The 128,722-nt window shown below is 36.9% G+C and overlaps 5 protein-coding genes and 1 long non-coding RNA gene across 6 annotated transcripts in view; 3 read left to right on the top strand and 3 right to left on the bottom strand.

The window, feature by feature from the left end:
- Window positions 1-7,161: 7,161 nt before the first annotated feature.
- c23h16orf87 (chromosome 23 C16orf87 homolog) lies at window positions 7,162-37,400 on the bottom strand. The gene is made up of 4 exons (XM_007230385.4): window positions 36,752-37,400; window positions 33,507-33,603; window positions 19,059-19,238; window positions 7,162-15,403 (listed from the first exon to the last, which is right to left on the bottom strand). Exons 1-4 carry the CDS (start codon window positions 36,815-36,817, stop codon window positions 15,285-15,287), a joined length of 462 nt encoding a protein of 153 aa, XP_007230447.2. The 5' UTR covers window positions 36,818-37,400; the 3' UTR covers window positions 7,162-15,284.
- A 2,236-nt stretch (window positions 37,401-39,636) lies between these two features.
- On the top strand, window positions 39,637-75,438 carry gpt2 (glutamic pyruvate transaminase (alanine aminotransferase) 2). The gene is made up of 11 exons (XM_049471295.1): window positions 39,637-40,139; window positions 46,534-46,623; window positions 55,088-55,196; window positions 57,586-57,719; window positions 58,662-58,905; window positions 60,831-60,910; window positions 62,115-62,251; window positions 64,414-64,588; window positions 65,732-65,887; window positions 65,993-66,105; window positions 69,241-75,438. Exons 1-11 carry the CDS (start codon window positions 39,828-39,830, stop codon window positions 69,362-69,364), a joined length of 1,674 nt encoding a protein of 557 aa, XP_049327252.1. The 5' UTR covers window positions 39,637-39,827; the 3' UTR covers window positions 69,365-75,438.
- Window positions 75,439-88,781: 13,343 nt separating this feature from the next.
- On the bottom strand, window positions 88,782-90,696 carry LOC111195509 (uncharacterized). The gene is made up of 2 exons (XR_007429234.1): window positions 90,017-90,696; window positions 88,782-89,233 (listed from the first exon to the last, which is right to left on the bottom strand). It is a non-coding gene; the product is annotated as an uncharacterized LOC111195509 (long non-coding RNA).
- A 250-nt stretch (window positions 90,697-90,946) lies between these two features.
- On the top strand, window positions 90,947-98,444 carry cdca9 (cell division cycle associated 9). Its single transcript, XM_007230387.3, has 10 exons — window positions 90,947-91,173; window positions 92,669-92,800; window positions 92,880-92,920; window positions 93,004-93,055; window positions 95,846-95,913; window positions 95,986-96,038; window positions 96,578-96,664; window positions 96,767-96,839; window positions 98,161-98,247; window positions 98,327-98,444. The coding sequence occupies exons 1-10, from the start codon at window positions 91,056-91,058 to the stop codon at window positions 98,375-98,377; spliced, it is 762 nt and encodes a 253-aa protein (XP_007230449.2). The 5' UTR covers window positions 90,947-91,055; the 3' UTR covers window positions 98,378-98,444.
- A 4,897-nt stretch (window positions 98,445-103,341) lies between these two features.
- dnaja2a (DnaJ heat shock protein family (Hsp40) member A2a) lies at window positions 103,342-120,737 on the bottom strand. The gene is made up of 9 exons (XM_007230388.4): window positions 120,582-120,737; window positions 118,043-118,102; window positions 112,918-113,144; window positions 112,601-112,681; window positions 110,738-110,871; window positions 109,765-109,961; window positions 105,584-105,728; window positions 105,374-105,501; window positions 103,342-104,457 (listed from the first exon to the last, which is right to left on the bottom strand). Exons 1-9 carry the CDS (start codon window positions 120,657-120,659, stop codon window positions 104,269-104,271), a joined length of 1,239 nt encoding a protein of 412 aa, XP_007230450.1. The 5' UTR covers window positions 120,660-120,737; the 3' UTR covers window positions 103,342-104,268.
- A 1,900-nt stretch (window positions 120,738-122,637) lies between these two features.
- Window positions 122,638-128,722, top strand: part of LOC103045145 (uncharacterized) — a 9,930-nt gene continuing 3,845 nt past the window's right edge. Inside the window, exons 1-3 of the mRNA XM_022665959.2 lie at window positions 122,638-122,755; window positions 124,902-124,934; window positions 125,044-125,093. Coding sequence (XP_022521680.2) covers window positions 122,746-122,755; window positions 124,902-124,934; window positions 125,044-125,093 — 93 coding nt within the window. The 5' untranslated portion in view covers window positions 122,638-122,745. The remainder of the gene's footprint in view (window positions 122,756-124,901; window positions 124,935-125,043; window positions 125,094-128,722) is intronic.

Genomic DNA, 128,722 nt, shown 5'->3' with positions numbered 1-128,722 from the left:
ATCAGCATTTACCTCCATTCACCACCACATTCCGCTCCACTGTTACAGTGAGTTCAGTACTTTATCTCTCTGTGAGTAAGTGACAAATTTAAGTAGCTGTTAAAAGAAACCAGTTCTCAACAGCCTGATTTGCATTTTTAAACACACTCAGCACTTCCTGCCCGGCCATTTCTCAGCTCAGTCTCGCTAAACCTGCAGTTTAGAGTCAGAGTTGCTCTGCAGGTCTGCGTTCTGACGCTCACACAGCTGAGAGTAGAGCGGTGTAATCTACCCAGAGCTGCCCAGAGCACCAAACCACAGGTAATTCTACATCACACGCCTTAAAAACAGAGAGGAACCCTAAACTAAACACTAAACACTGTATTCACACAGCTGTAGGCATGAGTTTTGGCACTCTTGGACAAATTACGTGTTATTAAAGTTCTTACACTGCAAAAAAATCCATAAAAAAAAACACACACAACTAAATATATGTAAATTGAGACGTACATGTATATTCTTATATTAATAAAAAATAAATCTGCCAAAGAAAAATCTGGGATGAGCAAAATGTTCTTGGAAAGATTTTTTTTATAAAATGAGCAATCTCAAAATCAAAGTAAATAAAAGTAAGACTTGAATCAAGTAAAAAAAACAATTTAATTAAGTTAAAAATAATTTAATGACTTAACTGATGATTTATCTGCTCGTTTTGAGACTGATTAAGGCAATTATTCCTAACAAAATATAAAAAATCTTACTCTTAGCAATATAACACTCGGTAAGAGAAAAATACTAATAAGAATTAAATAAAAAGAATAAATAAGATTGGCGTTTTTTCGCAGTGTATAGTGCATTTCTCAGATTAATAATTATATACTAACAAGTGAAATCCCCCCTTTTATACTTTGATTTAATAGCAATGTAAGTGATATTTGTGTTATGGTGCCTTTTTGTTATGAAGCAGCTTTAATACTTTATCGTACTGTGGTGGGTTTTTGTATTTAATACAGTGAGTTCTCCATCTCAGTGGTTCAAAACTGGTGTTGTTCACATGGTCTTTTTTATCCTTCATAGTTTTATACTTTAATTTCAAAGCACTGTATTTGATATTTGTATTGTTGCACCTTTTTTGTTATGAAGCTGCTTTAATACTTTTTTTACTTTTTTTGTGGTGGGTAATTGTATTTATAACTGTTTAATTTATTTTAATTTATTTTTGTGGAAGTGGTGCTATTTTGTGATAATTTAATAATAGGTTATAATAAAAGTTGTGTTAATAAAGCATTGTTATGCAGCAATTTTTCTTATTACAAGTGCTTAAAAATGTCAGTAATGAAACAAAATGTTATAAAATTAGGTTTGAGCTATTAATTAATTAATAATGTAAATATATATATATATATATATATATATATATATATATATATATATATATATATACAGTGAGTCCAAGAAGTATTTGATCCCTTGCTGATTTTCTTTGTTTGCCCACTAATAAAGACACTATCCTTCTGCACTTTTAATGGTAGATATATTCTAACATGGAGAGACAGAATATCAAGACAAAAATCCAGAATATAATTTTAAAGAATATATTTTAATTAATTTGTATTTCAATGAGGAAAATAAGTATTTGATCCCTCTTGCCAAACACACTCAATACTTGTGGCAAAGCCTTTGTTTGCAAGCACAGCGGTGAGACGTTTGTTGTAGTTAACCACAAGTTTAGCACACACACACCAGGGGGAATTTTGGCCCACTCTTCTTTGCAGATCCTCTCTAAATCATGAAGGTTGGTGGGCTGTCGCTTGGCAACTCTGACCTTCAGCTCCCTCCATAGATTTTCGATCGGATTGAGGTCTGGCGACTGGCTGGGCCACTCCATGACCTTAATGTGATTTTTCTTGAGCCAATCCTTTGCTGTATGTTTAGGGTCGTTATCATGTTGGAAGACCCAACCACGGCCCATTTTCAGATCCCTGGCAGAGGGGAGGAGGTTGTCCCTCAGGATTGTGTGGTACATGGCTCCATCCATCTTCCCAGTGATGCGGTGAAGTAGCCCTGTACCCTTGGCAGAGAAACACCCCCAAAACATTATGCTTCCACCTCCATGCTTGACGGTGGGCACAGTGTTCTTGGGGTCATAGGCAGCATTTTTCTTCCTCCACACATGGCGGGTGGAGTTGAGGCCAAAAAGTTCAATTTTGGTCTCGTCTGACCACAAAACCTTCTCCCAATAACTTGGTTCATCTTTCAAATGATCATTGGCATACTTGAGGCGCGCCTCCACATGTGCTCTCTTCAGCAGGGGTACCTTTCGGGCACTGCAGGATGTGAATCCATTGTTGCGCAAAGTGTTGCCAATTGTTTCCTTGCAAACTGTGGTCCCAGCTGCCTTCAGGTCATTTGCTAACTCCTGCCGAGTGGTTGCAGGACGATTTCTGACCGTTCTCAGCATCATTGCCACCCCACGAGGCGAAATCTTCTTTGGAGCACCGGGCCGAGGTCTGTTGATTGTCATGTTATACTCTTTAAACTTTCTGATAATTGCACCAATAGTTGTTACTTTCACATCCAACACCTTACTAATCTTTTTGTAGCCCATTCCAGCTTTGTGAAGGTCAACAATTCTGACTCTGAGGTCCTGTGACAGCTCTTTGGTTTTACCCATGTTGGAGACTTGAAATCTGTGTGATCTGTCTGATTCTGTGGACAGGTGTTTTTCACACAAGTGATTAGTGAGAACAGGTGGCTTCAGGTCAGGTAACAAGTTGATTGGGAGTGTCTAACTGGTCTGTAAAAGCCAGAACTGCTAATGAATACTAAGGGATCAAATACTTATTTCACTCCATGAAATACAAATCAATTAATATATATTCCATAGATTTATTTTCTGGATTTTCTTTTTAATATTCTGTCTCTCCATGTAAGAATACATCTACCATTAAAAGTATAGAATGATCATGTCTTTATTAGTGGGCCAACGAAGAAAATCAACAAGGGATCAAATACTTCTTGGACTCACTGTATATGAGCCGTTTGAGAGCCGAAAGAGCCGTCTCTCCACAGTAAAAAGAGCCATAAGAGCCGCATTTCAAAATAGAGCCGAAAATACCATCACTACTATCATCTAATTTCACAGATTTGACAGATAAAGTGACTTTAAAAGAAATATAAGACAAACTGACACGCCTTAAATCAAGCTGTGCCTTGTGTAATGGACTGATGCGCTACAGATTGCTAAAATAGGGCCATAAATGTTGTACAATTCGTTAATTTTTATTAAACAAAATTCTCAATTTTTCCAATTTACACAGACAATTACCCAACCCACTCATTAGGACTCCCCCTGTCACTAGTGATGCCCCAACACACCAGGACGGTGAAGACTAGCATACGCCTCCTCCGATACATGTGAAGTCAGGCTCCGCCTCTTTTTGAACTGCTGCTGATGCAGCATTACAGAGCAGCATCACAGCGCTAACGCTCGGAGGAAAGCGCAGCAACTCGGTTCTGATACATCAGCTCACAGATGCAGCCTTGTGTTGTGATGTGATGAGGGGAAAGAGCGCCATCTATCCACCCGTAGAGAGAGAAAGGACAATTGTACTCTCTCAGGGCTCCGGTCCTAGAGATTACCGATGGCAAGCTACATGAACAGGATTCCAACCAGCGATCTCCTGATCATAGTGGCAGTGCTTTAGACCGCTGTACCACTTTCTTCTGAGTATCATTGCAATCAGTCATATTCTTCTGAGTGTGACTATTGCTTAAGTGTGTTTATCTACAGGGGTTGGACAATGAAACTGAAACACCTGGTTTTAGAGCACAATAATTGATTGTGGTGACGGACAGTTCTGGTGGAAACAGGAGAGTTGAGGTGCACATTGAATTCTGTCGTGATTTGTTCAGCCGTGGTTTTATGTTTCTTGGATACAATCCGGGTTAGCACCCGAACATCCCTTTCAGACAGCTTCCTCTTACAGCATCCACAGTTAATCCTGTTGGATGTGGTTGGTCCTTCTTGGTGGTGACATGCTGACATTACCCTGGATACCGTGGCTCTTGATGCATCACAAAGACCTGCTGTCTTGGTCACAGATGCGCCAGCAAGACGTGCACCAACAATTTGTCCTCTTTTGAACTCTGGTATGTCACCCATAATGTTGTGTGCATTGCAATGTTTAGAGCAGAACTGTGCTCTTACCCTGCTAATTGAACCTTTACACTCTTCACGCTCTTACTGGTGCAATGGGCAATTAATGAAGATTGACCACCAGGCTGCTTCAACCTACCCCTGTATGTGTTTATCTAGTCTTATAAACACTAGCGCTTCTGTAAAGTGCTGTTGCTTTGTTCTGAATGTTAAGAGCGCTGGACTGAAACTTTGTTTGTTCTCTGCTTCTTTCATGAAGCACGCTCGCTGCTGAGAATAACGGATGAGTAATGTAAAAGCACAAACACACAGATAAAGATCCGGCGCTTCGGGTAAACTGCAGCACCTTCTCAGAGGTGAGCTTGGTGCCTGGCAATCGAGCCGGAGAACAAGAACAGCTGTCTCCTGGGAAAACTGACACGGTCCAAACAGGTGTCTGACTCACATGCATGCAGCAGATCCGCATTTATGTAACAGCAGCTGCTGCAGAACAAGCGCGTTATGATTGTGGTGGTTTTACAGAAACGCCGGTGATAACTGCTGTTTATTTCTCTCTTTTCTCTCTGCAGAGATCTGCTGCACCATCTCCTGCTGGACCATCAGACCTTTAACTCCTCATAAATCCTCTACCCAAACTGTATACAATGAGCTGATCCCTAAGAAACTGCATGTCTTTACAGTTCGGATTAATACACAATACACTAGCATGTACAAAAATCATGAGACAGAATCTATCCTTATAAAAGAAAAGTGAATTGAAGTATATTTTTTAAACATATATTTAGCATGGAAAAGTACATACCTTTAAACATTAAAATTAATATGTACTTAAATTCATTCTAAAAGTACTATTTTGAAATAACTTATGGCAATTTAAATATATTTTAATTGTAATAAGCTATATTTAAATATGTGAACGTTAATAGATTTAAGTATGTGTTATTGTCACGTTTTTTATCCAGTTTTTTACTCTTGAAGTATATATTGTAAATGTACTACTTGTGTGTATTCATGCACATATTGTGTACATCTTAATGCAAAGACATACAGCTCTGGAACAAAAAAAGATGCCACTTAAAAATGAAAACCTCTGGAATATAATCAAGAGGAAGATGGATGATCACAAGCCATCAAACCAAACTGAACTTCTTAAGGTTTTGCACCAGGAGTAAAGGCATAAAATTATCCAAAAGCAGTGTGTAAGACTGGTGGAGGAGAACATGACGCCAAGATTCATGAAAAAAACTGTGATTAAAAACCAGGGTTATTCCACCAAATATTGATTATTTCTGAACTCTTAAATCTTTATGAATATGAACGTGTTTTCTTTGCATTATTTGAGGTCTGAAAGTTCTGCATCTTTATTGTTGTATCAGCCATTTCTCATTTACTGCAAAAACAAAAAAATGCTCTAAATAATTGAATAATCATTTCTATTTGGAATTTGGGAGAAATGTTCTTCATAGTTTATAGAATAAAACAGCAATGTTAATTTTACTCAAATATAAACCTATAAACAGCAAAATCAGAGAAACTGATTCAGAAACTGAAGTGGTCTCTTAATTTTTTTTTCAGAGCTGTATATTTAACATGGAAAACTTTTCATAACGTAATACATGCTTAAATACATACTAAATGTACTATTGTAAAACGACTTATGGCAACTTTAAGATATTATAATTGTAATAAGATATATTTAAACATAACATACATTTTTTAATAAAACTTATGCAAACTAAAGTATATATAAATAGATAAATAGATTAAGAATAATAAATAGATTTTTAATACATTTGTGTATTATAGTGTATTAAAGTGTATTTTAAATGTACTACATTGCGTATTGATGCACATATTGTGTACAAAACTAAACTAAAGTGCACTTTAAACACTATTTAATGCCAAAATACAGTAGAGACAGTTACTCCAACAAAACCAGCAAAAACTTTTTTTACTACACATTATTTTTTTAAATAAACAATGGATTTGAGTTTTTATTCAAACAGTATGTTTTTTTTAAGGGAAGTAAAATGGATGTACAGTACACTGAGTTCTGCAGCTGAAATGACTGTTCTAAGCACAGTGTGAAGCACATTCAGCTACAGAATCAGCCCAGTAGCTCCCAGTCATAATGTTCCGCTGGGTTTTAACAGAGAAGTGAGTCAGAAAGGGAAGCAGTGCTTTTAGATACGAGCAATAACTGAAATATGAGCTCAAACGAGAGGAGCCACTTTCCTGCCCTGAAAGGCTCCTTTTACAGATCCCAGACTGTCGGGGAAAAGATTTCATGAATGAAAGAATTTGATGTACTTTACAAACAGCGTCCGTGTTTCAGTACAGCCCTTATTCAGACCATATATCCACTGTCTAAAATGTGTGGACTAAAAGGATATAGTTGTTGTTGGCTGGATATTTATGGATGTTTATTTATGATATTTGGAAGGGTCCCCGCCTTCCTCCGGCTCAGGGAAGTAGGCGGTCCGTCACAAACCCTGGAGATATCAGCCAATAGCGTTCGCTGAGGAAGGCGACCCTGGCCCAGCCCCCAACTTGTCAAAACCACCCCTTTCAAAACTCCAGCGCAAAAAACTCAGTCGAGCACAAACTGCTGCTGCAGGTAATTCACACAGTGCGCGAGGAAAAAAAAGACCCTAAGAAAATTGCTCGAGAGCAACATTTGCTTCAGGGCGCATGCGATTCACTTTTTTTTGCTACGATGTTAAGATGAAACTGGCACTCACCAGGGCCGCCTCAGAAAAGAACGAGCATGAGTTTCCTCTGTTTTACAGGATAAGTTCAACAGAGTTTTCCAAAAAATTTTTTTTTGGTCTGTTTAACACTTTTAAGTTACTACGTGATTCCTTATGTGTTCCTTCATAGTCTGGATCACTTTACTATTTATTTACAATGTTAAAATACATACAAGAAACATATACGTTGCTGGCCCTTTAAACGTATTTTAAATAGATGAAAAGAGAAGGTCATAATCAAAGCTCTTCTGAAACACAGCAAAACTTAAACACTTGCTTTTCCTTTGATGTTTAATATACAATATACAATATACAGTATACAGTACTCATGAACAGTGTGATTAACACACATACACTTTTACCATCTGCAGAACAAATCAAAGAAGCGGAACAAATATAAAACTAAAATATGCTGTTCAATTATGGTGCTGGAGCTGTAATAAATAAGCACTGAGCAGCAGGAGTTCCAGAGCTCCTCCTCCTCCTCCATCAACTGCTACTCTTTAGATTAAAGACGCTGGAGTTAATTCTGCAGAAGAACAGCTCACTGACACTTCAAATAATAAGCAACACAGATCAGCGAACAAAGAGCCTGAAGCAACAGATACAGTAACAACCGTCTGATACGCCAGACCACAGCTCTGCACAGCTCTGCACAGAGGAACGGCTCTTTTTGGTAAACAAGAAATAGCGCCTGTTCCAAGAAACGGCCTGAGGGCCGGATTCTGCACACAGATTACGTCAAATCGGATTTTCAATGATTGATCACCAGGGTTGATGCAATTAGGCCCAAGAGCAAGCCCGACCCGTGTCCTGGGAAGAGCCAGGAACAGTCCTGAATACATATTTAGGGCAAAAACTAGAAGACTAGAAAGAACACTCAACTGGCAGAGATGACTGTCCACACTGTTATTTAAAAAAAAAAAAAAGTGATCAGACTGAATTTGTGTACACAAATAGTGGTGGGAATATGGAAAAAAAAAATAAGAGACCACTTAAAAATTATGAGTTTCTTCAAATTCACCAAATTGAAAACCTCTGGAATATAATCAAGAGGAAGATGGATGATCACTAGCCATCAAACCAAACTGAACTGCTTAAATTTTTGCACCAGGAGTAAAGCAGCATAAAATTATCCAAAAGCAGTGTGTAAGACTGGTGGAGGAGAACATGATGCCAAGATGCATGAAAACTGTGATTAAAAACCAGGATTATTCCACCAAATATTGATTTCTAAAACTCCTAAAACTTTATGAATATGAACTTGTTTTCTTTGCATTATTTAAGGTCTGATACATCTATATATCTATAAATAGCAAAATCAGAGAAAGAGAGAGCTGTATCACTATAAACTGCCCACAATACAGTATATATATATATATATATATATATATATATATATATATACCGATGATATCACAATACTGAGATTTTGTGTTATTTGATATTTCGCACCACAATTCTGTACGATACTCAGCATAAAATAATATATAAATTATTCATTTATTGGTGTCAGTTTCACAGAATTTCACAACCAATATGCATCATCGCAGGTTTATTTACTCTATTTTAAAACACATAGAATTAAGCTAATTTAATTTTAATTTTAAGCTAATTTAATTTTAATTTTTTTATAATATGGGGGTGTGCAGTTTGTCTGCACAAGTAATAAATGTGTATATCAGACTGGCATCGGCAGATATACAGCTCTGGAAAAAAAATGGTGGAATAACCCTGGTTTTTAATCACAGTTTTCATGCATCTTGGCATCATGTTCTCCTCCACCAGTCTTACACACTGCTTTTGGATAACTTTATGCTGCTTTACTCCTGGTGCAAAAATTCAAGCAGTTCAGTTTGGTTTGATGGCTTGTGATCATCCATCTTCCTCTTGATTATATTCCAGAGGTTTTCAATTAGGTTAAATATACTCTCTGGCTACTGTCCAATCACACCTGGCATTAGAATGCATCCTCTATGATCTGATCACTAGTGGTGAGCACATAAAGTACAGGTGTGAACGGGATACAGAAAAGTGTCTTGAGGATATACATCGTAATCTGATCACTTAGAACACATTCACAATGTTTGAAACCACATTATTATTTGTAGTGTGAACACAAATAGCCCCGTTCACACCTGGCATTAACATACATCCCAGGTTATCTGATAACAAACGATTGGCAAAATGCAAAAAAAAAAAAAAATGTAACTATTTGAGAATCTCCTGTGAGGCTTTTAATTGTGATCGAATTTCTGATCACAGCATTTTTTTTGCTGGAGGCGGGGCCAGTTATTTTCATTAAAGTCTTAAAGTCCTTGGTTCAAATACAGGCATGTAAATGAGGCATCTAAAGCTAAGCGTATCACCTTTATCCAATAGCCTCTTATTGTAGCGTATGGAGCTGAGCTAACCTGTGTGGACGGTGGATGGTGTGTAGGGCTGCAACAAATAATTATTTTGGTAGTCGATTAATCTGATTATTATTATTATATTTCTTTGTTCGATTAGTCAACGATTATTTCAATCATGTTCACCATCTTTAAAAATGATAAAAATAGCTAAAAACATTAGATTTAAAAGGCATTTTAATGTCTAGATGTCTAGAAATGTTTAAATGTGGAAAGTACTGATATTTAGTGAATAAATATGTAATCAGTTGTGTTTGGGCACTTTTGAAGTTTAGAAATTTGACATTGCCGATTATATCGACTAATCGTTGCAGCTCTAATGGTGTGGTATTTCACTTTTGGTTATGACATATGTTCCAGCATGGGTAGGCCTGTCCCAATATGAATTTTTGTGTCTGAAATATATAATCCCAGAAATTATTGCGATAAAGTATATTATTGTTATTTTATAACCATTAAATTCCACTGATATAATGACAATAGAAGAACATGACAAAGCAATTTTACCCTTTTAAAAACAATTTTTTGGGGAAAAAAAATGGTTTGGGAAATATATTTTTCTTATATATATTTTTTTATATATTTTTCTCTTCACCTACTGCAGAATTCCACACTGTGTTTATGGAGATGCTGTTTTTGGAGCATTGGTGTGGTATTGCATGATTGTCTAAAATAAATACTGTTAAAAAACAAACAAACAAAAAAAAACATACAAATAAACAGAATAGACAGTATTGTGATTATAAAATATATTGAGGTCATGTCCACTTATTGTATGATAAGTCAATAATGTAGTTATCCTGACAGGCCTAAGCATGTGCCACAGTTAATGTGGGCGGAGCTTTGCTGTTAAGTATGCATTGAGACACTTAGACTTTGGATTTCACACTACAGTAATAATAATGATGAGGATTACGATGGGTCCTACAGACGCACTGTATCCAATTCACATCTGTTCACACTTAATAACTGAAACTGTGATACCACACCGTCCACCGTCCGCTCGGGGTACCTGAGCTTCAATACTACTGCGCTGCAAGAACAAGCTAACGCATAAAAGGTGATACAAGTGTCTGGAACACACTCCAAACAAGCTGCCTCCCCTGGATTTGAACCAAGGACTCCGTCTACAGAAAACTGGAAGGCCCAATTCCATTTCACCACTTGGCCCTACCCCTTACCCCCGATTCTCATAAGGCTGGAGGGGTAGTTTAGGGGGAAAGGATGGGGCTTACTAGCTAACAAAATTTCAGATGCACACTTCAAATCAAGCGGAATGAGAATTACTGTTAAGATAGTAGAACAAGTGACCAAAGAAATACACAAATGTAAAAGTATTTTCCTTGTAAAAAGTGTTGATTAGCTCTATATTACCTGAGATTAGGGTGTAGTTTCAATGTTCTATGGCTGAATTCTTCATAACAAGCATTAAAAAAAAAAAAAAAGATAGCTAATAGTTTGTCTCAGTAGCTAGCTAAGCTAGCTAACTTTCCCTTTCCACCTTAAATGGCGTAGCAAATGTCAGGAGCTGCAGTATTTAAGGCGAAACAGAAACTAGTTAAGAAATTAATTAAAATAAAAGCTAATTAAAGTTAATTTCAGCTCCAAATCATAGAGCAATTAGAGAATAGACAATAATAATTAATTTATACATTAATATGTCATCATCTCCCCCCTTTCTGAAGACCAATACGATAAAATACGCCCTAAAGTTAACTAGTTAACAGCAGCAGCAGCAGCAGCAGTTAGGTTACTGAACTTTAGCGCTCCTGATAACGTATGGGGGGCTTTAATGGTTGTCCCAATTCTTAGGGTGGATGATTTCACTCCTTTCCCTTCTAACTATGTTTCAAAGGGAAGGGTTAAACTCAAAAACAAGGGGTAGGGGGTAAGTGGTAGGGCCAAGGGTTGAAATGGGATTGGGCCTTACCCAAACCTCCCCCCTTCCTTCTCCAGTGGAAATGATTTAAATCAAAATTCAGATCATGGACGCTCACAGGAGATGCATTTAAAATTCCAAGTGTGAATGGCTATTCATTTAGGCAATTCAGCATTTGTGATTGGACCAACTGGGATGCATATTAATGCTAGGTGTGAACGGGGTCTTCCTGTGATGATACTATGGGTACTTTAACTTTAAAAAACAAACACTGTCCATATGGTCTCTATAAGTGTCGGAAGCAGCCTTTTCTGCACTTAATAACAGTAATATTATAAGCTAAAACAATAAAAACAACAACAATTGCTTTAAAGCAAATACAGTTCAGGAGTTTGTTCACAATAGGCCTGTCACAATAACTTGTGTATTTTTTTTTATTAGAATGATCTATTGATTTATTGTGCCAGAACTTATTATCAGCGCAAAAATGCAATTTTATGCTTTTAACAGCATTTAATTATTTAGAATATTCAGACTTTAAAACTGGAATATAATTTGTTTAAAAAAAAATAAAACTTAAATAAAATACAACCACTGTTTTTAAACAAAAGTTGACCTACTGGCCCATTCACTTTAATGGGTTCTATGTGTCCAAAAACACTAATATGTAATATCAAGGTCTGCACAAATGTCCATAAAGAGCTCTGGAAAAATAAAAATAAAAAATAAGAGGCCACTTAAAAATGATGAGTTTCTTTGATTTTACCAAATTGAAAACCTCTGGAATATAATCAAGAGGAAGATGGATGATCACAAACCATCAAACCAAACTGAACTGCTTAAATGTGTGCACCAGGAGTAAAGCAGCATAAAGTTATCCAAAAGCAGTGTGTAAGACGGGTGGAGGAGAACATGATGCCAAGATTCATGAAAACTATAATTTAAAACCAGGGTTATTCCACCAAATATTGATTTCTGAACTCTTAAAACTTTATGAATATGAACTTGCTTTCTTTGCATTATTTGAGGCCTGAAAGCTCTTTTTTTTTGGTATTTCAGTCAGAAAAAAAAAATTTTAAAATATAAAACATGTTTGCAGTTTATAAAATAAAACAACAATGTTAATTTTATTCAAACATAAACCTATAAATAGCAAAATCAGAGAAACTGATTCAGAAACTGAAGTGCTCTCTTAATTTTTCCAGAGCTGTGTATTGAAAACTCATCATCAAAAAATAAATAGTTGCACCCAGGAGGAAGTGCCAAAAGCAGGACTTCAGGTCACTGAAGATGACACTCTGCATTTCTGCTTTTGTCTTGGTGAAGAAAACCAATGTCTATATGTGGAGAAACTGTGGTCAGAGCAAAGATCCACAGCTTGTTTTCACACGTTCAACATCCTGAAAGCAAATTCATTAATTACATTAATTACAGGAACTTTTACAACATAATGTTGCTTTAATAAAGTCTTGCAACCAGTGTCTGTACTTTTCTGAATGCACGCTCCGGTGCGCTATTCCAACAGGACAATCCTTGTCCACATACTGCTGCCGGTAATGATTTATTGCCCCTGGTAACTTTGAACCTTCCGTTTTGATAGTAAAGCAATTGTGCAACTGTATTTTAGATGAAAGTAAACTATATAATTAGTTTGTGGTTCTGCTGAGAAAAATACTTAACTAAAACAGCACTGATAAGGTAAATATTTGATTAAACCAGCCCTGCTAAGGTACATTTCTGACTAAAACACCACTGCTGATGTAAAGTTATTATTACAACAGCACTGCTGAGGTAAATTCCTTATTAGAATAGCACTGTATTTTGGATAAGACACCGATATATCGTGATTATCGTGACAGGGCCAGTTCAGGACACTTTGTTGCTGTGGAAAATGTTTACACTTCAAGTTTTTGCGAAAAGCCTTTTAAAATTGTTGCGTGACTGGCATCAGGCCACTTATGATGACCCACAAACGATTTGCACTGCTAAGGTACATTTCTGACTAAAACACCACTGTTGATGTAAATTTATAATTAGAATAGCACTACTGGGTTAAAATTCTGGCTAAAATAGTCCTACTTAGGCAAATGTGTGATTGGAGTAGCACTGCTGAGGTAAATTCCTGATTAGAATAGCACTGTATTTTAGATGAATGATCGATATATTGTGATTATCGTGACAGGCCTAGTTCAGGACACTTTGTTGCTGTGGAAAATGTTTACTCTTCAAGTATTTTGACTTTTACAAACAATTTGTTTGTGGGTCTGCTGAGATAAATACTTAACTAAAACATCACTGGTGAGGTAAATATTTGACTAAACAAACCCTGCTAAGGTACATTTCTGACTAAAATACCACTTCTGATGTAAATTTATAATTACAACAGCACTGCTGAGGTAAATTTCTGGCTAAAATAGTCCCGCTTAGACAAATGTGTGATCAGAATAGCACTGCTAAATTCCTGATTAGAATAGCGCTGTATTTTAGATGAGTGAATGATATATTGTGATTATTGTGACAGGCCTAGTTCAGGAAACTTCTTTGTTGCTGTGGAAAATGTTACCCTTAAAGTCTTTTGAGATTGCTGCGGGACTGGCATCAGGCCGCACATGACGAACAAAAAAAAAATTGTTTGTGGGTCTGCTGAGATAAAATATTTAGATAAAAAAACAGCACTGATGAGATAAATATTTGACTAAACCAGCACTGCTAAGGTACATTTGACTAAAACACCACTGCTGGTGTAAATTTATAATTAAAAATAGCCCTGCAGAGGTAAATTTCTGGCTAAAATAGTCCTGCTTAGGCAAATGTGTGATTAGAATAGCACTGCTGAGGTAAAATCCTGATTAAAATAGCACTGTATTTTAGAGGAGTGAGTGGCATATTGTGATTATTGTGACAGGCCTAGTTCAGGACACTTCTTTATTGCTGTGGAAAATGTTACCCTTAAAGTCTTTTGAGATTGCTGCGGGACTGGCATCAGGCCGCACATGACGAACAAAAAAAAAATTGTTTGTGGGTCTGCTGAGATAAAATATTTAGATAAAAAAAAACAGCACTAATGAGATAAATATTTGACTAAACCAGCACTGCTAAGGTACATTTCTGACTAAAACACCACTGCTCATGTAAATTTATGATTAGAATAGCAATGCTGAGGTAAATTTCTGGCTAAAATACCACAGCTGATGTTAAAAATGTATAATTAAAAATAGCACTGCTGAGGTAAATTCCTGATTAGAACAGCACTGTATTTTTGATGAGTAAACGATAAATCAGGATTATCGTAACAGGCCTAGTTCTGGACACTTAGTTGCTGTGGAAAATGTTTACTCATTAAGTCTTTTGAGAGAAGTCTTTTTAGATCGTTGCGTGACTGGCATCAGGCCGCTTATGATGAACCACAAACAATTTGTTTACCTAATATTTGTGTAACTAAAACAGCACTGATAAGGTAAATATTTGACTAAACCAGCACTGCTAAGGTACATTTCTGACTAAAATACCACTGCTGGTGTAAATCTGTAATTAGAATAGCACTGCCGAGGTAAATTCCAGGTTAGAATAGCACTGTATTTTGGATGAGAGAACGATCTATCTCGATTATCGTGACAGGCCTAGTTCAGGACACTTTGTTGCTGTGACAAATGTTTACTCTTCAAGTCTTTGGAGATTGTTGCGTGACTGGCATCAGGCTGCTCATGACGAACCACAAATAATTTGTTTAAAAGAAAAAAAAAAAAAAAAAAACACCTATCATTTAATACATTCCATAAAATTTCACTCTGATTTGATGATAAATAAGATTCCTAAACTGTCCAGAATCAAATATTCATGTCCTTTCTCATCCATAGCACCATCCCGTCCAATAGGGTTCTTCCATTGTTAAGCCAAAGCAGTCCAGGGTCCCTGGAACCCCAGGGTCCTAGTGCCCCTTCTCCAACTCTCCTGCTTTCTCCAACTCGAAAGAAAGAAAGGGTCATCTATAGGTCCATGTAGCAGGATTCCCATACAGTCCTATTCCGTCTAATCCCAATTCCTCGCCAGTCAATCAATCATTCACTTTAGCCCCTCCCTCTTTGTCTTGCTCATCCTGGATGAGTCTACAGGATGAGCCTCTGGCCCAGGATCTTGCGGTTGATCTCAGCCAAGGCCACGGAGAACACGAAGGCCTTCTCGTCTGACAGGTTGGCATAGATGTCGATTTCCTTTTCCTGTTTTTCTAAAAAAGTAAAAAGTAAAAAACACACACACACACACACACACACACACACACACACACACACACACACACACACACACACACACGTCACTAAAAGCAGAAGCCCGTTTCAAAGCATACTTCAATACCACACAAAAGGAAACAGCAGCCGTTCTAACACAGCCGACAGAGTGCCTACACAGGCAGACCCGCCAGTCCTCAGGGTCACGCAGGGGTCAGAGCCCGGTCAGCCCAGCACAGAGTCATATTCCACCTTATTAAACCCACCTGTCTGAACCCATCAGCTAATTAGCTTAGCCTTCACAAGCACCAGAACCTCTCAGATCTGCAGCCCAGCAGAATGAAACCAGCAGTTTGACACCATTGCTGACGATGGTATCGGGTTATGGTGGTAGAGAAACCCTTCCTTTGCGTCGCAGCAGCCGCAGCAGCAGCAGCAGCAGAAGACGGATGGGAAATTAGCTGAATATATTTTGTGAACATACTCTGAAACATGCTAACGATACACTACACTTGCTACAATGTTTATTAGAGCAGGCCGAGGCCTCAACATTAAGATTTTGCCATTTCACAAAAGAAAAATACATTTTGTATGTTTTATTTGTTCATTTTTCCAAATTTCTATACCTCTGCTGATGTAGAATCAGGATTAGAATGGCGCTGTTGAGGTATATTTCTGACTAGAACAGCAATGCTGAGGAAAATGTTTGATTAGAATTTCACTGCTGAAATAAATATTTAACTAAAACAGCACTGCTTAGGTACATTTCTGACTAAATTGCACTGCTGGTGTAAATGTATAATTAAAATAGCACTGCTGAGGTACATTTCTGGCTAAAGTGACCACGCTGAGGCAAATCCATGATTAGCATAGCACTGCTGAAGTAAATTCCTGAGAAGAATATCACTGCTGAGGTAAATTATTGATTTGAAGGGCACTGCTAAGGTGAATTTCTAACTTAAATAGCACTGCTGGGGTAAATGTATAAATAAAATAGCACTGCTGGGGTAAATGTATAAATAAAATAGCATTGCTGAGGTAAATGTATAAGTAGAATAGCAATGCTGGGGTAAATGTTTAAAAGAATAGCACTGCTGAGGTAAATGTATGAGTAGAATAGCACAGCTGAAGTATATTCCTGAGTAGATCAGCACTACTGAGGTGCATTATTGATTTGAAGGGCACTGCTAAAGTCAATTTCTAACTTAAATAGCACTGCTGGGGTAAATGTAAAAATAGAATAGCACTGCTGACATAAACATATGATTAGAATAGCACTGTTGAAGCACATTTATGATTAGAGTAGCACTGCTGAGGTAAATTTCTGACAAGAACAGCACTGCTAAGGTAAATATATGACTAAAATAGCACTGCTAAGGTAAATACATGACTAAACTAGCACTGCTAAGGTAAATACATGACTAAACTAGCACTACTGAAGTGGATATGAATCTAGTTCTGTACATTTCATTGGCCCTGTAAATAGCCTGCATTCTAAACTTCTAAATTTCTATTCTCTAGAACATTCTTCACCCTCCCCCTGTGAGCTGTTTCTGACAGCTGAGCTGAGAATGGTTTTAAAGGGTGGAAAATGACTGGTTCTTCCTGGATGAGTGGAACAGGACAGAATGACTGCAGTGTGAGGAGGAGGAGGAGGAGGAGCTGAAGAGGGGAAAAAGACATCAGCAGAAATGACAGACTGACTGCAGCTGTAAACGCTGAGAGTTTCAGGCTGTTAAATCAGCTACAAAGAGAAGCGCAGTGAAAGCGGCAGATCCAGAGAGATGAATCACACATCGTTCATGAATGAGCGCTCTGCTGTTCAAAGCGCAGAGGGTAATGAATTCAGTCAGCTTTCAGACTTAGATAAAAGAACATCATATTTTACATGTATAATATAATACAAACAGAGGCTGGCCCCACACTATACTAAATATCATGCCATTTTACCCACCCCTAATTATCACATCTGGGTTCTACTTTTTTGCTGTTTTAAGCAAAAGAAAAAATCCCACTGTTCTCATTTCCTATTATATATCTACTAGAGACAAATTATATCTGTCCAGTATAATTTGATTTACTTTAATCCTGGATATTTGGAGATATTTGGAGTGCATTATTATTAGTATCATGACATTCTGGATCATTGACTTTTGTTATAAATCTGATAAGTTATTGTATTTTTTAATATTTCAGTTTAGGGATGTGTCATATCATATCGTAAGCAGTAATAAATTTTTTTTTTTTATTTTGCATTCATGCAGTAGTGTATTCTTGTAATTTTGCCGTATTTTTCGGGCCGGATTATAAGGCGCACTATCAATGAACATACATTTCTTGTCTTTTTGTTTTTTTAGAGCTGCAATATATTGAAATATTTTACATTGCAAACGTTCTTTTTTGACAATATATATCGCAATATTAAACAATGCAGGGCCCATGATTGTTTGATTGAATGATTGATTGATAGAAAACAGCAAACCATCGGCCCATTAATCAGGCATTAAAATGGCTTTTTAAAAGATAAATAAGAGCGTTCTGTGATTAAAAGCATGAATTCAGCTGTAACTGGAAATATCTGTGCTGCAAAACTGTGCTGGACTGAGGTGCACAGCTTTTCACGTGCCCAACCATGTGGATGGAGGCCATGCGTTTACCTCGTGTTTACTCCTGACCCCACCCCCCCCCTCACGCTCCCCCTCCCCCTCCATTTCTCAGGCAGCAGCAGCCTATCACTCACACAGACACAGAGACCGCACTGTGTACCTACTTCTTGTGTCAAGAATCAAAACACTGTAACATGATGTGTTTGATTTAATTGCCTTAAGTGGCATCGCATGTTTGCATGTGATGAGACTATTTGCATGTGCATTTGATGATGATGATACTTAAACAGATATATCATGCAGCCCTATCTATTTTCATACTTAAGGTGCACCGGATTAAAAGATGCATTAAGCAACACTAGTTAGGACACCTACAAGGGTGACGCCATGTTTCCCTTCCCTTTTAATGGGGAAACTGGAGGAAGTTCTACTTTTTTAAGAACTAATTAAAAAAAAAAAAAACTTTTTTTCAAAGTCAAACGAGTGCTGGATTTTAATCTACACAGATTTTTCTTCTAAAAAACATTTATTTGGGTGAGTAAAGCAATTTCCATTTATGTACAATAAGCTTAGCTTTCCAGTATGTATTGTCTAAGGCTGAGTGCAGCAGCATTAGCATTAGCCGCTAACATAAGCGCTAGAGGGACGTAAATGCCGCCGGATAGAGCTAGTCTGAGGAACCCTGAGTGTTTCAGTAAACCAAGGCTATAAGCTAGTGGTTGGTTCTACATAGCTTGTTTTAACACAAACACCCAGATTACAATCTAATATACTCTCCTCTAAACGGCGAAAGAGCTAGGGCTGTGATTAGCGGCTACTGCTTATGCTAATTCTGCTGCACCCAGCCTTAGTGCTGGAATAACTTTAAAAAAACTCTAAATCTGCTGATGTAGATTCATGATGAGAATAGCACTGCTGAGGTAAATATCTGACTGAAATAGTAGAATACTGACTAGAATAGGTCTGTATCGACCTGCTACTGAATACTCAGTTATTCTGCATATCAAAAGCATGCACCACATAACAAAAGATCAAAAGAGTCCACTACCTTTCTCCTCCTCCTGCTTCTTCAGACCCACAGTCTTCGGCCTGCCACGCCCTCTCCGGATGGGATCGGACTGGCTGTTGGTGCGGGACCGCCTCCTGTTTTCCATATCATTAGTGGGGGTTAAATTGATCTTCTCCTTCCTTATTCTTTCCGTTCGTCTTCTCTTCGCCTCCAGTTTATCTGAAAGAAGAGCAAACAGTAATAAACATATTAAAAATCCTCCTCTCTTAAAAACACTGGTGCAGAACTGGGAATGCACTATACAATCATAATCATTTTATTATCAGACGATACTTAAATCATTCATCAATCACTCAGGCGTTATTGATATTTCTTTTTTAATCGAGTTTTACTTTAATTTACTTTTCCTCATCAGTCAGTTTAATAGTTACCAGAACATGATACAACAAAACAGAGAAATCAGAAAGAAAATAAGAGACAAAATAAGAAAAGCCTCCCCCCTTCCTGCACATACAATCCAAGCTCACATATACATCCACATATACAAGCCATACACAGTCATATACATACATAGATACACCTAATATAGAAATACATAAGTGCATAATTTAGTATGAAGCAGCTGTGATGGGCAGAGTTGGATACTATGTTGGATTATGTGGAGAGAGCTTCCTATGATCAATTTAGCTTTTTTGCTAAAGTTAGACCAGCAAGCCACGCCTTCCTTTGTTTTTCTGTTAGATTTAAATTGAGGTGTTATCGATATTTAAAGTTGGAATTCCTGACAAAAAAATAGCATTTTATTCATTTTACACTGCATGTATTTCCCTACAGAAATTTATATTTTTAATTTCTCTATGAATCTGATCCATGTGGATTTAGTCCCAAAAAATGTAAGAACCCAAATTAATATCACAATTAAACATTTTACCTTGATTATTTATTAGTATGAGTATCTGAGTAGTGTTTATTTACTCATTAAAATCGTAATATTATATTAAAAACAAGTAACAGCCATAATAAACATCACTTTCTTTCATTAAAACATCTTTCAAGTTCTTCTCATGAAGTTTTTTTTTTATTATTATGGTTTCAGTGCATTAGCAACCAACAGACACACCATAACAACACCGTAGCAACAACCATGGATTCTATTGCAACCACTTAGCAGCACATAGTGACCACTTAGCAACATCTTAGCAACCACCTGGGATACTGTAGCAACAAGTGGGAACCATCGAACGGTTCAATCTCTTTTCAAGTGTTCATAATCTTAACAGCTAGTTTGGTAAATCAGAGCTTAATGATGGTAAATCAACTACTTTCTTCAGAAAGAGAAATTCTTCTTTATTTTTACTGTATTTATTTTTATCTGCATCTGTTCTAAAAGGATCTGCAGTTTTTAACATTATAAACTTCCTCTCCTTTACACGCTCACACAGAACTGAACCAATCAAAACAAAACCAGCCTGAAAAATAACTATACAAACTAATACAAACCACAGCTAATTTACAGTAATTCACACACACCCTTTCAAATCAATCACTCCCTAGCTTTCTCACACTTCCCCCACCCCCAACACACTCAATCTGCAACAGAGAGAGAGAAAGAGAGAGAGAGAAAGTGCAAGAGATAGAGCAAGAGATAGAGAGAGAGAGAAAAATAAAGAGAGAAAGAGAGTGAGAATAAGAGAAGGATAGAGAGAAGAAAGAGAAATTGAGAATGAGAGAAAGAAAAAGAAAAAGAGAGGGAGAGAAAGAGAGGGAAAAAAGAGAGAGAGAGGGAGAAAGATAGAGAAAATAAAAAAAAGAGAAAGAAAAATTAAAAATGCGAGAAAGGAATAAAGAATAAGCAAGAGAGGGAGACAAAGAACAAACAAGAGAGAGTGAAAGAGTGAGAGAGAGAATGAGAAAGTGAGAGAGAGTGAGTGTTTGATTGAACACAGGCGCGAGTTTTTAAAGGCCGCTCTAATTAGCGCTGAGGCTCATTAGTGCAGGAGAGCTGAGCTACTCTGAGGAGGGATATTTATAGAGCCTTCATTCTCAGACTGAACTCCAGCCAGCTCAGGACCTGGCAACCCTGCCACCGCTCTCAGAGGGGCTCTACATGTAAAGGGAACAAAATAAAAACTGATTTATGTATTTCTTTCTCTCTTTCTCATATGGTCAATTTCTTTCTTTCCTCCCTCTCATTTTTTCTTAATTTATTTTGTTCTTTCTTAATCAATATTTTAATATTTTGATTCTTTTTTGTCTCTCAATTTATTTCTCTCTCTCACTCAATTTATTTTTCTTTTATTCTCAAATTTTCTCTCAATTTCTTTCTCTCTCAATTTCTTTCTTTCTCTCTTTCACTTATTCTCAATTTCTTTCTGTCTCTTTTTCTTTTTATCAATTTCTTTCATTCTCAAATTTTCTCTCTCAATTTATTTCTCTCTCTGTCATTCTAAATTTCTTTCTCTCTTTCTATTTTTTTTTCTTTCTCTGCCTTTCTCTCTCTCTCAATTTTTCTCTCACACTCTCTCTCTCTCTCAATTTCTTTCATTCTCAAATTTTCCCTAAATTTTTTTCTCTCTCTAAATTTATTTTTCTTTCATTCTCAAATTTTCTCTCAATTTCCCATTTCTCTCTTTCACTTATTCCCATTCTAAATTACTTTCTCTCTTTCTAATTTTTTTCTTTCTCTGCTTTTCTCTCTCTCTCTATTTTTCAATTTATTTATTTGTCTCTTTCGCTTATTTTCAATTTCTTTCTTTCATTCTAAAAGGTTTATCTTTCTCTCTCTCCTTCCCTCATGAGTGTGTTGGGGGTTGGGGAAGTGTGAGAAAGTGAGGGAGGGAGTGATTGATTTGAAAGGTTTTGTGTGTGTGTGTGTGTGTGTGTGTGTGTGTGTTTGTGTTCTGCAGTTCAGCTTTTACAGACTTTACATTAGCTGAGGAATCCATCTCAGTCAATAACCTGCCCTGACAAGAACCACTGATCTCCCTCCACCAATCAGACCTCCAGACCTGGATCATATGAAATTAAAACATCCTCTAATCTACACTGAATCACTGTCTAGTGATAAATGTTATTTTAATATAGCAATGCTCATTTTGAGACTTAATTCAGTTTTTTTTTTAGATATATCATCCCAGTAATCACTGTAATAAAATGATTTTACTGTATTTAAAAAAAGGTTAATACTACTGATATAAAAATAAGAATAATACAATAACATACTAATACAATTATGCCTCTTTAAGGACAATAAACTTTAAGTAATTAATAATAGTTTGGGAGACACACATTGTGTATGGTCGCACTTTATTGAAACATTGGTCTTTGCGTTATATATATATATATATATATATATATATATATATATATATATATATATATATATATTAGGGGTGTCACGATCTCGATATTTTATCGAAATCGAATCGAAATGAGGTCACGATCTCGAGTATCGAAGTCAAAAAGAGGATCGACGATCCCTCCCGCGCGCGCTACGCAAATAGCGCAGCGCGCTACGCAAATGGCGCGGCACCAACACAGCGCATCCTATTCAATTAAATAGAGAGCCGCTGCATGAGCGCAGTCGGCGGGAGTGTGATCACTGTTTTTATCTGTCCAACGGGGGAGGGGGGGAGGGGGGGCGGGGGTTGGGCGCGCAGGTTTTGTATCTGTATCTAACGGAGGGGTGGGTGCGCGCAGGTGAGAGCGTGTGAACTCGCTGAAATGCGTGTGTCAGTGTGACTTGAGAACACTGACTATAGATCACAGTGAGGTGGATTAAAAATCTTAAACTTATAATTGACTACACCTGTTGCTTTCCATTGAATTAAAAAAACATCTTTCTCTCAGATAAAGTAAACACAAGCGTGTTTCTGACTAAAATAAAAGCTTTTCAGGAGAGATATAAGTTATGTGTAAATATTTATGAGACAATACCTGACAAAATCTGTTTTAATGACGTTAATAAACATCACTTATCTAACCAGCCTGTACTGATTTCTGCCCCCCAATAATGCTTTCAATAACCTCTAATAGCCTTTAATAGTCTTCAGTAGCCTTTAAAAGACTTACCTGGCGGCCGTGGTGTGTCCACTAAACTCCGTAGTTATAAACATCCTGAGGTTAGCAGCGCGCTAACTGACCTGTTTATAATGCAATCCCAGCAGTGACTCCGTATCGGCTGTTCTAACCTGCTGCTGTTAGCTGCTTGGGCTGAAAGATGAACTGTAGTGAGCTGTATTATCCGGTTAGTGGGGTTAAAACCTTTATTTGTTTACAGAAACAGTAAAAACGGACTGGCTGGGCTCTGTAGCCCGTGGCTGGGCTGTACTGAAGTAGTGACTGAGTGAAGAGAGCGGGGCTTGTGCTGCTGCTGCTAGTGGTTGGATGAAGAACTGCAGCTTCATGTAATGAGCAGTTTCACCAGCCATCCACACACAGCTCTGATAAACTGCTTGTTTTAATAGTGCACACTGTTGCTACCAAAAAAGTCACTAGATGGCATTACCATATATATCTTAATAAATAATAATAATAATAATAATAATAATATTTATAATAATAATAATAATAATAATAATAATAATAATAATAAATATATTATTTAAATTTTATGAGGCATAAAATAATAACAAGAAAAAAAAACAAGAAAATCGAGAATCGAATCGAATCGTGACCCTCAAATCGAAAATGAAATCGAATCGAGGGTTTAGAGAATCGTGACACCCCTAATATATATATATATATATATATATATATATGACAACAGATTATATTATTGGTTAATTTGTATGTAATATAAGCAAGAAGCACAATGGAAACAAACAATATCAGGGTCAGCTAAAACGATTGCATAATAACTACCATAATAATCCTACATAATTGTTGTGACTGAAGCTAAACAGCCCAGAAACCTATCCTTCAGCTGCTCAGTGTGTGTTCAGCTGTCAGGCAGCGAGAGGACAGGCCAGCCTAAATAAAAGCCTGACCTATTTAAAAAATTGAGCAGCATTATTCTTAGCTTTGTGAATAAATAGTCCTGCTCTGCTCTGAGAACAGGATGCCAACCAGAGCCAACAGAGATCTACAAGGGCACGAGAAGCACTGTAGTATATTTACTTCCTTCCAATAGGAAAAAACAATAAACCCACCCATCAGAACAAATCACTGAGAACTATGAGTATCTGTTTCGCGTTTCTATATTAATTCTGCTGCTCTTCACATTAAGAATAAATGCAACATAAAAAAGCTAAGATATTTAAACAAACCAAACTTTGACACTATCACTAATAGAACTATATTCATTAGTGTAGCCGCCTCAGTTTAAACAATGGACATTTCAAGCATTAAGCAAACCGCTTAAACATACATTTTCCATTGAATTAAACAGATTAAGATCTGTAAATCCCTGTCAGGATAACCATTACTGTTAGGGCAATACATTGTTCCTGAAATAAATGTAATAAACAATTATATTACTGTTATTTGAAGATCATTTATGACATTAAACCCTCTAAACTAAATATTTTTTTCAGCCATTTCTCATTTTCTGCAAATAAATGATCTAAATGACAATATTTTTATTGCGAATTTTGTCTGTAGTTTATAGAATAAAACACCAATGTTCATTTTACTAAAAACAAAAACCTATAAATAGCAAAATAAGAAAAACTGATTAAAAAACTGACGTTGTGGTCAAAAACTGAAGTGGTCCCTTTTTTGTCAGAGCTTTGTGTATATTTAAATGTTCTTACTAAATAAAAAAATAATTGGATATTAAAAAAAAGGAACGTGTCCTTGTTTTAATTATATATTTTATATATATATATATATATATATATATATATATATATATATATATATATAAATAAAGGTGCATAAAAGCAAACACCTGGTCATGCAGACTGCTTCTACATACATTGGTGAAAGAATGGGTCTCTCTCAGGAGCTCAGTGAACTTCAGAACTGTGGTACCGTGATAAAATTCAGCACCTGTGCAGTCCAGTCGTGAAAATTTCTCACTACTAAATATAAGTATTATGCCACGTAAAAAGACCATTATTCTGTAAAGTCCATCACTACAGACCTTCAAACTTCATTATAACAATGTTTTGTTTTTTGGGGATTGAATGATGTAACAGGCTCGAGCACTTTTATTATTAAATGCCAGGATATATATATATATATATATATATATATATATATATATATATATATATATATATATATATATATAAATAAAAGTTATAATTTATTAGGCGGTTTACTGGGCTCAGCAGTGCTCACACAAAGAGTCTCTGTGTCAGGCATTCCATTCATAACTCCAGCCATGCAGCTCACCCCGCAGCTCAATCACACAATCACACAAATCTGCTGCTGCAGTAAAAGCAAATAACTCACAGCACACAGAACCAAGCTACCAGATCCCAGATCTCTCCTGCACAAATAACAGCACTGCAAACGGTTCTTATAAAATAAACGTTTGGATTAATCCTAGTCTTGGGCTGTATTCGGAATGGCATACTACTATACTGCGTACTGCATACTGCACTAGTATGTACTGCATACTACACACTGCCCAGTATGTAGTATTCGGTACTGCAACACTTTTGATTGTAGTACCCTACATGGCCCCATGACACACCAGTCAGTCCTCTGTAGTGCTCCGAATTCCTCACAGTGAGTTGTAAACAGAAACAACCCAAGAAAGTTCCAGTTATATTTAAATACGTTTTCCTATTTATTTTAGTAGATTACTATTTTCATCTATGTAAGTACCATCAAGAAGAAAACATTTAAACAAACTCTTATTCATATTTACACAATCTCAACTATAAAAGTAAACAAGTAAAACAATTTTATTAATTTGTATTCAAATCATTCCCTTATTTAAAAGAAAAATATGTAGTAAAACTGAGGGAATTATTTATTAAATCAACAGAACGATTTTTTAAACAAAGGTAATTATTTATTAAATTAACAGAACTATTTATTGGAATTATTTATTAAATAAAGAGAACGATTTATTAAAACAGAGGGAATTATTTATTAAAGTAACAGAGTAATTTATTAAAACTGATGGACTTATTTATTAAAATAACAATCATTTATTAAAACTGAGGGAATTATGTATTAAAGTAACATAATTTATTAAAACTGAGGGAATTATTTATTAAAATAACAGAATAATTTATTAAAACTGAGGGAATTATTTATTAAAATAACAGAATAATTTATTAAAACTGAGGAAATTATTTATTAAAATAACAGAATAATTTATTAAAACTGTATGTTGCTGCACACTGCGGAGGGTCCCGGCCGCGGAGAGCGCTCGGCGCGGCAGCGGAGGGTCCCGGCCGCGGAGAACGCGCGGCCGCGGCAGCGGAGGGTCCCGGCCGCGGAGAGCGCTCGGCGCGGCAGCGGAGGGTCCCGGCCGCGCGGCAGCGGAGGGGCTCGACAGCGGTGAGCCTTTACTTTCCAAAATAATTCCCTTAATTTAAAAATATATATATTTCCATAATTTGAAAATCTCTCGCACTCGCCACCATCTTGTTTTTTTCTGAAGCGAGCTGGAGGAGCCAGCCGCAATGCATGTTGGGATGCAGTACACCACGAAGACAGCTCTCCATGCACACTGCGGAATCGGAGCGGAGTAGTACACCATCCGGGTACCTGTAGTGCACTACAGATTCTCAGTTTGGTCGCATACTGCGTACTGCATACTGGCTTTAGGCAGATTTAGTACGCGAGTAGTATGTAGTATGCCATTTCGAATACAGCCCCCGACTACACTGCCGTTTTAATTTTTAAATTTTTGACTTTCTATTTGACTAAGCTTAATCCCTCTCTGTAAAAATGACCTACAAACATTTAAAAGGGGCACCAAGCCCCTTGATTTTAGCTGACTCCACCCTCAGCTCAAATTTAAAAAAGGATTAAAAATGGGAGGGACAGTTTGGGAGGGGCAATGGGTGATGTATGGGTTTAGAAGCAGGGCAGGAGGGAGATCTGATTGGCTGAGCAGCTGTTGCAGCTAGGGTTGCAACGGTATGAGATTTTCACGGTATGATAACCGTCTCGGAAAATACCGCGGTATCACGGTTATCACGGTATCACAGTTTGTTACATATATTATTAAACTGACCCTTAAAGAAATTACAACAAAGGTTTTTTGTTCAATTAACTATTTATTGTAGAAACTACACCATCAGGTGAAGGAAACCATGTTTTTCCACTACTCTTAAGGGTATTAAGAGTGTGTGTATATATATATATATATATATATATATATATATATATATATATATATATATATATATATATATATATATAAAAGTTGGTATATAACCAGATACTGCAGAAAGAGGGGATTTATTTCTGACATGATCCTCACAATAGAGATTTCTATTTTAAGGCTTTCACACCTTAAAACCTTCAACATATGAAAAACAGGCACGTCAGAATTTGAAAATTAACGCATGTAAATGAATGGCGTCTTTAACATCCAGTCCGGCGAGCACCTTTACACGGACACGTGAATCCATCGTAGCACGCACTTCACGCCTGTACCTGCGTGCCCAAATTTCGGATAACTCAGCGCTTTTGCGGGCGCTTACCGCATGGGTTGTGCACGACTACAAAGAAGTTTTATTAAGGTTATTTAGGTAAAATTATAAACTGAACACATACTTCGCGCTGCACAGCGGGGTGGTGTTCTCGGAGATGGGAGAACAGGTTTGATGTATTTCCTCCTTTAGCTGTGACTACGGCCACATTGATTACAAGCTTGTTGATTACAAGATTACAAGTCTGTTTTCAGGCTGTTTGAATGAGCGAAATATGATCAGAATTATGTTAATTAACACTAACATAGAAGCATAGAACTATTATTTAATAAAAATGATTTTTAAGAACAGCTAAACACAGTGCGGAGAAGTTCACGTGCGAGAGAGAGAGACACAGAGAGAGAGAGAGAGAGAGAGATTTGCGTGTTCTGATGTGAGCTACTCACAGGTAAAGGTTCTCTTTTATCTCCTCGTGCTCATTTTAGTCCAATTCATAATTCTGCAGCTCCCTCAGTGTTTTCTGTCGTATTTTGCGGCTAGCGCGAGCGCTTACAACTAACACCGCGGACCGCGAGGTGCAGCCGCGCTGCCGCTGTTATGCCGAATCCGACTCCCTGCTCAATCCGACTCCCGCTTCGCGGACAGAATCGGCACAACACCTCCCGCTGTAGAACTGCGGGAGTGAAAACAGCGCTTATAAATAAGTTAGTTAAGTTTCACTTTCAGTTTTCGTTATTTGGTTCGTTTTCATTAACAATAATAATTGGTTACTTAGCATTAACATTGTGATTATCACACCAGAGCTTTATTTAAAAATAAAATATATAATTAAAAAACAGATGCCTACATCTCAGACTATTTTCTGGAGCCCAACCCGACCCGGCCCGAGGAATGTGGTGGGAAATCTCGGCCCGAACGGACCCGATTTCGGGTCGGTCCTCGGGTCAGGTCTGGTTCGGGCAGAGAATCTAAGCTCTAGTCTGATGCACTTTCTGCCATTCTCACCGCTGTGTGCTGAGTAGCTGAAGCGGAGCAGAGTTGCGCATGCGCAGGTGACTTTCTCCGCTGGCTTGCGTTTTACCGGTAATAAGCAAACACACACGGTATGATAACCGTGCATTTTAATACCATGGTATACCGTGAAACCGGTTACCGCTGCAACCCTAGTTGCAGCATCAGTGTGCCTCTGACAGCAAAATTTTAAGCAGGACTAGAATATTACTGTAAAGTACCACAATGCAGATATTAATGTAAAAATGAAAAATGTGGTTTAGGATATTATGGATATTATGGTTTAGGGTTTAGTGGCTCTAAGGTAGGCCTTTCTCAATAATTACATTATCGACTTATCATACAACATATGATCATTTTACAATTCAATCATCAAAAAGAGTTCATTAGTATGAATGCAAACCTCAAAAACAGCATTTTTTTTTCTTGATTTATGTTTTTATTTTTAATTGTGTTAGCATGTTTAAGCAAGTTTATATTTCTATTGTAGCGTTTTTAATATTTTTTTAATAATATAAAAAATATTGTTATTTAAAATGATGTGACAATAATATTATAATAAGATAATAATTGTATTATTATTAGTAATATTTTTATTACTATTATTTGTGGCATTAATGGTTTAAATAGGGGTGCTAAAGGGAAGGTAAAAGACCAAATCATTTTGATGATGCAATCAAATTGCAGCCAGTGTGGAGTATAGCTCTTTTAAAAATACAAAAATCATGAATAAAGTGGCTCAGTTATTAAAAACCATAATACTTCATACTACAGTACATTCACATCTCCTTTACTGAAATAAAAATATGTCTTCTACAAAACAAAGGACCTTTATTTTAGTTATTCCAGTAAATAGTTAGTGTGTGACTCCTGAAGAGTGATTCCTGTAACCTGATTAAATAAAGAACACTATTATTGCCGTTACATGTGATCTCTCATTTCCTACAAACACAAAAGCAGAACAGGAAGGTTCTGGGTAATCTGTGAGCGTGCTGAGCTCTCACACGCCTCTGCCGTAATCTTTTACAAATTACAAAACATGCCATTTATCACTTATATAACATTCATATTTAATATGTATACATGTGTGGGAGTTGTCCCTCAGGGGGTTGAGAATAGGAACCAAATCGATCTCCTTCAAGTTTTATTTGCAGCAGTAATTAAAGCTATAACTGTGAACTGTGATACATAATATGAAAAAAATGGAGTCCAGCAATGGTAATAAGCAATGTTTTGAGACCAACTATAAATGTGTAAATACAGCTCTAAAAAAAAAAAAAAAAAAGAAAAGAAACCACTTAAAAATTATGAGTTTCTTTAATTTTACCAATTTAAAAACCTCTGGAATATAATCAAGAGGAAATTAGATGATCACAAGCCATCAAACCAAACTGAACTGCTTGAATTTTTGCACCAGGAGTAAAGGCGTAAAGTTATCCAAAAGCAGTGTGTAAGACGGGTGGAGGAGAACATGATGCCAAGACGCATGTTTAAAACTGTGATTAAAAACCAACCAGGGTTTTTCCACCAAATATTGATTTCTAAACTTTTAAAAACTTTTTTTGTTATTTCAGACATTTCTCATTTTCTGCAAATAAATGCTCTAAATGACTATTTTTATTTGAAATTTGGGAGAAATGTGGTCCGTAGTTTATAGAATAAAACAATTTGTATTATTTTATGTAAACATATACCTATAAATAGCAAAATCAGGGAAACTGATTCAGAAACTGTGGTTGTTTTTTTTTTCAGAGCTGTCTGTGTATATAGTATTTAAATGTTCTTACTAAATAAAATTAAAAATTGGATATTTAAACAAAAAAATTACTGCCTTATTAGGCTGTGTTATATTATCACTAAACCATTTGCCTTGAAAATGTCTTAAAATGACTGTAATATAATGTAATTAATGTAAAAAGGCAGTGTAATGGTAACAGGCCTGAATGCAGCTGCACTGAACTGAATGAGGGTGACTTTTTCTGAAAGTTGGTGAGGCCTGTGAGGACCAGGTCTAAATGCTCCATCTGATATGTAGGAGGAGGGAGGGCGGGAGTGTGAGGGGGGGTGGGGGGAGTAGAGCTTTTCAGACAGGAATTAGTGATCCCATCCCCCAATCCACTCAACCCTACTCACTCAAGCAAACTGCAATTTTAGCCAGACCCGACTGCAGCACTAAACCACTCTGTTCAGGTTCTACACTCAACCTGCTGACTCAGGACCCTCTTTCTGATTGGTGCTTCTTTATAAGCTTTAATAGTGATGCTGGACTAAATACTTGTATGACCTTTTTTTTTGTCATAATGTGAATGCTAAATGTTCTTTATATTGTTTCTAAATTTCATGTTGAATTGACAATTAGTAGGGGTGTGACGAGACACTAATATCATGAGACGCGACGAGAGACGATATTGGGTTCACGAGAACGAGACGAGTCCAGATTTAAAAATAAAATTTTAAAGAAAACGACAAAAATGAAAAATGGCTTCAAAACTAGAGTTTTATTTGACAAAATCACATAACTTAAACTTAACAGACTAGTTTCTCTCACACATCGATTCTATAAGAAATAGAAATAAGAATAACAAATAAAAATAAAACTTTTCTTATATAGTGCAAACAATAAGTGCAAACCACAACCAGTCATATTAAGACTATGGTTTGTGTTTTTTTCTCCTAAATCTCTTGTAATTTAACTATGCAGAACCATAACCAGTCATATTAAGGCTATGCTTGAAGTGTAAACAGAGACAGAACATGTTTTTAAATACAGTACAGAGCTAAGGGATTAGTACAGCTGCCTATCAAACAGTCACGTGTAGGATTTACTTACAGTATTTATATATGGTTTGTGTCTTGTTGGTCACTCTGTTACCGTTTATTGTTTCCACTGGAGCCAAAATGCAGCGATCAAAATGCAGCCATCATACTCTATCGCTATCGCTAGAGGGTTGCCAGATCCCTCTTAAAAAGCCCACACTTAACTGTCCCCCCCGCCCCCCCCCCCCCCTGCAAGACAGGTTTAAGCCTGAAGAGAAATATCGTCACGTTTTAATCTCACGTCACACCCCTAACAATTAGCAATGCTTTCAAATTTACTTTTTATAAAAATAAATGATCACTCTTTTGCTTTTTCTCCTGTAAAGTTGCCAATTTTGTTAATTAACTGTATTAATTATATTATTATATTAAGTATGATTTGCATTTTGCTTTAAATGCATAAATTCCAGCTGCTGCTGAGGTTCTCTTGTTCATATTCATGCATTTCCACATAATTAATTATTGTGACTTAATTTCAAGATGAGAACTGTGTATAAACAGTGTTTTAACTATTTAAACTATCTGTGCACTTTCAAAGCTCTTAGTGCTCTCATTTTAAATATCAGTTTAGTGTGGAGCTACTTTGAGTTTGTTAATGGTGTAAAAATAGTGATTTCTTTACATGAGAAACACTATTGTAATGCATTGTAAGCCTGTTGAGAGCATCAGCTAAAAGTGCTGTATTTCTTACATGTCTATTGTTTCTTTAACTCGGATTAACCTCTTTAAATCGGATCACCAGTTCGAATCGCAGTTCATGCTGCTTGCCATCGGCAGCCAGAGTCCGAGAGAGAGTACAGTTGTTCATGCTGTTCTCTCTGGGTAGATAGTTAGCACAGGCGTCTGTTAGCTGAGATTTTAGACATGGGGGTCTGGCACTTTCCTACCCAGTAATGCTACATCAACTTAAGTTCCGAAAGAGAGGCAGGGTCTGAATTCACATGTATCGAAGGAGGCATGCGCTGGTCTTTAATCTCCTAGTGTTAATTGGCAGGGTTTATACACTTTTTAAACAATTAATTTCCATAACGTTTTTTTTGTCATGCCTTTACTGCAAATTCTCATGACCATACATTCATATCTTTAAAACATCAGTACAGACATGAATACCATTAAAAATTCATGAAAAAAATATATAGTTTTTACATAGAAGGCCTTTAGCTTACCCAAAATGGATTAAAAAAACTTAAAAAAAATAAAAAATAACACACAGTTTACTAGCTGAATAGCATTTCTTCACATGCCTTAAATTTGTCTGGATGAAGCTAGACAGCATTAAATTATAATTTTTATTTCTGTGTAAATTCAAAAGCAGTTATAGTACAGCTGAAACTCCAGTCAGAGTAGGACCCATGCAGCCAGCTAGCTAATTTAAAGTAAATTATGAAATTATTATTATTTTTTTAAATTGTAATTAAATGAGAAAATGATTTAAATTCCCATTAATTTTCCAAAACTTTATGGGCGTTTTTATTTTTCCCCAAATTTATCCAGGACTGGAAATTGCTATGTTCAAATTCCATGACATTTCCAGGTTTTTCATGACCATACGAATTCCGATTGGTCTTTAAAAATGGTGTTTTTTTTTTGTTTGTTTGTTTGTTTTGTCTCGTTGATCATGTCAATGGAGGACTAGCAAAGTAAGAATTTGATCGTCCATTTTATTGTGCATATGACAAACTCTTCAAAGTTCTTCCTTCATGTTGCATTCTTTAATGTATCAATTTCATTATTAAGACCAAACGGTTTCTAGTTAATAGCAGTTAATAGTGTCATAAACTCGGGTCCCACACTGCTGTGCAAACACGAACACCTCTCACACAGCAGTTTCAAAAGTGTTAGGACACCACGCCCAAATGAAGTGCCATTCAAGCTCCAAATAAACCCTTGCTGGAGAGCTGTACTGCTAATTAATTCAAGATTTCTCTGCTTGCTTTGGATGGAATGTGGGCGTAGCTCCAGCAAATGACCCAAATGTACAGTTTCAGTGATGTGTGGTCACAGTCGTGGAGCAGCGGCATCACAGCCATACTCTTTCAGAACTAATCACAAGAATAAACATGGTGGTTCAGAGAGGTGAAAGACGGGTATTTACCGAAACCAGGAGGAGATCTTTCGCTCAGCTTAGCGTTCAGAAGCTTCCGGCTGATGAAGACGTAGCCACACGGGCAGGACTTACACGCTACAGGAATCTGAGTCATAGAGAGAGAGAGATCAGATCAGACAGAAATCAATCAGATTAGAACTCTATACACTAGCTATACATTATAATACAATATATGGACTTTATTATCCTCCTTTCTAGTGCTAAATGACGATAAATATTGTGAGGACAATAGAAAAGTGTCTATCGTGCTACTTACCTTCTATCATCCCTACCGTTTCTACAGTAATTTCATCAATTATTCTTGCAAATATATAAAAGTAGGCTACGATGAAATAATATAATATAAGTGATAATGAAGTAATCTTTGCGAAAAGAGCTTCATAATGTGGTTTTGCAACATGACGCTGCTTTACGTTTTTTTGAAATAAATAGCTACTGCATCTACCTCATCTGTTTTCATTTGATACATATATTTATTGCTGCACTAAAAGGTAGTAATTCTCATTTGTGAACGTTTGGTTTAATGTCACTTTGAAATAAAGTTGGGAAAAAGTGAGCAATGAAATTATTTTGTCATATTTTTCGAAGAATAACTAAAAACATACTTAAATGCGGTATATGATGATATATATCTATATCGTGATATAAAAAATTACATATCGTAATATATGGTTTTTCCCATATCGCCCAGCACTACTCCTTTCCCCCTGTTTCTCAATGTTCAGGACCCCACAGGACAGAAAACCACCACAGAGCAGCTACTATGATTATCATCATTTGGGAGTCGGATCATTATTATTCTCAGCACTGCAGTGATTAGCACTGATTAGCATGGTAGAGGAGGTGTATGAGGTGTTAGTGTGTGTTGTGCTGCTAATAGAGTGAGTGGATCAGATACAGCAGCAGTGCTGCTGGAGTTTTTAAACACGTCAGTGCCTCTGCTGACTGACTGAAAATAGTCAGTGTCCAACAGTGTCCTGTAACCAGCATCCTGCAGCTTCAGATGAAGGACTACAGGACAACCAACCATGTAAACTGTGCAGCAACAGATTCAGATCTTCTGTCTTTGACTTTACTTTATATACAAGGTGTTTCAGTTGTAGGTATGAGTGTTTATTATAGAGTGGAGGACAGTGATTAAGTGATTAAACACAGTGTTTAAAAACTCCAGCAGCACTGCTGCTACACCTGGTCCACTTACTGTACCACCAGCACAACACACACCAACACCTCATACACCACCACCACCATGCTAATCAGTGCTAATCACTGCAGTGCTGAGAATAATGACCCACCACCCAAATCTGTGGTGGTTTTCTCTCCTGTGGTAGGATAATAATAAAGTACCGGTATACAGAGAAATAGATACAGAACTAGAGTCTGTAATTATAAACCTACACAGTGTCCTAAATGATCAGTGGAGTAAAAATAAGAATCACATTCTAAATGTTACTTTAATGACATTCATGATATAAACTGTTTATGCAGTTGTAACTCTGTCATTTGTGGGCATCCAGTCAAATGTCATGCTTTGCTGATGGGTAAACGAATCACTTCCTCTATACAGACACACTGCTGCACATTTTAATACACATCTACAGATACAGCTAATTAATCTAACCAGATAAATCAGATAAAAATCAGCAATGTAAGTCTCAAAACATACCAAATATATGCTTACTCAACTTTAAATTCATGATTCCAAAAAATAATATTTTGTTTCTCCTGAGCTTTCTCTCTCCAGTAAGCTGCTGAATGTGTGTGTGTGTGTTAAAGCTACACAGTAAAATCAGTCTGAGCTTTAGAGCAGACACTCTGTGCTCGTCTGCACATGAAACTACAGCACTAAATAAAACCTGATTCTGATCCAGATTCCTGATCTCTGATAACATCACTCCCAGCGGCAGAGAGAGAGACGGAGGGAGAGAGAGACGGAGGGAGAGAGAGCAAGAAAGAAAGAAAGAAAGAAAGAAAGAAAGAAAGAAAGAAAGAAAGAAAGAAAGAAAGAAAGAAAGAAAGAAAGAAAGAAAGAAAGAAAGAAAGAAAGAAAGAAAGAGAGAGACATAGAAAGGGGAGAGAAAGAGACAGACAGACAGAGAAAGAAAAGGTGAGAAAGAAAGAGGGATACTGACATGCACCTCAAAATAGGTCATAATTAATAAAATATACCTGCTCAATCATTCATTATACTCCAATATTTGATACACAGAGGTAATACATTAAAAAAATGTAAATATATTTTGAAGAACATTTTTTTTCTTTGAAACACTATTCTTATTCTATTATATACATTTGTCTGTGTAATATAGTAATATCTTATGGTTTTGTACATATATTTGTATTATTTGTCCAATAATTTGCAACACAATCGAGTCTAAACAATGTTAAGAATGAAAATAATAACACAATTATGTAAATTGTAATTGTAATAAAAGTTATAGGTTATATAGTTACTAAGAAAATAGAATAGAACTGTATGCCATAAAAAAATATTGTATTTATATGTAGAATTATATCAATATTTAAAAAATAATACAAATAATAGTAATGTTAATATATTCATATTATAACTGCCAACAGAGGCAGCTTGAGTCCTGAATGAGATAAACAGATGTGTGTGTAAGTAAATTATATAAGAGAGAGAGAAAGGGAGAGAGAGAGAGAGAGAGAGAGAGAGAGAGAGAGAGAGAGAGAGAGAGAGAGAGAGAGAGAGAGAGAGAGAGAGAGAGAGAGAGAGAGGTCATTATTCAGTGCTGAATCGATTCTAAATAATTCAGATTAAAGCTGTAAGTGTGCTCTGGGGTTTTTCTGTCTTCATATTTACAATAAAACAAAGAGCAGCCGCTACAGGACCCGTATGTTCCCCAGCAGCGTCATACCCTCTCATATAAACACAGTATATACAGTACACTAACACTGATAACAATACACACTAACACACACTGGATACAGATGAAAGACACGCGCTGCAGAAAGGCCTAGCTAATATATAATGGGTAGCAGTGACATAATGGGTACTGTAGAGTATCTCTCACTCTCTCTCTCTCTCTCTCTCACACACACACACACACAATATGGAGTGCCACACACACACACACACACATGCATGCATTAAGTTTGCTGCTTTGTGTGAGAGCTGCAGCTTCAGCATTCACAACTTCTCATTTTAATTAAATTAGTGCAATAATTAATTCAAATTAATTATCAATTATTTAATAATACTAATATCTCACCTGTTGGTCACATTCCGGGCAGGATTTGGTGGCCATCTTCACTTTCTTCACTTTATTTGTAGACATGATTAAAAGTCCTTGTGTGTATTAGAGGATATACTCCAACTACAGGCCAGCACGAGCACAAATCATCTCTCTCACACACACACACACACACACACACACACACACACACACACACACAAGCTCTCTCTCTCTAACACACACACACACTCACACACTCACTCACTCACTGTAGCTCTCTCTCATAACCTCTTGTTCTATCTATCTCTCACACACAGAAACACACACACTAGCTCTTTTTCTCTCTCATTCACTCACACACTATAGCTCTCTCTCTCTCTCTCTCTCTCTCTATCACACACACACACACACACACACACACACACACACACACACACTAGCTCTCTTTCTCTCACACACACTCCAGCTCTCTCTGCCTCAAACACACACACACACACTCCTCAATAAAATGCCAGCCTTACACCAATCCCCACAACTCTCACAGACACAGACACACAGACTCACACACTCACATCCAGCCGAAATGAAAACTCCTCCATACGCTTTCCCATTCTCTTGCAGTAAGCCTGCGCATGCGCACTACACTCTGCATATACATATACATACGCGCGCACACACACCCGCTCAAACACACACACACACTCACTTCCTCTGTGTGACCCGCACGGAGCATGCGCACTGCCCGCGCTCTGCTGCGTCACGTGGTGCAGGAACAATAGGAGAGACAGGAGTTCTGATCAGTGGAGCACGAGAGACATTATTAATATATTAATAACTAATTATTACCCATTAATAACATCAGGATTAATGCAGGATTATTAATACTGCAACACATTACAGTACTGAGAGAGATAGAGAGAGAGAGAGAGAGAGAGAGAGAGAGAGAGAGAGAGAGAGTAGCCCCTTGTTAAAAAAACAAGGGCTTGAAAATGTAGTTTATAGAGACAATACAAACAAATCTACACTACAAATATAAATATATATACAAAGATAAAAAAAAATAGAGGTATAGAGTGTAAAACAGGTGTGGCATCATTTCGATAAGCTTCAGCAATGTCACCACTTTTATTGCAATCCAGTGTTTTGCTTTAATTTTTCACCAAGATCTTGCAGCATCGATGATGGTAGAGTCTGACCACTACACAAAGTCTTCTCCAGCACATCCCAAAGATCCTCAATGAGGTTAAGGTCTGGACTCTGAATCCTGGCATTGTTATCTTGAAATATGGGCGTGTCATCAGGGAAGAAATATAAAAGTCCATTGATGGAATAACCTGGTCTATATTCAGTATATTCAGGTAGTCAGCTGACCTCATTCTTTCAGCACATACTGTTGCTGAACCTAAACCTGCAGACCAACTGCAGCATCAACGAACCCCACATCATTTACTTACTTAAATCCAGGTGAACGCTTTTTTTTATTGGCCAGGCAGTGTATACACATTATACCAGGGGCGCCCAAACCGAAAGTTGAAGGTGAATATTACGTATTTGATTAAGCTGTTATAAAATCTGAACAAATTCACAGCTTTGACTTATGCATTATTTCCTGCATACAAAGCATATTGATGTCACTGTGGTTATTATGCTGTTTGTCCACTAGATGGCAGTGTTTAATGTATTACTGAAATTGCGCGCGCACACACACACACATACACACACTCTCTCTCTCTATATATAATTTTACACAGATCAGCCATAATATTAAAACCACCTGGCTGCTTAATACTGTAAAAGTCCTTCAATTCGTGGACTCCACAAGATCTTTGAAGGTGTCTGGCACCGAGTATGAACCCAACATATTTTATGTTTTGTCTGCTCAGTTTATTTAAATTAATAATAATAATCCCTTCCTGCATTTTAGGCCTGCAACAGATTAAAAAAAGTTGGAAAAGTAAAGCCTGTACCACTTTGTAATGACGCAATTCCCTTTTCAATTGCTAAAACACTAAAATGACTTGCATAGCACAATTGTTTTAACTGAAACAGGATATAACTCTTCTCAATCCCCTAACATTCTAAAGAAACCCTTCTTTAAAAAAAATAAAAAACGAATAAAGTCACAATATTACAAGATTAAAATCGTAATATTACAAGATTAAAGTAAAAACATTATTTTAGTTCGACCAAAAGAAACATAAATAGAGTAATATGAATGAAAAATGAATAAAGCAGATAAACCTTTTACAGAAGATGACTGTCTGTGTAAGAAAAAAATATATCAAGATCAAATTTACTGTAAAGAATATTATGCAAGCTATTACTGCATTTTACTACAAGTTATTACCTCATAATATTACAACTTTACTCTTGTAATATGACGACTTTAATCTCATAATATTACGACTTTATTACCATACTTTTATTAACTTTTGTTAACTTTTAATATTTTGACTTTAATCTCGTAATAGTACAACTTAATTATCGTACTTTAATTAACTTTAAAACGTGAACTGTTTTTTATAGATCAAAAATCTGAACCTTATGGATACATTTTTTCCACTGTATTTTTTTATATTTTGCATTTATGTTTTTGATGTTTTATATTTAGCTTGTACACTGTTCACAAAATATAATCTGAATAAAATCTATTAGTAAAAGTTTTAAAAGAAAAATGCAATAAATCGTGATTAGGTACGATTAATCGCAGCAATTGGGTTATGTTAGACTTTTTTTTTTTTTAACTCCAGCTGATGAAACTCTAACCAGCAGTGACGTGCCCAAAAAGCGCAGTGCTTTATGGGTAATGTAGTCCTGAATCGTCACCAAGCCAAAGTAAAGACATGGGTTTGCGCAACACTAAGAACTACATTTCCCAGTGTGAAGGAAAAACACTCCAGCGCGGGCATGGGCTGATGAAAGAGTGGTGCCGGGTGGGCGTGTGAGTGTGTGTTGTGTGTATGAGAGCCAGTGGCGGCTGGTGTCCAGTGCTTGACCGGGTTTTTTCCGCTTTCTCTCGCGCGCGTTCGCTGCTCCGTGAACAGAACCCGTGTTCTGGTTCTAGATAGTCTAAAACTGATCCTTTAGTTCCATTCTCCTGTCCGCGCTGATCATGCACAGACTGCAGTCCGTGGCCGCCCGCTCTCTGATGGCCGGAGCGCTGGATCCCTGCCCCGCTCTGTCAGCACCGCCACCGGCCAAGCGACCGAACCGCGGCGGCCTGAGGCTCCCGGCGGCCGGGGTGAAGCGCTACAACGCGGCTGGAGCTCCAGCAGCATTCGCTGCAGCCGCGCTGGTGAACCGGAAGGCCAGGGACAAGACCCTGACCATGGAGACGCTGAACCCGCAGGTGAAGGCTGTGGAGTACGCGGTCAGAGGACCCATCGTGATCAAAGCCGGAGAGATCGAGAAGAGCTTACAGGAGGTAAAACTTCAAAAAGAAATCAGATAAATCTGAGAGATAAGATAATCTTAAAGATTTTAAACCTGAGGAGAGAGTTCCTAGTTGGCTGAAGTTGATTGGTTTTACTGTTGTTGGACAGCAGGTGAGACTCTTAGAGTTTTGGGGGCGCATCTTCTGTTCATCCATATATCCCTACATATAAACATATATATATTTTTCTGTCTATCCAACCAAATAGTAATTAATTTACTCACCTGTCTGTCTAAACCAGGGGTGTCCAAACTATTATTTGTTGGGGGCCAGAAGGAGAAAATATATTTGAAGTCACGGGCCAAAGACTCTGTAATAAAACAAATAATGAAATATACCACTTTAAATAATACTTTTTTTCCTGATTATTTCATTTACACACCATTTTACTTGACTTACTATCTGTATCTTTGTCAGTATTGTGTAAACTAAGATTTTTCAAATTGGTGTTTAATTTCATGATGTCTCTTAATGTTAAACTCCTTAATTACGGCAACTTTTAGACTCTTTGCCCTGTTTTTCTGCGCTAGAAATGTGCATTCTCTCCGCTTTTAGACTCTTTGCCCTGTTTTTCTGCGCTAGAAATGCGCACTCTCTCCGCTTTTAGACTCTTTGCCCTGTTTTTCTGCGCTAGAAATGTGCATTCTCTCCGCTTTTAGACTCTTTGCCCGGTTTTTCTGCGTTAGAAATGCGCACTCTCTCCGCTTTTAGACTCTTTTGCCCCGTTTTTCTGAGTTAGAAATGCGCACTCTCTCCGCTTTTAGACACTCTGCCCTGTTTTTCTGCGCTAGAAATGCGCACTCTCTCCACTTTTAGACTCTTTGCCCCGTTTTTCTGCGCTAGAAATGCGCACTCTCTCCACTTTTAGACTCTTTGGCCCGTTTCTGACACCTAGCGTTCAAACTTTGAATCTTACATTATAAAAACCTGCTTAACAGCGGGCCAACTTTCATTGTATTTCTAAAATACCCGCTCCAAAAAAGGAAACGGGCCGCAAATGGCCTGCGGGCCGCAGTTTGGATACCCCTGGTCTAAACCAATATTAATTAATTTTTTCACCTGTCTAGTGTAAAACAAATAGTAATTAATTAATGTACTTGTATGTCCATCCAAAATAGTAATTAATTTATTCACCTGTCTATCCAAACAGAAATGTATTAATGTATTCCCCTGTCTATCCATGCAAAATAGTAATTAATTTATTCACCTGACTATGCAAACAGATATTAATTAATGTATTCCTCTGTATTTTAAAACAGATAGTAATTCGTTTATTCACCTGTCTATCTAAACACTGAGTCAGATATACATCTATCTATCAAGTAGGTGTAGAATGTAGTTAACTTAGAGGTTAAAAGGGCACTAAATCCCCTAATTTTATCTGACTCATAATTAAAATGCTAAAAATGGGAGGACTAGTTTGGGAGGGGCACTGGGTGATGTATGGGTTTAGGGGTGGGGCAAACTTTTGTCCAAAAAATTTAAACGGCTTTACAGGTCACTTTTTATTTATTTATTTATTTATTTATTTATTTTAAGCTAGAACCGTAAAAGTTCACAAACAGAAATATGGGTTAGGGTTTAGTGCCTCTTTTATTGTGGACCTTGGGTGGGTTGTATGTATCATCTATAAGAGCTGATTGCACACTGTCTTTGGTTGCATTATTGAGAAATTACGTTGCACAAGCGACCAAATTGTTTGCATTCTATAAAATAAGCTCATTAATCATAGTGCTCATTGTCTTATGCATGATGCTCATAAAACCAACAGGTCAAAATGCTGTTTCTTCAACTGATCTAGTGGGTGGGGCTCTGGTGGACAGGTGAGGGGTGGAGCCAGACTCATAGAAGTATATGATTCCTGAAACCAAACTCTGTTAGCTGATTCACAAAAAAAGTTGGATAGATAAGTGAGTTTTACAAACTATATCCTCTTTAGTGGGATGTAGGATATATAAGTGGGTCCTCTGGTGACTCCAGAGATGAATGTATTTTTGAGGACAGCTCCAACTCCTTTGCACATTACAAAAGAGCGCTCATCTCTATCATCATCATCATCATCATCACTGTTGGGCCTCTGCCGCCTCGCTGCGCTTCAGAACCGCTGAGCTGGTGTTTAGTTCTGAGCGGCGCTCTGAGGACAGGAACAGTGGGCTCACTGCACAGGAAGATAATTGCTTATGTTCTGACCCACATTCAGCAGCACTTTCAAAACAAGCCAGTGGAGCAGATAATACTGACAGTACACAAGTTTCCCTTCCTCAGGTTTTATCAGGGAAACATCAGTGAGGGTGATATTGAGTTGGTGGTTTGTGACAGAGGAGAAACAGACATTAAGTTCCCCATAAATTCTGTGAAACTGGCAGTAATGGATCTCTCTGCATGTTCAGCACAGTAATGCAGTACTGTTCTAAAAGACTTTGTGACATTGATCAGTGCACAGGTCACACTGTGGTATTTTTACATGCCGTATCAAAATAACAACAGCTTAGGTGGACGGATCTGTCCGGTGACAGAGATTATATACAACCATAGAGACAACAAAACATGCAGGACTATGTATATACCTGTGTATCGTCGCTGATGAATCGTCCAATGAAAAACACTTTTCTCCAAAACTGCAAATTTACAGGAGAGAAAAAAAAGGTAAACTTTCAATGGAAGTCAATGTAAAAAGAGTTTATTTCAGGTCATTTTGAAGAGTTTGTATTGGTCCGTTTATCAAAAATGTTTGGCACAGTGTAAAGGACAGTTTCTGTTCAAATTATGTAGTAAACTAAAAATCGACAAAAATGGAGATATGTGTTTTTCATTGAACAGTGACGATATATAGATCACTGTCGCACAAAAACATTGTCTCTAGTTTTTGTGTAAAGTGATCAGACACAGCAGTGCTGCTGAAGCTTTTAAAAACCTCACTGTCAAAACTGACTGAGAATAAAGTCCATCCACAGTAAATGAACAGTGATGAAGGACTAGAGGACGACCAACACTAAACTGTGCAGCAACAGATTCAGATATCCTATTACTGACTTTTTTTTATCTACAAGATACAGGAGCATCTGAGCCTCCATTACTAGACTCTGCAACAGCTTCATCCACCAGGCAGTCAGACTCCTCAACACACAGAGACAGAGCTGAACCCCACCCCACCTACCACAGACCCAACCCACTCACACAAAACTGAACTGTAACCCCCCCACCACCACCCTTTACACACACAAAGACTGAACTTCACACACACACTCAGCACACAGAGACTCGTCTTTATTCCTATCAGCAATATTTGGTGCCACTCTCAAAAACTATAAACTCTCTACCTCAGTAACTGCTGTGATTATATATGTTCTATATGTTACAGTATGTTACACATCTCTGCACCTTATCCTCACTATACACTTTATTATACAGCACCGGTACTGCACTGTCCTGTCTTTAAATTGTCTCGTCTTTTGTATTTATTGTATTTATTGTTATTTAGTGTTATAATTTTATATTTTATGTTGCACTGTCGTCACTCCTGCACTTTATGTTGTTTATTGCTTGTTGTTCCATGTTGCACCATGGTTCCGGAGGAACGTAATTTCATTACACTGTGTACCTGTACTCAGATGTACTGACAATAAAAGCCACTTGACTTGACTTGACTTGTTTCAGCTGGAGGTAGGAGTGTGTAATAGAGTGGAGGACAGTGAGAGATTAAACACAGTCTGATCCACTTGCACACACACCACCAAAATGACATTTTGTCACATACATATTTGTTTAGGAATAATAATAAATGTTTTATTTTCTGTACTAACTGATACAGTGATAGGCGTGTGATTAGATATTAAGGAAACATGCTAAGTTTAAGTTCTAGCATCTCTTGACAGCAGAGCCTCTGCCAGTTTGCAGTTCTTTTTTTTTTTTTTTTTTTTTTAATTGTTTGATACAAAGAGGAAATATGATTGTGCTTTAGCCTCTGATCTAACCCAGCCACTGCCCATTCCCCTGTTCAATTTCCACACCCCGGGTTGCCAGGTATGGAATACAAATACAGGCACACACAGTGTGCTGCAGCCATTGCAGTAATACTCTCTTGTGGTCAGTGTGCAGCTGGGTTATGAAGGTAGTAAGTGCTGGCTAACACTGTCATGCTACAAAATGCTAATGTAAACTTACCAGTCAGTTACTCATCAATCAGTCAGTCACAGTAAAGGAGCAGATGGGCCACAGCTGTTTATTACCTCGGCAGCAACCAGCACGACAGAATAATGACCGAAACTGAAACTCCTCTTGTGTTTGTTTGTGTAGGTACATTTTCCTCCACCTGGCAACCCAAGTGAGCGTCACATCTGGGGAGGATGGGGTGAAGCGCGCACACACAACTCTTAAAGTTGTTTTGAAAGTGGAGTTGCTTGCAGTGATTTTGTTCATATTGTTCCTTTGATGTTGTGGTAAAACTGGTGTGTGCTGGATGAACCTCTCCCACTGTCTCAGGAGGGAACACTGTGTTCATAATCGCCTGGTTTGACCTCCGCAGTTCCAGTCGTGTGAGGACAGCGGTGAGGAAACGTGTTTTACAGAAGCTGAAGCAGCAGAATCTGTGTAACCCTCACTGACTGTGTATCACACTCTGCGGTTCAGTCAGACTGTGTGTTGAAACACTATATTGGTTAGAGAAGGAGATGCATCACACCAATGCAAATTCATTTTAAACAGTCTAGTTCAGGGGTGTCCAAACTTTTTTTTTTGTTGGGGGCCAGAAGGAGAAATATATTTGAAGTCACGGGCCACAGACTCTGTAATAAAACAAATAATGAAATATACCACTTTAAATAATACATTTTCCTGATTACTTTCATTTACACACCATTTTACTTGACTTACTTTCTTTATCTTTGACAGTGTTGTGTAAACTAAGATTTTTCAAATTGATGTTTAATTTCATGATGTCTCTTAATATTAAACTCCTTAATTACGGCAACTTTTAGACTCTTTGACCCGTTTTTCTGCGCTAGAAATGCGCACCCTCTCTGCTTTTAGACTCTTTGACCCGATTTTTTGCGCTAGAAATGCGCACTCTCTCTGCTTTTAGACTCTTTGGCCCGATTTTCTGCGCTAGAAATGCGCACTCTCTCCGCTTTTAGACTCTTTGACCCGAATTTTTGCGCTAGAAATGCGCACTCTTTTCACTTTTAGACTCTTTGGCCCGTTTCTGACACCTAGCGTTCAAACTTTGAATCTCACATTATAAAAACCTGCTTAACAGCGGGCCAACTTTCATTCTATTTCTAAAATACCTCGCGGGCCGCTCCAAAAAAGGAAACGGGCCGCAAATGGCCCGCAGGCCGTAGTTTGGACACCCCTGGTCTAGTTGTTGTTTCTAGTATGAGTGAATGCAGTGTGAGCCGTTTTTGTGTGGAAAAAAAACATCTCCGGTGTTTCTATTTAGCCCTGCTTTATTTTACTGAAATATTCATAAATGCAAACATATCGCCTCTAATTGGCTAACAGCAGTGAACACCAACCTGCCTTCCCCTACAGTCAAATTACAGCTCTAAAACTCAAAGGACAAAATGTTTTCAGAGACACAGCTTTAGTCATAAATATACAGCACTGATTGTTAACCCTTAAACTTCGCTTAATGTCCCCGCGGCTAAGAATTGCTATCAATGCTGCAAATTCATACTAAACTCTTACCTCAGACTTGGTGACACCTGCTTTGACTGGTGTTCTGTCGAGTTGTGCTACCTTGTCAAACCTTGCTTCCCTAGTGTTTATTTAAGGACTCTGTAAAACACGGAATCAACCGGAGATCCGATGTAAACCTATAGTTACTTACACAAGATAGCTAATGTTAACTAGCTGCTGTAAACAGAAGCTGTAAACAGAGTAAACAGCGCTGTTCGCTACACCTCGGATCAGGACCGCCTGCTGCCATGAACTCACAGGTTGACGTAGACATCTAACATCTCTCTGATCAACTCATATTTCTGAGGACTTTCTTTTACTAGCTACTGCAGGCAATAGAGGCAGAGAAACAGTTTCATGTTCAGCATCCATATACAACTCTTAAAGAGAAACCTATTGTCTTTCACAAAGAACAAGACAAAGTGGATTCTAGCGGAAGGATACCTTTTAGCAGTGTTCTAAACAATTTTGTCCAAACAGTGTACGGGACTGTTAATACCAAAACACCTCCCAGAACTCTCTGGCTCTTATGGTGAAGTGTATAATTATGCGTATCCCATAATTTGCACTGTGTACTCTTTGCATTGTCTGAGTTGTTCCTTGAGTCTTACTGGTCCTTTATTGTGCTTAATACTGACACTTTATTATTCACTCAAACATTAATAATTCAATAGCAATAATTATAACTTTTCTCTATCTGCTCTGACAGGGGTGTAAAAGGCCTTTCACTGAGGTCATCAAAGCCAACATCGGGGATGCCCACGCCATGGGACAGCAGCCAATCACCTTCCTCAGACAGGTAAGGTTGTGCTGAAACCTCTGAACAGCTCAGTTTCTCCACCCAGTCAGTCGGTTCTAATGTAGAATTGCATCACAGGGTTGTAGAAAATGTGAAAATGTTGTGTAGGGGAAAACGGACGTTAACATTGTTTTTGTGATTGTTTGCACTGCAACTTAATATAATGTCCAATAAAAACATTGAGACACCCAGATGTCTCAATTTAGAAGTAGTAAATATAAACAGGGACCGCCATAAGCTGGATTTACTTTTAGGAAAGACAAGAGAACCTCACTAACATTGAGTTTAGAGTGTTTTCACACCTGCCTTGTTTGGACCAGATTCTGACTTTTTTGTGTATGTAAGCGAAGGGGAGTCAGATTCTATCGTAGAGCTTAAATTCAGCATTACGCCTGGCAAAGCAAGTCGCCAAACTCATAACTAATATTCTACAAACCAAATAACTATATTTTTCACACTATAAAGCGCAATTAAAATCCTTTTTAAGTATCCCAAAAATCTTCAGTGTGTCTAATAATCTGGTGCCCTTTATGTATGAAGTTTACTGGTCAGGTATTAAGGAGCAGTAAAGCCACTCCACTGAGGTACAGCATTTTTAAAAGTGTTTCAGTTTAGTTCTCCAGCAGTATTAGCATTAGCCGCTAACCACGCTACAGGCTACCTCTTTGGCCAGTAAGAAGTGAGTATTATCAGCCTGTTGCCTTCTGCTAACCCCAGCTTGCACTTCTGGATCAGCATTAGCATTACTGCTAGCAGTTAGCTGCTAATGCTCCAGCTTTAGTGGAAATCTGTAAATCTTAGTTCACTGTAAATAAATAGAAACGCTTTACTCTCTTAAATAAACAGTTTTCCGGAGAGAAATCTGTGTTGATTAACATCCAGCACTCGCCTGACTTGCCTGACTGTTTTTTTTTTTTTTTTGGTTTATGAATTACAGAATTGTTTACTTAGCTTAGCTTAGCTTAGCTTTATAGACCTGTTGGATTAGACGAGGAAACATGGCGACACCCCTGTTCCTCACTAGAGTTCCTTGAGGTAGGGGAACATTCTCTTCTTTAGAATGTCACAGAACACTGTTCCAAAAGTGAAAGAGCTTTAATACCATCCGTCTGCTATTTTTATTGGTCCAGTGACTGTGTTAGCTTGGCCTTTCAGATGGAAATTACATCATATCACACTCCTGCAGTCAGCAGTACACAGAGTCCTTGAGTGACTGGATCTGTTTGGACATCAGGTTCTTATTTTGACTCTTAAAGCAAGGACTAATTTTATTTTTTTATTTTTTCCTTGCTGATGGAGTTCAGTTTCTGCTCACAGGTCTCTGGTCATTGTTCACTGTCACCATGTGATCCTCCAGTCCTGTTTTATTCATTATACACAACTCTGCTGAAACCTGAGCAGAGAGTTTAACCTGGGATGCAAGCCATTTTATCTGTCCCATAAAAACAGTTTCACTTCTGATGACATAGAAGTTAAAGATAATGTACAAAAACCTAAATTGCAGACTTTATTACAGTTGCTTTTTTTTTCTCTTCATTTTAGTAAGAAATACCATTTCAGTCACCTTGCAACAATACACATCTTTGGAAAAAATAAGAGACCACTTAAAAATGATGAATTTCTTTGATTTTACCAAATTGAAAACCTCTGGAATTTAATCAAGAGGAAGATGGATGATCACAAGCCATCAAACCAAACTGAACTGCTTGAATTTTTGCACCAGGAGTAAAGCAGCATAAAGTTATCCAAAAGCAGTGTGTAAGACTGGTGGAGGAGAACATGATGCCAATATGCATGAAAACTGTGATTGAAAACCAGGGTTATTAATCCACCAAATATTGGTTTCTGAACTCTTAAAACTTTATGAACTTCTTCTTTTCTTTGCATTATTTGAGGTCTAAAACCTCTGCAACTTTTGTCATTTTTCATTTTCTGCAGATAAATGCTCTAAATGTCAATTTTACTCAAACATATACCTATAAATAGCAAAATCAGATAAACTGATTTAGAAACTGAAGTGGTGTCTCTCTGGAGCAGCCAGGTGAGACTGTGATTTCCCCTGGTAACACACACAAAAAAAATGTAATTCATCACCAGTTGTGTAGTGTGAAAAGCACAAGCACCTGGCGGCTCAGCAAGTTGTGTAGTGTGAACCAGGCATTAGCAAGACTATCATCCACCTGGCGTACAACTGTGGACTTGTGATACTGACTTGAAAACCTTGTTTTTCTTTTGTTATTTTTCTGTAAACAAAGGTAAATAGCACAGTAAGAATAAGTGGCTGGTTATAATCACACCTTTTCTCTATATTAGGGAGCTTTATTCTTGTTTCCTTCCTGTTGATTTCTCCCAGTTTCAATATAAATGTGCCAGAATAAAGTGGCTGTTTTTGAGTGGTGTTATGTTTAGAGGACAGTGCACATTCCTGTGGTAGACGAGCCATTGTAATTAGGTTTGTGTGGTCGGTGCTGTTATAGAAGACTGATCTAGCTTTCCACTGAACAGAACAAAAGAAATTGCTGGATGAACTGAGGCTCTTTTCAGTTCGGTGCAGCAGATAACAGCAGCTTTTATCTTTCATAAAATGAATTATCTTTGAATGTATTGTTTGATGTTGTAATGATGTAATGATTCGTCGGTTCACTGTGTATAAAATGTGAAGTGTAATTTTTATTGGACTGTAGTCTACATGTTAACCATGTTAAAACAACTTAAATCGGAAGAACCACTTGCACAATAGCACTCAGCCTTTCTCAGGGTAGTGCTGTTGGGCAGCATTTATTAGCGCTGCTGTTAACCATGCTAAAATATTGTAAATCTAAGCTTACTGCAAATAATTGGGAGCTCTTTACTCACCAAAATAAACAGTTTTCAGGAGAGAAATCTGTGCAGATTAACACCCATCGCACAAAGCATTTGACTTTGAACGATTTTATTTTATTTTATTTTTTTAAAGAATTACAGTTTTGTTTACTTAGGCATTTACTGTGATTCTGAAGCTGATTATTTAAAGGTAAAATGCAGAATAATGCTTAGTTAAAAAACCTACAATTAATTTGCAGAGCACGGGGACCATAGGGACCAGGGTGGGGAGGCATGATAGATGGTTGTTGTGGGGTTGCTAAATCAAATCAAATCAAATTTATTTGTATAGCGCTTTTTACAACAGGTGTTGGCACAAAGCAGCTTTACAGAAACATGATTACAGGACAAAGAATCAGGCAAAACATTACACATAGAAAATACAGAATACAGAACCCCCAGTGAGCGCGGAGGCAAGGAAAAACTCCCTCAGAGCTGCAGGAGGAGGAAGAAACCTTGGGAGGACCAAGACTCACATTAAAGGGGGGACCATCCTACCACTGGTCAAACGGCTTTTAAATAGAAATTTAAAAAGTCTTTTATACATCCATATAGGTTTTATGTACTCAGGAGTGTAATAGCGCCACTAATGGCTTGGATGTAATCTGTAGTGGAGAGTAAGATGGTCGATGAGCAGCTGATCTGTGGTGGTGGTGGAGAAGAGCTGACTTCAGAAACTTCCATCAGTCTGGCCGGACAGGAGACGCGAGAGCCTGAGGGTCCAACATCGGTATCGGGTCAGACAGGTGGGCAGTCAGTAACTCGGAGGAAAGCAGAGAGATGGAATTAGTTTTGACTGGATTTATGCAAAACTGAGAATATTAAAACATTATCAGAGTGTGGCAAATGACTCCGGCAGAACTGAATAAAACAGCCTAACTAAAGGCAGAGAGCCAGAAGGTAACATAGACATGGAGGCACCCTGAAACACCAGCATCCACCCACTCCACCGTCCACAAACCTGAGTGACCGTGTGCAGTGGGAGAACAACAGCACCAGCATCTCAGTTTACCACAATTTCCTCTGTCCATGAACCCCTGGATCTGCAGCCTTATCTAAAGGGAAAAACATTAATTACCAAAAGCTAAACTAAACAAGTAAGTTTTCAGTCTAGACTTAAAGATTGAGACTGTGTCTGAGTCCCGAACATATTCGGGGAGATTATTCCAGAGTTGAGGCGCTTTATAAGAGAAAGCTCTTCCTCCTGCAGAGCTCCTCTGAATTTTAGGAACTACTAATAAACCAGCACCCTGAGATCTAAGTAATCGCGGTGGTTCATAACAGGAGATGAGGTCTTGTAAATACTCAGGAGCGAGTCCGTGTAGGGCTTTATACGTTAACAGGAGAATTTTATAGTCTATGCGGAATTTGACTGGAAGCCAGTGCAGTGCTGATAGTACTGGACTAATATGGTCAAATTTTCTCGTTTTAGTAAGGACCCTGGCTGCAGCATTTTGAACTAGCTGAAGTTTATTTAAGTTACTGCCGGAACATCCAGACAGTAGCGCATTACAATAATCTAGCCTTGAGGTAATAAAGGCATGTACTAATTTTTCTGCGTCATGCAGTGATAGGGCATTTCTTAGCTTGGCGATGTTACGGAGGTGTAGAAAAGCTGTTCTAGTAACATTAGATATGTGTTTATCGAATGCTAGATCTGAATCTATGATAACTCCAAGGTTTTTAGCTGCTGAACCAGGGGTGGCTGAGAAGTCAGCCAGATTTAGCATTAAGTCTGATAATTTATTTCTAGCAGCTTTGGGGCCTAATAGGAGAACTTCTGTTTTATCACTATTTAATAGGAGGAAGTTGTGCGACATCCATGATTTTACATCTTCTACACAATCCTCGATTTTCTTTAATCTCACTCTGTCATCAGGTTTGGCTGATATGAAGAGCTGCGTGTCATCCGCATAACAATGAAAATTCACATTGTGTTTTCTAATAACTTTGCCCAGTGGGAGCATATATAATGTAAATAATAACGGTCCTAATATAGAGCCTTGTGGAATTCCATATCTTACCTTGGTATAACTGGAAGACATATCATTTATCCTCACAAACTGATAGCGATCGGTTAAGTACGATTTAAACCATGCTAAGGCAGTTCCGGTTACACCGACCATGTTCTCTAGTCTTTCTAAAAGGATAGTATGATCTATTGTATCAAAGGCTGCGCTCAGATCGAGAAGTACGAGTAAGGAAACACAGCCTTGGTCGGCGGCTATAAGTAGATCGTTTGTTATTCTAACTAAAGCTGTCTCAGTGCTATGATAAGGCCTAAATCCAGATTGAAATTTTTCATAGATCTGGTTTCTTTGCAGGTAAGAGCAAAGTTGTTGGGCTACAGCTTTTTCTAAAATCTTAGAAATAAAGGGTAAGTTTGAAATAGGTCTATAGTTAGACAGTACACTAGGATCAAGATTTGGTTTCTTGATCAGAGGTTTAATTACAGCTGTTTTAAAGGCTTTGGGTACATGGCCCAGGGCGAGCGATGAGTTTACTATCATTAACAGAGGTTTAATTATATCTGGCAGTACCTGTTTTAGTAATTTTGTGGGAACAGCATCAAGTGTGCAGGTTGTGCTGTTTGAAGAGGAGATAATTTTCTCTAGTTCTAGCTGTGGAAGTGGGTTAAAGACTTCCATCCTAACTTCAGTAACAGAGTTTTGTTCTAGATCAGCCAGACCAGATGACAGAGAGGATGTAATATTTATCTGTTTAATTTTATCCCGAATGTTTTCAATTTTACTATTGAAGAAGTCCATAAAATCGTTGCTGGTGTAAATGGCTGGAATCTGAGGTTCAGTACCTGCCTGGTTTTTAGTTAATTTGGAAATAACACTAAAGAGAACTCTAGGATTATTTTTATTTATCTCGATCTGTGAGGCCAGATATGCTGAGCGGGCTTTATTAAGTTCTTTTCTATATTTAACAAGACTGTCTTTCCACGCAGAGTGAAACACTTCCAGTTTAGTTGATCGATATTTACGCTCTAAATTTTGTACTAACTGCTTTAAGGTACGAGTTTGATCATTGTACCACGGTGCGAGCTTTTTCTGTCTCTCTATTTTGTGTTTAAGGGGTGCTACAACATCTAAGGTAGAGCGAAAGGTATTTTCTAAACCTTCGGTTAGTTTGTCTAGTTCTACTGGGTCTACAGGAGAGTACATTAGAGTTGATAAGTCTGGAAGCTTATCTGTAAATTGTTGGGCTGTAAAAGGCGTAATTGAACGTTTTACAGAGTAGCTAGGGGATGTACGTATATTATGACTAAGATGTAATTTAAATGAAATAAGGTAATGATCTGAAATTGCGGAGGTTTGAGAACGAATATTCGGGTTATCTATGCTCACACCCAGGGTCAAAACTAAATCCAGAGTATGATTACAGTAATGAGTAGGTCCTGTTATATTTTGAATAATACCAACTGAGTCTAAAATCGATGTGAATGCCTTTTTTAATGGATCATCCAATTTTTCGAAATGAATGTTGAAGTCTCCAACTATAATCACTTTATCATTACTTACTGCTAAGTCTGTGACAAAATCACTAAATTCTTTTAAAAATTCTAAATAGGGCCCTGGTGGTCTGTAGATGTTAATTAAAGAAAATGCATTCTTTTTTGTAACTGGATTAATTATACTGGTGTAAAGAAGCTCAAAAGAAGTAAAATTTTCATAGTGTTTCTGATTGCTAACTAAGGTACTTTGGAAAAATATGCAGACCCCACCTCCTCTACCGGACAATCTCGGATTGTGTATATAATTATAGCCTGCAGGGGTGGCTTCATTTAATGCTACATATTCATTTGGCCTAATCCAGGTTTCTGTCAGACACAGAACATCGAATTTCTGATCAGTTATCATTTCATTCACCAGAACTGCTTTTGAATTTAGAGATCTAATATTAAGTAAACCAATCTTTAGGCTTGAAATGTTAGTACTACAGTCTGGATATGATTGTTTAATATAAGTTAAGTTATTTAGATTTACTGTTTTAGTTTTTTGATGTTTTTGTTTGACTCGGGGGACAGACACAGTCTGAATACATTGGTATCTAGGTAACGTCTCTTTGCAGCTCGCAGACGGTCGGTTAAGCCTCTCTGTCTGCGGCCTGGTCCCGGCTCTGGATTGTCAGCAGCTTCTAATACTACTCTGCCGACTAACTAAAAGACTATGAGCTATGCTGCATGAAAGTAAGGCAGCACCCTCCCGCGTGGGGTGGACACCATCCCTACCTAAAAGACCAGGCTTGCCCTCAAAGTGTAGCCAGTTATCTATAAAGCCCACATGATTTTCTGCACACCACTTGGACATCCAGCGGTTCAGCGAAGAAAGCCTGCTGTAAGCTTCATCACCACGCCTCATTGGGATGGGGCCAGAGCAGATTACCTCCTCGGACAGCGTCTGGGCCTGTTTAATCACCTCTTTAATATTAGCCTTAGTTATTTCAGACTGCCGCAGACGAATATCATTGGCCCCTACATGAATTACTACCCTCGAATATCTCCTATTCCCTAACCTAAGGTTGCCACTAATGTCCGGTGCTCTGGCTCCCGGTAAACAAGTAACTGTTGCCGCTGGTGCCCCTAAAGGAGTAGCTAATTTCACGTGTCGGACGATGGAGTCTCCTATCACCAGAGTACCTTTAACAGGCTCCTCAGTTGGTGCTTCACTGAGCGGGGCAAACCTGTTTGACACGTGAACTGGGGGAGCGTGGTGTTTAGGTGGGCTGGCTGTGGCCTTTGCGGTAGCATTAGCCTTAGCCTTTCGACTATGCCGCCGAGACGTTACCCATTCGCCCCGCTGTGAGGGCTCTAAGGCCGGAGTCGAGGGGGTACTAACTCTCCCTGAGACACCCGGGGCTGCTAACAGTGAATCCTGCTGTCTATCCCTTATTAAACCCCGGACGTGCAGCTCTAACTTATTCACCTTATCCACCAAGGAGCTAACTATCTCACACTTAGTACAAATACCACTATTGTTACCAGTATCGGTGGATAAGGGATCTAAGCTATACATGCCACACTCTAAACAGGTGTAAACCTGAGCAGAAGCCATGGAGAAAAAAGCACTCACCTTGTTTCAGTTGAAATTAGAAACTTACACAAACAAACTGCAGCAGCAAACAGCTAATCCAGCAAACCTGAGGAAAAAGTCTATAAAAGTAGACTGAGAGTGGATTAATAGGTGTGTAGAGCAAAGAGGAAGCAGACTAAAAGTGGATTAGTAAGTGTGAAGAGAGTAAAAGAGAAGAAAACAGAGAAAAGTGTAGAAGCTGAAGATTAAAGCAAGCTTTCAGCAGCAGAGCAGCACAGCAGCAGACCAGAGTAGTAGAGAGCAGAGCAGGGAGCAGGGTGGTTCTAAAACTTTTACTATAGTGTCTGAGGTGGTCATGGTTGCTAAGTGGTTGTTAACTGTTTTGTCCCTTTTGGTTTATATAATATTGTTACTGTGTGGGTGCTATGATGATATTTGAGGTGGTTTAAATGGTATTGGTAAATTTTTACTGTGTGGGTGCTGCGGTATTTCAGGTGGATGCTGTGGTGTTACTAGACACATGCTGTAAATGTTATTTGTCCCCCTGTCTCTGTCTGCAGGTGGTGGCTCTCTGCACCTTCCCTGAACTGATGGACAGCCCCAGCTTCCCTGAGGATGCTAAGCGGAGAGCACGGCGTATCCTGCAGAGCTGCGGGGGACAGAGCCTGGGTGAGTGTGTTTGGCTGAGCGACAGCAGTGAGAGCGGATGTTGTGAGTCAGTGTTAAAAGCTTGACGGCCTAGTTGTTCAGTTTTTATTGCTGTGCTAAAGAACTTTGCTCTATAGAAAAACACAGGCATTCTTGGGCAGCTGGGCCGTGAGATTTTCACAATATGATGTCATGGTACTAATACCAATACTAACTATAATTAAAACAATAATAATCAATAAAATAGACACAGAAACCTGCACTGGATGGCTTCTATGTGATTTTTAAATTGGAAATTCAATTTTGGAAATGAGTGAATTTAATTGTTTTCTGAGCTGGATTACTCGCTGATAGTTGTTGGCAGGCCAAGAGTACCACAGTAATTGGATAAGGACATTTTTAAACCTGAAACACCGGACTAGAGTGCACACCAAGGTTCATATCTTACATTGTGTTAATTTCACACTGCGGTTTAGTGAGTGAACTAAAACTCTTTACTACATTCTGTTATCATCATCATCAGCTGCGTGGGTGGAGTCTCTCTATACATCATATTAATTGATTTGTTGATTGTTAGTTATGTTTGAGTTTGTCGAGTTGCTTTGCCGGGTGTTTTGCTTGATTCTAGCTCTGTCTGAATCCGACCCCCCTTCACTTTGGTCTGAAAATCTAAATAATCTAGAATAGTGTTTTAACACTGCAGATGAACTGGAACAAGATTTATTAGATCTGGACTGAAACCACCTCTTTTGGTTGGACCCAAACTGAAGAGTCTAAAAAGTCCGGACCAAACAAGCCAGGTGTGAAAGCCCCCCAATTCTTGCGGATTGTTTTGATAAGTGTATTATTTTCGTAGATTTTTCCTATCCATCTTTTTGAAGCCTAGGTTAGTGGCCTCAGGTGTTTGGAAGCACTTTTTTCTGTAATGCCAACAACCGGCATTTGAGGGCTTGAAGCTGCGATGCTAACTGTAAAGTTTTTTTTTTGTTTTTTTTTTCTGAGCTGTATTACTTGCTTATAGTTGTTGGCAGGCCCAGGGCTGGTTACATAGACTAAGACACAGTACCATTTGTCTTTTGTACCCCTACCTCTTGTTTTCGATTATAAACCTTCCCCTTAGAACAGAGCTACAAGAGCAAGGGGTGAAATTCTCAACCTATTAATTGTGACGGTCCTTGATGCACCCGATACAGGTATAGCGTTATATATTATAAGGTGAGCATCCTAGTGGCTGCTTGTTAAGAAGTTAACTTCATTGTATGCTTTCAGAAATGGGGCAGGTGGTGCAGCAATAAATTATTATTTTTCAATCGTTAATTTGTCTGTGATGGGTTGCTGAAAACAGCTTCTATTAGCTTTTTAATTTTTCATTTTTTCTTTCTTAAAGGGTCATGTAGCCATGACACTCCCCCCTAAACTACCCCTTGAACCTAACAAGAGTAAAAACAGAGAGAGTGTAGGGTTAAGTGTTAGGGCCAAGGAGTAAAATGGGATTTGGCCTTAATCTTGCTGTTTGCTATGATGTGTTTCTGTTGGTTATGCTGTATCTGCGTTATAAAGGCAGCTGGGGTAATAATCAAATGTCCACGATATGTTTTAAATATCTATTTTCAGACCATGGATTAGGGGTGTGCCATATTGTATTGTATGCAATAATATTGCCAACATTTTTTATATTGTGAACAATATTATACCCTGAAATATTGTGCCAAATAACTTACCCCTAATTATCACATCAGGGTACTACTTTTTTTTGTTGTTTTGAGCAAAAGAAAAAAATCACACTGTTCTCATTTCTACTATATCTAGTAGAGACAGATTATTATTTATGTCCAGTATGATTTATTTTACTTTAATCCTGTATATATGGAGGTATTTGAAGTGCATTATTATTAGTATCATGACATTCTGGATCACTGACTTCTGTTACAATTCTGTTATCTGATAAAATTCTTTTTTCATATTTTTTAATATCTCAGTTAGGGGTGTGCCATATCATATCATATGCAATAATGACGTTTAATTTTTTATTTTCTTGCAGTAGTACATTCTTTAAATATATATATTTTTTAATTTAGTGTTTTGTCATATCAACAAGAGTATCGTTATTGTGAAAGTACCATGAAATATCATGATATTTACTACTATGGAATACTAATACCAAGTCAGGTATCGCTGCAGACCTTACGCTCCACCCTATAAACAATAGCAAGGCATGTATTTCACTGTGTAACTGCAGTGCAGTCAGATTACAGGGTTATGTCTATATAATGACCCAGATCTTGCCGTGGTCAGGAGATGGAGGAACAATAGAAGTGCAGCTTTAGCTCAGCCTGAGCCAGAATCAGTTCTGCATCAGTCAGGTCTTTAGCTCCCCTCCGCCTGCTCACGTTTCCTCCTCTGCCCTCAGGCTCCTACAGTGCCAGTCAGGGGGTGGACTGCATCCGGAAGGACATTGCTGCTTACATCGAACAGAGAGACCAGGGAGTGCCTTCAGACTGGGAGAACATCTTCCTCACCACTGGTGCCAGCGATGGCATTGTGGTAGGTTACTGACATACTGTAACAACTGCACACACACACACACACACACACAGATTTAGATTCATACTGTATTAAAAAAATACGGCCACAATTATTACTCTAGCTTTGTAAAATATACTAGTGCATCTTTAATTGTAAAGTTACTTTATTTCAGTAATTCAGTGCAAAATGTGATACTGTATATAATCTATATATTATATAGATGTATTACACACAGAGTGATCTATTTTAAGAGTCTTTATTTATTTTATTGTTAATTATTATGGCTTACAGACAATAAAAACCCAGAAATCAGTGTTTCAGAAAATTAGAATATTATATAAGACCAACTGGTACTTTTGGCAGTGTGGGCAGTGTGCCAAGTCCTGCTGAAAAATGAAATCTGCATCTCCATAAAAGAAAAACACTGCACTGACTTTGGACTTGATATAACACAGTGGATCAACACCAGCAGATGTAAAAAGTGTGCACGTTGTAGATTCATACTGGATTAACACTTCAGACCACATTTATTACGGTTATACTGGTACTCTTGAACTCAAAACGCATATATGCTGATTCATATTGGATTCAAACTTATATTTCATGGATTACGGACACACTAATAACGAATCATACTGGTTAAAAAATATATTTTTAAACAGTTATTACTGTTTTATTTTTTTAAATCTAAAAAACAGTAGATTTACACTGGATTAAATATCCCATCACTGTTTCATTTCTTTTTTTTTTTTTTTTTTTTTTTTTTACTAAATTAAAGTATGTATATATAATAAAATGCATAATAATAGCTTGGCAATTCTTTTTTCTTTTCAGCACACACTTTTAATGTGTTGTCTGATGCTGTATGTCACAGTGTTGGATTAAAATATAGAATAAAGGACATTGCATGGCTAATAAACCTAATATAAATGATTAATTAATATTTTATCTGTTTTGTAGAATATCCTGCGGCTGCTGGTGTCTGGTGCAGGTCGCTCCCGCACCGGTGTGATGATCCCTATCCCCCAGTATCCGCTCTACTCGGCTGCCATCGCTGAGATGGGCGCAGTGCAGGTTAACTACTACCTGGACGAGGACAACTGCTGGGCTTTAGACGTGAACGAGCTCCACAGATCCTACCAGGCTGCCAAGGAGCACTGCCAGCCCCGGGTCCTCTGCATCATCAACCCCGGAAACCCCACAGGTAGGATCCTGATTAATGACTGATTAGTGTGATTTACTTCAGAGCTGATGCAGATAATCTGCAGTATTGATAATTAAGGTGGTTAAATTTAAAGATCTGTTGGAATATAACTCTATTGTATAAATATAAAAACTGCACTGTTAGATAATCAGAGCCATTATCATCAGATGTTTTCTACAATCGATTGGTATATGTCTGCACACATGCGCTCCTTTTGATACGAGTGTATTTCACTCTTTTTCAAATGGTACACATCAAAGCTATTAGTGCACCTTTGGTCCTTTGCTGAAGAAACTGCCATATGGGTGTGTTTAGATTTTTCATTTATGTTTTAATAATCAGTACAAAATGTATTTTCCGTAAATTTCAATGATATTTTGTGATTTAGAAAAATATTAATTATAGTCAGTGACGAACACTTCCATAAGAAAAAAATATTTTGTTTAATAATATTTTTTAAATAATAATTTTGCAAAAGCGATACTCTTGGCCATATGACAAAACATTAAATAAAACATTTTTTTTTTTCAAGTCATATTATTGCATACAATATGATATGGCACACCCCTAACTGAGATATAAAAAAATACAAGAATTTTATCGGATTTGTAACAGAAGTCAATGATCCAGAATGAGATGATGATAATAATGCACTCTAAATATCTCCATATATCCAGGATTAAAGTAAAATAAATGAGACTGGACAGATATAATCTGTCTCTAGTAGATATAAGATAGTAGAAATAAGAACAGTGTGAATTTTTTTCTTTTTCTAAAAAAAAAGCAAAAAAGTAGCACCCTGATGTGATAATTAGGGGTGGGTAATATGGCACGATATTCAAAAATGTTGGCGATATTATTGCGTGCATTATTACTGTCTTCTTTTATTTATTCTTATCTGTGGATTTTTGGCTTTAATATTCAAAAGGATATTTTTACTTTAGACGTTTGTACTTAGACTATCTGCTGCCTCAGTTCACCTGGCTCGAGTAGATTCTGGATCAGAACAGAACTTGTGGGCTGTAAGATCTTTTTGAGTCTCTGCAGACTGAAGTGAAAGCTGTGAAGTGTGGAAACCTTTTACAGGCTGTTCAGAGCCAAAAGTAACACGACTACAGAGTTATTTTAGGAATAGTGAAGCTGCACAGGCTGCTGGAGAATGTGGCTCAGGGTGAAGTTACTTCTAAGATCTCTTCAGTGTACTTTTAGACGAGTTATATACTGTGTTTAAGGTGCACTTAAAATCCTTTAATTTTCCCAAAAATCGACAGTACACCTTATAATCCAGTGCAATTTATAAGGGTGCGTTTTCAGTGAAGTTTCCCAGCGCTAAGGCTGGGTGCAGCAGCATTAGCATTAGCTGCTAACCGCAGCGCTAGCTCTTTCGACAATTCGACAACTCTTTTCGAGGTGAGTTTAATGGACTGTAGTTTGCATGTTTGCTGTGTTAAAAAAAGCTTCGTGGGACAAACCGCTAGCTGATAGCGCTCTGGCTTACACAGGGTTCCTCAGTGTAGCAGCGCTGCTGCTAACCATGCTGTCAAACAAATATTATTCAGTTATTCTGATTTAAAGATTTTATATTAATCTGACAACTAAACTTATAAGAATTATTCAGTATTATGAAGCTTCTTTGTAAATAATTTATATTTATATTAAAATCAGAGCATAAGTTGTCATTAATTCAGCTGTAGTGCAAAAAATTCTGAATAAACTTTATTGAAGAAATTTTTGAATAGGGTAAAGTGGTTCCAAACAGAAAATCAATATTGTAATGTCCCTTCATTTACAGCCTTAACTGTATTTAACACATGAAATTAGTCATTTTTCACTTGCATATTCTTACACTGATTAAACTGAGCATCTGAATGATGCTTTTGATTTTTCTCCTGTTTTTTTTTTATCTTCTGCTTTAACCTCTGTAGGTCAGGTTCAGAGTAAGAAGTGTATCGAGGATGTTCTGCACTTCGCCTACGAGGAGAACCTGTTTGTCATGGCTGACGAGGTAATTTCTCGTTCCCGTTTCTGACGTCCCCGTTCAGTGTCCAGGAAGTGAAGATGAGCTGTGTTGTCCGTGTCCAGGAGCTCTTCTGCTTCCTGGTGTTTAACACAGAGCTTTTAAGCCTGACACTCAGAGATAAACGATGTTTGTCTAAAGCCTGGAAAAGCTCTTGTCCGTGTTTAAGTCTCGGAGAGCCGGGAGCTTGCTGGTCTCCGGCTGATTGCGAATACTTAAACATTGAGTATTTCAGATTAGGAGTGTGCAATATGGCTCTAAAATCAATCACAATATCACGATATTTCATGGTATTTTCACAGTAACGATACTTTTGGCGATATGAGAACACTGAAGTGAAAAACATAAAAATATATTTTTGCATACGATATGAAATGAAACACCACTAACTGATATATTAAATAATGCAAGAATTTTATCAGGATTGTAACAGAAGTGAATGACCCAGAATGTCATGATACTGATAATAATGCACTCCATATATCTCCATATATCCAGGATTAAAGTAAAATATATGATACTGGACAGATATAATCTGTCTCTAGTAAATATATAATGGAAAATAAGAACAGTGTGAATTTTTCTTTTGCTAAAAACAGAAAAAAGTAGCACCCTGATGTGATAATTAGATAATTAGTGTGTGATATGGCACGATATTTCGGGTTATAATATATAAAAATATATATATTAGAGCTGGGCGAAATGTTCCCCCCAAAAAATCGAAGATTTCATTTAGCGACTTTTAGGAGATTTTTCGATTTTTTTTTTTTTAATCCGATTTCTGATTTAAATAGATTTTTTTCCCCCACTAAAATCTCCTAAAAGTCGCTAAATGACATCATCACCTAATTTGCATAATACATGTTTTTAAAGCTGTAAAGGATTAACATTGTGAGAGAGAAAAAAGTGAGTAAACAACACTCTAAATATGTTAGAAATGATACAAATTAACTCCAACAAATGAACAACTTCTGTTGCTTTTTAAATAACTTTATTTTTACGTAAATTACATAAATCGTTTTTTGCAGTGTTGTTAAATGTTATTATTAGAGCAGTTTTTTATTTTATTTTATTTATTTTTTAGCTTTCTTAAGTTTTCTTTATTTTCAAACCTATTATAGACAAATTGTTGAATAGCTTTTTACAAAGTGGGTTTAAGGTTTATTATGTTTGTTATGGCCTGTGTTTACAGGTGTATCAGGAGAATGTGTACGCTCCAGACTGTCAGTTCCACTCCTTTAAGAAGGTTCTGTATGAGATGGGGCCGGAGTATTTTAACAGTGTGGAGCTGGCCTCCTTCCACTCCACTTCTAAGGGTTATACTGGAGAGTAAGTATGTGTGTCTGAGTCAGCAGAGCTCTACATTTCACCTCCTCTCACCCTACAGCTCAGCTTACACACACACACACACACACACACACACACACACACACAAACCTCTTACCTTCTACAGGTCTGTTAGTGCACTTGAATTCCTCAGAGTAACCTTAGAATATTTCTGAAATTGTACCTTTTAAAAACTTTATTAACACTCATATTAATAATAATAATAATAATAATAATAACAATAACAATAATAATAAGTTTAAAGGATTAAGTATTTGATACTGTTATTTTCACAGCACTTACCAGTTTACTGAACCAGTACATGAAAATGAATTTTAAAAAAACTGCACGCTTAAGATGAATTGTACTTGTGATTACAAAATGCTGAACAATTTAAACTGCTGACTTTCTAATTAAAACCCAGTGAACAAATCCTAAATATAAACTTAAATGTGTGTATATATAAGAAATTAATTCTGCCCATATCGAATAATATTTCTATTTAATTTATGAATTAAACATATTGGAAGAAATTATGCACAGATGGTTTTTATTTTTTTTAATCCAATATAGTACCATATATATGTATACCTTTTACAACTTTATTATCTATTATCCTGAGGTGTCATATTATGAAGCACAAATACTTTAAATCTTTACTTTACTACTCTGCTTTACTGGAGAAATGAGTTTCTTTAGACAACTTTTTTACTTTTGCTCCTTACATTTGCACACAATTATCTGAACTTTCTACTCCTTAAAAAAACATACACTGCTGATCTAGGAAAGTGTATGTGGAGGTTTTAAAGGAAGCAGCTCTTCTGTGAAGGCCAGCCGGGTTCTGCTAAAATGTTTTCCTGAGATCAGGTTCACATGTGCAGCCGACAGAATGCCAGGAGAAATTCCTGTGAAAAAAATGCTGACGAACTGGAGAAACATGACCCTGGACGACCTCCTCCCAGTTCCTGATCAGAAAAACAAGATACACTGTCTCTGATTCAGAGTCAGCACTGTCTCAGAGTGTAGATTCAGCCTTCACTGTAGTAAAACACCTGATATTCTGCTGTTATTAAACTGTTAACTCTGTCCCAGCCATGTAGAAATTGCAGTCTGATAGAAAATGAGTTCACTCATTAATGTCTATATTCTGTGAATATTTTGCAATATCCCATAGCCTTCCCGAAACAACACAGTTTAATTTTTAGTTTTCTGGTAGAAAATATCTTCAGGAGTGAGTGAAAAAGCTGAAATAAGTAATACTGATTTATTTTAGTATCATTTCTAGGAAATTCTAGGAAAAAAAGTAATAAGACTGCATTGTTTTATTTAAGCTTTATTCATCATTGAGGGGAGATCACTTTTATGGTGCTTCACTGTAAAAAGTCAAATTTGAGGAAACTCAATGTCAAGGCAACTAAAATCTAAAACTAAAACTGACATTGGTTTGAATGGTGTATGATGGGAGGGACTATAGGACAATATAAAATATTCACAGAATATAAGACACTATTAGGAGTGAACACATTTATCAGACTGCAATTTCAGGTATTTCCTCTCTCAAAAACTTAAACTTTAAAAAGAAATTAGCAATTGTGTTTAAATAATTCATTGTTCCATATGTGTAAAAAATAGTCACACCTTACTTAAAAGTCTCAAATTAAAAAATCATAAAAATTGTGAAATGTCTGTTGTAAGCTGACTGTGGAGAGACACACAGTCCAAGCTGCTCGAGGTCTAGTGTGAAGTTTCCACCAATCAGTGATGGTTTGGAGAGACATGTCTGTCATCTGCTGGTGTTGATCCACTGTGTTTTATTATCAAGTCTAAAGTCAGTGCACTTTTGTTTTCCCACAAAATCTTACAGCACTTCATGCTTTCCTCTGCTAAAAAAAACTTTTATGGAGATGCAGATTTTATTTTCCAGCAGGACTTGGCCCACACTGCCAAAAGTACCAGTTAGTCTTATATAATATTCACATTTTCTGAGACACTGATGTTTGGGTTTTTATTGTCTGTAATCCATACTCATTAACAATACATCTAAATAATATGAGTTAAACAATTAAACAGAATTAATGAAATATATTCTGTGATTTTCAATGATATTCAAATTTTTTGAGGTGCACTAGTATATAGTAGAGATGATCCTGTAATTTATTTTATAGATGTGGCTTTAGAGGAGGCTTTATGGAGGTGGTGAATCTGGACCCAGAGGTCAAGGCCCAGCTGGTAAAGCTGCTGTCGGTCAGATTGTGCCCGCCGGTGGCCGGACAGGCTGCGATGGACGTGATCGTGAATCCCCCACAGCCAGACGAACCTTCTTTCACTCAGTTCCACAAGGTCAGTGTCTCCGAGTGATTTGATTCTCTAATTTGTTTCTTGTGTCTGTCTGTTTCTGTCTGGGTCTGTGTCTGTCTGTCTGGGTCTGTGTCTGTCTGGGTCTGTGTCTGTTTCTGTCGGTTTCTGTCTATTTCTGTCTCTGCCTGTCTGGGTCTGTCTGGGTCTGTGTCTGTCTGTCTGGGTCTGTGTCTGTTTCTGTCGGTTTCTGTCTGTTTCTGTCTCTGCCTGTCTGGGTCTGTCTGTGTCTGTCTTTTTTTAGACTGCAACACAAGTGTAACATTTTAATTTCTCCTGTAGGATCACTGAATTTGAAGGAAATTCTTCTTTTAAAACTTAAAATCTAATTTTAAAGGTTAGTAGTTTTCAAAGGAAAAATACTGAATCTGGATCAGCAGACTCATAAATAAATATTGGTATCGTAAATGGAAAAGATGGAATTGTGCTATTTTTGTTTGTACCTTTTTTGAACAAGTATCTTCTCCTCAGCTCTGTGTTCACTTACATAGAGCCTGTATTAAGTCCAGAATTGTCTGTTTTTATAAACTAACCGCACATTAGACAGTATTAATAATAGTCAGCGCTCCACAGCGCTGTCGTTGTGTTATTAAGGTACATTAATGTTAATCTCACTGATTTGTTATGAATTATATTAACCTTCTCTCGGCTCCACCACTAACGTGTCCTCGGTTGAGACGGTGCAGCATTAAAGAAGTGCTGTTGTGGGAGGCAAGAGTGAATACAAGCTGTCCAGCCTAAAATGCTCCATTATTATTGGCCCTTTTTCCTCGTAAGTTGTTGCTCTTTTCCCTCACCACTTCTAAATACCCTCTTCTCAACTAAAACCTCCACCGCCGCCTGCTCCTTCTTCCTGTGCTGAGCGCGTTGTCACAATAAAAGCGTGAATTACTGCACTTTTTTTTTTTTAAGTAAATGGTTACTCAAGGCACAAAAAACGACTCGACCAATTTTTTTTTCGAGTAACTCGAATTACTCGAGTAATCGTTTCACCCCTAATTGTGATACATTGAAAACTTGATAAAAAAGTCATAGAAAACAGTGGTTTTATGAAGCAGATTAATTTAAAGTATTGTCAGTCTCTGTAAGTTTTTGACTGTGTATCTGGGTGTCTGGGATGATTTGTAGGAGAAGGCCGCGGTTCTGGGGGCCCTGGCGGATAAAGCTAAGCTAACGGAGCAGATTCTCAGTGCTGTGCCTGGAATTAAGTGCAATCCTGTTCAGGGAGCCATGTACGCCTTTCCACAGATCTTCATCCCCCCCAGAGCAGTGGAGGAGGCCAAGGTACGCCCGGGTTTCTGGATGGGACTGATGGTCTGTTCACTGAGTGTGTGCTGTGTGAGGTACTGAGGTCAGTGTGTGTGTGTGTGTGTGTGTGTGTGTGTCCAGGCTCTGGGAATGCAGCCGGACATGCTGTACTGCCTCAGACTCCTGGAGGAGACCGGTATCTGCGTGGTCCCGGGCAGCGGCTTCGGACAGAGGGAAGGAACCTACCATTTTAGGTACGTTTAGCATTCTGCACTCCAGTGCACTCCGGCAGGAATGTGTTGATATATATGGGAATTGTGAGAGGAACAAGATATCTGGTATCAAATACAAACAGTGTTTCTAGAGCTAATAATAATAATAATAAGCAGATAAAACTATTGATCAGATCGAATGCAGCAGTAACAGTTTTTCAGAGCTGGTACACTGTGAAACCAGCCAGCCCCACAGCTAACATGCTTCAATAGTAGCAAGTCGGGGTGGGCGATATGGCCCTAAAATAATATCACGATATTTTATGGTATTATCACGATAATGATACTCTTGGCGATTTGACAAAAAAATAAAAAATACACTACTGCAACAAAACAAAACTTACATTTTATTATTGTATACAATATGATATTGCACACATCTAACTGAGATACTAAAAAAATATAAGAATTTTTGCAGATTTGTAAGAGAACTCCAAGTATCTCCATATATCCAGGATTAAAGTATAATTAATGTCACTGGACAGATATAATCTGTCTCTAGTAGATATTTAATAGGAAATGAGAACAGTGTGAATTTTTCTTCTGATAAAAACAGCAAAAAGGTAGAACCCTGATGTGATAATTAGGGGCGAGTGTTATGGCACGATATTTCAGGGTAATATATTGTTTACGTTATTAAAAAATGTTGGCGATATTATCGCGCACGATACAATATGGCACACCCCTAGTAGCAAGGCCAGGTGCTATTATTGGCTTCATAACACAGATTCAGAATCACATGCAGAAATATACACATCATAGCAAACAGCAAGGCTTACTCTATGTAACAGCACACCCTCATCCTGTCATCAACTATCATTGAGAAATCCAGCTTAGAAAAACATTTAGCATTGCTGCTTTAATGCACTCCTAGCCTGCCGAGGCCGGCTGTTAGCATTGCAGCTAAACCACTCCAACATTGTCAGTGCCAGTTGCTGTGTCGTTACCGTTAGCATCACGGCTTTAACCTCGCTGAGACCAGCTGTTAGCATCGCTGCTGCCCCACTATTCTAGGCTCCGTAACTTAGAATTAGAATAATTACACACATGATAAATCATAGCATCATAGCAGATATGCCCAATCCAATTTCTCTTACTTCTGTACTTCTACCACTTTGAGTCTTTGAGTGTAATTCTTAGAAGAGAGTTACAAGAAGAAAGGGTGATTAAATACTATTTTTGAAGTGGAACAGGGTTTTTTTTTAATGCTTGATATGCAGACAATTATCACAAAACATTGAAACTACATATTAAACTATAGTAATGGTATGGTAACACAAATTAAATCCTCAAATTAAATCCTATAACAGCCATGCAGTGAATGTGAAGGAAAAAAAAAAAAAGATACTGCAGTGATACCAAAAGCGTGCCAAAATTTGCACCCCCGCCATAAAAAGCACCCCCACCCTTTTAAGCACCCCGTCTTGGTAGTTAGTTAAAGCAGTTATCTCTCTTTCAACAGACAAAATTAAAAACACAGTAGTAATATGTTTAGGTTGTGAAATCACCTTTGGTTGGATTTAACTAAAAATAATAATAATAACAGAAGTACATAGATTTTTTTGTTTTGTTTTGTTTTTATGCGATTTAGGGGTGTGCCATATCGTATCAAACGCGATAATATCGCCAACATTTTTGAATATCGTGAACTATATTAAACCCTGAAATATCGTATCATATCACCCATCCCTAATTATCACTTCAGGGTACACATTTTTTTTGGCTGTTTTTAGCAAAAGAAAAATTCAAACTGTTCTCTTTTCCCATTATGTATCTACTATATAAAGTAGATTTTACTTTAATCCTGGATATATTGGGATATTTGGAGTGCATTTTTAGTATCATGACATTCTGGATCATTGACTTCTATTAGAACTCATAAAATGTCATTTTTATTTTGGTGCAGTAGTGTATTCTTGAAATATTTTTTTTGGAATTCAGTGTTTTGTCATATCGCCAAGAGTATCGTTATCGCAAAAATACCATGAAATATTGTGATATTATTTCAGAGCCATATCGCTCACCCCTAATGCGATTAACTGTAATTCTGCAAATGTTGTTCTAAGTCACTATAGGGTGGGCTTTGATTCATTTTAGCAAATGCGTCCCCCCTAAATTAGGTCAAACCCGCTCCTACACCTTTCCTTTGCATTCTGTTAATTCTTCAGGGTAATGGTGAAATACTATGATACAGTGATGCTGTGATATTTTCTCTACTTAATTGGCAAATTCTAAAACCCCTAGCTCAGATAAGCTGTTCAAGATGCATTTGAGATGTATTCATGCAGATAAAACAAAAACTCACTTGTGGAAATAGTTTCATTTCTCTTATAAACGTTATAAAACAATGCTCCATCCACAAACTGCAGCTGACAGGTTGCAATGACAGGTTATGTCACCTCCACACAGTTTATGCTTTAAATAAAAGGTTAGATTTGCATTCTTGTATGCAAATCTCAAGTGCAGCTTGTTCTGCTGGAGGCCAGTATAGATACCACTGTTGTGTGTCAGGAAGAAACCCTGGGTAGCAGCTGTGTACAGAGAGAAATGATTACAAAAGTATAAAAAACAAACTACAAACATTTCTCCCATAATTTACACGGCCAATTACTCAACCCACTCATTAGGACTCTTTTACTCTCACTAGTGATGCCGCTCAACACACCAGGAGGGTGAAGACTAGCACAATGCCTTATTGCTGAGTAGCATCACAGTGCACTCGGAGGAAAGCGCAGCGATTCAGTTCTGATACATCAGCTCACAGATGCAGCCTTGTGCTGATCCACATCACCCTAGGAGTGATGAGGGGAAAGAGCACCATCTACATCTACTGTACCCACCCAGTGAGAGCAAGACCAATTGTGCTCTCTCACTTAGGGCTCCGGTAGCCGATGGCAAGCTGCATGAACAGGATTCGAACCAGCGATCTCTCGATCATAGTGGCAGTGCTTTTCAACTGCTGGACCACTCAAAACCACCTCCTTCAGGATATAATATTAATGTTAGAATCAACATTACACTTTCAATGCCTCTGCTCTTATGGTTATATTGATGCTTGTTTTTTGTGTGTGTGTATTTTGTGTGTGTGTGTGTGTGTGTGTGTGTGTGTTATTTCAGAATGACCATCCTACCCTCTCCGGAGAAGCTGAAGGTGCTGCTGGAGAAAGTGCGAGATTTCCACATGAAGTTCCTGAAGGAGTTTTCCACGCTGGAGGAGCCGCAGTGCCGAGTGCAGGCCTGAAGCGGCTGAGGGCGAAGCTGGACTAGAGTTTACTTAACACACTAACCACTGCAGCTACAGTAGTGTTGAGTAGCTTTAAAAAGTTTACGTTTAACCTTATTTACTTATTTACTTACGTAACAGAAAGGTACCGTGAGAAACGAAAAGGTTTTAAGGGATTGTTTATTTTTATTATTTTTATTTTCTTTTGTTCGTTGATTTCTGAAACTGTTCTATTTGTGCCTTTTGTCTCGTTCTAAAGGGAAAGTTAAAGAGGGATGGGGCGGATTCTGTTACACTAAACACTAAAGCGTGAATGTTCAGAAGGTCGGGTTGGGTCGGGGGAGGAGGCGTCTGGCTTCTGGCGTTTAGTTTTTATAATTCATGTTTCTCAGTCATTCTCTGTCGTGTGCTACACAGGGTTCTTTGAGTGATGCTGTAGAAGAACCATTAATGTGAAAGGTAGTGTGACTAGGGATGCACCAATGTGGGAAAAAGTCCTTACATAGACTGGTCACAGCTTTAAACCCTCTTTTTTTTTTAATTAGGAGGTTAAATAAAACTGTAGATCTGTTAAAACTGCCAAATATTCCGGACTATAAGGTAAACTGAAAATCCTTTAATTTTCCCAACAAAAAGTGCACTATATAAATGAATGAGTTCTACCAGTAAGGTATTAAGGAGCAGTGAAGCCACTCTGCTGAAGTACAGTGTTATAAGTCTACATTTTCAGTGAAGTTTCTCCAGCACTAAGGCTGGGTGCAGCAGCATTAGCATTAGCCGCTAACTTCATTGCTAGCTCTTTTGCCATTCAGGGATGAGTATATAGGACTGTAGTCTGCATGTTTGCCGTGTAAAAGAGAGCTACATGGGATGAAATGCGAATTAATAGCACCCTGGGTTACAGGAACACTCAGGGTCACTCAGTCTAGCTCTATTGGTCAGCAATTACGTCCTGCTGGCGCTGGGGTTAGCGGCTAATGCTAATGCTGCTGCACCCAGCCCTAGTGCTGGAGAAACTTTACTGAAAACTCACCCTTAGACAAAATATTGGGAATCTAAGCTTTACTCACCCAAATAAACAGGTTTCTGGAGAGAAATCTGTGTAGATTGATATCAAACACTCGTTTGACTTTGAAAGAGAGTTTTTTTTTTTTTTTTAAATAATTACAGTTTTGTTTAGTTAGACGCTTCCCCATTAGAAGGGAAACATGGCAACACCCTTGCTCACTTTAATATAGGCATCCTTACTAGTGTCACTAAATGCTCCTGGTGCACTTTATGTATGAAAATAGACCAGAAAATAGACATTTCTTGACAGTGTGCCTTATAATCCAATAATAAGGTAAAAAAAAAATTTAATGTACTTAAAGAAGTGTGGCCAGTGTCGCTTGGTCCTTTTTTCAGATTAGAATAATAAGTACTTATATTATTACAGCAAGTATCAGTTTTAATTATTTTCCAAATTATTGTCCTAGGCATCAGCATGAAACCAATTATTCTTTAGGGAAAAAATAAATAAATAAATAAAAATATATATATTATTGGCCAATACTATTATAATTTTGATATCATTGTGCATCCCTACATGTTACAGTTCTGTGCCAATTTAAAATCACCTGACACACCTTATTCAATACCATTGTTTATAATGATTAACACACACACACACACACTGCCACAATGCCGCTCGGTGACGCACAAGAACTGGAAGCGCTGTTTTAGTTCCTCAGAGCAGAACAGTGCAGTATTTTTCATTATCACAACAACGCCATAAAAATCAGTGATATAAAGGCCTGTCATGATGATTACGTTATTGATTTATCACACATACATACATGTGCATACGTGAACTTAACGGGTAATATTGAGATTGCCAAAAAAATCTCCAGCGTGTCAACTCAGTTCAAATATCTATTTATATTCTTTATTTATGACTTTCTAATTTCAGTGTCTGTATAATCTCAATCACCAAAAATGTTTTTAAAATGTAAAAATACTGTTTATTATATTTGTATCAAAGGCATAAAATGGTAATATTGATTGAAGTTTTTTTAAAACCATAATTATCCTGACAGGCCTAATAATGAGTGATCTGTGACTCCAAAGAAACTCCCTTGTGGTGATGGATGAGTGCAATATTCTGTTTAACACTTTACAATAAGGCTCATTATTTAATAAACAGTACTTACTACCATATGTTACAACTAATTAATAGTTAACACTATTTAAGATCATTTCTCATTACTGCTAAATAATAATACATTTTAAAATTAAAATAATCTGCCACTATAATCGGGAGATCGCTGGTTCCAATCCTGGTTATGCAGCTTGCCTTTAGCAGCCGGAGCCCTGAGAGAGCACAATTGGCCTTGCTCTCTCTCTGGGTGGGTACAGTAGATGGAGCTCTTTCCCCTCATCACTGCTAGGGTGATGTCGATCAGCACAAGGCTGCGTCTGTGAGCTGCTGTATCAAAACCGAGTCGCTGCGCTTTTCTTCGAGCGTTAGCGCTGTGATGCTATTCGGCAATGCTACAGCATCAGCAGCAGTTCAAAAAGAGGCGGAGTCTGACTTCACATGTATCGGAGGAGGCATGTGCTAGTCTTCATCCTCCTTGCGTTGGGGTATCACTAGTGATGTGGGAAATACAGCTGAGTAGCAGATGATTGGGTGGGAAAATATGCCAGATAAAGATAAAGATAAAGAAAAATGTTAAAATAATAATTAATTAATTAGAAATGTGCAAACTAGTGGCGGTTCATAATTAGTTGATACATTATTTTACCATTTAACAATGTTTATTACTGTTAAATGGGCTAATAATTGTTTGATCCTTATTGTAAAGTGTTGATTAATGAACTAAACATTTATTATAAATTATAAATCATCAAAAGTCGCAAATTCTATGCAATCCTTTCAGAATTAATTATCTATAATATTAACATGCCAATCTCTCTCATGGCACTATGTACTGTTCATACTTTAATTGTGAAATTAATTGTGTTTTTTTTTTCCAATGGCATCACTCCTAGAACCCTAAGCAGTACAGACTGTAAACAGAGAGCATATTCATGAAATTGTCTCTAAATATGAGCTTAAATGGGTCATATCATATCATATATATATATATACTGCTTTTTATTCTTTTCTTTTCTTTTTTTTTTCTATCTGCTCCAGAGTTTAGACTTTCCCTGTGGTTTAGAAGATCTGTTACTAATATTTTGCACTTCCCAGAGAATGTGCTGATGCAGCATTATTTTGGGGCTATTTAACTGTAAAATTAGAGGCTTTTTGCTGCGATGAGAAGTGTTTTATTTAGAGATCTGTTTTAAATATGGGGTGCTGAGTAGTGTTAGTAAGCTGGTGCAGTGTTTCTGAAACCCTCTTCCTGCAGAACCTCTGTTCTGCATGTTGTAGTTCTTCTGTTCCCTGATTTAACTCATTAACAATCTCCTGCTGAACGGGCTTTTAAATAGTGTTAGTGCAGGAGGTGTGTTACATTTTTAATATTTTACATAAGGCTGCAACGATTAGTCGATATAATCGACAATGTCGATAATTTAAATTTGTCGACTACATATTTCATTGTCGACTAATCGTTAAATCGTTAATAAGAGTCCTGCATTGCGCATAGTGCTGGGGACAGAGGTGCAATGTGAGATGGATAAATGGCTCAGCTTGTGTCTCCAAAAGTGCCCAAACACAACAGATTATATATTTACTAATTAAATATCAGTACTTTCCACGTTTAAACAGCATCCAGACGTTTAAATGCCTTTTAAATCTCATGTTCAGCTGTTTTTATTGTTTTTAGAGATGGAGAACATGGCAGAAATAATCGTTGACTAATAATCGACTAATCAAAAAAAAATAATCGTCAGATTAGTCGACTACCAAAATAATCATTAGTTGCAGCCCTAGTTCTACACCGTGTACAGTTTTCTCTGCTGCCTGAACTCCTGATAAAACTTTAGATAAGAGTTTCTGAGGGGAGCTGGGTGAATTGGTGAACAGTGAAAACACTACAGCATGCAGGACAGTAGTGGGTCTCCTGGATGAGAACTGAAGATCACTGCTGTAAAGACATAACTTGATTAACTTTACTAACAGAAAGAGAGAAAAATCGTAGATTAGAAATAAAAAATAAAAAAAGAAATGGTACCTTTTTAAATAGAGCTGGGCGAAATGGAAAAGTCATTTATTACAATACGCAATTTTATTAAGGATGTTAGGGATGCACCGAATATTTGGCAACCGAAATGATTCAGCTAAAAGTGGCAATAAAGTACTTTAGGGTGTTCAGCCTAATACGTAAAAACACAGAATCATTTATATTATTATCAAACAATGGTGTTTTGTTTAAAAAAAAAACAACAAAAATGCACTCAGGCAGATTACAGCATCAGTCCGCAAGTTTTTGAGTTTTGGTTTTGGGGATTTGGAGACCTCTCTGGTGAGAGAGTGTAATTGCACCACAGCAAGTATGCTGACAAGTGTTTGTTTGTTTGTTTTTGTTTGTTTTTGTTTTTAAAAAACGATTTCTGTTTCTGTGTTCTCAAACATGTCGTAGCCTAGCTGTGATTGGTCCGCTGAGCCTTGTGTTCCCGCCTACACATGCGGACCTTCACGGCAAAACTGCAGAGCAATGCAGAAACACTAAAGCGCACAATTATAAACACGCACAACGGCGCGAAACCTTAAATAATTTAGTTTTTAGTATATATTGTTTTGTTCGTTTTGTTTATTTGTTCATTAAAAAACTGTCTAAAACTGCATACAACCTACCAGACCGCCTTGTTTGAATAAATAAATATATTTAGATTAATTATATTATTATATTATATTTTTATTAAAATATGTTGGGCCCTTCCAACTCGAAAATATTACTGCGTTTAATTGAAAAACATTTTAAATTAAATTGTAAAAATCTTACAGACTGATGCTTTAATTTGTGCATTGATTAAAAAGAAGTGGCAAAATTAATGAAAACCTGTGTTTTTTTTCGGTGTATCCTAAATATTTATCACAATATTCTATAATCATACACAAAGCTGACAAAATAAAATTCACCCATACAGAGAGATTCTTGAAAAAAAATGCTTTTTAAACACTGTTACACTCCTATACTGTCCCATAATCCTATAATGTATCCTTGAACAGCATTCTGTAAGCAATTATATCTGTTCAATATATTCAAAAAACGATATATTGTGCGTCATGATACAGTTTATCACGATACAATAAAATGTCATCATATTGCCCAGCTCTACCTTGAGAAGAGATTTACTAAATACTCTTTTATTTATGTACATTAATCCAAAATATTATTCAAAGTTACTCTAGACCATTTTTATTGGTCTGTTATCATTTTTTTTCACACAGTGTGGAAAAGAAAACAGCTGCTACTGAGATGATCTAAAAGAACAGAGATGTGCGAGTTTGATGGCAGCTGATCTGCAGTCAGTGCGACAGTAAAGGACTGTGTTTTAAAGCAGTAGCTTGACCTAGCATGCTAATGGCTAACAATAGAGCTGCTTATAATGCTTATTAATGGATGGTTGCTTGCATTTGTTGTTGGCTACTTTGGCACGACCTTTAACTGACTGACTGACTGACTGATTGATTGATTGATTGATTGATTGATTATTCATTTAATTGTACATACAATAATAATATTAATAAAAATAATAATAATAGGAGCACTAATGCTCCACATTTCTTCATCTCTATTAAATATTAAAGAGATAATAAACGGTAGCACTGGAGTTAGACCGAGTGGTCAGAATATGATCAGTCAGAAAAGACACTTTTTTTCTTTTTATTTTTTTTTTTTTACATGAAAAGAGAACTTTTTCTGAATTTCATATTTTATAGGCCTACCTGTCAATCATCAGAGTGATAATAAATTATGAATGGAGGGTTATGAAGTCACGTGCTCCCCCTGTCGCTGTATATGTGACAATGTTTTGCATATTTTCATTAAAGCGAGTTCTGTTACTTTTCTCATGTCATCTGTTTACAATTATGCATTTTTGTTTTTTAAAGAAAAATAAACTGAATGAATTTGCAAAAAATAAAGTTATTTAATAATTTCTTCATGATTTTTTTGTGTGTGTGTGTGTGTGTGTGTGTGGGAGAGAATAAACAGGCTACCATTTATTCTCAGCTCTGCATCATTTATTACTATTGGAGAGGGAGAGAATACCACCACAGAGCAGATTATTAGGGTTCAAGCACCGAAGGTGCGTAGAACCCTATTGTTTTTGCTAAGATTTTTCTTATTATTATTATTATTATTATTATTAGGGTTCAAGCACCGAAGGTGCGTAGAACCCTATTGTTTTTGCTAAGATTTTTCTTCTTATTATTATTAGGGGTTCGAGCACGTAGTGCTAGAAACCCTATTGTAATTGTTCTGATTATTATTATTATTATTATTATTATTATTATTATTAGGGGTTCGAGCACGTAGTGCTAGAAACCCTATTGTAATTGTTCTGATTATTATTATTATTATTATTATTATTATTATTATTCTTATTCTTTTTCTGCCATAGAAGTGATCGGGCAGAAGAAACCGTAAGGCCTACAGGGCTGAGACTTGGTCATATGGTAGTACTTCTCACCGCTACTCAGATTCAAAAGATGAGCCCGATCGGCCTCAAGGGGGCGCTATGGCGAAGGTCAACGCGTTAGGCCTCGTAACTGCCACGCCCTGATAGCTAGAGCAAAATTTCTTGCATTATATGATTCCTTGGTTAATGGCAAATCAAAAAGGTCAATAGAACCACTAAGCTCCGCCCACTTAGATTTTTTGCTATTTAGCATAATATGCAAAACCTACTTTTGAGAACTTGTCCTAGGGTCATTGACCAATCCTGTCATATTTGGTGTCAAACAACTCAGCAGAGTCCCAACCTCAATAATTATCAAAAAAATTGAGAATTTTTTAAACAATATGGCCGCCATATGCAAATTAATCTTACCGTGGCACACCCAAATTTACTCTAACAGCTGTAACTTTTGAATGCTTAAACCTACACTAATGCCACTTTACAACTTTGATGCCAACATGATTCTGAGGTAGCCCGTCAATCTGTGTAGACATACGCCCCCAGGGGGCGGAGCCAAAGCTAAAAATCTGTTTCTCAGGAACTGTACAAGCTATGAAGCTCTCCTTTGGCATGTATCATCTATGGCCTATGTCCTAATGTTTTACAGAAGGAAAATTTGATATGCAAATTTTTGCGATCGTTATTAGCCAATCAGTTTCCAGCAAGCTTTTGACATGCTAAACAATGACCAATCAGGACGATACTTATACCCTACATGTATCTCAGGGCCTTCTATCATCCATTAAAATATGGCTTTGATTGGCCTCAAGGGGGCGCTATAGCAGAAAATCAGTTATATCTAAAGGTACAAGTGCCTAGGCTTGTTAATCTTTTTTAGTTGTATACTTTGCTGTAGCCTTTACAACTTTGTAATTACATGTATTTACCAAAAATGGAAAGATTTTCATCAGTGGCCAAAAGAGTAAAAATTGCTCTTTTCGAACTTGTCTTTAAGTCCTTAATCAATCAAAATAACTTTGGTCTTGATGCAATCTTGAGACCCTGTAGGTAAATAATTATCAAAAAAATCTTGACATTTTAACTATTTGAGGCCCATAAACCTTGATCAAACATGTTCGTGAAAGCCTTTTCAGAGTTATTTGGCCAAAACTCTGTCAAAGTTTAAAACATGCTAAAACTGTTGAAGCTACTAATTAACAATGACATTTGAAGCACATTTGCCAAGTATGAGCCAAATAAGTCTTCAGTAGGCTCTACAGTGAAAAAATAACTATTTTCAATTTATTCTATTTATCGCTATTTTCCAACCTAAATGGACAGAAGACAGGAACCTTTCACCCTATCAACACACAAATTTATACACATATATAGACTGATAATCTGATCTTGATTGCAAATTTTCAGCCAAATCGGACATGTTTTCCCTCTACAACGGCTGGAAAACTACAGCGATTTTGTAGGCCTCAAGCCTGTATTATCGCTTTTTTCAAATCTAAATGGACAGAAGTCAGGAACCTTTGACCCTATCGACACAGAAATTGACATACATATATAGACTGATATTGTGATCTTGATTGCAAATTTTGAGCCAAATCAGATATTTTTTGCCTCTAATATGGCCAAAGAGCAACAGCCGTTTTGTAGGCCAAAAGCCTGTATTATCGCTTTTTTCAAGCCTAAATGGACAGAAGTCAGGAACCTTTGACCCTATCAACACACAAATTTACACACATATATATACAGACCACTTGATCATGAGTACTAATTTGGAGCCCAATCGGACTTTTCTTCTCTTTTTAATAAATGGAAACACACTGATAGGGAATGTTCTGTCTTACTTATAGAGTGATAGATTTCCAGCAGGTTATATGTGGTCTCTTGCTGCGCTCTGGTGGTCATTTGGTGAAACAGCTACATTTGAATTATTCTAAATTAAAGCTCTGCTGAACTTATTTAATCATTTTTGTCTTGCTTAATTGAACATATTTATCCTTCTTGGTCATGCTAGTCAGCCACCTGGGTCATTCTTATTTATGCTCCACCCACTTAATTTTTTTTTAATTTGCATAATATGCAAAACCTACTTTTGAGATCTTGTCTTTGCCTCCTTGACCAATCATGACATGTTTGGTGTCAAACAGTTCAGCAGAGCTTACTCCTCAATAATTATAAAAAAAAAATCTTTACATTTATAAACAATATGGCCGCCATATGCAAATTAGTTTTACCATGGTGCAGTAAAATGTCTTTAACACTTATAACTTTTGAATGCTTAACCTGACACTAATACCACTTCAGTCCTTTGATCATTACATGATTCTCAGATACCCTGTGAGTTTAAGTAGACATACACCCCCCCAGGGGGTGGGGCCAATGCTCGATAGCTGTTTCTCTACAACCATACAAGCTATCAAGGTCATCCTTGCCAATTATCATCTATGGCCCATGCACTAATGGTACACCAAATGAAAATTTGATATGGACACTTTTGTGGTCACCATTAGCCAATCACATTCCAGCAAGATTTTGACAGGCTGAATGTCAATCAGGTCAAAACTTATGTACTATTATTGATATTATTGGTTATTAATATGTGCCCTTGTCATGCCTCACTGCTAGGCTCTCCGAATGCCCACTAGAGTGCAGCAAGAGACCACATAAAACCTGCTGAACACTACGGCTCAATTTGTCAATGCATTTCAACTAGTTTACTCACACCACTCATCTAGCATTGTCATTATGGTCTTTATGGTCACGCTGGTCACCTAGCTTGGTTATGCTGCCCATCCAGCTAGGTCATTCTGGTCATTCACATTGGTCATTATGGTCCTGCTGGTCATTCAGCTTTGTCATCATAGCAATGCTGGTCATCCAGCTTGGTCATACTGGCCAAACACCTTTGCCATGCTGGTCATCCAGTTTGGTGATGCCAGTCAACCAGCAACATGTTTTAAGCCTAACTGGCCTCCAGGGGCCTCTTTGTCTGTAACGCTCGAACCCCGTAAATCGCCGCTTGCGGCTATATTTATTATAGTTCTTATTCTTTTTCTGCCATAGAAGTGATTGGGCAGAAGAAACCGTAAGGCCTACAGGGCTGAGACTTGGTCATATGGTAGTACTTCTCACCGCTACTCAGATTCAAAAGATGAGCCCGATCGGCCTCAAGGGGGCGCTATGGCGAAGGTCAACGCGTTTGGCCTCGTAACTCCTACGCCCTGATAGCTAGATCAAAAATTCTTGCATTATATGATTCCTTGGTTAATGGCAAATCAAAAAGGTCAATAGAACCACTAAGCTCCGCCCACTTAGATTTTTTGCTATTTAGCATAATATGCAAAACCTACTTTTGAGAACTTGTCCTAGGGTCATTGACCAATCCTGTCATATTTGGTGTCAAACAACTCAGCAGAGTCCCAACCTCAATAATTGTCGAAAAAAATGTGAAATTTGTAAACAATATGGCTGCCATATGCAAATTAATCTTACCGTGGCACACCCAAATTTACTCTAACAGCTGTAACTTTTGAATGCTTAAACCTACACTGATGCCACTTTAGACCTATGATGCCAACATGATTCTGAGGTAGCCCGTCAATCTGTGTAGACATACGCCCCCAGGGGGCGGAGCCAAAGCTAAAAATCTGTTTCTCAGGAAGCGTACAAGCTATGAAGCTCTCCTTTGGCATGTATCATCTATGGCCTATGTCCTAATGTTTTACAGAAGGAAAATTTGATATGCAAATTTTTGCGATCGTTATTAGCCAATCAGATTCCAGCAAGCTTTTGACAGGCTAAACAATGACCAATCAGGACGATACTTATACCCTACATGTATCTCAGGGCCTTCTATCATCCATTAAAATATGGCGTTGATTGGCCTCAAGGGGGCGCTATAGCAGAAAATCAGTTATATCTAAAGGTACAAGTGGCCTAGGCTTGTTATTCTTTTTTAGTTGTATACTTTGCTGTAGCCTTTACAACTTTGTAATTACATATGTTTACCAAAAATGGAAAGATTTTCATCAGTGGCCAAAAGAGTAAAAATTGCTCTTTTCGAACTTGTCTTTAAGTCCTTAATCAATCAAAACAAATTTGGTCTTGATGCAATCTTGAGACCCTGTAGGTAAATAATTATCAAAAAAATCTTGACATTTTAACTATTTGAGGCCCATAAACCTTGATCAAACATGTACGTGAAAGCCTTGTCAGAGTTATTTGGCCAAAACTCTGTCAAAGTTAAAAACATGCCAAAACTGTTGAAGCTACTAATTAACAATGACATTTGAAGTACATGTGCCAAGTATGAGCCAAATAAGTCTTCAGTAGGCTCTACAGTGAAAAAATAACTATTTTCAATTTATTCTATTTATCGCTATTTTCCAACCTAAATGGACAGAAGACAGGAACCTTTCACCCTATCAACACACAAATTTATACACATATATAGACTGATACTCTGATCTTGATTGCAAATTTTCAGCCAAATCGGACATGTTTTGCCTCTACAACGGCTGGAAAACTACAGCGATTTTGTAGGCCTCAAGCCTGTATTATCGCTTTTTTCAAATCTAAATGGACAGAAGTCAGGAACCTTTGACCCTATTGACACAGAAATTTACATACATATATAGACTGCTATTGTGATCCTGATTGCTGTATATGTGACAATGTTTTGCATATTTTCATTAAAGCGAGTTCTGTTACTTTTCTCATGTCATCTGTTTACAATTATGCATTTTTGTTTTTTAAAGAAAAATAAACTGAATGAATTTGCAAAAAATAAAGTTATTTAATAATTTCTTCATGATTTTTTTGTGTGTGTGTGTGTGTGTGTGTGTGGGAGAGAATAAACAGGCTACCATTTATTCTCAGCTCTGCATCATTTATTACTATTGGAGAGGGAGAGAATACCACCACAGAGCAGATTATTAGGGTTCAAGCACCGAAGGTGCGTAGAACCCTATTGTTTTTGCTAAGATTTTTCTTATTATTATTATTATTATTATTATTAGGGTTCAAGCACCGAAGGTGCGTAGAACCCTATTGTTTTTGCTAAGATTTTTCTTCTTATTATTATTAGGGGTTCGAGCACGTAGTGCTAGAAACCCTATTGTAATTGTTCTGATTATTATTATTATTATTATTATTATTATTATTATTATTATAGTTCTTATTCTTTTTCTGCCATAGAAGTGATTGGGCAGAAGAAACCGTAAGGCCTACAGGGCTGAGACTTGGTCATATGGTAGTACTTCTCACCGCTACTCAGATTCAAAAGATGAGCCCGATCGGCCTCAAGGGGGCGCTATGGCGAAGGTCAACGCGTTTGGCCTCGTAACTCCTACGCCCTGATAGCTAGATCAAAAATTCTTGCATTATATGATTCCTTGGTTAATGGCAAATCAAAAAGGTCAATAGAACCACTAAGCTCCGCCCACTTAGATTTTTTGCTATTTAGCATAATATGCAAAACCTACTTTTGAGAACTTGTCCTAGGGTCATTGACCAATCCTGTCATATTTGGTGTCAAACAACTCAGCAGAGTCCCAACCTCAATAATTGTCGAAAAAAATGTGAAATTTGTAAACAATATGGCTGCCATATGCAAATTAATCTTACCGTGGCACACCCAAATTTACTCTAACAGCTGTAACTTTTGAATGCTTAAACCTACACTGATGCCACTTTAGACCTATGATGCCAACATGATTCTGAGGTAGCCCGTCAATCTGTGTAGACATACGCCCCCAGGGGGCGGAGCCAAAGCTAAAAATCTGTTTCTCAGGAAGCGTACAAGCTATGAAGCTCTCCTTTGGCATGTATCATCTATGGCCTATGTCCTAATGTTTTACAGAAGGAAAATTTGATATGCAAATTTTTGCGATCGTTATTAGCCAATCAGATTCCAGCAAGCTTTTGACAGGCTAAACAATGACCAATCAGGACGATACTTATACCCTACATGTATCTCAGGGCCTTCTATCATCCATTAAAATATGGCGTTGATTGGCCTCAAGGGGGCGCTATAGCAGAAAATCAGTTATATCTAAAGGTACAAGTGGCCTAGGCTTGTTATTCTTTTTTAGTTGTATACTTTGCTGTAGCCTTTACAACTTTGTAATTACATATGTTTACCAAAAATGGAAAGATTTTCATCAGTGGCCAAAAGAGTAAAAATTGCTCTTTTCGAACTTGTCTTTAAGTCCTTAATCAATCAAAACAAATTTGGTCTTGATGCAATCTTGAGACCCTGTAGGTAAATAATTATCAAAAAAATCTTGACATTTTAACTATTTGAGGCCCATAAACCTTGATCAAACATGTACGTGAAAGCCTTGTCAGAGTTATTTGGCCAAAACTCTGTCAAAGTTAAAAACATGCCAAAACTGTTGAAGCTACTAATTAACAATGACATTTGAAGTACATGTGCCAAGTATGAGCCAAATAAGTCTTCAGTAGGCTCTACAGTGAAAAAATAACTATTTTCAATTTATTCTATTTATCGCTATTTTCCAACCTAAATGGACAGAAGACAGGAACCTTTCACCCTATCAACACACAAATTTATACACATATATAGACTGATACTCTGATCTTGATTGCAAATTTTCAGCCAAATCGGACATGTTTTGCCTCTACAACGGCTGGAAAACTACAGCGATTTTGTAGGCCTCAAGCCTGTATTATCGCTTTTTTCAAATCTAAATGGACAGAAGTCAGGAACCTTTGACCCTATTGACACAGAAATTTACATACATATATAGACTGCTATTGTGATCCTGATTGCAAATTTTGAGCCAAATCAGATATTTTTTGCCTCTAATATGGCCAAAGAGCAACAGCCATTTTGTAGGCCATAAGCCTGTATCATCACTTTTTTCAAACCTAAATGGTCAGAAGTCAGGAACCTTTGACCCTATCAACACACAAATTTACATACATGTATATACAGACCACTTGATCATGAGTACCAATTTGGAGCCCAATCGGACTTTTCTTCTCTTTTTAATAAATAGAAACACACTGATGGGGAATGTTCTGTCTTTCTGATAGAGTGATAGAGTTCCAGCAGGTTATATGTGGTCTCTTGCTGCGCTCTGGTGGTCATTTGGTGAAACAGCTACAGGTGAATTATTCTTAATTAAAGCTCTGCTGAACTTATTCAATCTTGCATGTCTTGCTAAATTGAACATATTTATCCTCCTTGTTCATGCTGGTCAGCCGTCTGGGTCATTCTTGTTTATGCTCCACCCACTTAATTTTTATTAAATTTGCATAATATGCAAAACCTACTTTTGAGATCTTGTCCTTGGATCCTTGACCAATCATGACATATTTGGTGTCAAACAGTTCAGCAGAGCTTACTCCTCAATAATTATTAAAAAATCTTTACATTTATAAACAATATGGCCGCCATATGCAAATGAGTTCTACCATGGTGCAGTAAAATGTCTTTAAGACTTATAACTTTTGAATGCTTAACCTGACACTAATACCACTTCAGTCCTTTGATCATTACATGATTCTCAGATACCCTGTCAGTTTAAGTAGACATACACCCCCAGGGGGCGGGGCCAATGCTCAATAGCTGTTTCTCTAGAAGCATACAAGCTATCAAGGTCATCCTAGCCAATTATCATCTATGGCCCATGCACTAATGGTACACCAAATGAAAATTTGATATGGACACTTTTGTGGTCACTATTAGCCAATCACATTCCAGCAAGCTTTTAACAGGCGCAATGTTAATCAGGTCAAAACTTATCTACTATATACGGGTTATTTATATGCCCTTTTTATGCCTTGTGTTTTTTCAATTTAAGAACTGAATTTGTTTCACCAAATGCCCACTAGAGTGCAGTAAGACACCACATAAAACCTGATGAACACTACAGCTCAATTTATCAATGCTTTTCAACTAGTTTACTCACACCACTCATCTAGCATTGCCATTATGGTCTTTATGGTCACGCTGGTCACCCAGCTTGGTCATGCTGGCCATCCAGCTTGGTCATGCTAGCCATTCACATTGGTCATTATGGTCCTGCTGGTCATTCAGCTTTGTCCTCATAGTAATGGTGGTCTTCCAGCTTGGTCATACTGGCCAACCACCTTTGCCATGCTGGTCATCCAGTTTGGTCATTATGGTCTTCCAGCTTGGTCAATATGGTCAAAAAGTTTGTCATCCAGATTAGTCATGCTGGTAATCTAGCTTGGTCTTCACGGTCATGCTGGTCATCCTCATCCAGTTTGGCGATGCCGGTCAACCGGCAACATGTTTTAAGCCTAACTGGCCTCCAGGGGTCTCTTTGCCTGTAACGCTCGAACCCCGTAAATCGCCGCTTGCGGCTATATTTATTATTATTATTATTATTATTATTCTTTTTCTCCTGTAAAAACAGTTGTGCAGCCTAAACCGTAAGTCATAGAGAAATGAAACTTGGTAGGTAGATGTAGGATCAGTGCATCTCGGTGGGCAACAAAAATGGCACCGATTGGTCAAGTGGTGGCGCTATAAACAAGGAAATTTATTTTTCACAATTTTCTCAATAACTCAAAAACCATAAGACCTACATTCAAAATTCTTTTTTGATGGATTCCTTGGGTCAATACCAACAACTTTCCAATTTGGACCATGCACTTCCGTCTATATAGATTTTGTGCTAATTTGCATAATATGCAAAACCTACTTTTGCAAACTAGTCCTAGGAATTTTGACCAATCCTGGCATGTTTGGTATCAAAACACTCGTGAGAGCATGCGCTTCAATATTCATTAAGAAAAAGTTGAAATATGTAAACAATATGGCCGCCATATGCAAATTAGTCCTTCCGGATATATGCCCCATTCACTTCAAGAGGTAAATTTGGAGCACTGTTTCTCAGCAACCGTGCAACCTAGCAAGTTGAAACTTTGCATGCAGAATCTATCATACAGCCTCTAAAGGATGTTCAAAGGGCAACTTAATCAATCAACATGGCTGAACACCATCAGCCAATCAGCATTCAGCAGACATTTTGGCAGGCTGAATGTTGCCCAATCTGGATGATATTTGGCAGTTATGTTCAGGTGGAGACACTGTAGTGACCTGCAAAGTGCTGAAACAATCCGCCCACTGGGGGGCGCTGTTCCAAAAAAACGAGTATATGTCAATCATGCTGTACTATTTTGACATCTAATTGTTTTTGCCATATTTAGTACAGTGGCTCTGACAAATTTCTCAATACAACTATGTTTAAAAAGTGCTTTGTTCATTCATAATTGCTAATTGTTTGAAAATAGCTATATTGAAACTACTCTCTGGATATTTGGCCTATCACCTCCATTTCAGTCTTGCTGCACACTGTAGAGTCTCTAGGTATATGTTCATTAAAAACATTTGTGAAAATTTCACATACAATACTCTCCAGGCATCAAGCAATCTGTGCGTCCTTGGAATTTCTAACCTAAATTGCTGTAACTCTGCAGTATTTGCTGTAATCTCACAATGTTGAAGACCTCTGTACAATATCACTCTGATGAAGCGCCATTTAATACAGAACTAGATTAAGAATAACTTGACATTACATGTCATATCAGAACATTCACTCCTTTGTGCCTCTTCTCAACATTAATAACAGGTGAAAGACTTTTGATCATTTTAAATGTGACAGAATGTCTCCAATTGTGTTAGACCTTCTTACACATCACCATCCTATGCTCTAGTAGGCACCATTGTGCTAGTTGGTGCTTGATGAAGCGCCATTTAATTCAGAACTAGATTTATAATAACTTCGTAATTACATGTCATATCAGAACATTCACTCCTTTGTGTTAATTTAAACTTGTTTGGTCAAACATTTCAGCTTGTTCTGCAAAGGTTCAAAGGTCAATCTGAATACCACTTTGTGAACATTCTGGTTGAAGCCACCTGATCAATACCAATAACATGTAGACACCTTTTGACTAGTTCTAACTCACTTAATGAATATCCTACAAAGTTCACTAGATTTACATGTGAATTTAAGCACTGATCAGGTTGAAAGGCCTCTGCTCAACATTAATAACAGGTGAAAAACTTGATAATTTCTAAATGTGACAGGGCATCTCCAATCATATTAGACCTTCTTACACATCACCATTCAATGCTCCAGTAGGCACCATTGTGCAAGTTGGTGCTTGAACCCGATGATTGCCGCTTGCGGCTATATTTATTATTATTATTATTATTATTATTATTATTATTATTATTATTATTATTATTATTATTATGTATAATATGCATACAGTATGCATTGAGCTGTGGTCAACTGAATATATTCAATTAAATATTACTTTTAAGGGAGAAACTAAACCTTCTGATTTTTGCTGACTCCACCCTCAGCTCAAATTTGACAAATGCTAAAATTCTGGGTGATGTATGGGTTTAGAGGTGGGGCAGGAAAGAGAGAGCTGATTGGCTGAGCTGCTGCAGCATCAGTGTGCCTCTGATAGCAGTGAGACTCAGATGGTTGGACGATGTCAGCAGGGGGACGGTACTATTGATAAACTGATCTGCATATTGTGATATTGGTGTCTGCGTACCAAAGTACAGGGACACATCATCCACGCCTATAATAGCACACCTGAACCAGAGAGGGCGCTGCAGAGGCAGAAATTACCACAATATAAGTGTACATTATTGAAGTTCTTTTTATTATTTTAATTTATTTGTAATTATTTATTTATATATTTTTGTATATCTTTAACAATATCTGTATTGTAAACTAGCAGATTAGATGTATTTACACTGGTAACAGAATTAAGATCAAGAAAATAAAGAAATATCATTGTATTTGCGCCAGCTGGTGGACAACAATTACAACTGCATTAAGCCACATAAAACAGGACATAAATAATACAGCTCTGAAAAAAGTAAACGACCACTCCCCTAAATTCCCAAAAACATATATTGTCATTTAGAGCTTTCATTAGCAGAAAATGATAAATGGCTAAAATAACAAAAAAGACACAGAGCTTTCAGACCTCAAATAATGCAAAGAAAACAAGTTCATATTCATAAAGTTTTAAGAGATCAGAAATCAATATTTGGTGGAATAACCCTGTTTTTTAAACACAGTTTTCATGCATCTTGGCATCATGTTCTCCTCCACCAGTCTTACACACTGCATATATATATATATATATATATATATATATATATATATATATATATATACATATATAAAATAGCATATATATATATATATATATTTATATTTTATGATGGATGTTAATTATGGAAGTAAAACAGTGTCACCAGACTTTGAAATTTAAAAGCACTTGAATTTTTAGCACTGAATTATTTTACATTGAATTATTGCATGTGATTTTTTTTGCCTCTGAATTAAACACTTTAATTTTTCAGTATATCATTTTCACTTATTTTATTTTAATGTAAAAAAAAAATTCAAAAGTAAAAATTCAAGTTTAAAAAATTCAATTAAAATAAATTCAGGTTGCTCAAATTCGACTGCTAAAATACAACGCTCAAAATTCGCTGTCAACATCCGGGACACACAGGATGAGCAATCGATTCAGTCTTCAATCGTGCCAACAACCAGCCAATCACATCACGCTCCGAAGATCACGTGACAGGTAGCGCCTCACGGCTCAGAGCCGCTCAACGCGAGTCACAGCCCCCTCCGCTGCTCCTCTCCAGTAGGTGAGTGTAAAACAGCTGAAAACAGGGCATGTACCTCACCACTGTGGCCATGTAATATCACTTAAACGGTGTAGAAATCCTCACTTTAACCACGGTTTGCTCTGTGGTTTGTAAACATATTAAATTAAGATAGATATCCACATATACCTTGTTAAACTAACTAACTAAATAAATAAAGCTCCTCTGTTCATTTCAGAAAGAGCTTCAAACACGAACACTAGATCAATTATTTATAAATACAGCCAGACTGTGTGGAAGATAATTACTACTGTAGAATCTGAGATAGTAACTTAGTTAGCTAAATTATAGCTACCTATCTTGCTAGTTAGCTGTGGGACTGTGTGATTATAGACAAGATAATACCTAGTTAGCTGTTTGTGTAGCAATACCTTATTTACACTTTGCTGCAAAGTATGTTGCTTAGTGTACTGGCCACTGTCTAAATAAATATATTGAGCTATATTACACTTACTGTACCCCTCTCAGGCTGGTCCTCTCATTAAATAAAGGAGATTTATTAGAATTGCTTTTTGTCTCTTTACTAACTAATTTAACAGAGATAATTTAAGATATGACCATTATTTATTTTATGATATTAATTTTAATGTTTATATTTAATATATATATTTTATACATTTGTTAACAATTCAACTCAGGCTTTTACTGAGGATATCAACAGTAAATAATAGTCCTAAAATGCTTGTGTAATTAAAATACAGCATGATTAGTCCTGTTTACTAGTGCATCTCAAAAGTGAAAAATATATATTTGTGTTTAATATCGTTCAGTAAACGGTCACCTTATGTTTAAAGCGACACATTTAATTCTTTTTTATTTTAAGTTTAAACTACATATTCTAGTAAACTGGGTTAAGGTTAGGACAGTAATTCTGGTTTAATGAACTTTTAGCCAGGTACAAATGATTTGGAATATGTCACTTTACATGTAGTGTAATGTATATTATGATATTCTCATGATCTTCAGATTTTCTGAGATGCATTAGTAATTGGTTTGTGCCAAAACCAATGCAATAATAATTGCAAAAATGTTTTATATAAATATAAATGAAGTAAATACTGAATCCAAACAACACCAAGTTTAACACAGTCATATTTCTTGTCTTCATTTTCTTAAACAGGATATTTTCTCGCAGAAAAAGAAAGGATAATAAAAGGTAGGTAATGTTCTTAAAATGTTTAATTATATCCATGTATCAAATGCAGTAATTTTTCAAGTTTCTTTTGTATTCCACAGGTTTCCTTTCTCCAAACTTTTAAAGAACAAATAAAGAAAACCAATTTCATGCAGTCTGTGCTGTGTTTATTTGATTTATTTACATGTGCCATGTTCTGTTTTTCTTTAGTTGTTTACATGTGTTCTGTATTTTTTTTTTGTATGTTTTAGGCAGCCTCCCTATATTCTGGCACATCATATCATGTTCATCTTGTTTGTATAAATAATACAAGCTGTTGCAAATAATGTGGTTCCTATTCATAATCCAAATAATTCTGCATAAAATCTTCAAGTGGTGACTTCAGAATATGGACAGATCTTTGTATTCTTTGACTTCGTTCTTTTCGTGGTGAACTCTCCATAGCTGCAAGCTGAAACTTCTCCATCTTCTTTTCAACCTTAAATAAAAACATCAGATTCACTTTTAGCGACAGCATTTACAAAATGTGATAATTATTATTAACATAAAACATTTAATAAATATTACTAATAATACTCTCTCATGGGTTGCAATATTTGATTCTCATTTATTAACATGACCTAAATATAAATAAAAATGTATAAAAGACATCACTAATAAATATTGCACTGATTACAAATTAGATAATGCCCACACATACATCTAGACCTAGTTACCAGCCTGAGAGGTATATAGTAACTGTAATAAATCTCCTTTATTTAATGAGAGGACCAGCCTGAGAGGGGTACAGTAAGTGTAATATAGCTCAATATATTTATTTAGACAGTGGCCATTACACTAAGCAAAATACTTTGCAGCAAAGTGTAAATAAGGTATTGCTAAACAAACAGCTAACTAAGTAGTATCTTGTCTATAATCACACAGTCCCACAGCTAACTAGCAAGATAGGTAGCTATAATTTAGCTAACTAAGTTACTATCTCAGATTCTACAGTAGTAATTATCTTCCACACAGTCTGGCTGTATTTATAAATAATTGATCTAGTGTTCGTGTTTGAAGCTCTTTCTGAAATGAACAGAGGAGCTTTATTTATTTAGTTAGTTAGTTTAACAAGGTATATGTGGATATCTATCTTAATTTAATATGTTTACAAACCACAGAGCAAACCGTGGTTAAAGTGAGGATTTCTACACCGTTTAAGTGATATTACATGGCCACAGTGGTGAGGTAAATGCCCTGTTTTCAGCTGTTTTACACTCACCTACTCCAGAGGAGCAGCGGAGGGGGCTGTGACTCGCGTTGAGCGGCTCTGAGCCGTGAGGCGCTACCTGTCACGTGATCTTCGGAGCGTGATGTGATTGGCTGGTTGTTGGCTCGATTGAAGACTGAATCGATTGCTCATCCTGTGTGTCCCGGATGTTGACAGCGAATTTTGAGCGTTGTATTTTAGCAGTCGAATTTGACAGGTCGAATTTGAGCAACCTGAATTTATTTTAATTGAATTTTTAAAACTTGAATTTTTGCTTTTGAATTTTTTTACATTAAAATAAAATAAGTGAAAATGATATACTGAAAAATTAAAGTGTTTAATTCAGAGGCAAAAAAATCACATGCAATAATTCAATGTAAAATAATTCAGTGCTAAAAATTCAAGTGCTTTTAAATTTCAAAGTCTGGTGACACTGTTTTACTTCCATAGTTAATTATTATTTATTTTTTTAGCATATAAGAAACAATTAATATTGCTCTGTGTTTGAGTGAATAAAAACAATATTAGTATACAAATGATCAAACGTGTAAACTCAAATTTTACTCAAATGCCCCATAAGAACTCATTCATTTTAGACTGTCTCTGGAGCGCCCTCTGGAGGTCTAACAAACCATAAACCTATTTTTAAGTGGGTCTTCTCCCCTCTATTAGAGATTCTCTGTTTTAACTGATTAACTGATATATATATATATATATATATATATATATATATATATATATATATATATATATATATATATATATATATATATATATATACTTAACTTATTTAACTCAAATATAATTATTTTAAATTATTTAAATCTATAAAATGTCAAAAGTCATGGTTAAATGTTAACAGTTGGAAAGGAGAAGATATTTCAGGTAGAAAACGGGTTCATCAGGTGCTGCCTATTAAAGGAGGCTAATTAGTTCACAAGCGAGATCAGCTGATCCTCCAGCAGCAGCAGCAGTAGTGAAAAGTTAATAGTGCTGTTGATAGTAGTGCTGTTGGTAGTAGTGATAGTGTTGGTGGTGGGGATTTAACAGCATGGCAGCGCGGAAAGCTCGTAAAGGCAGTAACGTGTCTGACACTCTGGAAGGCCAGCATGGAGTGGATAAACTGAGGAAGAGGAAGGAGCTCTTCATCCAGCAGTTTGAGAAAGAAGGTGTGCTCCAAACCTTCACTTCTAGAAAAGGAAGTGTACTTAAGAGCTTTAAAAGTATGTGTACATTAGGAAAAGAATACTAAAAGTACATGTTCAATTTATTATCATGAAAATACTCATTAAGTATAAAAAACTTTATGTATTTCCATAAAATTTATTTTTAAGCAGTATGTTTTAACCCCTAACATGCCTTGTAGGTAATACAAAACCATTTTTTCTGCAGTAAAATAACTTATTTACATTAATGAAAAAATTAAGTTTAGGGAAGAGACATTTTTAGGATTTTATACTTTTTTTTGACATTTAGCAGATTTACTTAAATATTTTTTTTATATATATATAAATATTTTCTTTTACTATTACAATTATGATTTTCAGTAATGTTCCTTATCAAACATTAAAGTTTTTTTAAGTAATACTTAAACAAAAAAAAATCAAGATTTTGTGGTGTAATGTGAGGCAGACAATTGGCAAAAATCCTGACCTGTTAAGGAGTTAAATCAATTAATCTGCTGGTGTTGATCCACTGTGTTTTATTATCAAGTCTAAAGTCAGTGCAGTTTTGTTTTCTCACAAAATCTTACAGCACTTCATGCTTCCCTCTGCTGATAACAACTTAATATTTAAAAGTTTCTGAGATGCTGATTTTTGGGTTTTTATTGGCTATAAGCCATAATCATCAACAATAAAAGAAATACATGCTAAAAATAGATCACTCCGTGTGTAATACATCTATATAATGACTTACATTTTGAACTGAATTACTGAAATTAACTTTTTTTTTTTTTCAATTATTTAATTTGGAGGTGTTCAAATATTGTAATAATTTTGAAATATTGATTAAATTAAATGCAAGCTTACATTCTATTTTTTTTTTAATCCTTTGATATGTGTATGTATGTATATATATATATATATATATATATATATATAACATTTTTGAGAAATTTACTTTTATGTACTTACCTAAAATATATTAAAAATGCATTAATATTATTATGCTTTCATCAAATGTTTGAAAGTAAACTTTGATCATACTTTTTTTAAAAGTACAATATAGTGTATTTAAAAAAACACTATAAAAATTACATTTTTAGTTTAATGTAATTCAATATACTTCTAAAAATACTTATTTCCAAATATACTTTAGTACATTTTTGTACATGCATAAAGTAGTATGTTTAAATGTTACATAATTATATGTAAAATTGTTCCATTTTAATACAGTTAAGTACACTTGGCACAATTTAAGTAAAACTTTTGTTTTTAATTTTTTTATTGTACTAATTCTATTTTATACAATTAAAGTATAATACGTACAAAAAAATATTATTTTATATTTTATATATTCTGCTTAGTAATGTGGCTACAAGAACACTTTAGTGCACTATAGTTTTAATAATGCTTAGTATACTTTAATCTTAATTGTTTTTTTATTCATTGGGGTGCTTAACCTTTTTTTTTTTTTTTCTTCCTCTCTTTTCTCTCCAAACAGCACATGAACGGATCAACGAAATGGAGGCCAAGCTGGACAAACTGCTGGCTACTGTGGACCGAGCTTACAAGATCGAAATGATGAAGCTTCCGCAGTCCCTCCACACCACACTGATTAAAGATATAATGAAGGGTATGTTCCCCGTCCTCCTTCTGCTTCTCCTGTGTTTTTAAAGATTCAGAAAATAACAGTAATCAGTAATGTGTTTCAGCCCAGGAAACTTCGGTTGGAGAAGTCACAATGGCGATCACAGTGAGTCTTTTCTTTTATTCTAAATACTGGTAAAACTTTGGCCCAGTTGTGTAGTTGTTTACTGACCTGTTTTATTTCTGCAGGCCGCGTCTCCAGAGATCAGCAAGCCACTAAGCAGGAAGCCCAGTAAAAAAGGTGAGCAGAGCTGTCAGGTAATAAACAAATGAAACATTTGACTAAAACTGAACACAATTCTTACAAAAAAATAGTTTACAATTGAGTACATCAAGACGAATATATCTAGGTCAGGGGTGTCCAAACTACGTCCCGCGGGCCATTTGTGGCCCGTTTCCTTTTTTGGAGTGACCCGCGAGGTATTTTAGAAATAGAATGAAAGTTGGCCCGCTGTTAAGCAGGTTTTTATAATGTGAGATTCAAAGTTTGAACGCTAGGTGTCAGAAACGGACCAAAGAATCTAAAAGTGGAGAGAGTGCGCATTTCTAGCACAGAAAAACAGGCCAAAGAGTCTAAAAGCGGAGAGAGTGCACATTTCTATCGCAGAAAAACGGGCCAAAGAGTCTAAAAGTTGCCGTAATTAAGGAGTTTAATATTAAGAGACATCATGAAATTAAACATCAATTTGAAAAATCTTAGTTTACACAACACTGTCACAGATAAAGAAAGTAAGTCAAGTAAAATGGTGTATAAATGAAATAATCAGGAAAATGTATTATTTAAAGTGGTTTATTTCATTTGTTTTATCACAGAGTCTGTGGCCCGTGACTTCAAATATATTTCTCCTTCTGGCCCCCAACAAAAAAAGTTTGGACACCCCTGATTTAGGTGATTTACAGAGCTACAGTTTGATATTACTACAGCAGACTTACTAAATACACTGATTTTAGAATGATCATTTAAAGTAGAGGTTTGTGTAAAATTGATAATTTTATAGAACATTTTACATATTTCTTGACAATGGTGTTAAATAGTGATAGGAATTAAGTTTTGTAAAAAAAAACACTTTACAAAACTCTTTATAGTATAATATACATATTTCAACTCTATTTTGCATTTTTTGGTGAATCTGTGCCATTTCTGTCCCCAGGAAATTACATGTATAAATGTGCACATAAATGACTTTAAAATACATTTTATTATTAAGCATAGTGTCTTGTACCTAATTGCAAACGTAAAATATGTAATTAAAGCGTTAATAAAAACGACTTAAAACACTGAAAAAAAAAATATTTGTTACCTGTCCCCACCTGTCTAACCATCAACTTTACCAGGAAATATAATTTATTAAAATCCTTCATAGATGTAATTTTTGCATTGTTTGACTCCAACTCTCATCTATGCTTTAAAAATGTATTTATTTTCATAATTATTCCATAATATTTAAGTTTTAGATGTCCCTGGGTTTTTCACTCATTCATGTTATTTTCAGTCCTGTTACTCCTAACATAAAAAGTAGCAGAAGTGAGTACCAGTAACAGGAATGAGTATTGTCCCCTGGTTATATTATTATTATTATTATTATTATTATTATTATTATTATTATTATTATTATTATTATTATTATTATTATTATTATTATTATTATTCTGTTTGGTTCATCTTTTATCCATTTGTTTGATCATTTTCAGGTTTAGCTTCGCATATTTTAGAAAAATACAATGTGCATGCATATATATATATATATATATATATATATATATATATATATATATATATATATATATATATATATATATATATATATATATATATATATATATATATATATATTTTTTGTTATAAATATTTAATTATTTGAACATAAACTCATTCATATGTCTTTGAAATAAAGACTTTCTTGAGATTCTGTTTGGTAGCAGAATTGAGATAAATGTAAGTCTTTGGTTTAGAAAAACATTGTAAAAATAAAGTTAAAGTAAAGCCGTTTAAGTCTGATCAGTATATATTTTGAATAGTTAAATATGTGTTAGATTCAGATAAAAAAAGAATAAGTTTAATCTGGAATAGTTACAACAAGCAAATGGCACCCATTAGGTGGAATAGCCTCTATATACATAAGTAGTTGATTCAATGTCATGCTGAGAAAAAATAATTATATTTTTAGAGGCATCAAGTTTCAGATGTTTTGTTCTGCTGATCAGCCACCATGCTGTAAACAATTCTGACTGACTACTTTTCTCTAGAAATTATAAGGAATTGGTGGAGTTTCCCCTTTTTAAGCCCAAGGTCAAGCTGGTCCAAGATAATTTCTGCTTTCTTATGTTTGGTTTCTACAACTAAACTTTGTTTTTTAGATTTTCATACTTTCCTACAGACATGCCAAAAGTCATGGGACATGAATGACTGTAAATACAACATGACTGTAAATATTTAAAGGTTAAAATCATGTTATGACATGCATGACACAAGAATATCAACATGTATTTTAAGAAGTATTTCATTGTACAAGGAAACCTGGTTCCTTACTGTGCAGATGACTATAAATCTAGAAATCTAAAACATTTCATTAACTCATTTTAATTGTTAAAATGATTGAAACGGACCTCTAGAAGCAAATGTACACTTTTTAGAGGAGCTAGTTTTATCTCAAGGACAATTTAAATCTGTTTAATCCAAAAGAGCCCATGTTGATGAGTCACATCCCCTTTAAAAGCAATGTCTCATCCATATGATTTTTGATAGATAGATAGATAGATAGATAGATAGATAGATAGATAGATAGATACTTTATTGATCCCCGAGGGGAAATTCTTGACATCCAGCAGCAGGTGTGTAAAGTTACAAAAAGATAAAAATATATAAATGATACACATAAATACATATATGTAGAAATCCACTGTAGTCACATCTTGTGCTTGGTTTGTATGTATGATGAGTATATTAAGAATGAACATTAATCAGTTAATCTAGTTAATCTGCTGCTGCTGCTGCTGCTGTTGTATTTTCCTGTTTTTTTTTTTCTCCCAGGAAAGTCCAGCACCACTGCAGCGCAGCAGAAATCCACCAATCAGAACAAGACAGAAGATGCCACCAAGGTACCCTCAGGTCTTCATCAGATCTTATTAATTCTAATGTAGAATCACATCTGACTTATCTATTGTTCACAGAGGCAAACAAAGACGAGGAAAATGAAGCCCAGTAACAGCACTGGAAGTCTCAGGTAATCTGGAGCCTACTTTATTTGTTGAAATGTATTAATTTATTTAGGTTTTATTTTTTTTAACCTGTAGTTTTGTTAAGGTTAGGTTCTCTGTGAAATGTGCAGTCCACTTTCAAGCGTGCGTGCGTACATGTGTGTACTAAACTTATTTATACACTTATTAATTTACAGGCTAATTTTTCCCAAAAATATTTTTGTTAATCTTCTGAACTGAATCCAATCTGATTTATAAATTCGCTTAAAAAAATAACAGTGCAGTCAGTCATCATTTTTGGGAGACAATCCTTTGAATCAGGTTTAGGGGATCAGCAAGTCCAATCAGAATATAGATTGCTCTGTTGTTAGGCAGACATAGTAAGAAAAACTGAGGAAAAAAACGTTGAAAAACTGCGCGCACCCCCCCTCCCAATCTCACGCCCACCAAACTTCAAAACTTGAGAGCCCTGGTTATGGTATTATGATTGGTATTTAAAAATCTTCAATCTTAGATGGATGGCATTTGTCTGATCTGCTTTTTTTTTGTTTGTTTTTTTTGACAGATGTGCCTCAACAATCAGCTCCATGAGGACCAATAGCCGAGTGGTCAAAGTCAGTGATCAAGCACTTGTGTCTGGTTTGAAAGCCAGGTGTGTGTATGTGGCTGGTTATTAGATATTTCTATAAGTAAATCAGTAGATGTGTACTGTAGTGTTAGGTTGGTTCAGATTTTTTTTTTCTGTTTATTGCAGAACAATAAGTCGATCCCTGAGTGAAGATCTCTCCACCAGCGCTACAGCTTTAATCACCACGTCTCTGGGAGAGGTAAGTACAGCCTCTGCAGAGAGTTTTCTATCCATCATTTTTCTCCCAGTGTATCTGGCCAGTGGTACAACCCATTCAGCTGCTACTCTGTATATACCCTATCACTAGTGCCACTAGCACATGCCTCCTCTGATACATGTGAAGTCAGACTCCGCCTCTTTTTGAACTGCTGCTGATGATGCAGCATTACACAGCGCACTCGGATGAAAAGCGCAGCGACTCGGTTCTGATACATCAGCTCACAGATGCAGCCTTGTGCTGATCCACATCACCATATGAGTGATATGGGGAGAGAGCAAGGCCAGTTGTGCTCTCTCAGGTCTCTGGCAGCTGATGGCAAGCTACCCCTGGTATTTCAACTAGTCAAGCAAATGGCATACTTCAATTTCTTATTAGAGTATGGTATAAAATCAGATTAAGAGAGCTAAATTTAATTTTAATTCATTAATCTATTTTTTTTTCTAAGAAATCTGAGAAACAGACTGTGGTAGTGTGATAAGAGCAGGGTTTAATCCCTGGCTTAAGTGACACTTTTTGTGCTGTTTTTGATTGGCTATAGTAGTAAGTACATTTCATTGTTGGTAGATTTACATTTTTTTTTTTTTTTTTTTTTTTTTTTTTTTTTTTTTTCCATTCAAACAATGCTTGCTGGCCAAAAAAAATCTTCAATAATCAGTTTGGAAATACTGGTACCAGGGCTCACACTAATTAATGCCACAACTTGGTTTTACTTTTTACATCAACAATAAACCGAATACAAACTAAAATGACGGATTGCTAGCAGTTAATTTACAGGAAAAGCAAATGTTAGTCAGAGCACACCTGGCTCTTAAAGCGAATGGCAAGTGACACAAGTTATTGGTTTATTTCACGTTACGTCCATATTTAAGAGAATTAGTACATGGCTTTTGTGCATTTTGAGCATTGCAAGGCATACTTTTCCTGCTGTTACGATAGTGAAGACACGCGCTCTAAAACGAGCTGCATTGTGTGGATGAACGCCTGCCTACAGATCAATTAAAATGGGGCCCAAAGTCTTGTTTAACCAAAGGATAAAGAATTGAATTGAAAGATTTAAATAATCTTAATTTTTCAGCACATCGAGTCACAATATGAAGTTTGGGTTTGTTGCTTCTTATTCTGTGAGTTTATTGGCTGGTTGCAAAGCAAAATTTATTAACTCTTAATTTCCTATTATGTGATTTACCCAGGTTCATGTAAATGCACTGATTTGGATTACTACATGTCTCTGATGTTCTGCAGTAACTGGATTTATCAGGGATTTAAGAATCCACTCTTTTTGGTTCTTTTCTTGTTCTAGACTCTGCTTCTGTCTGAGGAGAATAAGGATCAGGTTGAACTTGAACTTCTGGATGATCTGGCGTTAAGCCAAATGCGCAGGATTAAGGTCAGTAATGTGTAATTGTTTCTAAATGAAATGTTCCCTTGTTTTATATAAAGCATTAAAGTGCATGTTTGTGTTTTAGGATCTGATGGAGTACCTGTGCAACAAAGTGAAAGTGAATATGACTCACTGAGGCTAAACTAGAGAAACAAATGTTTTAAATATTTTTTTGTAAAATAAATTAATATTTACACAAGTAATTACCTGTTGTGTGTTTTTTGTTTTGTTTTAAATGGGTCGAAATGTATTGAATTGTGTTAATATTAGATGTAAACAGCATCACTACTGTCCTTTTAGAACACAACTAAATTACTTTTCATTTATGCTAAAATGTGGATTAAATTTCATAACTTACTCACTACCCTCCCCTTAATCATGAGTAGTCAGACTTGTTACATATTTTATTCCTATGATTTTTATTCATATGATTTTATTCATTTGATTGATCATGAAATATTGTTGCAATTTTAATCTGACCAATTATATTGAATCGATTGATGTCAATACACAGAAGAAACCAATCCTCCTCTTGTAATGAAAGGTAACTTGTGGTGTCGTTATGTCTAGGTAATAAAATTATTAATAAAAACAGCTTAGAAATGGTCTATAAAACTAGTTATGTTGTATACATTTTCTTTCAGTTTTTCTTTTTTGCCATTTTAACCACCATCTCATAATTTTGGTATTTAATACTGTATCACTTACACAGAGTGTGTGTGTGTGTGTGTGTGTGTGTGTGTGTGTGTGTGTGTGTGTGTGTGTGTGTGTGTGTGTGTGTGTGTGTGTGTGTGTGTGTGTGTGTGTGTGTGTGTGTGTGTGTGTGTGTGTGTGTGTGTGTGTGTGTGTGTGTGTGTGTGTGTGTGTGTGTGTGTGTGTGTGTGTGTGACAATTTTCTTTTTTTTTTTTTTTTTTTTTTTAGGAAAGGCAAATCTGAATGTGGTAATGTTCTATACATATAAAAGTGGAAAAATAAAATCAAACTGATCAATGTATTCCAAATTAATCAGACCAGGCTACATTCTTCTGCTGTCCAGTGTGTTAATGTCTGTTGCTTCCTCAGCTTTCTGTTTCTGACTGAGAAACAAAACAAGAGATGGCCAAAATCCTTTTTTTGCCATATATGGTGAAGTGTGTGGGGGCTGTAAGATTTTGCAGGAAAACAAAACTGCACTGACTTTATTCTTGATAATAAAACACAGTGGATCAACACCAGCAGATGACACGACTCCAAAACCATCACTGATTGGTGGAAACTTCACACTAGACCTCGAGCAGTTTGGACTGTGTGTCTCTCCACTCTTCCTCCAGACTCTGCTCCCTCGATTTAAAAATGAAATGTAAAATTTACTGATGATCAGTGATGGTTTGGAGAGACATGTCATCTGCTGGTGTTGATCCACTGTGTTTTATTATCAAGTCTAAAGGCAGTGCAGTTTTGTTTTCCCACAGAATCTTACAGCACTTCATGCTTCCCTCTGCTACTGATAACTTATATGGAGATGCATATTTCAGATTTCATTTTCCAGCAGGAATTAGAATTAGCACACTGCCCACACTGCCAAAAGTACTATTTGGTCCTATGTAATATTTCACATTTCTGAGACTGATTTTTGGGTTTTCATTGGATGTAGGCAACAATCAATGATAAAAGAAATAAACACTTTAAATAAATCACTCTGTGTGTAATTCATCTATATAATATATGAGGTTCTACTGAAACTTAACTGTAATTTGTCAATAATATTCCTTTTTTTTTAAAGATTTTCTAGTGTTTAAAAGTAAACCACTTCAGTCCTATTTTATTGACAGTGCTTCTCTACAGGGACTAGACAAGCTGTTTGCACACATTCATATCTGCACTCCACAGAGTAAGCTGCAGATGAGATAGGACCCACCCTAAGCAGGACTGTCCTAAGAAGACTCCTTACCTCAGTGACACTTGGATGCTTGATTTTTACTGTACTGTCTCTTTTTGTTCTACCTCAAAGTATGTGTGCAGAGAACTGTGGGTAACTAAGGGTTAGGAGGGATACATTATAATTACTTCACAGCTTAGCTGCATTCTTCAGTGGAAAAAGTACTGAAAATTGTAATTAAGTAAAAGTACCATTACTTTGCTAAAAATATACTCAAGTAAAAGTACCCATCTAAAAATCTACTCGAGTAAAAGTAAAAAAGTACTCAATTTAAAATGTACTTTGAGTAAAAGTTACATAGTTACTTTTAATTATTTGATGTAAAAATAAATCATAAATTAAATAGTTTTTAATTAACTATTATTCCACATAATATTTTGGACCTTTCAGGCAGTATTTGTTCAGACCACCCCATAAAACAAGTGGCATAGGTTTCTATGATCCATTTTTTTTCTTTACTGTTAAAAAGTTATGGTAATATATGTGACTATAAACTGTATTTTTTATAGTATTACAGTTTATTATTATTTTTAAACTTGCCATTGCTGTACTTTAACTGCTATTTACATGTTTTTTTTTTTTTAACATTATGGCAGATTGTTTAATGATAAAAGTACTTACACCACATGCTTGCTCAGGTTTTATGTGGAAGCTGACAGCTCTGTCCGGCGGAGCACATTTTGTATTGCCTGAGGACGTTACTGCCTCGTTATTTCACGCACAAGCATCCGTGCCAATTTTTTACTTTAATTCAGACAATTGTTTTTTTTTTCCCCAGCATTTTTTTTTTTACTCAGTTGGGAGTTTTCCAATGTAGCAAAGTAAATTACTTGTGTCAAAACGTACTTGAGTAAAAGTAAAATTACCTATTGTAAAAACTACTTTAAATATTACAAATTACTCATAAAATCTACTTAATTACAGTAACTTGAGTAAATGTAATTTATTATTTTCCACCTCTGCCTAAAACTCACTAATCTATATCTACTTTCCCCTGATTCTACTTTTACTTCACTACATATTTTCCATGGGTATAATACTTTCACTACAATGCATTTTAGTAGATGCTCTGCACTGTCACCAAGTTTAAAGAAGGTCCTCATCATTGAATGAATCAAGGGATTGAGCTGATCGTATAAGAAGACCTCACTACTCCTTTGTTTTTGATTTTCACTCTGAGAACTTTCCACTGCTTTCTGTTAAAAACTACATAACACAGGACTGTGCTTTTAATTTAAGTACTTAAAAGTACTACAATACATCACTTGAACTATTCAAGTAGAAAAAAAGTAAAATACTTAGTACTTCCACTTTTACTCTGTTTACTTTTCTGATAGAGCCCACGTCTAAATAATTACTAAAATAATAAATACTTTCCTGAGGAGTCAAAAGGAAACAAAAACATACTTTTTTTTTTTTTTAAATAGAACTATATCGCTTAAAAGTTATTTTAAAGGCAAAACTTATCACAGCTGAGGTTGACCTATAAATGTGCCAGATCAGTACACCACCTTCACCAGCCTGGGGTGCATTTCCCAATAGCATAGTTGCTAACTATCCTCGCAACTTTCATATTTGGAATGATGCAGTTGCCAATAAAGTCCAGTCTAGGGCTGGGCCATATCGTATCGTACGCGATAATATCGCCAACTTCTTTGAATATCGTGAACGATATTATATCCTGAAATATGGTGCCATACCACCCACCATTTCTCACATCAGCACTTTTTTTGCTGTTTTTAGCTAAAGGAAAAAAAATCACACTGTTCTCATTTTCCATTATAAATCTACTCCAGCAGGGGTGTCCAAACTACGGCCCGCGGGCCATTTGCGGCCCGTTTCCATTTTTGGAGAGGCCCGCGAGGCATTTTAGAAATAGAATGAAAGTTGGCCCGCTGTTAAGCAGGTTTTTATAATGTGAGATTCAACGTTTGAACGCTAGGTGTTGGGAACGGCCAAAGAGTCTAAAAGCGGAGAGAGTGCACATTTCTATCGCAGAAAAACGGGGCAAAGACTCTAAAAGGGGTGATACTGTTCAGTTGTAGACCAGAAAAACGACAAGAGTCCAAAAGCTGCCGTAATTAAGGAGTTTAAAATTACGAGACTTCATGAAATCATCAATTTGAAAAATCTTAGTTTACGCAACACTGTCAACAATAAATAAGGATAGTAAGTCAAGTAAAAGGGTGTGTAAATTAAAATATAATAATGTATTATTTAAATAAAGTATTATTTAAAGTGGTATATTTCATTATTTGTTTTATTACAGAGTCTGTGGCCCGTGACTTCGAATATATTTCTATTTCTGGCCCCCAACAAAAAAAGGTTTGGACACCCCTGTCCTAGAGACAGAATATATCTGTCCAGTATCATTAATTTTACTTTAGTTCTGGATGTATGGACACATTGGGAGTGTATTAGTAGTATTAGTATCATGACATTCTGGATCATTGACTTCTGTTACAATCTGATCAAATTCTTGCATTTTTTATATATATATATATATATATATATATATATATATATATATATTTCAGTTAGGGGTGTTACATTACATTACATTACATTACATTACATTTGGCAGACGCTTTTGTCCAAAGCGACTTAGAATATTGAAGTGCAAATAATAGAAGAGGTTAAGTACAAAAATAATAGAAGTTAAAAATAAAGCATCTACAGATAGGGCCTTAAGGAGGTCAGAGGGAAATAATGGGATAGAGGAGTAGAGAAGAGGAAGAAGGAGATGAGGTTAGAATTAGTTAGTTAGGGTGTGCCATATTATATTGTATGCAATATTAAAATTGAATTGTTATTGTGTTGCAGTAGTGTATTTGTGTTTTATTTAAATGTTTTGTCATATCGCCAGGAATAGCGTTATCGCAAAAATATCATGAAACATCGTGATATTATTTTAGGGCCATATCGCCCACCTTTAGTTCAGTCTATTGTTAAGTCACACAGGTCTTTCCCAAAACCATAGTTCCAACAAACGTTCACAAACACCGTCCTGGACTGCTCACACAAGGCAGGCTGGGTCCTTTTTTTTTTTTTTATCTCGACTGACCGGTGTGTGGCTGTTTGTGTGGTCTTCTACTGTTCTAGGTTTAATCCCCATCTGGGAAACTGCCAAAGTCATAAGTAAGTGAGATGATTGAGGTGATAAAACAAAAGTTAAACTTGCTCTTGTATAGATACTGAATGTTTTATTTAACAACTTCATAAACTTTTCACAGAAGTTATACGCCTACAGCCTCTTTCTCTCTTTTTGCCCCCCCCTCCCCCCTCGCTCGTTCCCATTAGGACTTAAACACAGTTCCAATTTGGATGTTTTATCAATGCAGGGACAAAGCGCTCAACATGCACCTCGGCTGAAAACAGATACAGGCATTTGATTTGTTTCAACTAGTTTATAATAATACATCACACTTGGCGTGTGACAGCAGCTGATAAAGCTTAAATGACAATCACTTTAATTTTACACACAATGTTGTAGTCTCTCGCTCAAATTTCTTAAAATATAATAGAAAGGAAAACAAAGTAAAAACCTACAAAGAAGAAAAAAAAAAAAAAAAGTGGTAAAAATCAAGCACAGATACATACAAACCTAAAAATGTAAATGTCCCAAAGGTGTTTTTTCTTCTTTTATTTATTCAAAGGACCTCTCTCTTTTACTCTCGCTTTCTTTACAAACTTGCTCTTCTCAAATAAAAAGGGCTCAAGTCCAAGGCCAAAACTGCGTGATGTGGTTAGTTTTAAATTAAACTCTAAATACTATGACAACAAAAAAACAAATGCCAAAGTTACACACCAAGTAAAAGAGAAATTACCTTTTTTTTCCTCCCCATCTGATGTGGGGTTGCCTGTGGGTGGAGCCTAACTGGGAGAGTTGCTGGGGAGGATGGATGGGGAGTACAGACGGGCTCATTATGCATGTGCGTGTACTACGGGGAAGGCAGCTGATCATAGGTCACGTAATTTCTCACTGTTTAAGGCAGACCCCAATCAGATCAGAAGAAAAACCAACACCTTGTTTGTGATGTTGTGCAACTAGAACATTTTCGGCTCCCTTGCTGGAGCCAGACAGGTTGGTATGGTTATGGTTCGGGGCTTACTGGTGGGCACACTGCACCCCAGGGCCATGATGGCCGCCCTCTTCGTCGGAGCTGTCGTTGTAGGCTTCGCGGCGGTGGCCGCCAGAGGAGCTCTGGCTCATATCGAAGTCTTGCAGGTCGACTTCCTCTGTCTCACCGGTGACGACGGGAGGATCTGAACGCATGGGCAGCAAATCCTCCAGTTCCTACAGAGAAAGGATGAGTAAAAGTGTTCAGTGACTCACATCACATGCTTGTTTGGTATAACCTGTAAAAAAAAAAAAAAAAAAAAAAATTGACAGCACTTATAATACAAATAATGCCAATCTGGCATCACAAGCCCGGCATTCTGGACATGGTCATCCACTACTATCTACCGAGAACAGACCTCAGGCATAAAAACTTCTTAACATTATTATCTAAATCACGTTCCCCAGAATTAATTGTCAGACAGTCATTATTTCCAGGGTATCTGCAGGTATGAAAATATTTCAATTCCAGAATAAGACCACTCAGAAACTAGCCATTATGTCATTGTGGAAGCTGTCTTAATTTAAACATGAAATTAATGCATGTAAAGAACCCCAAAAACCTTTAGGAGATTGATTTAAGACATTTAGGCAAAAATATTAAGTTTGTCTTAATTACAGATCAATTAAAAGAACTGTACCCTCACTGTATTTCACAGTATCATCCAAAACACAAATTAATAGGGACGCACAATGAACTCACAATCATATCTGTAGTAGCAGGCAGTTTTTTTTTTTATTATTATTTCATTGGTCGATATGGCCAATATTTCAAACTGATATTAGCAGACCTTTTTATTGTATACCAGAAAAGAACCAACTGACACTGGCCACACTATTACAATTGGCAGACACAGGCCATGCTTCTTTAAAACTAATAAAAACAAATAATTATAATTATAATTAGCTTAAATCAATTAATTTTAAATGTTCTACTGGAGTGTCCAGTCTCTTGGTAAAATGTGTATATCGGCAGATATAGTACATGAGGGAATTCTGGACTGATTTTATACATTGACGTACCCTTCCATCGTAAGGCAGGAAAGCTGCTGCACGTGTAGAGCAAAAGTGAAAATACCACTGTAGCACTTACTGCTAGTTTTTCTGGGCTAATCCAGTTGTTGTCGGGAAACTGAACGTCAAACTTGATGAACAGGTCTCCCTTCTCGAAGGGGTTACGGTACTGCGGCATGCCCTCCCCTCTCACAACCTTGACGGAACCTGCAAAGCACAAAACTCTTAACCCTCCACATCCACAGAGCCGAACACCAGAGAAACCTACAGAGATCAGAAGAGGACCCACCTGGCTCGATGACTTTTCCAGCTGGATACTTCACCACAATCTGTCTGCCATCCAAATGTTTCAGAGTGAACTGAAATCCACAAAGTGCTTCGACGAGGCCAATCTTATGGGTCATGTGCAAGTCGTGGCCGTCTCTTTTGTATGTCTGTGAAAGAAAAAGGTGTTTTTAGCTTTTCTACAGAAAACCAGAATTTTTTAAAAAATAAACATTTTCTACATTATACAGCTGACTAACACTGATGTGATTTACTTCACTTTGTTGGCAAGAAGATTAATTTAGTTTAGACGGAAATTCCCTGTACTCCCATTCAGAAAATAATTATAATAAAAAAATTACAGAAGATTTTGGGCAGTGTGGACCTTTTTCTTTTTTTTCTTATGTAAAACAGCTACATCTACCTGCAATTCCAGATACAGACGCAGACTTTTAACTTATATCTAATGTACATGTGAATTTTGTGGATGGAGTTGATATTTGGCACTTGCTAAGAACTTTTTTTTTTGTTTAATTGGGTTGGGTTTTAATTTTTGTGTTATTTGTTTTTTCAGTACTTTGACCCATTTCTAGTACTCGATTAATGGTTATATATTTTTAAATCTACAAATAAGGAGTAATTCTACCCTATATGTAAAAAACCTCAGTGAATAAAAGATGTAAAATATAAAAATTAACTAACCTCTGCTAGAATTTTATGGTAAATGTGTGAATTTTCCTTTAATATACAGCAGCAATTAAATCAATTTGACACTGCACTTCCTGTAATGTAATTACTGCTCATGTACAAACTGCAAAAACGATAATTTTTAAATATTAAATAAAACTGAACTTAAACAGGAAAACCTTATTGCATTTTTTTATACTTTTGTTTATAGTCCACCAGAGGGCCGAACTAATCCGTGTGGTGTTTGTGACGACCCCCTGCCCCTTCAGTTTTCCACACAAACACCTGTGGGCTATTTTGAAGGGGGCTTCAGAAGCTTGTTAGTCTGGCTGTGACAGCAGCACACAAAAGCTTAGAGTTTAGTAACATGGACGGGGAAATGTTTCCATTCTCAAGCAGATTTGGGACTTCTGTAGCTACATCAGAGGCTACCAATATCAGGATAATGTTGCGTTTTAGGATCATTTTACAAGTGAAGAAAATTTGGATCTCTCAGTTTTTGCCCTTAATTAAACGGCTCAAAAAAAAAAAAAAAAAAAAAAAACCATTAATGCATTAATTAAAGTACACAAATAATATAGATACTTATCAGGTTCTTCTTTAAAACACAAAAATTATTTTACCAGAATGTGCCAGCTTCCTCCCATAATTAACACTTTTTACAGAGCTTGATTTATATTTAATTTGATATTAGCATTAGTTTTATTTAACAATGTAAACATGGCTTTACTACTGATAAGTTCAGAAGGCAGAAACTTTATGCTAAAACATGAATTAAATATTTCCCTTAAATGTATTTACTCAGTAAAACGCAGCAGAAACTATTTATGCCAAAATATGAATTAAATCTCTACTCCCTTATATTTATTTACTCAGCAAAACAGTATTTCAACTTAAAAAGCATTTAAACTTACACAAGATATTATAATAAAGTAAAAATAAAAATATTTGCATTTAAAATATCCACTCTTAAATTCTTAAAGTATGATTACTGCAATTAATGTCAGAATTAAGAATAACTGTAGCTGCATCCCAATTACATGCACATGCAACATGCATTTCTCTGCAAGTTCTCCAGCAATTGCTGGTGCAGCATCATTCTTTATAATTTTCTTTAATCCATTTTACTAAGAAAACTATTTTCTTTTCAGTTAATCAGGCTGTTTAGGGCTTTAGTGTTCCCCATGTTAATAATTCAGAAGTCATTCGAAATGAAGGTCTAGAAACATCTATTTGACTATCTTTATTTTGGAAGCGAGAGATCGAGAAGCAAAACTAATTTGGATTAAAATCAACCATGACAGTCTCGGCTCATCCCTAAGGCACATGCTCAGTGCTTCCAAATCAACACACCACACACAATGCTGCAAAAAAGCTCCAGCCAGTCATACTTGTCAGTAAGGATGTCCCAATCAGGTTATATCCTCCGCTCAATCTGATCAGTGTCTTAAAAGATTGGATAGGATCGAATGCTACTCAGCATTGTGTTTGTATAAATAACAGCCCCACAGTTTAGATAAGATGTGCTTCTGATTAGTTCTGGTGTAAAAATCACAATTTTTAGTAACTTGATATAATGATATTCAGGACAGACCTCGGTTCCAAACTCGCTGTTTAGTGCTGGTTTAAAGTAAAGAATAGGATGCTGTGAAACAGTGTGTGGGGGATAGTTTTATATAGGTTTCACTGCAGACCCTAACTAAAACTTAATTAACTTAAAAATGTACCTTCAGAGAACTCTCCTCAGTGCTACTGGCTCTACAATAAATGTCTGTTAACTGTAATGTCCTAGAGACCACAAATGACCATAAAAACATGACTGATTAGATTTGGTCTGACCCTTCTACTCAGTGAAGATCCTAGAGCAGGGGTGTCCATACTACTGCCCACGGGCAATTTGTGGCCCGTTTCCTTTTTTGGAGCGGCCCGCGAGGTATTTTAGAAATATAATGAAATTTGGCCCGCTGTTAAGCAGGTTTTTATAATGTGAGATTCAAAGTTTGAACGCTAGGTGTCAGAAACGAGCCAAGGAGTCTAAAAGCAGAGAGTGTGCGCATTTCTAGCGCAGAAAAACAGGCCAAAAAGTTAATTAAGGAGTTTAATATTAAGACACATCATGAAATTAAACATCAATTTAAAAAAATCTTACACAACACTGTCAAAGATAAAGATAGTAAGTCAAGTAAAATAGTGTTTAAATGAAAATCAGGAAAATGTATTAATTATTTATATATTTATATTAAATATTTCATTATTTGTTTCATTACGGAGTGTGGCTTCAAATATATTTCTCCTTCTGGCCCCTTAAAAAAAAAGTTTGGACACCCCTGTCCTAGAGCAATCAGTGCAGAGAAACCAAAATCTTGGTATAACACATTAAAACAGGGTTTCCAGTCCTTTTGCAACTCACTGCTAACTTAACCCAGCGAATAACTTCACACAGCCACCAGGAATATTTTATTTGCCATTTAAAATCACCTTCAGCACAACCATCTACTTTGTCCTTTTCTGTTGTTGTGCACATGAAGTCTAAATTTAGAAACTCTCTGCTTTTTTTATTTGACATTTTGATACTTCTTATGCTACGTTCACATTACAAGTCCCACTGCTCAAACTAGATCTTGACGGTTTACATTCACAAATGTAAGTGATCTGTATCTGTGTGCACTGTGAACGAATCTGTCCCTGAAAAGCCTCACATGTGCACATCTAAACATCAAAAAATTCTCATATTGGAGAAACTTGTATCTTTATAAACGGAAATTAATGCATTAGCCGCTCATATGTGGAGCATCTTTTGCTGAATTGGAGAGTAAACAGCTGGTATGAAGCACAAGCTCAGGTCGAGGGGGAGAAAAAAAAAAAAAAAAAAGACAGGTGGTTTGCTTTTGCTGTTTTTGCAGCTATAGGTGCACCAAGAGATGTGTGGGTATGAGAGAGAAGCACGTAGCGCTAATGCTAATGCATAAAAAGACGCATTAACTCCGATTTGACCGTTCACATTCATGTCGCATGTCCATGGATCAGATATGCATTCGATTTATGACCACACAAAAAAGTGACTCAAATCTGACTCGAAAAAAAAAAAAACTGATTTGGCACATTCACACAGCCATGAAAAAAAATCAGATCTGAGCCACATTGAGCACAAAATCAGATTTGAGTCACCGCGGCCTAGTAATGTGAACGTAGCCATAGTGATCATGTCTGAACTGTTGTTTAGCAGAAGGCCAAGGATAAGAATGGGAGGTCTAATGATTGCTGCACCACAGCATGCTCATGACACGCTGTAACTGCAATCTGTGCTAATTCCACATAAGCACGTATCTAGTGTTGCACTTACCAAGCGGACTATTGGTTTTAAAACAACATGTTGACCAATTGAATAATCTACATTTAAATTTGCTCACGTTTTTTTTTTTTTATTGCAAGTGATGTGTCAATGAAAAAAATCCTTATACAAAAGTAATATATGCATTAAAAATAAATGTAAAAACTGCCAGTGAAATAAACACGCACCTCATGCTCCTTCTCTTGCAGGACTAGGACGATATCTCCAGGCTCTGTTCCTGGTGCTTGGTCTGCCTCTCCTCCGAAGGTGATTTTCTGTCCGTGCTTCATGCCTTTGTCCACGTGCACCTCCAGAATCTTCACCTCCTTCACCACCTTCTTCCCCTCACACTTTTTACAGCGGTCTTTCTCACTGATCACCTCACCTAGGTAGATAATTTTAACATATCATATCAATGTGTATACAGGCATCTTAGCATTAAGATCTTCTTAATTGGTAGAGAGAGTATTCTGTGAGAATTAAAAAAAGGCATATTTGGGCAAAAATGCTTTTGGGAATACAAGCCCTGTACAGTACATTGACGTCAGATCTTGTGGTGGTCAATTAGGAGAAGCTAACCCAAAAAAAAAAAAAACTAGGGATGTCCTCAGTCCTATCACATGATCGTAAATTGGGAGCGCGAGTTAAGCCGTGAGTTGGTGGCTGGCAGGCTAGGGAAGCAGCTGTGTGTTTTTATTGTCTGTTATTTAGTATCCTAGCAAATATGCTTTCCAGCAAGCTAGCTACCTATTGAGCCATCTACTACTTTCATCCACACTTCAATTTCCTCCAACCTGTTCACACACAGTCACTGTGCTGAAGACTCCTGCTTTCTCTCTCTCAAACACCAGTAATATATGTATGAACTAATTTAGGCAATTTAACACTTAACACTGAATTTTACCCATATTTAAAGCATCAGTGGTAGGTTACTTGAATTACACATACAGAATTACATACACAATACTAGTTTGATACGAACACTCAGAATCAAATACCTTTGAGGCACAAAAACATGACAAGGACATCCCTACACAACACAAAACATTTTACATAAATATTATGATCCTATAAAAATATCTTGGAGACCTAAACTGTGCCACAAAAACAGTAAAGTTTAGACCACAACTTGTACTATATGAGCTCATTGGCTCAGCATACCTTCACCGTTGCAGTCAGTGCAGACCGACTGCATCTGTTGGACCATGCCAGGAGCCAGCTGTCTGATCATGATGCGCATACCACGCCCCCTACAGGTCGTACACTTCTGGACTGCACCACTTTTTCCACCCTGGCTGCAAAGACAAGAACAGAGGACAAGCCTGCATTATTATTATGAACATTAAACCATATGAAATCAATACTGACTAACATCCCACGAAGCAGGGCAGAGATTTGTAAAACACAAACACTTCCAATGCATCATTATTATAACATTTCTTTTTTTAACGTGACCCATATTAAACATTTGTCCAAACAATTTCAACTTTTTTATCTGCTGTGTGATCATGCCGTTTTACATTTTGTATTATCTTCCATATATATATATATATATATATATATATATATATATATATATATATATATATATATATATATATATTAGGGGTGTCACGATCTCGATATTTTATCGAAATCGAATCGAAATGAGGTCACGATCTCGAGTATCGAAGTCAAAAAGAGGATCGACGATCCCTCCCGCGCGCGCTACGCAAATAGCGCAGCGCGCTACGCAAATGGCGCGGCACCAACACAGCGCATCCTATTCAATTAAATAGAGAGCCGCTGCATGAGCGCAGTCGGCGGGAGTGTGATCACTGTTTTTATCTGTCCAACGGGGGAGCGGGGGAGCGGGGGAGGGGGGGGAGGGGGAGCGGGGGAGGGGCGCGCAGGTTTTGTATCTGTATCTAACGGAGGGGTGGGTGCGCGCAGGTGAGAGCGTGTGAACTCGCTGAAATGCGTGTGTCAGTGTGACTTGAGAACACTGACTATAGATCACAGTGAGGTGGATTAAAAATCTTAAACTTATAATTGACTACACCTGTTGCTTTCCATTGAATTAAAAAAACATCTTTCTCTCAGATAAAGTAAACACAAGCGTGTTTCTGACTAAAATAAAAGCTTTTCAGGAGAGATATAAGTTATGTGTAAATATTTATGAGACAATACCTGACAAAATCTGTTTTAATGACGTTAATAAACATCACTTATCTAACCAGCCTGTACTGATTTCTGCCCCCCAATAATGCTTTCAATAACCTCTAATAGCCTTTAATAGTCTTCAGTAGCCTTTAAAAGACTTACCTGGCGGCCGTGGTGTGTCCACTAAACTCCATAGTTATAAACATCCTGAGGTTAGCAGCACGCTAACTGACCTGTTTATAATGCAATCCCAGCAGTGACTCCGTATCGGCTGTTCTAACCTGCTGCTGTTAGCTGCTTGGGCTGAAAGATGAACTGTAGTGAGCTGTATTATCCGGTTAGTGGGGTTAAAACCTTTATTTGTTTACAGAAACAGTAAAAACGGACTGGCTGGGCTCTGTAGCCCGTGGCTGGGCTGTACTGAAGTAGTGACTGAGTGAAGAGAGCGGGGCTTGTGCTGCTGCTGCAGCTCCGACTAGTGGTTGGATGAAGAACTGCAGCTTCATGTAATGAGCAGTTTCACCAGCCATCCACACACAGCTCTGATAAACTGCTTGTTTTAATAGTGCACACTGTTGCTACCAAAAAAGTCACTAGATGGCATTACCATATATATCTTAATAAATAATAATAATAATAATATTTATAATATTTATAATAATAATAATAATAATAATAAATATATTATTTAAATTTTATGAGGCATAAAATAATAACAAGAAAAAAAAACAAGAAAATCGAGAATCGAATCGAATCGTGACCCTCAAATCGAAAATGAAATCGAATCGAGGGTTTAGAGAATCGTGACACCCCTAATATATATATATATATATATATATATATATATCTCCCAGTTACACACACACACACACACACACTTACCCATTACAAGTGCTACACAAAACATTCTTGCTCAGCTGTAATTTGGTTGTTTTTCCATTGTACACGTCTTCAAGAGACACCCTACAAAAAAAAAGAGAGTGAAAACAGACATGAATAACACCTCATTCCCCCTTTTATTTAAATATTTTTTTAATAATTAGGTCTCCACCAAAAATTTAAAAAGTAGGCCAACAGTGCAGCTCAAGGACATCTCTATATCAAACCTGCTATTCCCACACCGCCTCTTCATGACATGATTTACCTATGCTTCATAACAAAGCTCTAAGAAGGCAAGTTGAAGGTAAGGTGACAATTACTTGAGAGGGTGAACCATGTCCTCTCCTCTCCGCCTGCCGCCGTTCCGGCTGCGACTCTGACCGCCCATGAAGCCAAAAAGACCACCACCAAAGATGTGGGAGAAGATGTCATCCATTCCCGGACCTCCTCCGCCCCCTTCCCGCAGCCCCTGCTCCCCATAGCGGTCATACAGCTCCTTCTTCTCTGGGTTAGATAGAACTTCGTACGCAAAGCTGATCTCCTTAAACTGTAAGAATAAAAAAAAAATTATAAAACAGTACAAGAAGGAGTTAGCTTCACACAACGTATGTTGATGTGTCTCACAGACCCTTTAAAAGCTGTGTAAAAGTTACTAATAGCACTTTGTCCTTCATTCTAACTTATGAAGTCCCTAAGTGACATATACTAAACATCTTTTGAGCATCACAGGACAGGGAGTGAATCTTGTGTTCATTCATCATTTGCTTCTACAGGTCTGTTTCAACCATTTAACTAACTGCTTAAATTACTGTTTTAGTTACACAAACTAGTTCTGACCTAATTTCTAGAACAAAATGTTAACAGTTGGGAAATCGTTGTTGTGTAATTTGTTACATCGTGCCCTACAATCTTATAATACTTAAGAGTCATGTGCCAGCAATATGAAACACACATGAATGAGCAGCTCACAGAACTGACCCAACTCAATTTTGAAATTCGTATCCATTCAGAAATGTGTCTGTGCTTACGTCTTAAAGCTCCACTAGGTAGGATTGAGATTTTGTGCCCGTGGACTCCCCCTACAGTTGTAGAGTGTAATAAATGTTTCAGGCAGATTAGTTTCTCATTCTCGTTTTCTGGCTTTCAGACATTCGGTCTCTTTCCAGCTTCTGCCAGAGTGTCTGTATGTTAGTTTGTAAAGAATGAACCAGTAGTCCTTGTAGAACTGTTAGAACTAAAGGTCGGAAAGCAGGTCGCAGTTCTCGAGAGCGTTGGTTGCGGCCGCCTCGGAAAACTTACAGAGTCTGGTTTGAGCTCAGAGGAGCTCCGGCACAGACACGAGAGCACCGCTATTTCTCCTATTACACCTCAATGCACCGCTGCAGTGAGTTTCAAGCTGTAATTTTACTTAAAAAGATAAAAAATCCTACCTAGTCATGTTTTAAATGGGTCCCTTTATGGTAAATTACTTATATGACCATAAAATAAGCTTTGTGGGAGATGTAAATGATACTTTCATGATTTGACACAGGCCTGTTATATACTTATCTATTTTAAATATGTAAAAAATATAATTGTTTTGAAACTGAGTGCGTGCTAAAAATGAGACAGTACCTAAAATGACAAACTTCATTTGAAAGAAATTAAACACTGTTCAGGGCGTTTTCACACACTCAGACACACTGTTTGGTCTGGTTAAAACAAACTCTGGTCTGTTTGTAATTTTAGTGCGGTTTGATTGAGCAGGTGTGAAAACAGTAATCACACTGGGGTGCGGATTAAAAGAACCGAAACTAGAGGAGGTGGTCCCGGTCCGGTCCCAAACAAACTCTGGAGCGTGATCTGATCTCAATCCGACCCAGCTATTAAATATAGTCCATTTATTTGAGCTAAACTGCTGATAAGGCGCAGTTTAAACTGATATATTAGCCATTAGGGGTGTCACGATTCTCTAAATCCTCGATTCGATTTCATTTTCGATTTGAGGGTCACGATTCGATTCGATTCTCGATTTTCTTGTTTTTTTTTCTTGTTATTATTTTATGCCTCATAAAATTTAAATAATATATTTATTATTATTATTATTATAAATATTATAAATATTATTATTATTATTTATTAAGATATATATGGTAATGCCATCTAGTGACTTTTTTTGGTAGCAACAGTGTGCACTATTAAAACAAGCAGTTTATCAGAGCTGTGTGTGGATGGCTGGTGAAACTGCTCATTACATGAAGCTGCAGTTCTTCATCCAACCACTAGCAGCAGCAGCACAAGCCCCGCTCTCTTCACTCAGTCACTACTTCAGTACAGCCCAGCCACGGGCTACAGAGCTCAGCCAGTCCGTTTTTACTGTTTCTGTAAACAAATAAAGGTTTTAACCCCACTAACCGGATAATACAGCTCACTACAGTTCATCTTTCAGCCCAAGCAGCTAACAGCAGCAGGTTAGAACAGCCGACACGGAGGCACTGCTCGGATTACATTATAAACACGTCAGTTAGCGCGCTGCTAACCTCAGGATGTTTATAACTACGGAGTTTAGTGGACACACCACGGCCGCCAGGTAAGTCTTTTAAAGGCTACTGAAGACTATTAAAGGCTATTAGAGTGTAACCCCTGGCTCCCAGGGGTTACAAGAGGTTATTGAAAGCATTATTGGGGGGCAGAAATCAGTACAGGCTGGTTAGATAAGTGATGTGGGTATTGTCTTATAAATATTTACACATAACTTATATCTCTCCTGAAAAGCTTTTATTTTAGTCAGAAACACGCTTGTGTTTACTTTATCTGAGAGAAAGATGTTTTTTTAATTCAATGGAAAGCAACAGGTGTAGTCAATTATAAGTTTAAGATTTTTAATCCACCTCACTGTGATCTATAGTCAGTGTTCTCAAGTCACACTGACACACGCATTTCAGCGAGTTCACACGCTCTCACCTGCGCGCACCCACCCCTCCGTTAGATACAGATACAAAACCTGCGCGCCCAACCCCCGCCCCCCCTCCCCCGTTGGACAGATAAAAACAGTGATCACACTCCCGCCGACTGCGCTCATGCAGTGGCTATCTCTATTTAAATGAATAGGATGCGCTGTGTTGGTGCCGCGCCATTTGCGTAGCGCGCTGCGCTATTTGCGCAGCGCGCGCGGGAGGGATCGTCGATCCTCTTTTTGACTTCGATACTCGAGATCGTGACCTCATTTCGATTCGATTTCGATAAAATATCGAGATCGTGACACCCCTATTAGCCATATATAGGCCTGTCACAATAACTACATTATCGACTTATCGCTCAATAAAAGGACATGACCTCAATCATTTTAATTGTTGCGAAATCATCCTTTGTGTTTGCACTTACAAAATGCACTTATATTGTGACTGTGGGAATGGCTGCACCTTTATAAGGGGGAAAAAAGCCCTCAATTAACACCCAAAACAAACTTAAAGAAACATAGTAACGGCCCATTCTCTGTTAGGTTCATGTTGCCTCAGCCTTCCATTCACCATCAGCGTGTCTATAGAGTGAAGGCTAAGGCAGGGTCTTTATGCTGGTTCAACGTGTGCCAGCTGGGAAAAACCGCCCTAGCCAGTTAACGCTAATTACCACAGCTATGAAGAATAGCTGTGTCCAAGCAGACGCGGTCTGTGCTGCGTTCACAGCTCACAACCGTGTGACTTGGTTTACTATGTGTACATCTGCGCTGCAGCGTTTCAGTGTTCAGTATTAAAGCACAGATAAACGCGCTGAAATACAGAATCTTCTCGCTATATTCACTTTATTCGTATATTCATCAGAGGACACAGCCTGCTTGCATGGTTTATTGATGCACATTTTGGTGCATGTACATTTGTCTGTGTGAAACCAGACCAAACAAAGGGAGAAAACGCTCCAAGTAAACAAACTCATCAACTGATTCGGACCAGAGAAACGAACTACAGGTGTGAAAACGCCCTTAGAAACATTTTGCCTTATTAGTGAGGAGTTTTGTAACACCCACAGCTTCCCCATGCCTACAGTACTGTCTACACCAGCTGTCAAACCGTTGGCCAGGGCTCTAGAATAATGACCTCCCACTGTACCACCATCCCAGGGACAGTAAAAAAAATATATATATATATCAGATAGGATTAAAATTCTCTCTGGAGCAGTAAAACCTGTTAAAAGCAGTTTATAAGTTTACTGCCTAATGGTTGAAACGTTTTTCTAATGCTTATGGATACAGTCCTGCCTTTTAGCATAGAGACAATCAGCATGCTGGTAATGCCGCAAGTGGAGGAGGGTCAGTATATGGCAGTAGTGGGAAAAGCCCCTAAAGGAAATTACTGTGGTTGGTGAATCACCATGTCAATCATCTGTGGAGCTTCAAAAGTGGCAAAAGTAAGCAGGAAAACTGCATTTTAATACCAGCAGTTGTGGACAAACCTCAACGTGTCAGTCAAGACATAGTCTGTCTCTGATATGACAACAGTGAATGTTCCTTTCGTATCGAACAGCAAAACATTTGTAACATTTAACTAAATTAGCTTTAAAGGACATTACATATCCTTCAATTTTACCATTGTGCATTCCCACATAGTGATGGCAATGCTGAAATGATATTGTGCAGCCCTAACTGAATAAGCAACTTGTGACCTTCAGCAAATGGTAGTTTACAACAATTTACAAAAAATATTTCCATTTATGATCTTAATATTACATATTTTCCATTGAGTTGCACTTTAAATAATAATGTGTCAGCTTCAGCCAGGAAGTAAAAGTGATGTGAAAAAAAATTAAGGAATTGTAACGCTCAAGCTGCCTTATAAATAAATTTGCGTCACAATAATACAATTTTATCAATTCTTACATCTGTAATTGGCTAGCACAGTTCCTGCCATGTTTCACACCAGCACTGCCCCACCCTGATGAGCTGAACCTGTCTTTAGCACTCTTTAAAGCCCAAATTCAGCACTGAATTTTACGTCCAGAGTCTTAATCAGATTTTAATTCATTTACAGAAGTGATCTGAAACTGACTGGAAAAAAATTGTGTTTGTCATTACTGAAGAAACTTGTGTGTCTGAACAAAACCACAGTTTAAGATACTTAGTGTGGTGCTAATCTAACCACTTACTTTCCACACATGACCAGCTTGGATAACAGTGGTCCGGTGTTAAATCATTTCAGGATTAAAACTCTTACTGAGGTGTAAACTCTAAGGAACAAGTGAAGTCGGAAGATAAATCGCAATGACTCGCTTTAATACACCCAATTTTTAGATGTAAAAAATGTAACTTAACAGTATTTTGACAGTTTTATTTGGAACTGCGCTTGTTATTTCCAGACTTAACAAGATCTGCAGGCCAAAAATAGAGGAATGCATAAAATCGGGACCTAAAAAAAAAACTTTTAGAAAGACTGGGAAACAGCACGGTTAAGTCTTGCAAAGCGTGTTCCTTACCTTGTCTCCTGCATTTGGGTTCTTGTCAGGGTGATATTCTTTTGCTAGTTTCCGGTAAGCCTGAAATGATCAGAGGCACAAAACAAGTAATTTATGACTTTTGTCAAAAGAGTTTTAAATAAAGAGCCAATTATAAAAGTATACCAATAACTTACAAAGGTCTAAATTATGAGCCAATATTTAAATTGTTCTTCTTACAAAATCACCATTTATCAGCCATCTCTTTGGAGAAATTTCTTTACTGTTGCAAGTTATTTTATACTAAGTACATCCATACAAAGAAATGTCTAAGTCTAAAGACATTACTAAATGTTTATGTTAAAAAATTTATGTACGTGATCTCTGGAAGGGATCTGAGGCTACAAATTATTTAATAAACTACTTAATGGGTACTGTAGTCACAGTACGTTTAACTCCAGCCTGGAAAAAAATAATATCCTATACTTTTTTTAAAAAATTACACTTTTATTTTTATTATTTTGATGTTATTGATTACATGTATTAATGCAACAAATACATTTGATTAAGCTGTGTAGCTTAAGATGTATAGCCATTGCATAGGTTATCATTTTAAATTTATTATTTTATAATTGTTACGTTGTGTTTAGGCAGAGACTTAGCAACAGTGTGACAATCACAGGTGCGCAGACCTGAGGAGGTCTGGTAAAACATGTAAAAACATGTCAGCTCGTATAAAAAATAACTTGGATTGGATCTGTACTACTGTGGACATCTTTTTAAATGAGACAATATCTTCAGAATAGAGATTTTTTTTTTTAAAGCTGCGTCCATGTCTACCTGTCCATCCAACTCAGGCAAACAGACAGTTAGACAGACAGGTATAAACACAGAAAAGTCGATAGTTAGACAGATATCGTAGCTAAGCCTGCAAACAACTAAATAAAACTGAACTAAACACTTAACACCTCGCACGTTGTTTAAGGTCTCAGGTCGTTTATTTCAATGCTAGCCGGTAAACTGGCTTCCTGAAGCTGCTAAAATTGTAAAATTGAGTTGTCTGACAACTTTTCATTTATTACGCTAAATCAATTACTCAGCCTTTCATCTCTGACCTCAAAAGGACAGAGGCTATAAAACGTCAGACGAGGGGAAAATTAGAGTCATAAACACACATCCTGGCCTAGTCCTGCAAAGCTAGGTTAGCTAACAGTCCAGCTAATCCGGTGTTCTGTCATATTCTGCTACTCTGTCAAATCGTGCCACCCTGGTGTTTTTTTTTATATTTAAAAAGCAAAAACACTTAAAAAGCACCATATTAGAACACGCTCCTGGTGAAGTGAATGTAGGTTATTTGAACAGCCTAAAAAATAACGATTAGGGTAAAGTTAAGCTTAAAGCGGTGATTAGAAACACTACTCTATATTTATAATATACTGTGTAGTTTTCTTTGTACTATTAATTACCATTTACACTTTTTCGGTAACACAAGCATAATACTGGCAGTGAACTTAAGATGGAAAAACAGAATTATGACGTAAAAACACAACGCCATCATAAAATGACATGCAAAAATAGTAAACTAATCTGTTCAGCGCATGCGCAGTAGCAGTAAGGAGCACATATCGCTAGGTAGAAAAACTCGACGGAACACCGGCTAGCAGCAGCTAACATATTTAGGACTAATGTTACTCAGCATTACTTGGTTAACCTAACTTGCCTAGATGAAAGATAAATGAATAAACATATGAAAACATACATTAAATATATATTAATTCAGTATGATAATATTTAATCTCAAATTAAAGTTAGAAATGGGTGGAAATGGTTGTTTGGCTCGTCTTTCGTCGAACAAGTTCACAAGTGTTTCACAACAGTTGAGAAAAACACTTACAAACATGGGTTTAGCCAAATAAAACGCCAACTAAATCCTTCTACATATATTTAGTATATATTAACTGTACTGAAAACACGTTTAAGAAAACTACACTATGAATGAATTAAAATAAAAACGCAAAATAAGTCACCAAAAAAACATTTCGCCAAAAACCCGGCGGATGCTAATGCTACTAGGCCAATCGGGAGAGTTCGCATGCTATAGCCGGTAATCCCTCGACCTTGTACCGATTTGGGGGAAGTAAACTCGGTGTGATAGTGAGCTGTGGCCCGCTAAGAGAGAGAGAGAACCGGGGTTCACACTTTTCTGACATAAATAACTATATATAGAGCAAGAGATTATTATACGTAGTTAACAACAGAATGTCAATCACAATTACAGTAAAACTAATTTAGACAGACACACAAATTTCCGACCACAGAGCGATATAATCTCAAAACACTTAACCTAGCTAAAATAAACTAAAATAAACTAAGCTAAGCTAAGCTAAGCGGCTAGCTAACTTGGTAACCGCTAGCTCCGATAGGCCACAGCGTTAGGTTAGCTTAGCATCGCAGCTAAACTAACAGGGCTAATCCCTCTTCCTGCTCCCGGTTTAAAGGACGGGAGCTGAGCGGGATAACCGACCCTGAGCCCGGGTCTCGCGGTTCCGCCAAGAATAACCCCGCGCGACCCCCGTGTTACCTTTTTAAGCTCGTTCTCCGAGGCGCTGGGAGAAACCCCGAGAATGTCGTACAGTTTGGTGTCAACGACATGAGCCATGGTGCGCGCTGAGGGAGCCGAGAGCCGCACGCGGAGAGAGAGAGAGCGGAGCGGGAACGCGCAGGCGCGCCGCCGCTTTAAACTCAAAATCCGGTGGAAGAAACGGCGCATGCGCGGCGCTATATAGTTAGATAGCTAGATAGATAAATAGTTATACAGATATACAGACAGAAAATAAGACAGACAGACAGACAGGCCACAGGTGTATGTGAAAAAAATAATACTTCTGCAGTAAAATAACTTATTTATATTATGAGGGCTTTAAAATCTACAGGACACTTGGAGAAGCTGCCTGTTCCTCTCTCTACTCCAAAAAATCCAAATCAGTAACAGAAATCAACCCAAATTCTGCAGGTTTGAAAATAAGATAAACATAACGAAACTAAAGGTTTGGAGGACATGAACTGTTTGCTTTGTATTCAGCAAAATATTGATTTTAAACTAATGTTCAGGAAAGAGTCACTTTTATGATTGTATTCATTATATTAAGATAGTAGCAGAGTTACTTAAATATTTTCTATTACAATTACAATTATGCTTTTCAGTAATGTTCCATATAAAACATGAACGCTTTTTATGTAATGCTTGAATAGAAATCCTCAATATTTAGTGGTGTCATGTCAGGCAGACAATTGACAAAAATTCTGTCCTGTTCAGGGGTTAACCATTTACGACTCAAATTATCTGCAGTGATGGGAAAAATGTAAAAATGTTGTTTTCTGTCTGTAATGCACAGAAAAGAAGACTCTAATATTCTCATATAAAATCTACAAAGCAAATAAATCCAATTAATAAAAATATTTAATCGTTTTTTTTCCATTGCATTAAAAAGTCTGTGAGTAATAATGTTTTATATTTCATATTGACCTTTTTATTTCATAAACCATATCTACACAGTAAAAACATGACAAAAAGTGTTCTTAATCACATTAAATTAGTCAAAATTAGCTGCTACTTTGCCTCAGTGTCTCTAATACTACTGTTTTTTCAGTGTTTTTTCAGTGGTAAGTGCCAATCTACTGTTTAATTGTTTTTTTATGAACTTGTTAATTGACAAGTCAGTAATCAGCGTGATAATAGGCAGTTGATATAAGATAGATAGATAGATAGATAGATAGATAGATAGATAGATAGATAGATAGATAGATAGATAGATAGATAGATAGATAGATAGATAGATACTTTATTTATCCCGAAGGAAATAACAAGCCAAGCCAATTAATTTCCTAAACATTTTTATTTCCTAATAAAAAAAGCAGCTTCTCAGAGATGGCAGGTTGCAGCTGTAGAACAGAAATAAGAGAAGTGAGACAGATATATGCAGACAACAGACTAAACTAAAGATCACGTTTTTCTCAGAGAAATATAGAATTCATTCACTACTTTTGTTCACTAAAATAGAAATTACACTGACATGTAGTATTATAATATCTATATATTTAGTTATGTTTTATCTTACATCTACAGTGCAATGTCATATGTCTATAGTGAAAGCTATTGTGTATATTGTTTAAGTTAATTGTATGTTTTCTATTTTATTTTTCCCTTTTTCCCCTCTATGTTGCAGATATTGTTCTCTGCAAGTTACTGTTTCATTGATATATACACTTTTTCATTGGCTGGTTCATGGTCTATTCTGATGGATATTAGTTTTAAGTATTATGTGCAACAAAACATTCAAAAATAAAGAAAATACATGATGTCTATTGCAATGGATGCAGGGTCTGAAAGGGCAAAATGCGATTCCGCACGTGACCAGTAGAGGCCAGCAAAAGACAGAAAATTATGTTGTGGAGGATTTCAGGATTTCTGTTTATTATTGGATTTTAATCACATTAAACCATTAAATGCAGGTCTAATAATCCAACCAAACAGAAAAACAGCAGCACTAGGACTGATATACTAGCAGCACAGGAGTTCTACTGTACTAATAACCAGTTTATCAGAGAAAGATGCATATCTGAATAAGAGCATTGAATCAGTTTCGCTTTCAGTTTATGTTTCCAGTCGTGTCTGTGAGGGCGAGTCTAAATTCGTTAATTCCTGTGGGTGATATTTGCAGAATAACTCTGGCTAAGAGACTCCAATGATGCTTGGTTGGTAGAATTCATGTTTATTTCTATAATTTACCAGTTTAACCAGTGATTAACCCACCCAGGAAGGATCAGGGTGCATGACCGAGCTGTTAAACAGTGAGATTTTCTACTGGAGATAATGTATACTGTAGGAATTATAGGTTGTGTTGTTGGTTATGAATTATAAAGCTCTTTTACAGCTAAACATGTTCTGGTGGTTGTTTTGTTTTGGCTTCGGTTTTAGCCAATTGTAACCTAAATAAGGAAACTTAAAGGTTAAACTAGTCGTTTTAAAATGTCTAGCTGTGGTCTCTAGTATGAATAAATGCCACGTCAGCTGGTTTTAGTGAAAAAAAAAAGTCCTCAGGTGATCCAGTAAAATGGTGCTTCAGTCCGGTGGAGGAGTGGTCAGGGAAAAACGATAGGATTTCGGCTCTTGCTCATGATATTAATAGTTGCAAACATATTGCCTCTGATTGGCTAGAAGCACTGAGAGGCAACGAGATGGACAACAGTTAGAAACGTTTTAAGATAAAAACATTTTTACACTAATAACAGGTTTTGCAATGTCATATGTTACTTTACAACATGTGTAACAATGCCGTGCTAAGTGCAGTTTAGCCACGGACCTAGTCTTAGAGTCAAATGCTTGTAAAATGACAAATCAACCAGTGACCCTATGTAAACATATAGTTACTTACACATAGAGGTGAGTAGTCCAGGTCCAGAAAGTAAAAAAATAACCCCGGGGTTTTGTTCCAACTTGGTTGAGCCTCATCAGGGCCTCCCAGGCAGTTGAAAAAAAAAAAAAAAACACGGGATGGATTTTTAATTTTAACTAGTGTAAATAGAACTGGTTTAAACATACACCTACCTATCTCAATTGTACTTCGCTGGTGGTGTCCCATACACAAATTCTAACTTGTTCCTTAGCTCTGAATTACTGGGTAAAGCGTATAACACTGATGTGTTATTTGCACAAATAATACAGGAACTAAATGCCATGCAGTTCCGAACACTGTTAGCTCCTATTGGCCAAGGTGGGCGAGGCCATGAATACTAATTCACGGGTTGATGTAGACGCGGTGCTTTTCCTGATCGACTCCTTTTCTGAACATTTTCTATTACTAGATATTGCGGACAAAGGAGGCTTAGGAACAGTTTCATGTGCAGCATCATAAAGAACTCAGAGAGACCTACTGTATTTTACAAAGAACAAGAAAAAGTGGATTTTAGCTTTTAACCTTTAACTTTGATTTTCAGGCAAGTTTGGAAGAAAGGTCCCTATAGTATAATATAGTTAGTAAGCTATGGTTCTATTAACTACGGAGCCTCTAAGGTGACATAATGAAAAAAAAAAAAAAAAGCGTGACCACAACTTATAATGGCTTGGGAACAAGAACCTAATGTGTGGGAATGAGATAATTAAACGGGTGTGTGTACTGTCTACGTCTGAGTAAATTAAGTGTCTTTTATTTAGAATTACGCCATGTCTCACTGCAAGAGACTCCAAAATATCGCCATAATTAATTCCAAGATATACAATAAAATGAAACCAATTCAACCAGGCAGGTAGCTAACAAATACTATCCATATGTTTAGGTGTGGTTTCTAGTATGAGTAAACTCCATGTGAGCTGGGTCCAGTATAATGGTGATCCAGTATAACTGTCTAAATGTTTCTTTTCTTTCTCTTTCTCTTCTTTTGTTTGACTTCCTGATGGATAACACCGCTTCATTATTGCTGAAGTTTCATATTTTGCCGGCTGCAGGAATCACTACCGTGGCTCGCTGTCTACTGTCAGCAACTAGTGGGAGGGGCCTCCTTAAGTGGGAGTCTGATAACAGTGTTGTTGTGCTTTCCTGCCTCGACCGTAACAGAATTTAAAGGGGCGCTCATACAGTTTGTCACTGGGGGCCTGGTACTTAGAATAGATAATGAAAGGGAATTACCACCCACAGTGGACAGCGCCACAGTGGATGGTAATGATCGTGACTTGCAGCTCCTGCCTTGAATTGTCTGTGTAGACACAAAAACGACTCGGGCAGAAATCAAATCTTAGAAAAAAGTATAAAAATAGAGGTATACTATGGGTGCCCAAACTGTTGTATAAGACTGTAGCACTGACAGTCTTATATTTATTTATTATTATCTTTCTCTTTAACAGTGAAAGGAGCTCTGTCATGGATGCCAAAAAGAGGTGAGCTCCCTGTACAGGGCTTAATATTAAACATTATAAGAACAGGTTCTGAAACATAATGACAATATTTGTTCCTTTTGCTTATTATATCATTTATTGTGTTTTGCAGTAAATCTGATTCTTGAAAAACTCTGGATCCTTCTAGACCAGTTCATTCAGGTTGGTATTTAATTAAATGCTTTAATGATTTAAAATGCAAATCAGAAAAGACTGGAAAGGTGTGGATATTATTTGTTAATTTTAGTGGTATCAATCGATAAATTAATTAAAAAATCAATCGATAAAAAGATTGATCACATTTGTTTTTCTTCAGACGCAGATTTTTACAGTGGATATTTAAATGTAAATAAAAGAATGAATGTAAGAAATGTGATGTCAATTAAAATAATAGTATATATAATAATAAATCAACGTAGGGTGCTGGAATAAAGAATGCATGATAAATGGCCTGGGGGAGAGAGACAGTCGCAGAGAGAGAGGAAGACAAAACAACGCTATCTATCCAGCTCACTATTTGGCACAGAAACGAGAGAGCGAGAGAGAGAGACAGAGAAGCAGAGAAAGAGAAAAATAGAGAGAGAGAACCCAAACAAAGCTCTCTAACCGGGTCAGAGTTGGAAGTCTGAACCAGAGGTTTACTGCTGGATACCAATAGAGCACGCCGTTTAATTGTCGAAGTAGTAGAGTCAAACTTGGTGCCTTAATTAACTTGCGTTAAAAAAATAGTAACACGTTACTGATTCCAAATTGACAGCATGCGTTAACGCTTTAACAGCCCTAGTTAATATACAAATAATTCCTGTATTTAATGCAAATAAGTTCTAATTAAGTGCTAGTAATGAAAAAGAAAAAAGAAAATAAAAATAAAACAGTGATTATATTTATTTTATACGTGCAAAAGTCACTGCTTTTCTATGATACAGCATTAATGCAGAAAGATCTTCCAGCCTTCAAGACCACATCTTTTCCAGGGATGTCCATGCGTTTCTCAACAAGACAATGCAAAACCACATGCTGCACACATTATAAAGGCATGTCTGTGAAAGAAGAGGATACGACTGCTGGACGGATTACCTTCAGTCTTAGTCTGTCCCCAATAGAGAATGTGTCAATAATTTTAAAACTAGAACATGCACCTTAGAATGTGTAGATTGCAGAGAGAACGGGATAAAATAGCACCTGAAACACTTCATCACTATGCATCCTTTGTGCCAAAACACCTTTTAAGTGTTGTGAGAAGGAGTGGAAACATTACCTTTATTTGGAATCTGTTTCAGGACTTACTGTGTATGCAGAAATGATGTTTATTAATGAATGAAATGATCAGACGAAACATGAAATACAGCTCTGGGAAAAAAATAAGAGCGCACTTAAAAATGAAGAGTTTCTATGATTTTACCAAATTAAAAACCTGAAATGTAATCAAGATGAAGATGGATGATCACAAGCCATCAAACCAAACTGAACTGCTTGAATGTTTGCACCAGGAGTAAAGCAGCATAAAGTTATCCAAAAGCAGTGTGTAAGACTGGTGGAGGAGAACATGATGCCAAGATGCATGAAAACTGTGATTAAAAACTAGAGTTATTTCACCAAATATTGATTTCTGAACTCTTAAAACTCCATGAATATGAACTTGTTTTCTTTGCATTATTTGAGGTCTGAAAGCTCTGTATTTTTTTGTTGTTGTTATTTCAGCCATTTCTCATTTTCTGCAAATAAACGCTCCAAATAACAATATTTGGATTTGGATTTTGGGTGAAATGTTGTCTGTAGTTTATAGAATAAAACAACAATGTTAATTTTACTGAAACATAAACCTATAAATAGTCAGTGAAAATGATTCAGAAACTAAAGTGCTCTATTAATTTTTTTCAGCGCTGTATCTTGTGTTCATACTCTCTGCAATTAAATAAGCATTTTCCATACAGTGCTATTTATTAATGATTTGAGGTTGTAAAATCTCCAATGATTCAAATTGCATATACTGTATATAATGCTTATTCAATTAGTGTTGGAACAAAGGTTCATTTTTTGTGTTTCTAAAACTGCATGTAAGTATGGTGGCCCTGAAGTGCAAAACAAATTAACATGTCAGAAAACAAAATTACAAAAACTAAAACACATTTACAAAACTTAAAACAAATTTACAAGACGCAAAACACTTTTCCCAGCACTGAAACACTTTTACAAACGCTGAAACACTTTTACCAGCACTAAAACACTTTTACAAACGCTAAAACACTTTTACAAACGCTGAAACACTTTTACAAACGCTAAAACACTTTTACAAACGCCGAAACACTTTTACAAACGCTGAAACACTTTTACAAACGCTAAAACACTTTTACAAACGCTAAAACACTTTTACAAACGCTGAAACACTTTTACAAACTGCGATTTCTGACGGAAAGGGAGGGTCTAACACACAGGAAGTGCTTGATGCGGACCCTCCTTGTCAGTCAAGCTGCGTTACGATGAGAGAGTGGAGTTATGAACACCAAACTATGTTTTGTGGCACGTATTTTAGCAGCAGCAGTAAATACTTAAACTATCCCTGTCCTGTTGCTACCCCCGCCGCGGGGTTCACCTAATGCCCGGCGGCCATCAGCCACTGCCCCCGCCGCGGGGTTCAGCTAATACCCCAGGGGTTCAGCCACTGCCCCCGCCGCGGGGTTCACCTAATACCCCGGGGGTTCAGCCACTGTCCCTCGGTTATCAGTCACTGCCCCCGCCGCGGGGTTCAGCTAATGCCCGGCGGCCATCAGCCACTGCCCCGCGGTTATCAGCCACTGCCCCCGCCGCGGGGTTCTCCTAATACCCCGGGGGTTCAGCCACTGCCCCGCGGTTATCAGCCACTGCCCCTGCCTCGGGGTTCACCTAATACCCCGGGGGTTCAGCCACTGCCCCGCGGTTATCAGCCACTGCCCCCGCCGCGGGGTTCAGCTAATGCCCGGCGGGCATCAGCCACTGCCCCGCGGTTATCAGTCACTGCACACCCCCCCCCCCCCACCCCCGCGGGGTTCAGCTAATGCCCGGCGGCCATCAGCCACTGCCCCGCGGGGTTCAGGTAATACAGTACAGGAGTGGCTGAACCCCGCGGGGCAGTGGCTGAACTCCGTGGGGCATTAGCTGAACCCCGCGGGGTATTAGGTGAACCCCGCGGCGGGGGTAGCAACAGGACAGGGATAGTTTAAGTATTTACTGCTGCTGCTAAAATACGTGCCACAAAACATAGTTTAGTGTCCATAACTCAACTCTCTCATCGTAACGCAGCTTGACTGACAAGGAGGGTCCGCATCAAGCACTTCCTGTGTGTTAGACCCTCCCTTTCCGTCAGAAATCGCAGTTTGTAAAAGTGTTTCAGCGTTTGTAAAAGTGTTTCAGCGTTTGTAAAAGTGTTTCAGCGTTTGTAAAAGTGTTTTAGCGTTTGTAAAAGTGTTTCAGCGTTTGTAAAAGTGTTTCGGCGTTTGTAAAAGTGTTTCAGCGTTTGTAAAAGTGTTTTAGCGTTTGTAAAAGTGTTTCAGCGTTTGTAAAAGTGTTTCAGCGTTTGTAAAAGTGTTTTAGCGTTTGTAAAAGTGTTTCAGCGTTTGTAAAAGTGTTTCAGTGCTGGGAAAAGTGTTTTGCGTCTTGTAAATTTGTTTTAAGTTTTGTAAATGTGTTTTAGTTTTTGTAATTTTGTTTTCTGACATGTTAATTTGTTTTGCACTTCAGGGCCACCGTATGTAAGTCATTGTACACAATTTATTCTATTCCAGTAATTTTAGACAACCTCTAATTCATTAGCT

The sequence above is a fragment of the Astyanax mexicanus genome, chromosome 23 (genome assembly GCF_023375975.1).
Source record: "Astyanax mexicanus isolate ESR-SI-001 chromosome 23, AstMex3_surface, whole genome shotgun sequence".
Taxonomy (NCBI): Eukaryota; Metazoa; Chordata; class Actinopteri; order Characiformes; family Acestrorhamphidae; genus Astyanax; species Astyanax mexicanus.
The sequence above is the reverse complement of the archived record's forward strand: the minus strand, read 5'-3'. Positions and strand labels throughout refer to the sequence as shown.

Bases quoted from the DNA above. Each gene is read 5' to 3' on its own strand.
- dnaja2a (XM_007230388.4), bottom strand. From the start codon at position 120,659: ATGGCTCATGTCGTTGACACCAAACTGTACGACATTCTCGGGGTTTCT. The intron at 113,145-118,042 runs GTAAGGAACACG...TTATTCTTACAG, and splicing joins ACCCAAATGCAGGAGACAAG to TTTAAGGAGATCAGCTTTGC. The intron at 112,682-112,917 runs GTAATTGTCACC...TTTTTTTTGTAG, and splicing joins GACATGGTTCACCCTCTCAA to GGTGTCTCTTGAAGACGTGT.
- gpt2 (XM_049471295.1), top strand. From the start codon at position 39,828: ATGCACAGACTGCAGTCCGTGGCCGCCCGCTCTCTGATGGCCGGAGCG. The intron at 40,140-46,533 runs GTAAAACTTCAA...CTGCTCTGACAG, and splicing joins TCGAGAAGAGCTTACAGGAG to GGGTGTAAAAGGCCTTTCAC. The intron at 58,906-60,830 runs GTAGGATCCTGA...TAACCTCTGTAG, and splicing joins CAACCCCGGAAACCCCACAG to GTCAGGTTCAGAGTAAGAAG.
- c23h16orf87 (XM_007230385.4), bottom strand. From the start codon at position 36,817: ATGTCTACAAATAAAGTGAAGAAAGTGAAGATGGCCACCAAATCCTGC. The intron at 33,604-36,751 runs GTGAGATATTAG...TCTATGACTCAG, and splicing joins GCCCGGAATGTGACCAACAG to ATTCCTGTAGCGTGTAAGTC. The intron at 19,239-33,506 runs GTAAATACCCGT...CTCTTCTTTCAG, and splicing joins AAGATCTCCTCCTGGTTTCG to ATAAACTGGAGGCGAAGAGA.
- cdca9 (XM_007230387.3), top strand. From the start codon at position 91,056: ATGGCAGCGCGGAAAGCTCGTAAAGGCAGTAACGTGTCTGACACTCTG. The intron at 92,801-92,879 runs GTATGTTCCCCG...AATGTGTTTCAG, and splicing joins GATTAAAGATATAATGAAGG to CCCAGGAAACTTCGGTTGGA. The intron at 95,914-95,985 runs GTACCCTCAGGT...TATTGTTCACAG, and splicing joins AGACAGAAGATGCCACCAAG to AGGCAAACAAAGACGAGGAA.